The sequence below is a fragment of the Beta vulgaris genome, chromosome 6 (genome assembly GCF_026745355.1).
Source record: "Beta vulgaris subsp. vulgaris cultivar EL10 chromosome 6, EL10.2, whole genome shotgun sequence".
Taxonomy (NCBI): domain Eukaryota; kingdom Viridiplantae; phylum Streptophyta; class Magnoliopsida; order Caryophyllales; family Amaranthaceae; genus Beta; species Beta vulgaris.
The window spans coordinates 16619248-16749236 of record NC_079207.1 but is presented as its reverse complement, the minus strand read 5'-3'; the positions used below and the strand labels follow the sequence as shown (position 1 = coordinate 16749236).

The window sequence follows — 129989 nt, the reverse complement described above, 5'->3', positions numbered from 1 at the left end:
TTTTCCAAACTTTCATAGACTTCCACTAGCCATCCAAGAGCACATTGAAGGTTGGCTTGATGTAGTTGCCAATGGTAATTGTGGTTTTCGATGCGTAGCAAATGCTTTTTGTTCGGGTCAAGACAATTGAGACATTGTACGCCGATTTATGGTGAGTGAATTGCATCAAAATGGTCCTCTGTTTCATTGGATATATGGTGATGATCTGAAGGAGGCAATTACGCGTATTACATGGGAAGGTGCAGGTTGTGGGAAGGAACATTATATGGTGGTCATTGCAGACTTGTACCCATTGCGAACCATTACCGATGAATAATCTTTTTTTCGCCTTAATGGTCGTATGGATATATCGGTTACAATTTTTCCACTTGATGTTGGGGGTAGGAACGCGCCACAAAGGGAGTTAGCCATAGCTCATCTTGGGAATTACAAGCATTTCATTCGGCTTCAGCTTAGCCGAGGACACTTGATCCCTCATATTCCTCGACAATGGTTTGGAGTTGCTTCTAAAAATGTTCTTCCTTAGGCAAAACATTATTCAAAACGGACAAAAAATTGGGATTCAGCGACCTCTACAACTTCAGCAACTACTTTAACAACTAGAACAACGACTACGACTACTTCTTAGTTTTACATCTTTTTAGTTGTACTCCCTCCGTTTCCTAAAGATCTTCCCTCTTTCCGTTTAAGTGCGTTTCCAAATAATCTTCTCTCTTTTACTTTATTCGTTATTTGAAATTTTTTTCCCCTTTTTAACCTCTCATGTCCTTATCATATGGTCCACCATTACATTATTAATTCAACTTTACTCCATTTCTCTCTCATACTTTAATCCCTTTTTATTTGTTTATTTATCTTAGCCATTGTCTCTCTCCTACTTTTACCCACCCCATACCCCACACAAGTGGATCCTCCTTGGTATTTGTAGGAACAGTAACAAGGAAGATCTTTAGGAAACGGAGGTAGTACTAATTGTATTGATTTATGAACTAGTTGTGTAAATTTATGAATTAGTTGTGTTAATTTACAAAGTAATTGTGTTTATTTATATAGTTGTGTTAAATGAATCGAGTTCAAAAAAGAATTTAAGGAATAAAAAAAAAATATTATGGAGGAAAATAAAAAAGAAGAATGAGAAACAAAACATAACAATAAAGACTTCTCAAATATTGACTAAGCCCAAAACAAAAAAAATACAATTATCTATTCAGAGTGACCGACCCAAAACTCATAGTTAAGAACCAGACTATTTGAATTTTAGAAAAATAAAAAAACCATTTTTTAAAATTTCACGTGTGGGCCAGACGTTGGATCCATGGGTCCAGCGTCTGAGCCAGACGTTTAATTTAAAAAATTTGTTTTTTGCCAGGTATTATTGGATATATTATTGGGCCAGTCTTTATTTTTGGGCCAGTTTTGAACACTTTTAATGAATTTTTTTAGGGCCAGTCTTTATTTTTAGTTTTAGGCCAGTTTTGAACTCTTATAATTAATGAATTTTTTAGGGCCATTCTCATGATATACCAAGCATATAAAAACATAAATTCAAATCAATAAAACTACTACAAATAGTTAAAAGTGTTTAAACATAAATAAAATCTGTTAATAATAGTTTAAAGTGTTTAAACATAAATAAAATCTGCTACTCATTCTCTTCATTCGTATTGTTTAGCACTTTGTTCCAATCCTCGAGCGTGAGTGCGGATGACGCGATCCTGAATCCTTGAAGTGCACACTGCGAAATTCGGGTAGTGTTTTCTGGCAAATTGTTGAAACCCAGATGGCTATTTCATTAACAATTACTTTAATAAAATATTCCAATAATAATAAATATAAATATAATAATAATAACAATAATAATAATAATAATAATAATAATAATAATAATAATAATAATAATAATAACAACAACAACAATAATAACAATAATAATATTAATAACAAAAAAAATTAATAATAATAATAATAATAATAATAATAATAATAATAATCTAGGGAAGGGAACAAAAACATTGGGTTGGTTCCTTTCCAAGGAATGAACGTTTGCCTAATTCGTTTCTTCCATGGAAGGAACGTCTTAGCTAGACGATTGCCCCATGGAAGGAACATCCTGACCAGACGTTCCTTCCATGGGGCGAACGCCCCGGGCAAACGTTCGCATATAAATTTTTGTAAATTACCTGAGAGGACGCTATCGGTTCTGCCGTGTCCATCTCCTCCGCTGCTGCCAATTCCGCTGCCAACGCCGCTGCCTCCGCCTCCTCTTGTTGCCGTCTTACCTCTGCAGTCCTTAAAATTGCCTTCTCCGTTGCAGGCCGGAGGATAAGTTTTTTCTTTTACTTTGGATTTTCTTTTGGTGGAATGCCTGACATTTTGAGTTAGATGGTGATAGTGAATGAAAAAGATGAGAGAGTGAATGAAGAAGATGAGAGAGTGAATGAAGAAGATGAGATAGTGAATGGATGGGAGGAGTAATGAGTGAGAGAGGAGATGAGAGAGAAGAGGGTAAAAAATCAGAAAACATAAGTAAGGGTATTATGGTATATTCATGTGAGAGTTCGGGCGATTTTAAGTATTTTCGTGGCGATGTTTAACAATCCCCGTTTTCAAATATAACTTATAAAGTAAACCCAAGAAAAGAAAGCAGGTTGTTTGTTGCAAGAGGATGACATGTTGCAAACATTTTGAATGATAAGGATTACAAATTCCAAGTACAAAACTTTACCAAGAGAAGACAATGGTTGAAAGAAATGGAGTCACGGAAGAAAGAATACGAACGAAGTTTCTGATTGATGTTGGCGTGAGCAGCAAAAATTATCTTGTTCAACAAACAAAAAAAAAACAAAGAAGCAACAATTATGTTATAAAGGACAATTCAAAAACACAACCAATTTAGATTTATCAGACATAAACCATAAGTAAAAAGTGGTCGAAGTTCTCATACAACATCAAGGGGTGATTGAAGTTTTGATACTTCAGGAGTCAGGTTCATTCAAGTTTAGGTAGCACCGATACGGATATGTTGGGTTGTGAGTGCGTAGCAGAAGCAAATTAAAGATGTAGAGATTGAGCAAAATAAATAGAGTTGGAAATATGTGGCAAGAGAAATAGTAAAAGATGAACACAATTTAACGTGGGAAAAATCCTCAAATAGAGTCAAAAAAACCCACGGATGACGAGTACTTGAAAATCCACTAGTGAAAATAGGAGAGTATAAGAACCCTTGTTAGAGTGAGTAATACAATAACATTCACACTACACAATAAACTCACTAAAGAGTATTACAAATAAGAATAGTGGATTAATTATACAAGGTGGTTTATAAACAAGGAGGGATAATATGGTTGGAAGGCTGAGTTTGTATAGGTTCTTGGATTTGTGGATCGATGTTTCATAAAATACCCAAAGCCATGTATTTATAATGCAAGTAATGTCGGTAATGCACTGATACTTAAGCCTTACTTAAGTCGGTTAGTGAAAGAATTCTCAAGAGAATTCTAGCCCCTTAATTTGCCGACATAATACCCAAATTTATCTTCAAATGATTTCTCTTGATTTCTAGAAAAATCATGATAATCAAAGCAAATCATCGACATAATTTGATGTTATGGATTTTTGTTGTTAAGTTGGGCCAAATAAAATTTGGACCATATTAATCTCCACTTTGGACCAAATTTTATGTATGTACTCATCGCATGAACTCCGAATTTCATGTAGATATATCACATTGGCCTAATCGTAAATTGGGCTTAGAAAAATGTGATATGTTGGAACCCGTTTTATGATGATATTGATGTCGAATCGGGGTTGTGTAGGAGGAAGTCATAATTGAACATCTTGTAATACATTCAGATTTCTATGTCTGAAGGCCTTCAAAAGTTCATGAACACCTTTGGAGACTTTAAGTACTCCACCTTGAGCCGAAAGCTTGCACCCTTTAGAATCTAGAGTGCCCAAAGAAATGATGTTGTGCTTCATATGAGGAAAATGTTGAACATTTGACAGTGTCTTGATCTTACCATCATGAGTCTTGATCTGGATAAAGCTAATACCACGAACTTTGCAATGGGAACCGTTGTCCATAAAGACGGATCTATTCTTCATTGATTTATAATCGGTAAAGTGATCCTTTTAAGAACAAACATGGTAGGTGCAACCGGAATCAAGCACCCAATTAGAAGTTCTTCTTCTTCCAGGAGAAGTAGCCAAAAGAACATCAGATTCTATTTCACCAAAATCGGCTTGTGGAATTTCCGATGCTTTTTTCTCATTTTCTTCATCGAGCTTTTTCTTTAACTTTAAGCAATCAGAAACATCGTGCCCATTCATCTTACAATATTCGCATAAATTCTCCAACCTGCATTTAATGTTTCGACATTATTATCATTAGAATGCACTTCAAGGTCAAATTTCTCTTTTGAGAGTAAATGTGATTTAACATCCTCAAAAGATAGAGGATCATTATTACCATATAACATGATTTCCTTGAAGTGCTTGTACGAAGGAGGTAGAGAAACAATAAAAAACACGACTTTATCCTCATCTTCAATCTTGACAACCAAATTTTCAAGATAAATAATAATAGAATTAAATTCATTAAGATGAGATTGAATGGAAGTACCTTCGACCATCGGAATAGTGTAAAGCCTTTCCTTGAGGTGGAGCTTGTTAGCGAAACTTTTAGTCATGTAGAGGGACTCGAGCTTCAACCATAACCCTGCAGCAGTCTCCTTGTGAATAACCTAGCGTAGTACCTCCTTACTTATACATAGTTGGATAGTAGATATTATCTACTAGATAATGCGTTTTCATCCAACTCTAGCCATATTGCTCGTCGGACATAGTAGATGACTTTTTCTGTTTGCCATCAAGTGCCCTTTTTAGGCCGCTCAGAGTGAGAACAACTTTCATCTGGACTTTTCAGATGCTAAAACTGATCTTGCCATCGAATTTCTCAATCTCGAACTTTGTTATAAAAGACATCTTCAGTATAATAACACTCTAAACAACCTTTGGCTCTGATGCCACTTGTTAGGGTTGTGAGTGCGTAGCAAAAGCAAATTAAAGATGTAGAGATTGAGAAAAATAAATAGAGTTGGATATATGTGGCAAGAAAAAGTAGTAAAAGATGAACACAATTTAACGTGGGAAAAATCTTCAAATAGAGGCAAAAAACCAACGGACGACGAGTACCCGAAAATCCACTATATGAAATTAGGAGAGTACAATTGTTAGGGTGAGTAATACAATAACACTCTCACCATACAATAAACTCACTAATTAAAGAGTATTACAAATAAGAATAGTGAATTAATTATAAGGTGTGTTATGAACAAGGAGGGATAATATGGTAGGAAGGGTTAGTATGTATGGGTTTTTGGATTTGTGGTGTTCCATAAAATGCCCAAAGTCATGTATTTATAATGCAAGTAATGTCGGCAATGCACTAATGCTTAAGCCTTGCTTAAGTCGGTCAGTGAAAGAATTCTCAAGAGAACTCTAGTCCCTTAATTTGCCGACATAATACCCAAATTTATAATGAAATGATTTCTCTTGATTTCTAGAAAAATCATGATAATCAAAGCAAATCACCGACATATATACTTTGATGGTATCGATTTTTGTTGTTATGTTGGGCCAAATAAAATTTGGGCCATACTAATCCAACAGGTCGTACGGAGACGAGTACGGGTAGGGGACGGAAAACGGCAAAATCAAAATTTTCAAAAAGGGTACGGTTGGAATTCGACAAAAATAAAAAATAATATTTTTGATGCATAATATAACCTTAAATTTTCAATAGATATAATAGCCATTTAATTTTAATACAAAAATATTAAACGATATACATGTAAAAATGTTAACAATAAACTTTCTTCCTCCCCAGAATATATGACTATATGGGGTTAGTTTAGTTAAGATTTAAAGAACGACAATGAAGAAGTCATTAAAAAAAAGGTGTACACTTGTACTAAAAAAGGCAATAAGTTAGTTTTTGTACAAACATATTAAACAACACTACATCTATTTTTTAAAGATGGTGTATTGGTATACACCTGTACTCCACTGTCCTTTTTCATGTACTTTATGCTCTTCGTTCTAGTGCCTATCTACATTCTAGATTAGCTTAGCCCTTAAGAAGAATAATGAAATGAGGAGTGACGAAGATTGAAGAATAGCAACGGGACTCCGGTGAAGAAGAAATGAGGAGAGGGTGTTTCGGACTCCGGTGAAGAAAAAAATTGGTGAGAGTTGAGAAAAAACCCGATGAGAGTCGAGAAGAAGAACTCGAAGGAGAAGAAATGAGTGGCGACTCGAAGGAGAATAAAACGATCGGCGAGAAGACCGATGAACTTCGAAACGGTCGATGACCGACGAGCGGCGAGGCGGCGACGAATTCCAGGACTTTGCACTTTTCGCAGGCGAGTTAAGAGAGAATTCCGAGATTTCAAAAATGAAACCCAATAATGTATTATGAATTTGGGCCTCTGACATTTCATTAAACTTGTTAGGTACGTGGGTTTAGTGCAAAAATCGTACCCAACCCGTCCCCGACTTCGAATTTGTTGTCCCCAACAATAGCCCACATACCCGACCTTATGGATTCGTTTTGGGTACCAATCCCAGGCGAATCTGTATCGTACCCGGGACGTATCCGTACCCGGTACGGGAAACGGTCCCTGAGAGGCATACCCATGCAACATAGATTCAAGTTAGATATTCTTTGCGAGCCGCACCACAAAGCCCACTAGGCAAAGCAATGACAGTATAATGACCTTATGGGTTCGAAAAATTTTATCGCAGGGCCGATCCTGAATATTATTTGTCCGGGGACAAGATAAAAAAAAAGGGCCCTTAACACACAAGAGATTAATAAAATATGCACTTTATAGATAACAACTAACCTAAAACTAACTAACTCATGTTTACCACCTTTCTTCAAAAAAGAAAACTTGATCAATAATTAATAATTCCTTGATCTTAGTAAGATCTTAACACTTGTTGAGACACTTAATTTAAGGTGATAAGTTGTAGTATAATTATAAAAAAAAAAAAAATAGATTTGATAGGAGTTGGTTGCGTATTTTTCTTATTGAAAATAAGAAGTTCAACATTTTTATTGTTAAAGATAGAGTGTGGGCCAAAGGGGTTTAAGAGAACTAACATAATTTATAGTGGGATAATGCTAAATATAAGTGTTTAAATCGAATTTGAACAGACAAAAAAATAGAGTGTTCAGATTATTTTGGAACGGAGAGAATATTCTGTAAGAACCCGATAAACCAATCACTTGAATAAATTTGGCATATCGAAATACTCTCTCCGTCCCAGAATACTCTTTATACTTTGTTCCACAATACTCTTTACACTTCTATATTGAGATATGACTCACTATTATTTTAATCATTCTACTGTTTAACTATTGACCTACACACTCTCTCCTCCAAATAAAACAATACCACTCTTATTACCTATCAACTTTGATCATGACCCACATTCTCTCTCCTTAAAATAAAATTATACTACTTTTACTAGCTATTAGCTCCTATCACATCTACTTTTCAATAAAATAACAATTGATAACCAAGCAACAATTTATCAACATAGATTCAACTTATCACATTTACTTTTCCTTCAATATTTTTTTCTTCTGCAAAAAGTTCGACTTGCCTTTTTTATTACCCTTTCCATCACCGGTATATTACATTTTAATTTGTTTATGTATATTGCTCTTGTTGTTGGTTCCCAAATACCTTTTGCGTACTTGGTATATAACCAGCATAAATAATTCGACGCCCATCGTGGGGCCTTCAGCAAGATCTCTATACGTCGTTCATCACTTTCTTTCTGTCTACTAGTTCGTTTGTGCCTTCTCTTTTTTCTGTGTTTGCAATGGCAGGACATTGGGTAACGAACCACTCAAGAAGTCATCGATGAACTCAACCGTGTCAAGGCTGCTATAGTTGAATTGCAGAATAGCTATGTCGCATCATGCATGGAGAATCAAAGCCTGAAATCTAATCAAAAGTCCAAAGGCTCTAAGCGCCGCAACATATGCGATGTTTACAAAAATGCTTGGCCTAGACGGAGGCCTATTCGAAACTCTTATGGGACACAACATTCCTGCCCACGACGATGATTCAGATGGAGATGCTAACACCAATGTTAAGCCTGAGGCTGACATCATTGGAGACCAGGCCAAGGGGCAACTGCATTCTGTCGCCGACAATCCCATCCAGCGGCGCCTTCAACAGCTATAAGACATGATCGCTAGAATCCCCAGTGTCCCTCTCCCTATGGAGAAAGCGACATCGAACGGCTATGCGAACTCACCTTTTGCTGATCCCACTTCGATGATCGAGGTTCCAAAGCGGTTCTTCGTCCCAGCCATGAAGTTGTACGACGGCGCTGTAGATCCAAGTGACCACGTCGCTTAATACAAACAACAGATGATGACCATCTCAATTCCTCGTAGCATGCGCGAGGCATGCATGTGCAAAGGATTCGAATCGACGTTGACTGGACCACCCTACACTGGTTTATCCACCTTGGTAACGAAACTATCTCTTGCTTTGCTCGATTGATTAATGTTTTTAATTTACAGTAGTCGTAAGATGGAAAGATAGGCTAGTGACTTATATAGAATCGTGCAGAAATCTGATGAATCCTTGAAAGAACTGTTCACAGGTTTAACAGGAAAAAGGTGTCGATTCCAAATTGCGACGTTAAGACGATGAGTGAATCTCGACGGGGACTGGAAGAAGACTCATATTTGTACAAAGAACTTACCAAGTATCCTTGTCCAACGTTCGAGGATGCTCAAGCCAAAGCCTTGGCCCAGATCCGGTTGGAGGAAGACATGCAGTACAGTAAGGAAACGAATTCTATCAAAAAAGACAACAAGAAATCGACGCTAAAAAAAGAAATTTCGTGGCGTCCAAAGCCTTATGATCGTCCACAATAAGTTTATTGCGTCCGTCAGACTGATCAAGCCAACGACCGGAAAAACGATCCTAGTTGGACGTTGTCCAAAAAGTGATGTCGGCGTCTATCAAAATCTCTAGGACGGCGACTGTTAGTTGGACGTCGTCAATTATTTAATATCTCAAGGAGGGTAAGCACGTTCTCCGAAGTTGGAGCGTCTTCCATCTAAAATTCTATCGCTTTTAATCATAATATATTGATAACAAAAGGGACGCTACTACAGGTAAGTAACCAATAAGTTAAATTGAGTTATTCCATTTCATTTTGTTCTCAACACATTCGATGTCCTTCATATTTTAAGCATTATTTCTTTTATATTGTACTGACTTGAGCGTCTGAGGACCGTTGGCCTCACCAACGATCATCTCACCTTTGTTGTATGAAGACATGCATAGGGGACGAGGATTTGTTGATAGTCAACTTTGAGACAATCGATCCCCACAATGTTCACATTCACCTGACGCCAACATCAGCGTCGACGACAATATCACAGTTAACGTCGAGAATTTTAAACTGGGGCATCAAGGTTTGAGGGCGTTCAGGTGAACACAAAAAGAGTACTTCTATACAAAAATGGACAACACCAGAAAGTTACATACAAACATACAAAAAACCATACACATTAATTAGAAGAGGCAGTTTAGCCCTTAATACTGCAAGTGATTTCGAACATCAAAGGTACCTACACACATACGTACACACATTCATACAAACATAACGATCCTAATACACTTGCCGACATATCCTGGATGACAACGTTTAGTTTTAAAATTAAACCTTTAGTCACGATGAAAAAGTCATATACATACGTACATACATACACCAAGCCATGCATAATTTATTGGAAGTGGCAATTTATCCCTTCATGGCAATTAATATTGCAGACCAAACATACATACTTACAGATATACATTTGCATAACACACAACAAAGATATGCAACGACTTTTATATACCTAAACAACTTATAATAAAAACTAATTTGTCTCCATAGGCATCCTTGTCACTTTCAACAGGGGCAGGTTCAGCGGTCGTCGCCGTCCCATCGGTATAAGCGCCATCAGGAAAAAGATCTGGTGGAGTCCCGAAGGCTTCTAAGAAATTCCTAACACCGTCTCATGAAGTCCATGACATCGTCTTACCTTCCATTTCTAGCGTCCATTGCCTCCTTCAACGGCGTGTCCTTGACAATTTTGGCATCATAAAGGATGACGACAGTAATAGTTATCGCAGCAGCAGCGATGGCGGTAGACGACATGGTGTTCTCTGATGACATTGTCAACGTTCGAAATCAACAAACAAGTGCCTGAAGCGATATCAGGGGAGGAGGCATTTACAGATATACAAAATTGGAGAAGTCTTGAGGCATATAATTGTTGCCACTTCCACAAGCGATTGAGCAAGTGTCATCAATTAGTGGCAATTGTTGGGCCTTGGGAATCTCATATTAGTAGGGAAGGAAAGAAGTATAAGTTAGCAAGAATCATGGGATTGACATTAACATCGGGTATAACTGCTGGAGGAATATCAGGAGGAAGTTAAAGATAACAAAGGCACTACACCTATCTTCAAGGGGGATGGGCAACTAATCTTAGGAGGAGCATTAGGTCAAATATAAATAGCTAATTGATGTACTCTAATATTATTCATTCAACTGCTCTCTTGTAGCTCGCACTGTATTTCTCACGCTCCCCCTCTCTCTAGCCTGTACTCATTCTGAATACTCCATAACTAGTTTTTTATTTAAAGTTACCGTGATAAACATTGTAATCAAACACCTATATTGACGGTGACAATTTCATAGTAGATGGGTGATGAAGAGTATCACCAGCGATTTTTCCCATCACTTGGGTTTTTCGCGTCAACAACTGTTTCGTCTTTATATTCTCTTATTTACATTCTTGTTGATCGTTGTTTATTTCAGATATATTTGTTTAAGTATATTGCTCTTGTTGGTTGTTCTCAAATACCTTTTGCATATTTGGTATAAAATCGGCATAAATAATATCAATGGTGAAATACTTGCATGTTAGAGTTTACTAGTATCTGACCTTTGATGGAATTTGCTGCATAATAAATTGCCGAAATGGAACTTTTTTTTACATAATACTTTGTATCTATAGTATTTGACTTTTAATTAATCGATTTTAAACAATCTATTTTAAACAAGACTTATGCTCATGCATTACAATTTTATTTAATTGGATTACCTATGGAATCAATTTGGTGAATTTATTTTAAACAAGACTTATGGTCATATTGTGAGTTGTTATCAAACCAAGTTGAACTCTAGTTTTACTGTGTTTAATGAACATTATAGGTGAACAATAAATAAATCCTAATCATTTCAATAGATTCCTTTGAAAGTATAAATTAGTATTAAATGGTGAATTGCATATAGCGGAACCGTTATCAATATAGCTTTTTGTTTAATGAACAATAGTAAGTTAGATAACTTAATACGTAGTATTAATTATTGCTTCAGGCTTGATGAGATTGAGAGGAGTGGTGAAAGGTCTACTAGCTACATTTATGTGTAGTAGTAAAATTAATAACTATGGTTATCTAATTGTATTTTTTTTTCTTTATCTATCTCAAAGATTTTTCCTTTACTTGAGCTAAAACTTCTCATCTCTTTCCTTTCCTTCTCTCTCATCTCACTATTCTCCTTCTAATTTCGTAGCTAGGTGGTTATTGGTATCAGTATTATGACTACTTATCAGCAAGACTAATAGATTTTCTTCATATATTGTCTTTCAATTTAACTCTTCTTTTTGTTTTTCTTTAGCAAAGAAGTTGATCTGTACGATGGAAAGTGATGGGAAGTCTACAAGTTGGCCTATAGCTTGCTTCTTCAAAATTATCCTTGAACCTCGTTTTGACCTCCAAAAATTGGTAATTAATTATTAAAGGCTTTTACCCTCTTTTTAAGCTTCTCTCGTGTTAGTTTTGTAGTGCAACTTTTTGCTTCTTTTGGTATTAGTAATATTGTAGTCCATTGAATTTTTCTTTTGCAACTACTTTTTTCTACTTACATTTGCGTTTCATTGTATAAATAATTTAAATTGTACTGTTCCCTCGAGTTGTCAATTTTTTTTGAAGCATCTTTTCCAAGTTACACTTTTTTCTATTACAGTATAAAGATTAAGGACTCTCTCTATTCCAAAAAGTATTGCTATATTTTGATTGTTGGCACTATTCACTTAGTAACTTTGACGGTCATTTAGTTGATATACATAAGAAAAAACATGGTCATGTTGGATCTTATTTGATTCGTCCTAATTTGTATTTTCAAATATATAATTTTTATATTTTTTCATATATGTAACTCAAGATATTAGTGTTTGAAGTTCCATCTCGAAAAACAAATGTAGCAACATTTTTTAGACAGATGGAGTATCAAAATACATTTTAGGAAAAGCTGGATAACAACATTTGTAAATTTTTTATGCAATATTTGTTATTTTTTAACCTGCATTAGTACATGTATCATACAACATTATTATCTCATTAAACAATATCAATTTTTTTTTCTTTTATCTTTTTTCTAGAATATATACATCTTTTATTTACAACAACGCCATGGATTGAACAAAATTTGTTCCAACCAGAATGGGATCAGGAATTTCTCTTACGCTGTTTTTATAGTTGACCTATTTCCTTTAGGCATACTTGTTGAGACACTGTTTTGAACATTTTTATATCTTTAATTATTAATAAGCAAAAATTTACAAAAAGTTGATATTTCACATTGAGACAAATTTAATAAATTTTCACATGAGTATATTTTTCTTTAAGTACAAATCATAAGAGATTGTTAAACTCATGTAGGTGAATAATGTAAAAAGTCTAAATGGGTTATCCAAAAAACAGATGAAGTATATCAATATCTCTTTATTACTCCCCCGTTCCAAATTAGTTGCTACATTTTGACCGTATGCACTATTCACGTCATAACTTTGACTATCTTTTACTCCATATACATAAAAAAAAAACATAGTCATGTTGGATCTTGTTTGATTTGTCCCAATTTGTATTTTTCAAATATATAATTTTTATAATTTTTTTCATATATGTAACTCAAGATATTAGTGTTTGAAGTTGCATCTCGTAAACTGTGAAAAAGCAAATGTAGCAACTAATTTGGGATGGAGGGAGTATGTGATAAGTGTTTCCTGCTTTTGTATCTTTATTGTCCTCATTGTGTACATGTGATGCAAATGTTAACAGCATTATCATAGGAAACCCATTATGAAATTCTACTGTGATATGATTAACTAAGGGTTTATAACAGAATTTTTATGAACTTAATTAACATGAATAAAATATGACTTTTCGTTGTTAATAATTTAATTCATTTTATTAAAACTCATAAAAAAGTTGAAGGCATATATTGAAATACCAAGCTACAACACCTTGAACAATGAGACAAACACTATAAGCACGAAATCAAATACTCCAAAACAACAAGAAACCCTAAATATTCTTGAAATATGACTTATGATTGTTGATTGTTGTATGTTAGGAACTTCCAAGCAAATTTATGAGAATTCATGGAGATGATCTCTCTAACACCATATACCTAAATATTCCAACCGGTAAAGTATGGAAAATCAACCTGGTAAGAGGAAACGGCAAGGCTTTCTTGCAAAAAGGTTGGCCAGAATTTGTGGAGTTTTACTTATTGAAGCATGGACACTTCTTAATGTTCAAATATGAAGGCAAATCTCGCTTCGATGTTGTAATTTGTGACATGAGCGCCTCTGAGATCGAATATCCAATCGATCTCGAAACGAGTAGGAAAAACCTTCCAAAGAAGAGGAAAACTATTGACCTCACTAAACCTAGTTCTTCAAAGAAAGGTACATTATTTAGATTGTCATCTTATGTCATGTAAACAAACTTTATATGATATTGAATTATTTGTTGTCTTCCAAAGATATTCAAATGGAGGATTGTGTGCATCTCCTAATCAAGGTTAATGAGAGATCATCTTATTCTCGAGAGAACAACAAAGCCTATCCAATATAAAGATTGAATCATATAGTTTTGTCATGTACTCTTACAAGTCATTAACAAACTTCATATGTTCTTTTTTGTATTCTCAAGCGAAAATTGTCATGGATGATAAGCTCATAATATCTTATAATAGAAGATGGCCTCCTGGTCTAACTCCTGAGGAAACTAAGAGAGTTCGCGCTTATTATGCTCATAACTGTAAGCATCCATCATTTGCGACGAAACTGACTCCATCTTCTGTTGAGTATACTTTTAATACGGTAAGTGATTGGCTTTTAGTTTGAATTATCTCATTCATTTAATTTGTTGCTGATTTTAATGATCTAAATGAGGTACTGAATGTATCATTAGTGAAGCTGATGTTTTGGTATTTGATTGATTAACAGGGTGTACCTAAAGAATTTGTGAAGACATACTTGGACAAAGAACCTAGAACTTGCAAGTTCTACCTCCAAACTAGTACTGGAAAAACTTGGCCTGTTGTCATGACGGCTGGTGGTGATGGCCGTGTGAAGTTAACTGCGGGATGGAGAATTTTTACATTGGCTAACAAATTGCAAGTGGGTGATATCTCTATCTTTGAGTTGATCAACAAACAAAAGTTCAACGTTCACATACTTCGTCTTGCTGATGCAAAGGAAAATCGCGAAAATATAGCAATCAACATTGAAGAAATTGAGTAGATGGATCCGATGATTATGGTGTTTATGTGCTAAGATAGTCAGAAGTTTGGTACTTTATATTTTGTTTGTCTATTTTGGGTTGTTCATATTCCAGTCTGGTAGTTATGTTCTATCCTTTTTGAACTGACATTTATTGCAGTATTAAGTTAGTGATGAACTCAACATTTATAAGATGATCACTTTTTGTTGTTGAGGAAACTGTCTTATGATGAAATACCCAACTCCGAGATGATGAAATGTACTCTCTGTGCAAATTCATATTGAGGTCTAATGTCTATACGAGTTCGAGGCTGTATTTGGCAACGCATGATCAAACCTTCATTCGGTATAAGCACTTGAAATTTTTGAGGTGCTATATGATTTATTTTTTTAATTAGAAAAGATAATTGGTTTGAAGATCCTGCTAGGCTACTTATTTTGTAGGGCACACCAGTTTAGAGGTTGGGTAAAAGGTTAAACAATTCATAATTATGAGATCGTATTGTGTCGGACTCGTCCGACCATAATCTTTGGTCGGACGACTTTCAGGTGGTTCCAAATATCAGTTAGTCTTAATTTTTTTTCAGGTAGTCTTAATTTTTTTTCAGGTAGTCTTCATTTTGTTTTCAGTTAGTCTTCTTTTTTTTTCAGTTGGTTTTTGTACTTCAGTTAGACTTACTTTGGGTTTCAGTTGGTCTTTATTCTTTTTCAGGTAGTCTTCATTTTTTTTCAGGTAGTCTTCATTCTTTTTCAGGTAGTCTTCATTTTTTTCAGGTAGTCCAACTAAAAAAACAAAGTCCAACTGAAACAAAACAAAGTCCAACTGAAAGAAACACAAAGTCCAACTGAAAGAAAACAAAGTCCAACTGAAAGAAAACAAAGTCCAACTGAAAAATTAACAAAACACTTGAAAAGGAACCAACTGAAAGAATACTTCGACTAACTGAAAAGAACCAACTGAAAGAATACTTCGACTAACTGAAAAAAAAATTCGACTAAATGAAAGAAAAATAAAACCAACTGAAAAAAAAACTAACTGAAATCAATCTTGCTGAAACGGAATCTTTCTTAAAGCCTGCGCCGCATCGGTATGAAACGGAACATTAAACTCCTTACAGATCTTCTCAATCTCCTCAACAGGCTGAATCACACCAATCTCATTATTAACCATCATAATTTCATCATCTTCTTTAATTCAATCGAACAAATTGAAAGTTCAATTCACGGTTACAAAAATAAGATTTCATTCCTCAGTCTAATGCCTTTTTCTTCCATGGCGGAAGTAAAGGTCTCTACGCTTCTAAAGTTTACCATCACTCTTCTTCTTCTGAGAAAAGTTACCAAGAAAGGTCTTTCATCAGGTATAATTTTTAACATATTTTTTCATTTTTTTTTAATCTCATACCCCTCCCGCTGGAGATGACGGCATGAGTGAGGACACACTTGTGCTCAGTTTGATCGAGTAGGAAGAAGAGAGGAGGAGGAGGGGGGAATTTTAGTATTGGGTTGGGCTCGTCTGACCATAGCTTATGGTCAGACGGTCTGACCTAATACTTTCACCATAATTAAATGCCCCAATATTATATTGTTGGGACGAGGATTTGAACCATGTGCAATGTCCTGGAATTCGTGGTAGTATTCCACTGAGCTACCACATCTCCTTCTAAGGTATATAAATGGATGTTCTTATGATGAATTTCTCATAAAAAAGGCCACCGTATGAAATGAATGTGAGCCACACAATATTTTGATTTTTTATTTTAGGTAATTTACGAATTACTTCCAAAATTAAATGTATGAAAATCTTTTCTCTATGTAGTGTATTCGGTGTATGATTTATTCACTTATAAGCTTACTTATACTACAAAAAAAATACACGACATTATACGTTTCCTTATACGTTATTTTTTTCAAGGTATAAAGTAACATAATTAAATCTTATCATATACGAAATAGTGCTTTACAAATTAAAATATATGAAAATCATGACATACAAAATATCTATACTAATATATTAAAAGGCGTGCGCACAAAAGAAACGGTGCCACGTGGCACTCTCCCTAAGGGAGTTTTACTTCATGTAATCCACAACAATTTAAAAAAAATAGAAATTGCGTAGTATAGGTTTTGATCCCGAGACCTCAAGAACATATACTAAAGTCTTAACCACTAGACCAAATAACATTTAGTGTTATCATCTTAATTTGTAATATTAATAAATGAAAATTTTCTTACACGGGGAGTAGCCCGGGCATATATAATAACTAGTTACTTTATAAAACATCGACACATATTAATTAACTCCATTAATGTCTTCCTCAATGCCTCGTAATCTCCATTATTAACGGCGAATAACCTAATTTGAAGACAATTAGGCTTTGGACTTAAGTTGAAGACATTTATGGTTCATAAATTTTACTTGAGAAGGTTTTTGCAGCATGCCATTCAGACGAATACTTCTGAAGTTTTCGATGCCATGGTCAAGTTTTTAGTGCAGTTGGCCGGCGTTGGTGGTATTTTCCAAATATCACTAGTGGAAAAATGAAGAAGGGCTGCGCTAAAAAAGGCATGTAGGGCTGCGCTTTTTGATAGCAGCCCTTCACTTTTTAAGTAGGGCTGCGCTAGAAAAGCGCAGCCCTTAAGCTAGAAGGGCTGAGCTAGTTAGGAAAAAGCGCAGCCCTTCTAGCCCAGAAGGGCTGCACTAGTTAAGAAAAAGCGCATCCCTTCTGGGCTAAAGGGCTGCGCTTTTTCCTAACTAGCGCAGCCCTTCCTACCAAAAAAAAAAAAAAAAAAAATTTTTTGTCATTTTTTTACTCATAATCTCACATTTTCTGAAATTAAACAGAAGAGAAGAGAAACGAAACGAAAATACTAAACCCAAAACAATAAAAAGAATGAAACGAAAATGAAAAAAAGGAACAAAAACTAAATATACAAAGAGAGTATACAATAAGTATACAAGAACATTAATCAAAACAAGATGAAAATACAAGAAATTATATAGAAAGAAAGAATATACAAGAACATTATAAAATAAACAAAGAGAAGCATACAAGAATAACATTAATCAAAATAAACAAAGAGAAGTATACAAGAACATTAATCAAAACAAAGAGAAGTATACAAGAACATTAATCAAAACATATAAACAAAGAGAAGTATACAAGAACATTAATCAAAACATATAAACAAAGAGAAGTATACAAGAACATTATAGATCTGAAAATACAAGAACTACAACCTAATAATGTTTAAATACATAAAACAAAACCCAAATACATAATTTAAGGAAAAAAAAAATTTCGGAAAAACTTAAAATGGCTATTTGGAGGCTTAAACGAACTCGGATGGCTTAAAAAGCCTAAACATCACGCTAGCGGTGAGTTTGACTCGTTGGCTCGTTCCGCTTCCGAAAAGGTATCACAATAGGCAATCGGACTCCGTCGCCATGTTTAGTGCAAATCATTTCAAGGTTTTTGTCGCAAATGTTTATGGGAGATTTTGAGAGAGAAGAGAGGAATGAGAGAGAAGGAGGAAAGGAATAATGAGGGACGTGAGAGAGGAGAGAGAATGGAGATAATATATTTGACGAATCCCCGCTCAATATTTCAAAGCCGCGATTCCGAAATTTCAAATTTTTTCAGGAAGGGCTGCGCTTTTTTAAAAAAGCGCAGCCCTACTAAGCAGAAGGGCTGCGCGTTTTAAAAAAGCGCAACCCTTCACTTAGTAGGGCTGCGCTTTTTTAAAAGCGCAGCCCTTCTTACCTACAGAAGGGCTGCGCTTTTTAAAAAAGCGCAGCCCTACTAGTGAAGGACTGCGCTTTTTTAAATAAGCGCAGCCCTTCTGCTTAGTAGGGCTGCGCTTTTTTAAATAAGCGCAGCCCTTCACTAGTAGGGCTGCGCTTTTACGAAAAGCGCAGCCCTTTATGTTTTTTCCCCTAGTGTATGATTGCTGGAGGACAAATTGTCTTTTGTTTTGGTGTGTTGGATAGTCCTATAACTTGTTCTGGTCATAGCCGATAATTGGATAGTGATACTTTTTATGGCTATGACCATAGTGTTATTCTGATATTGTCAGTTGCTTAACTCCTATTATGTTTGTACTCAGCTTCGAAAAATATGTCTCGTGGTTCATTTGGTAAAACCAACTTGTTTGGTCACTGGCATTTTTCATACAGGACATGTCCAAATATTGGATAGTGACAGTCCCATAACTTGTTTTGGTCATATCCGCTAGTTAGATAGTGATAATTTTTATGGCTATATATGACCATCTTGTTATCCTGGCATCGCCAAATGTTTAACTCTTATTATATTTGTACTGAGTTTCGACAAAAATGTCTCGTGGTTCGTTTGTGAACCTTAATTGTTTGGTCAATAGAATTTCACGTGGTGGACATGTCCAAATATTGGATAGAGACAGCCGACAATAGGATAGTGATATTTTTTATGGCTATGACCATCGTGTTATCCTTGCATTGCCATACACTTAACTCCTATTATATTTGTACTCAACTTCGAAAAATATGTCTCGTGGTTTGTTTGTGAACCTTAATTGTTTAGTCACTGGTATTTTACGTGGTAGACATGTCCAAATATTGATAAAATATTATATCGATATTCAACAACAATAGGATATACTTAATACACAAGGATTTTTTCCTTACAAAATAGCAGTTCTTGGTTGTGCCTCATTTGAACAGAAAAACATTGGAATTTACGAAATGACAGTTATATTTGATAATACTAATGGTTTTACGCAGGAAACTGAAAAAGAAGAATATGATTTATTTTTTTTGGTTAAAATGAATTAGATGATAACAACGTGGATAATAATTAATTATCTGATCTATTCTATTAGTTAATTGGATTTTCCAAATATTCTAATTAGCATATTTGGAATGGAAATAATTATTCTCTTTACCATATTTGGAAAGGACATAATATAATATTATTTATCTTTAAAATTTTAAACAAATATCTCAAAATTATATTTTGTGCAATCTTTTGTACATGGGTTAGTGGGTGCTTAGGAAGGAAGGTGTTACAACCCGCTCTTCCAAGCTGCTAGCGAAACACACTCAACATCCAGAAACAAAAATTAACTCGTAAATAAATTATTTCGCAGCGGAAAAATATCATTAATTATATTACACCAATGACTCGACTAAATTCCCTAATATTATACACAATGAAATATTAATGACTATTCTCGAATCAACTATCTAAAATACAAACTCAATCCTCAATCCACAAGACATCTTTATCTTGCTCCACTTTCAATTCCGAGCTCACAACACCAAACTTGAAAATTCAGGGAAGCAATACAAAACAAACAAAATTCCAAGATGAGTGAAAACTCATAACCTTTACTTCAACCCGTTATAAACATTTTATTTGTCAAATCACTTCTTTCCTTTACAACGCTGGCATAGCTCATTCTCTTAAACAGATCAGTGGCAAGTACAGCTTTGGACAAATGCTGCCTCCAAGGTTCGTTATGGATCCCAGCAATACTACCCCCAAGGTTCGTTATTATGGAACGTAGCCGACCGTATCAGGTCAAAAAAGTAACCATCATCCACCCATACCTTACCCACTTTCTATTTTCAGTTCATAAACTAAGCCAGCAAAACAATTATGTATTCATATTATCGAATAATATTTCCACAATCAACACATTCATAACTATGGCTATAGTACGAACTTAAGTATCAAAAACAGGATAGAGACACACATGGGAATGAGTAAATGATTTTACTGAACATAAAAGTTACCTGAACGCATTCCAGATTTGAAAATACAATATTCCTTCACTTGAACTCCAAATGATACTCCACTCCAAAAAACCATCCTCCAATAATAACAATAATCAATAACCAAACTTAAACTTACCAATTTAGATATCATCAACCTTTAACATCCCAATTCCATAATCCTTAATTCATAATGAGAATTCTAATAATTATAGAACCAAACTAACTAAACTTAACTCACAACCTTCACCTAAATCAAGAACAACAACAGTACCACCACAACCATAACAACAATACCACAGCAACCACCACAACTATAACGACAGAACAACAACAACACACTACCCCTAACATTACCCAAACTTAGGTTTTAGTTCATCAATTCACAATAAATTTAAACGAAATTTAATCATCTAAACACGATATGCATATTAACAACTTGTTTACTAACAACAAATTAACAATTTGACAAAAAATTTCCTATGATCATAACAAAACCCTAAACCCTAACATTACCCATAAAACATTTCTCATGAAATCGAAAAAAAAAACTTAAATAAGGGAATTATGAATGTACCTTGCTAAATTCTGGAAATCAATTTGAAATCGCTCCAAGAAGCGAGTAATCGCCTTACTTTTTCCTCCAACAATGGTGGATTTCGTATTAGAACGGAGGAAAAGAAATGAAAGGGCGCCAAGATTTTTAGGAGGATTTAACTTTCTTCCTATGTACCTTAAGCGCGCTTCCTCAAGACACGTCAGTTCAATAATCATCACTTTTTGTCAAGTAACCATGGCTTAACTACACTTGGGTTAATTTTAGTTAATTATGGCCTGAAACTAAGTGTTAGGTCCTTAAAGGTGAAAAAAAAGTGGGAGATCCTTAAAGGTGAAAAATACCAAATGTTGAGTCATGTATTTATGCTTATCTCTTTCTTTGTTTACGTCTTTTTACTTCTTAAAAAAAGTCTTTTTGCTAGCAGTTCAAAATCTCATATTGACACTTAGAAATACTAATTTGATATCATTAAGAGTATGCTCAATAGATGATCTATGCCTAGATAATAAATTCAAAACATGGGGTAAAGAGGAAAGTGATGAGAGAGAATATATGATGGGGTATGATAAAATATAGGAGAGAGATTATGAAGATCCAAAATTTTAGTTCATCCATTGAGATAAAGAAATGATGGTGAGATCGATAGTAGATCATGATTGAGGTGGAAGAGTGAGAAATTATCAAAATATTGATGATCTGAAATTTGAGATCATTCATTGTGTTTGCTCTTAGTAAGTGTTGCTATTTGAAAAAGGACACTTTTTTTAGACAATAAAAAAAACTCGGGTTCATCACTTGCTATTATTGCTTACGACTTTATAGATGAGGGTCAATTGCAATTAATATAGCAACATTTACTTCGCAGTAATTACAAACTCGTACTCCTCACTTGCTATTATTGCTTACGGCTTCGTTTGATGTGGATCAATTGTAATTATCATGGCAACATTTACTTCGCAGTTCCCTCACTTTACAGAGTGCTTTTTACAAGCGTAGGTAGTAAGTCTAGTTTGGTAGCGTAGGAGTACTAAAATTCTATTCTTTTGAGCAATATTTCACTTGAGTTCCAACTAACTTAAATTCATTTTAAACGTCTTATTTGAACATTTTGGGATTTTCGACAGAAAAAAGAAATCGGTGTAGGATTTGTCATTACATAAGGTCATCTCATGTGAGATTTTTGTGTTTTTTTTAGAAGGAGTATTTTCGCAAATTCCATAAAAAGAACAAACAAAAAAAAAATTGGTAATAAACAATGTCGAAAAGAAAAGAAACAAAATTTCACCACGAGGTCCACGCCAACGCGGAGTTGATCAGATGATGTTCTTTCCAGTTTCCAAAATCAGTTTCTCACTTTCTCTAATAATAGTATTTCCTACTTGTTAGTTGTTTGTTAGTACTATCAATATTACATCTCACTAGTTTGAAGTTAGTTAAAATGCAAACCCCAAAGAACACATGGTTTCTGATCGCTTACTTCATCGCCTTCCTCCCTGTTTTTATGTTCCTCTTCCTCCTTGGATTTGCCAAAGGTATATTTTCTCCACTCTTTAAAGTGGGTAACTTTATCTTCTTTTTTTGTTGATAAGATATGGGTGTTGAATTATGGTGCAGGTGCTATAATAAGTCCCTTTGTGTTTCTTATAATTGCATTTGGTGATACTGGGGTTGTTATTGGTCTATGGCCTCTTCATCTTGTATGGAGTATCTACTGCTTAATCAAGTAATTCTACGTCATCCTCTTCATTTATTTTAATTTTTAGCTATTTAATGTTTTTTGTAGATTATTTTAGTATAATTGCGTTTTTATTTTATTTTATTTTATGGGTAGGTCAGAACTAGAAATTTTGATTCATTAATTGCTAAATATTCATGAATTAGGAACTAACCTGGAAATCTTTTGAAGTTGGTACATATTTATATAATTTATCAAAATTTACAAACGAAATTATTATTTCTTAAAAGTAGATATAAGTTCAACCGAACACAACTGATTGACTGCAAAATAAGGAATTTGGCTCATATATGAGTTATGAGTTTATGACATTTCCTTCTTTTAGGGTATGACATTACTGCTTAATCAAGTAACAAACACCCCCTTTTCCCAACTTATTTACTTTTTGGCTTGAGAATTTGTAGTGTTAATGATGAATTGATTTTTCTGGGGGATTACAGAACAAGGAAATTCGGACCATATATGAAATGCTTGTTGATATTATTGGTCCCAATACCAATAGCTATATGGACAGTGGTTGGAGTAACTGGAAGTGCAATCATGGGAATTGGGTATGGATATGTGTGGCCTGTTATGGAAACATTTAAGGCCGTCAGTAAAGAAGGGGAATCTATTGGTATCAAGTTGATTAGGGTCTTTACGGTAATGTGTTGAAATTCGTACATTGTGTATTTGCTTATAACATCAAATCTATGATGAATGGCGGTTAAATTGTATTGAAATGTGTAGGATGGGACATGGAACAATCTATGGGGTGCTTGCACTATTGTTCGGGATTTTGCTGATTTTTCGTTCCATTCTTACTTTTCCGTCATGGATGAGCTGCTCGATTCCAAGGGGGAAGAACCTATCGAACTCAAGTATATATAATTACAAATTACAATATTGATCTTCATGTCTAGGCTACAAATATTGCTCATTAAATTGATGTTTTGATTCCCTGGATTTGATGCCCCGTTTTCTCATAGTTTTCATCTTACCTTGTTTTCTGTAGGGTCGCAGTGTTACCTGGATGTGTCCTATCAGCCATACTCGGAATTGTCGTTGATGTGCCAATCGTTACTATAATAACTATTTATAAAACTCCTATACTATTATTTAAAGGGTGGCAACGCTTGATACAAGACCTCATAGGTAGGGAGGGGCCTTTCCTAGAAACATTTTGTGTTCCTTTTGCGGGGCTTTGGATTCTCTTGTGGCCTGTTGCTGTCTTCTTTGCCATGCTGCTTGGTGTCCTTTCGAGTTTAGCTTTTGGGTGTTATGCTGCAGTTGTCGCATACGAGGTATGCATTCAATATGGAAGTAACAACGGGTTTTGGCCATTTTCCTTTTTTTAACTGGTTTCTTTCAACTTGCTTTGAAATTATAATATCCTTGACACACTTTTTCTTCTCCTGTGAATTTTAGGAAAATTCAACAAAAAGAGGATTATTGTATGTGATTGCTTCTGCATCCATATACGATGAGTACACCAACGATTTACTCTATCTGCAAGAAGGTTCCTGCTTTCCAAGGTACACATTGATACACTATGTATTTTCCTTTCAAAAGAACTGTTACGAAAAGAATGAGTTGCAAATGATATCTCATTACATTCTTGATGTATCAAAGATGGTTTTTGAGTATATGATCATTAGATTATTGGTAGTGCACAACCAATACTTACAATCCCTCCGTCCTAATTTATTTACCCCATTGAGGGGTGATTAAATTTTCAGTTCGTAGAATTGATAAAAGACAAAAATGGTGGGACCAAATATCTTTAGTGTGAGAGGAAAGTGGTGGTTCCCTATGTTCATTTTTAGTATGGGGCAAACTTTTAGGGATATTCCAAAAAGTTATATGAGGCAGACAAAAGGGTGGACTGCGGAGGAACTAACTATTATGAAAAACCATGGATGCATATGACACATATGTTCACTTTTTATGATTCTTTTTTGGTCGGCATCAGTTGCATACTTGACAAACTTATGTAGGCAACCATATGAAAGCCTCTCTGTACTTGGGCATCCAGACCTAGATATCGTGATCAAGTGGATCCTGGTCCAGAACAGCTACCATTGAAGGAACTACGTAAACAGCCTGATGCAGAAGAACCTTTGATACCAGAAATTTCTGACAAAGCAAACACACTTCAGGCCAAACTGGTGAGGACCTTGCAAGTTAACTACTAGGGCATGCTCTTTCATATTCCTGACTCATAATATCTCCCTGTTTGATTTCTTGTACTCATAAATAGTAATGCATCATGATGCTTTCTAGATATGGGATAGTCTTTTCAAAGCTTATGAGGAAATTGGTGTGGAGCTTTTTCGAGCTAGAGCCATTGGACTGCAGGATCTGGAAAGCTGGAAGCACAACAAAAACAAGATTTTTAACATTGGGATACCAGCATATGCATTCCTTGAGTGCTTCCTCAGATCCATCAAGAATAGTTCTCCTGGTTTTATCATCCGTAAGGGACAGTTACTCACTTTTTGTGGTTTCCATATGCCGGATTTTATGTTTCTTTTTGTGTTACCTTGTTACTGATTCCGAGCTTCTCCGTAAAGTTAATGAACTAACAATGTTCAACTCATTTCTTTTATGTTTCTTTTCTTCTTTAACAGGTGATAATGTGGAAATAACAGGAGTAAATAGACCAGAAGGACGACTTTTTGACTGGCTGTATGAGCCTATGTGTATCATGAAGGAGCAAGTTAGGCATATGAATTTGACAGAAACAGAAGAACTATATTTCTACAAACATTGTTTATATTCTGGTGATGTTGAGAAAGTTGAGACGTGGCAGAATGGTGGAATTCCTCCCTCTGATGAGATTAGGAGGGGACAAATGGAGGGTATAAGTAGAAGGTAGGCTTAAAGGGGGAGATCTTTCTTGTATCTTCTTTCTGACTAATATTTTTCTGACATTTTCTTGTGTTCTTTTATTTAAAAATTGTGTCAGGTTGCTAGGACTCTGCTTGAATTTATCAAGGCTGCCTACAGCAAGACGTCGGATCCTTGAAGTTGTAAAGAATATAGAGCAAGAAGTAACAACTCGGAGCAGCACTGCTGAGATATAAAGTAGCCTTGTAATGCTGTAGGTAATATCTCTGTGGTTTGTTGTTTGTGCAATGCTTATGAGGATTATGTATACCAGAAATTTGTTTATATTTCTTGGACAATCTGGTTTGCATACACTTGAAATTGCCAGTATTATTTGAAAACATTCTTGGTAGATAAAACTGGACTATGACATTTGGCTGTTCATCGGGGATTGAAAGGATTTTACTACTTTTAATGGCACTATTTCTTCCACTGCTCGAAATATATGAACATCCAAAATAGTCGGTCTCTGGCTTGTCCCGGCATCCACAAGCTCTAGAACACACATATCCTCTGTTTCCAAGTTATTTTCAAACACAAACTGTGCCCACCCCCCGGTCAGTGTGCACTGTGCATTCCTGCGATTGAGTCTAACTCTCCAAGTCTTGGAACCAACCCTCAACCTGATGACCTGTGATTTCCTGGGTAGGCAGTTGTCTGCAAATTCCCTCGGGATTGTCTACATTATACGAGAATGTCTCAATTAATTAACAGTTAACACGCATATCTTGCATTATAAGTTTGAGATTGTAAATATAGAAACATGCCAGAATAAACAAGTGGTGAACATGGGTCGTCTTCATCCTGATCTTGCAGGAAGGCTGTTTTGTTAAATGCTTCGAAGCCAAATGGAAAGCTCGCTCCATATCCTTTTTTGTGATCTCTCTTCTGCTTGATTCGTAGTACTTCAAGTATCTTGTTCCTATCCATAACAGAAAATATAAACTTATAAAGTTATTCAAAAAAGGGCTTCCTAATCTATCTCTAATAGTTGCAAATCACAATAGCATTTTGGTGTTCTAGGATTCTACACAAAAATAGGAGGGGCATTTTCCATTCTCGGTTCCATACCTTGATTATCTGGCTCGTTTTGCTCACCACCGCTCTCCTCCTCCTCCTCCTCCTCTTCCTCTTCCACGAGTCCTTCCTCGTCCAATTTTTCCTTCCCCTCATCAGCAGACTTGAAAGTTGTGTGTGTTTGTGGATTGGTGTTGTTGCGCATGGCACAACAACTGTCAGCACACAACTGCCCACTCCCTTCAATAAAGTAAGAGCCTTCTCTCTCACACCCAGTGGTATCAAATATTAGCACATTGAACATCGAATCTTCAACATGCCTGAACACCAAAAAATCCCCTTCATTTAGGCTGTGGTCCTTCACAAAATCTTGCCACCCATTTTCCAGAACATAGTCTTCTCCTCTTCGTGCGAGATACGTTGTCCAGATGTTTCCACTCGGACCTCGAAGAGTCACCTTTTCCGACAGTTTCACTCTGGATTCAGCGATGAATTTTCTCGGAATTCTCTGTCGAAAACATTCATGAACTTAGAAAATGTTTGACATGCTATAGTAGAAGGTCATTTTTATCAGTTTACTTTACCAGAAAGCTCCTGAACTCTCCTAGCATAATCTTGAAGAAATGGTGTTTGTTACCAGAAGATCCATCCCAGTATTGCTGTTTTCTCCACGCCTTACATTGTATACAAACATCTACCATTTCTACTACGACATACCCCTAATAGTTAAATACATTATGTATGAGCATTAAGTCTTCAAATGGAAAACGAGAGCGAGGAGAAAGAGAAGTACCTAAGAATATGTTGTGCAGCTTGTGCTTCTTCCTGTCACTCAATCTCTCCTTTCAGGCCTGTATTACGTTGGATGGCAATAATAGGAGAGCAACAACTGAAATATAATGTTTACAAAGAGAGGTCACGAGTAAATAATTGTACATGCATTTGACACCTGATTTCACATGATCACCAAATTTGTGCACAAACAGTTGGGTGAAGTTCGCGTCATTCATCAATCAAACTATCCATGTCACAAGATATCATATGATTTTATGGTTGGAACTTGTAACTGAAGGTTTTGTAGCAATTTTTTTAAACCCAACCCCCTCCCCCCTCCAAAAAAAAAAAAAACATGATTGAGTTGTATACTTGTACAGTAGTTGATAATAATCAATATAATTATGACAATTAAATTGCTGAAGTTAATAGATATAGATGTGACTCTTCAAAGAAAAAGCTAAAGTGTTCGCTGATAGAGTATAGATCTATTCCTGGGACCTCAACCATTAGCTTAAGCTTTTGGTTGAGTTGGTCCCTTGGCATGGTATCAAGAGTTAGCGTGACAAAAAGGTCACGGGTTCGAATCTCATCCACCCTCCTATCTCAGTGGAATATTTGCGAAAAAACAAACAAGAACAACAATTAAGAACGGAAGGAGTATATAGATCTCTAATAGTTAGCTATCTAGCCACTTTCAGATTAAGAAGCAAGAAAAGGTTATAAAAACTAATTGTCACAGTTATGGTCAAACTTTAAAGATGTAATAGAACTATACCATCTCAATTTGCGTCTTTTCCGCTTGTAATGTGGATTTGCCTTGCAGTATATACAGATTGCTTTGATGCTTTGAATATGATTTTTGCTCTGTTGAAAAGTATGTAGAAATGAAGATTATATGGCTCAAAAGATGGTTGTGCTCTGTCTGTCTGCCAGAAAAATACTCCAAAAGGGTCCTATAGTTAATAAGTATGCTTCTTTTTTTTAGCAAGTAGGAGTATGCTTTATGTAATGGCAATATCGGTGTACACTTTCTGCATGCATTATATAAGAAAATGAGTAATTGAATTCCAACCTAACCAACCATACAATTTAAATGTTTGATATAGATGGACAGATGGTATGAGGTATGCCTACTTATGTTCACTAATAAATTTGCAAACACAAATTCAATCGCATAAGCAATCAAGAAAATCTACATATCATGGACATTTTTTTGAGGGGACATATCGTGGACATTTGATGAAACCTAAAAAATTGAACACATATATCATCAACAGGAATGGGAGCTTTTATGGACATTGATAGTTTCCTTTTATTTTATTGATGATAGTCATAGTAAGTTGACAACAAGCATTTTGAATGGTAATGAGATGCCCGTTGCAGATGGAATTGCTTCGGTTATGTGTTTCCTAGGTTCTGGATTCAGGCAGCTATAAGCCCTTGGCTTGTGGAGCTAGTAACCACCTTAGCTTGTATACTAATTGCAATCTATAGTGATTTTCGAAAAAACCATCAAATTAATATTTAAGATTTGATGTCATAAATTGTTGCTTACTTGATTATGTGACTTCTCTAAAATTTTTTTTATTTTTTTTGAAATTAACATTAATTCATTGATTTAAAGTCATACGACATTTACAATAAAAGTCAAAACTAAACAAATACATATCAAAATGAAATAAATACAATTCTAATATGATAAAACATGTGACTTCTCTAATCTTAGTTTTGCATATTTTGTTACTTGTATTCACCTCCAAATATATTTTGTGAGAAGCCAATGGTGCGGCAAACTATTTGCATCTTTGGGACATTCTACTTGGACAACACAAGATATTGATCTCCGATTATATTACAAAAATTTTATTATTTTCTTAAATTAGATTAACTATGGTGTAAATATAATCATGAGAAAATCATTTCTTAATTTTGTTTACCTTTCGAAAAAGGAAAAGAAAAATTAACTTGGGGAAGAAGAAGGGAAGTTGATCGATGTAAAGCTATATTCCTAATTGATACTCTATTTTTTTTTTATTGTTCCTATTTGGAATCAGAGAAAAAACCAATGCAACTTAAAAATATGAACAAGATTCCACTATTTTAAATAAAATTAAATTAACTAAAAATAGAGATTCCATTATTTTCTTAAATTAGATCAACTATGGTGTAAATATAATCTTGAGAAAATCATTTCTTAATTTTGTTTACCTTTCGAAAAAAGAAAACAAAAATTAACTTGGGGAAGAAGATGGGAAGTTGATCGATGTAAAGCTATATTCCTAATTGATACTCTATTTTTTTTTTATTGATCCTATTTGGAATCAGAGAAGAAACCAATGGAACTTAAAAAAATGGACAAGATTCCACTATTTTAAATAAAATTAAATTAACTAAAAATAGAGATTCTTGCTCTTTTGAGTTATTATATGTTAGACTTAGACAACCAATGATACAAAAAGTTTGAGGGGATAAAAGACTAATTCGGCATAAAACAACTGAACTGAACTGAACTGATCTGAACTGAACTAATCTGAACTGAACTGAATTGAACTGAACTCAATTGAACTGAACTGAACTCAATTGAACTGAACTGAACTGAAATGAATAGTGATATGTGAGAGTAAAAGTATTGTCAAGAGCTGAACTGAACTGAACTGAACTGAACTGAACTGAATTGAACTGAACTGAACTGAACTGAACTGAAAATAAGCTGGGAAGAACAGGTAACTGCAAACTAGTATGAACACATTTATTACTATTTGAGTTACTCTATGTTAGACAACACAATTAAGCAAGAGTTTGAGGGGGTGAAAAGATAAAAAAATGACTACTAAATAGTGTGAATATATTTATTATAATATAAACTAATGAAAAATTTAATTCATAAATTATATTATTTATAAAAAGATTTAAAATAGGAACAACGTATTGAAATTTCCCAATGAGAAATATAAGAACAAAAAAAAACGGAGGAAGTACAAGTTATAATAAGAAATTTTGGGAACAAAATTGTCAAAAATAGGGAATTTTGGTAAAAAGGTAAGGATGTGAGATTATGTGTTATAAGTCTTATAACAACGTAAGTCCACTTAGGGCTTGTTCTCTTCGGCATAAAACAGCTGAACTGAACTGATCTGAACTGATCTGAACTGAACTGAAATGAATTGAACTGAACTGAATTGAACTGAAATGAATAGTGATATGTGAGAGTAAAAGTATTGTCAAGAGCTGAACTGAACTGAACTGAACTGGTCTGAACTGAATTGAACTGATCTGAACTGAACTGAACTGATCTGAACTAAACTAAGGTAGTGTTTGGAAACTTGTATTTCATTTCAAATAATGGAATTGAAATCTGGAATTTAAAGTTTGTATTTCAAATTTCAATTCCTAATCACTATTTTGTAAAGGGGTTTGATAGAGGGGAGAGAAATAGAGGTTTAATGGAGGAGAGAGAAAAAGTGTGGGTTTACTAAAGGAGAGACAAATAAATGTTAGAAAGAGAATGAGTGAAGTTGGGATATAGATACTCATGGAGTTGAGATATGTATGAGGAGAGAATTTCAAATGACAAGGTAATAACTTGAATTTTAAATTCTACTAATATAGGCTTTTGATAAGAATTTGGACAAATTCCATAATTTCAAATTCCATGCCATCCAAACAATGGATTTCATCCAAATCCAGGATTTGAAATGAAATCTTGCTATCCAAACATAGCATAAACTGAATTGAACTGAACTGAACTGAAAATAAGCTGGGGAGAACAGGCCCTTAGAAATATAAAATGTGAGTTTCTTGCTCCAAGTTGATTGGTTATATAAATTAATAAATTAAAGAAGTACTTCTTATATAAGGCTCTAAGCTAGCATTTTTAATGTATAACTCAGGTATCAAGTGCAAGTATAATGATGAGTCAAGTGTTTTGATTCTTTAGAGTTAGGGCCTGTTCTCCCCAGCTTATATTATTTTCAGTTCAGTTCAGTTCAGCTCTAATCAGTTCAGTTCAGCTTCAATCAGTTCAGTTCAGCTCCATTCTTTTATAACTATTTTGTTAAATATTATTATGTTGGTATAATTTATTTTACTAATTACTCTTATTATTATTATTATTATTATTATTATTATTATTATTATATTATATTATTATTATATATTATTATATATTTATTTATTATACATTACTATTAAGTATTAAGTATTATGTGTTGTGTTGTTGTTGTTGTTGTTGTTGTTGTTGTTGTTGTTGTGTGTTGTTGTTGTTGTTGTTGTTTATATATTTTATTTTGTTTATTATAGCTTTACTCATTATTATTACTAATTATTATATAGGAGGAACATGGTTAGGTCAAAGCACAAATAAAACCACGTTTTAGCCCATAAACCAATCAAATCGCGTCAAGACGGTTTATGATATAATTTTCGCGGTCCAACCCAATCATCATTTTTATTACTAAATATTATTATATTATTAAATCTAATTATTAAAATAGTAATATTAATTTACTTCTTAGATATTATTGCTATTATATATCATCATCAATATTATATTATAAAATATATAAAATATATTATTGATTATCATTATTATATTAATTATTATTAATTATAATACTATTATCATTATATTACTTATCATTAATATATTACTTATCATATAATATTATTTAATATTATATTATTATTGTTTAAATATTATTTATATTTATTAATTCAATTTAATTCAATTTAATTCAATCAGTTCAGTTCATTCAGTTCAGCTCCAATCAGTTCAGTTCAGTTCAGCTCTAATCAGTTCAGTTCAGTTCAACTGTTTTATGCCGAAAAGAACAGAGTCTTACTTATAAAATAACTATATAAAATAGGATTTGATTATTGAATAAAATATTAATGACTTATATATTATTTTTTAAATTTTTTTTATTGTTTCTCTTTAAAATTCACCTCTAATTTTTTCTATTTATCACTATAACCGCTTGATTCTAGACTGTATAGTTCATCACTTCAAATACAACTCTATCTTGTATAGTTTCGTAAAGGATTCGGACTCAGGAAGCAAGGTCAGTACTCAGTAGGTCACTCAGGACCGTTGGCACAGTTTTTCTATATATTTTTTTTGTGCTTCGTGTAGCTTAGCCACTAAATATTTCAATCTCTCTTGAAGATTATAGGCATTATCTGAAATTCCTGTGAGCCTGAGACCGCTTAAACCCTAAACCCTCTGTAATCAACACCCAATTTTTCATAGACAAGAATAGTTCAGTGTCACACCCAGAAACAGGTCTTATGCAATCATCCTCAACAATTTCTTTAAATTCTCAATCTCTTCAATTCTCATGGAAACCTTCACTTCCCAGAAATTTCTCTCTCCAAACCTTCAATTCCAACCCAACCAGCCAATTCAAAACTTTTTCTCTTTTCACCTCCTTCAAAACTTTACCAAACTCAGATTCTCAACAACCCATTATCAAAAAGAATCAATCTTTGTCAAAAACAGACCTCCCTGTTGTAATTAGGAGAAATGGGAAGGATTTTAAGTATTTTTGGGATGGAAATTCACTTGAATTAGTTTGTGTTGATGATGAAATCCCAACTACACTTTTTGAAAGTTTTGAAGAAGGAATTAAAAAGTTTTTAACTGTGGTTAGAGATTTTTTCATACCAAAGCAAGTTACTGAAAATTACATTGAATATGTCAAGTGGAAGTTTTTGCATCGAGTTTTTAGTTCTTCCCTTCAAGTTCTTGCAACCCAGGTGATTTTTAGGAAAACAACCATTTGAATTACTTGGATTTTTGGTTGTCATTGTGATAACTAGAGTAGTTTTTGTTGATTTTAATGAATGATATGCATGTACTGAGTTGGTTGATGAAATTAGGCGATGTTTCGAGCCATTGGAGTTGGGTATGCTCAGTCCCTTCCATCTGCTGCGGCCATGAATTGGGTATTGAAGGATGGTCTAGGTAGACTTAGTAGGTGTATCTATACATCATGTGTAGGTTCGGCTTTCGATACGAATTTAAAGGTATGCCAAGTTTGTTGGATGTTATTCTAGTTGTTTATCAATGCATCATGTCTGTCAGCATTTGTTAAGTTACTATGTCCTCAAGCTGTGGTTTTATATGTTTACACTTTACAGTGTGGATGAGGTGGTTTGGAGGGAAAGGGGAGACACAGTGAGGGATAAATGTTCTGTCATCTGGATATAGAATGGAGAAGGGAAGGAAAATCCGTTTTCTCCAATGTTGGAAAAAATTTGGAAGGAAATTGCAAGCCTACTGCTCCCTTCCATCTTGATGATTGTTGGCCAAAAACAGTGTAGAATTTTAGGACTTTGTTTCGCGGTTTTAGAAAAATTTAATGGAGGAGACTTTAACTTGATAATACTACCGTCTGTAGTTGCTTTGAGATGTGAAACCCAAATCAAAATCAAAATGAATTTAGGGCTTGAAAAGCATTCTTTTTCACTTCATACTGCAAATCGTTTACTTATTGATTTTTCCTGACTGCCTTCTTGAAGAGAGTGAGGTTCGCAACTTCAGTTATGTTCAGCTTGAGCATTGGAGTTGAGTTGATGACCCCTGCTTTTCCGCATTGCTTCCTGCTCCTTGCTTCTGTGGCCAACATTGCTAAACAGATAAGCTTGGCATGCTACCTGGCAACTGGTGTAAGGTTCTGCCCTCAAAATGGTTCAGTTACTTCCATGTTTTGTTGATTGCTGCCGTTTTTTTCTGAGCTTGATGGACTTAAATGACCTTCGTTTTCATATAGATATTGCTGCAATCAGAAGGTTTGCATTTGTTATGTTCTCCGTCTATTGCTCTAAATTAACTGTTTAGAGAAATTTGGATGGGGCTTCTGAAGACTGCCTTTTGATTTGTAATTAAGCTGATTTTTGTTCAAATAAACGGGACTTGCAAATTTAACCTTCAAAGTTTTCCTATCAGCTAAAATTGTTTTTTTTATATATTTATATGGCTTAGCATAATGATTCTTTCAATGTGCTACATAGTCAAATGTTTCTACCTAGAAGAGCTCACCAACCGAAACAAGTGAGAATCTTCATTCTCTTTTTCTTCTTTAGGCTCTTCAAACTGTTGCCTTAGTTCAGTTGTTTGTTCAGCCACTTCAGAGTTCACGATGCATCAATCTCCTTAGGAATTTGTATCCTAATTCTCCAGCAGTAATTAACTCTTAAGTGCTCCTATTTCTTATAGAAGCTTTTCATTTCTTTCTATTTTATTCTGAAATATAATCATATTCGATGTATTGCCAGACTGCCGTTCATCGGAGTTTTGCACTGGCTGATAACTTGGGTGAGGTTTCTGCAAAAGCCCAGGTTGGTTGTAATCTGAGATAACATTTCGTTATCTATATCTTTCCTTAAATATATGCTGATCTTTCTTTTGGATCTCAGATTCAAACTGTGTGCTTTGACAACTTGGGCCTACTGTTAGCTGCATCAATAAATGTGGTGCTCAAGAATAATGAAAGGTTTTATTCTCCATCTTAATGCTGTCATTTTTTTTCTACCTTAAATCTTTTATGTACTCAGCATTTTAATATATCCCTTATTCTCTTGAGGAGTTCAGCCTCTTCTCTAAAGGCCTCCTCTCCTACCTGATGAGGAATCTAGGTGACTAATTAATTCTGATCTATGGTGGGGACATATAGATCCTTCTCCAAACATATTAATAAAGTCCATTAATTCTGATCATTCTGATTAGATCCTTCTCCAAACATATTAATAAATTTTGTATCAAGGCCATACTACTTCGTAAAAGAGGAAATTGCATTTTGTTCGCTTTTGGATTGATGCCAACAAATCCTCAGAAACTAATTGAAGAGACACTTTAATATCTAGCTGTTGGTCTGCATATATCTAGAACTTGTAATTTCTCTATTGTAATTTAATATGTTGTCATTGTTACCTTTTGCATTGTCCTTGTTCTTCTACTCTCATGTTTACGTTCTGGTCATCTGTTTTGCTTCCCAGTCTGTCTTTGGCGTGTTGGGATTTTTTGTAGTTGCAATTTTTATCATTTCTTCCTTGTATCTTCCCGTTTCATCCTTAATGTATATCAGTTCCAAACTTAAGTGATGCTACATAAGATTGCAAGCAGGTTTGCCATTTGTTGTATACCCCATATTCTCAGCAATCGACCTGTGTGGAATTTACCAATCACTGAAGCATGTGCATCTGCAGACTTTTACCAAGGTTGGTATATGGCTCTTGGTTTCCTAGTATAATATATTTCACCGCCCCACTTGCACAGGTTCTCGCTTTTACGCTTGAACTTGAGATTCCGTGATGACAGCGATTTTGAAGTATCAACATTGCACTCATTTGATCATTCCTCTTTATATGGGGTTGGTGGGATGGGTGTGGAGATAAGTGTTTATCTCCAGGTCTCGTACTCGCATTTGCTTAAGGCATTTGTGATGGGATTTTCTGGTAAGCATAGTGGATACTTATCTCACTTATGCATCTTTTTCAGGATAGGCTTGAGCTGGTTCTTGACAAATGGATACAATCTGGATATGTCCCATCACCAGCTGAAGTAAGTAAGCTGGAAGGAATTGATCTTCTGAATTTTGGTGAGTTCGAGCTTCTGTAACTTCGCATGCCTTTCTGATATTATTGGCTACAGCCGCATCTAAGGTAGCTTTATTTATCTAAAGTTGATGAGGTTGAAACAGGAAGAAAGAAAGGAGAATGGCCAATTAGAATTGGAGGCTTGGATCCCAAGAGACAGATACCACTCCTGACAATGTTGACAATGAGATCTCTGAGCAGGGAGGATTTTTATTTCATCTGCTTAGAAACTACTTGTGGCCTACCATCTGAAAAGGTAAGCTCGCTTGATAGAATATTTTCATCAATTTTTTCTTAATTATTACGTCATCATCCAGTATACAATTACATCATTTACGTGCCTAATTTCTCATTTACTTTTGATATTTTGTAGCAAGGAATTCTGCTTTCTTTAAGAGAAGGTGCAAGAACGGAAGATATCATTGTGGGTTTGCTGCAGGTACACTTTTCTAGATTCACCCCCCCCCCCCCATATAAACAAATACCGTTTCTGATCTCCTGGTATTGCAGGCATGCTACATTCGTCATGCTCTTCTTCCAAGCAGCAGCAAGTGGGAAAACATCGTAGAAGATTGCGATATCTCACATTCAAAAGCCATGAAGTGGTTCCAGTTGACTCAAGATAGCAAGAGTCTTGCGCAGTTAGACCTAAGCACATTACATGAGCAGATGTTAAGCTCAAGTTGGATTGCCAAGAATATTTTGTTAGGGACTCAAGAACAAACACGCTACGATTTTGTTGACAAAAATGATGTTTAGTACTTTCTTCCTCAATCAAAATGTATATGTCATGGGTTGATTTCGTTATGAAATTTTGATAATTATATTCATGTAAATTTGTAAAAGTAGGTTAGCAAAAGTTATTTAACTGAATTTGAATATTATGTTCAGGAATTAAAGATATAATTTTACGGGGTTAACTGCCAAAAGTTCATATTTTCATCTGGGATTTACATTACATAACCATGTTATGGGGTGTTTTTCTCAGAAACCCCCAAGTTTACCTCTTCTTCAGGTAACTTCCAACTTGTCACGATTCTTGTAATGATATTGCCAAGGTAAAGACTTAACTAACCTGCACCTCGTTACTTGCTGAAAATTTCATCAGCATATTGGAGTTCCTTTTTTTTAATCATTACTTCACAACTTTTGTTCCGTATAACATAGTGTTATAACTTATACGGATGTAAATTACGAAAGGCAATATGGGGTAAGAGGGATATTTGTATAGAATTACCTTAGTAATAATTTCGTCACTAGAAATCGTAAGTTTTATGACAATTCACAAGCTAAGGGTTACCTTAGAAAGTGATGCACAATATGGGATTCATTTGAGAAAATTGCCTAAAACACATGCCTATATAGTACTAATGGAATCTCCCTTTCAATTTAGCATAACAAAATTGTTATATACTTTCTCCATTTTCTTTTATTGTTCCTATTTGGAATCTTTTTGTGAGAGAAAACTGGTCAAAGTAGGAAGAACTTTCAGAAACGGAGGGAATATAGTATATTCTCTAAATCTCTATCATGGGTTGACTTGTTAGTTTTTTGTTTGTGTGTCCATATAAAGACCATAAATTTTCTCATGTAAAGAGCGAGGGCAAGTGTCTAACCCACAGGTTAGCTAGAGAAACAATTACAGAAGTAATCATATTGAAGAACATGTTGCATGTATCATGTATGTCTTGAGGACTTCCCGGACTTTGCTTGTGCTATGGAGGGTCGGGATATCTGAATATGTTTATGTTTGTTTGTTTTCTACAGATTCAATGCTACAGTTTTTGGCTGTTGCCATCATAAAAAATAAACAATCTTGACGACAAAGACCAAATAAAGCCCATAACTTTGATAAAGATGGACTCATAAGTCATAGGGAGCAAAATTGTTGAAAAGTGGTTTCTATGATAACTTTTGACCTGACAAAAAGACAATTCTTCAATCGATTGAACCAAATAAGTAGCACAAGAATTCCCGCTGGTTTGTTGTGTTAAAATTATACAGATATTAGTAGTAAAAATTATGAACATTGTCTCTTCATACAGCCTATTCAATTCTACTATGTAATTTGCACGCCGCAAATATATACAACTGAACACTATGGGAATTAAGAATATAAACTTTTTTACAACAATTTCTTTTTCCAACTAGGAACTACTACTGAGATGAAAAACTGGCCTCTGTACTGAATAATGCATAGTCGCTCAAGCTAAAATTAAATCTTTCCTCCTCCCACTTAACAATTTCTCTCCCATATTTCAAGGCGGCATCAACACTGTCAGGCTCAAGGCCCTTCACCGATGACACGAATAACTTCCGTCCAGTTAAATCAAAGTAAAGTTTCTTGAATTTGACGGCAATATAATGAAAACCCAACTGGCCAAGTGAAGGATTGTGGTTGATACTCTTGCTCCTGCTGTTGCTGTTGTTCTTGCTGTATTGGCTTATAAGGGGTCGGAAATCTTCAAACCACTCGCATTCAGAAAGTGGGATATGTTCCATTTTTTCCTCAAAGAGATCAAATTTGTTTAGAATCAAAAGGAAGTCCATTGGCTCAAAAGTTGGATGGGTTACAATGCTTTCAAAGAGTTTTTTGCTCAGCAACATATTGTTCACGAGAGATCCTTCACTATCATATGAGAACTGGTCATAGTCAGTCAGTGCTACACAGAATATCACAAGCCTAACATCTTCCAACATCTCTATCCATTTACAGTTCTCTGCAAACCCTCTTGCTTGTACTCTGATAAGCTGGTACCTAAATTTCACAACCAAAATTAAGAGCGACATTGAACACCACTGACAAAAAAAGATGGCACAAAAGTAACAAAATTTTAGGTAAACTATAAGGAAGCCCTAAAAAGGCTAACCAGCTACGACAAAGTATTCAGTTTAAAACTGCATTTAAGAACAGTGTTGATACCAAACATGGTCCCTCGAGAAGTCTATCCCGTGAGTTTAACTACCATTAGTTTAACTCTGGTCAATCAAGAGTAAACTGAAAAAAAAAATTAAAAAGTAAAATGAAAGCATCTAACTAAATGCACCCAGGGACCGACACTTGGCGCCTCTTTCAAATGCCAATTAAAATATATATTTAATAATCTTTTCATAATAATAACATATGTAATATATTCAGCATGTGAAAGTTTATGGAGAAGTCTACAGGATCATATTGCATCGGACAGAAGAGAGTAAAAGAGAATGATTTGTGTCAATGACTCGTATGGATGACATCTGGTCCATATTTTTGGGATTCTGACTAGTTAGAGTTGTAAATCTTTCTAGAGAAGGGAAATGATATACACCCAATACAACATAATCATAGAGCTCTTCTGTGTTAGAGTAGTCCATTGATGAAGAACTTAACAACTTCAACCGTTTTGTGCTATGTCACATTAAGGCTCTGTTTGATTAAATAGAAGATGATTTTTCATGGCAAAACAATTACAAAGGGAACACAAAAAATTAATGGCACTTTGTTTGATTCATTTCAAGAAAAGTTAGAAAGAAAATATGAAATCATAGGGAAGAAATGGATGGGATGGGAGAAGAGAAATAATACAAGGAATATGGAGAAAATTGTGGCAAACCTTCCTTTAGAAAGGAAATGTTTTCCATCCTTGGGAGAGCTATTTTCATCCTTAGGAAAACTATTTCCCACCCATTACAAACCAAACAAAGGAAAATTAGTTCCCAGCCAATCCAGGAAAATATTTCCCACCCAACCAACCCTCTCCAATTATTCGTAACCCTTACCCCCAACCGTGAAGTAAAATGGGGAAGGCTTACCTAGGCAAAGAACCATGTTGGTCAGTAGTATCAGGGTCGTCATCAGCTGATTGCGGAAATGAGAACTCCATACAAGCTAGGCCATTTTGTGAGGTCACTCCTTCGGCATATAGGATATCCAGATCTGATGGCTCGTAATCTGGTTGCAGAATATAAACAGCCTGAATCAAGAAACCACCAAATTAGTAACCCTGAGATATATAAAAGAACATACAGATTAACTAAAACATAACATCTTTAATGGTGGGGAAAAGGTTGGCCAGCTTTGTAGACGAGTAAAGAAATAGAATAACTTCTTACAGTTTACATATCAGTAAGGTACACTAGTCTAATATTAGGTACTAATAAGTAACAGTGCTAACTACAAGCTAAAGACCCAGACTTCTCTTGCCCTCTTTTAACAGCTAATCCAAATCACCAATTAGCCCTAAATTTGAAGTTAATAACAATTTGAACTTACTTACAAGTCCTCATCTTAATAGATAGAAACTATGTTACTTGGACTTCCGAATTTGTGTCCAACATGGCCACACGGTGACACGGGTATGTTTCCAAATATATGACTTAGCTATTTTAGAAAATATGATCATATGATTGTGGTCCAAATTGAAGTGTCAATGTCCATGTTAGATTGTCGACAATCCAGCATGGATACATGAAGTAAAGCAATAAGTCCAAGTAGCATAGAATACACATCTTCAAAAGAATCATCCTTATTTCTCATGGCATTGTCACGTCATATTTCGTTTTCAGCAAGTGAAGACACCAACTCCACTCGGCTTTCAGCAACGACTAACAGAAGCCACAGTGACCTTTCTGCAATGAGCCCGGTGATACAACCAGTGCAATATATATAGTCTAGCTTTCACAAATTTAAGGGTTAAGCATGGTCAACAGGTCAACTTGCATCTGGCTGTGATTTATATTTTGGGTATTTTACTTGCCCACCAGCTATATCATTGAAAATTGCAAAGCAAACCCAGTAGGCCAGTACTACTGGCGCCTAAAAGACCAAAGGAGCCAAAGAATGTAAATACTCATCCATAACATATGCTTATGTACAACTGTTCCTTAATACACCTTTTACCAGCACACCTCCCGGAGACAAGGAACTGAAAAGGGAAATCAACAAAGGGGCTAGTCAATTGTTCTTTATACTGATGGCTTACTTGAACAATGTTCAAAGTCACATCAGCATTTTTTTTTGACAAAGAGCAGCATGTTAGTAACAGTGATATGCTATTGAGATAAATCATCCACTGAAGCAAGTGGAGACAAGAGGCAATGAATATAGCTCTACATGTATTGTTTGAATCACACAGAACAACGAGTTAATAACTTACTTGCTCTAAGAAATAACTGGATACAGTAGGTAGCATTTCAATTTCACTTCTTCGATTATATGTGGCTCGAATAGCGGCAGTATTCCACAATTCTTCAACCAATGGTGCATATTCACGAGTTGCGGCTGGAAAAATTGCTTCCAAGTTACCAGATGCCATTGCCTTAAGAAGCCAATCAGAAAATTCTTTCAACCTCGGAGAGATGGAATAGATAGTCATCTCATCAATCCCTTGAGCGCTTCTCTCTGAAATTATAAATCAATGTTCAGCAGGTTAGCCGTTAGTGAGCTTAATCTCTAAGCTGATGATAATTTAATGATTAGATTTAGATCCCCCAAGTCCCTGATCCAGCCCCCTCCGTAAAACCAGAAAACAGATAAGGTGGGGTTAATTATGAATTTATGGATATGCAAAGGAAACAATACCTTGCTGGCAAGCTGGATCAGAAGGCTGATCAGTCAGGTTCATCAAACTTTCTTCTTCAAAACGTTCCCTGCCCTCTAGGAGTATCCCAAGGTAACCGTACACATTACCCTGGATCATCAACTTGATTTTCTCTCTTTCATCCTCAGAAAATGGTGAGGTTTTATAAAGAATTTTGGCCTAACACAGTCATAAAAGAAACAGTTACCAATAGAACAAAATCTCAAAACACTATCATAAATCACAATGACATAATACAACTGGAAAGTACGATCTTACGTAAGACATGAGTATATGGTGGGGAAAAATGATCAAAACTTAAGATGTTATATTCAATCACTCAGCATTCAGCAATCACCCGACCAAAAAGATAAACATAAAAAAGGCCCTAATTATTGAATAAAGCCGGAAGTACAACACTCAGCCTTTTACAAATCCATTCTATCTTAATGGACTTCAATATTATGCATTGAAACTTCCTCTATCTAGTAGATAAAACTCTATTAGGCTTGGGCACGGATAGCAAGAGTAAATAGTAGCAAGACTCTTTTTAATTTAGTAGATGCTAGAATAGATATAAGAACTAAATATATTGATAAAAAGAGAGAAAGTTAGAGAGGGGAGCACATCACATGGCTTGAATGGGTTAAGTTTTCTATTTCAGGTAATGGGATGTTCATTGTGGACTGACCAATATACTCCTTCGGTTTTTCTAAGCTGTACTCACTTTTCATTTACATCCAGTTTTAAAATTCTATTCACTTTTGCTCTGTTCCTTATTTGGCAAACTTTTATCCTCTAATGTTCTTCAATGCCCGCCATATGGAACCGACTTCTACTCTTTTCTCCTTCGAAGTAACTAAAAGATCATGGAGTGGTCGTTTTTCAATTATTTTCCTTGGTTATTGGAGCTATAGTAAGTGGGCAAAACTTGGGAAAACAGAAGACGATTATTTGTGAACGGTGGATTCATTAGTGGACAGGAGTATAGAAGTTAGGCGATCAACAAAACATTTTGTTGTTACTGCAATCCCGATTCTTTCAGGCTCATGTCATTGACTTAGTCCCTATTAACGTCCCCAAATCACTCATGTGGTCAGACAAACACCTAGTTTTCTTCTACAAAGCACATAAAGATAAAATTGAGATGATAAGCCTGCAAGGTGCACTCTTAATGTCTTATAGCCAAAAACTGTACAATATCAGAACCCTGTGAATTTTAAAGCTGTGCAGCACATGCATACTGAGCATCAATTCCCTCAGCTACATATAGACTATAGAGCATTTTAAAGTGGGATATAAGGTAAATATGTGGTAAGCAACTACCTGCTTAAATAATGTACTTGTCCCTGCACCACTATATCCTATCAAAAGAAGCTTCTGAAGTGTTCTCTCCAGGTAATCAGAATTTGTTTTTTCAACAACATGTCTCACTTCTTCTGCACAAAGGTTCTTGGATTTTGAGGGGACAGGCAGTGACAGGAAAGCGCAGACCAGTTTCATTCCCGCCTAAAGGGATAGATATATTAATAACAGTAGAGGGGAAAAAAGGTGATAATGCAAATTTGCAAGCAGATTATATGCACAGGATCTTTTCATACCTTGCCCCAGATGTAGCCTTTTGTTTTCTTTTGTCCCTCTTCTTGGTATGAACCATCATCATTCACCCAAAAATGTGGATTACCAGCACACTGGACTCCTGCCAACTGCAATATCCCACAAATTTTACTCAAACCTGAATCATTTATCTTTAACTGGTTGTGATGAAAATTTGACTGACCTGCAACATCCGCAGCTCCGCTTTCGTGATCTCTCGACCATTTATAAAAACTTGGGTATTCCCATTACTAGCATCCGGTTTAATGGGGTCCCCAACATTCAGATGGGCACTAATAATCTGCAAAGGCTTTTCTCCTTCCTGTGATTCGTGCAACGCAGACAACTTGTTCATAAGCATAAGACGATAAAATGAAAGAAAAATAAACAAATAGACCACAAGACAAAATCAAATGTTCACCTTTCCCCAAAGACCAGATACTTTGTCATACCAATAGTTTCCAGGTTTAATGTTCTTAGGTGGGTTCAAACAGGTCTGTAACAACAGCAGCTCTTCATGACATAGAGGCTTCCCATTTACACAGATGTACTCTGGTGGCAACTGATTGACGTCACAAAGCTTCTCAGCCTTCATTATCTGTCGAATCTCCAAATCATTTAGCAGTCTCTTGAGTATCTTCGAGCATTTTCCCAAGTTCTCTCGCTTGAACTCATCAATGGGATATCCAATGCATGCAACACATTTCCTTCCTTCTGGCATCGATCCCATGGCCTTGAGAATACAATTGCTACAATACTTTGCGTTGCAAACAATGCAAGCATCCTTTTCAGTGAAGCGATTTCCTTTAAGACAACGATAGCAGGCACCCTTCTTGGATCTGAACAGAACTTCCTTTTTTGGTCTGAGTCTCTCAGTCTCACGATAAGTCAAGTCCTCGTCAGCATCAGCATATGAGTCAATGTCACGAAAATTCACAACGGGCCTTTTAATATCACTATGAGGCATGCTTTTGCACTCTCCAGTCCTAAAAGAGGAAACTGGGGAAGACAAATACTCCATGCTCAAGCCTGACTTTATCGAACTCCATTCACGACCATTCAAATCATCAAGATCTAGATCATCTTGCGAAGGACCAGAAGCCATGGAGGCCTCTGAAACTGCTGAGAGTTCTCGCAATTTCTCAAAGCTTTCACAATATTCTGATGGACATGAACTTCCACCTCTAGCCACCAAATCACGCGAATGTTCATGGCTAATCGAAGAAGAAGCCAGCTCTGCTGAGCTATTTATCAAACCTGACCAATCCCCAAATTCACCACGACAATTCAAATCCTCTAATGTCCCTGAGCTACATATATCACCCATCCCCATACAATCCTGACCACTTTTCACTCTTTCTTCAAACACGGCAACTGAAGCTGGAGAAAGGGTCTCTTCTAAAGCTAATTCAATATCTCTCTCATGCTCACAAACACTTGTAAGCCTATCAAAATCTATCACTGACGTCGGAGACACATTCCTAGCAGACCCTACTTTGTTTAGCTCTCTAGAAAACTTCTTGTTCAGAGCATCAGGACCAAGCACAGGCTGAATAATGGGTAATGTAATCTTCTCTGGAAAGGGGATTTGAGTAACAACAGAAGCAAGGGGTATGCTCTCAACATTAATCGGAACCGCCCGAGGAATATCAAAATTCACAGGAGGGCCATCATACTCCATGGCAAAGCCATATTCCATACTATCATCCTCCATAACAGGACTATAAACCACCTCAGGAGACATTTTTCCCCAAATCAATAACCCCTCAAATTCCAATTTAAGCTCAATTTACAAGATACATTTACCAAACCCTAGCCAGCTTCCATACCCACATCACAATTCCACAATTAAACCACCCACAAAACAAACCCTCAACATAATTACTTCAAAAACTGAATCCTAACCATAAACCTGATATTACCCTACTATAGTTTATCACAAGAAACAACTTGACCTGAAAATTAAAGATGGACAAAAACATAAAAACAAATCTCAAGGGAAAAACAAAGTAAGAAAAAAGATTAAAACTTTCACAATAAAACTTAATTAAACTAAGTTAAAAAGAAAGAAAAAAGAAAAGGGTACCTGAAGTGGGAGGAGAGAGAAAGAAAGACAAGAATGAGAAGGCCAAAGAAGGTGTCTGTGGAGTGGAGTTGGTGGTGGTGTAGGGTTGTGTGGGATGAAGAGGAGGGAAATGTGTTTGGGAAAATGTGGGAAAGCCAAAAAAGAAAGAAAAAGACAGCATTTTTTTTATTTTTTTGGACAGCAAAAAGATGGAATATTAGGGGGAACTAGGATGAGGACTGAGGAGAAGATGGGTATATTTTTTTTTTCTTTTTTCACCCTCACTCTCTTTTTTTAAGTTAAAAAATAAAATTCGTTCCTTTGGCTGTTAAAGAATGGAATCTTTCATCTTCACTTTTTTGTAAGTTGTCCTGTTTTTGAAATTTTGGAAGTTTGTTAGGTTGAAGATGATGGCAGGAAGATGACGTGTCAGGCATGTGAATTGGAAGTGGTGAAAAAATTTCTTTGTCCCTTATGTTGTTGTTGGCCCTTTGTCAAGGAAGCTGTGTTCTTTGAACCAATACAAAAATAAGTGTTTACCACTCTTACGTTTACTGTCTCAACTCTCATGTTTACCTTTTTTTAAAAAAAAAAATTGATTTAATCAGTCCCAACTTTAGGCGTCCTGACAAAAACAGTCCCGATTTCAGTTTTTTATTGTTCAGTCTCAACTTTTTGGGATACTTTACACACGTGGTCCAGGTTCACAGGTTACCTGCTAAGCCTGTTAAAAAAAATTAACCCCTCATTTTCCTTTTTCTTTTCGAATTTTTACACTTAACTACTCTTTCTTTATCTCTCACCTCTCTTCTCCCTCCTCTGCCTCTACCGTCCCCTCCCTCTCCCCTGCCAAGCTGCCACCTCTCCTCCTGTCATCCCTTTTTTTTACTCACATCACACAAACCCATCATAATAGAAAGAGAGAGAAAGAGAAAACAAAGAAAAAAACAACAAGAACAACAATGGGCTGATAATTTCCATTGAAGAGATCTGTTATATCATCCAATCCATGACCATAAAAGGCCCATCTAGAATTTTTGGGCTCTACCCTCGAACTTTCCACCAGAATTCACATTCTCTCTCCTACTCTTAACTTCACCATCATCACCATCTCTGCCTTTTTTGGAAGAAAACGTAGGTGGGTTATCAAGAACATGGGGTTTCAATTGAGAAAATTTGTCATTTCTCACCTTCAAGTATTCCTCCAAATTAATATTTCTAGCCATATTCTTCTTCTTAATCTCGACCCAAATTCTAATTCTTGCGCAATTTTACGCCTATCTTTCTTAGTCAAATTGATTTCTTCCACAACTTGTTTCCATTCATCTGGACTAAATTCTCGTGTTCAATTACTTCGGTTATTTTTTTGGTTGCTTCTAGTATTTTGGGTAGTTTTAGACATCAAAGAAATTTGTGGGTTGAGTTGTTCTTCAAGATATAAATCTTCAAAAATACCATCTTAAAAAACAAGACAATCCCCAATTGCTTGTTCTTCTTCCTCAAATTTTTCTTCTTCTTCATTGAAATTTGAGGTTGCAAATTGGAGGTTTTAAGATAGTGCAGAGAGTAGGCTAGGAGAGAGATTGGAGGTTTTTGAGAGAGAATGTGAGGGATGAGCAAAAGCATGAAGGTGTGGAGAAAGAGAGAGGAGAGAGAATTAAAAGAGGAAGGAAATTGAGTGTGTTTGGGTTTTGAGAAGAAGAGAGCTAAACATGGAAATGGCAGTACAATTGGTAAGTTGGCTTTGGAGGAGCTGGTCAAAGAGGATGGGTGGCGGGGTATGGGTACGTGGGTTTTGGGGACGGGGGAGAGGGTGGCGAGGGAGGGAAAAGGGTTTTGAGAATGGGGGAGAGGGTGGTAGGGAGTGGTGACAGTTAGGGGAGGTGGGGTGAAAGCGGAGGCGTTGGGTGGCAAAGGAGGAAAGAAGAGGAAGAAGATAGAAAAAGAAAATAATTTTTTTTTTTTGGCAAGTTTACCTATTATAGGAGGTTAGAAACCTGCTAGGACTAGTATTGTAAAAAAAACTCTTCAAAGTTGGGACTGAACAATAAAAAACGAAAGTTGGGACTGTTTTTGTCAGGACGCTCAAAGTTGGGACTAATTAAATCAATTTTTTCTTTTTTTTTGTATGTATCTAAATAGAACTTTTTAACTTCTTGAATTGGTAATATATGAACTTATTGAAATTTATTTTAACTAATCTAAATTTATTTGTTGAATCTTATTTGAATTCAGTTGCACTTATTAAATCTACACAAAGTCTTATAAATTACCGTCTCACGTTAACACTAACGTGAGATGAGTCTGTTTTTCCTCCAATTTCCAGCCTCGGTCTTTTAATTATGTTTTTATGGTTGATAGTTGTGATTCAGACTATTAGTTATTGTTTTCTGATAAATAGTTATGATATGTGGGTATCTAGTTATTATTGTTCTTTACATTAGTTATGACTTTTTTTTTGGTTCCGGTTTTATGCCTAATAGTTTTAGTCTAGAAAATAACTGAAAGATTATAATTATAGCATATGAATAAGGGTTTTTTGTCAGAAAGGACCTAATAAAATACAAGTATTGTGGGGAAGGACCTAATAAATAAAAAATTGTCAAAAAGGACCTAATAAAATACTTCCGATTGTGAACAGGAACCACTTTATGAATTTCCGGCCAAATTTACCATTTACCGACATTGACCCTTTTTTTACCCCTAGTTGACTCTTTAATGTTTTGTTTCTATTACCGCAAAATTAAGAGGATAAGAGAAATTACCGTAAAACTAAGAACCCTAATTTACGATTTTGGGAAAAACGTATAATATGAGCCCTAAATTTCAAAATCCTTAAACATTGAGAGAGAGAAATTTGAAGAGCAAAACATACCTTGGATTTGATGAAGGTTGCAGGATAAGATCGAATAGGTTGATGCTTCCCTTCAATGGAGATTGCGCTGTTGGGAGGAAAGTGTGAGAATTCAATATGTTTGGGTCAGTTAAAATAGGAATAAAACGTTAAAGAGTCAACTAGGGGTAAAAAAAAGGGTCAACGCCGGTAAATGATAAATTTGGCCGGAAATTCATAAAGTGGTTCATGTTCACAATCGGAAGTATTTTATTAGGTCCTTTTTGACAAAAAAAAATTTATTAGGTCCTTCCCCACAAAACTTGTATTTTATTAGGTTCTTTCTGACAAAAAAGTAACAATAATGCATGGTTTTATGGTTATAGTTTTGATATTTGGTTAACAATTATACTTTGATGGTTGATAGTATGAGAGGTCAATAGTTATGATTTTAAGGTCATTAGTTTTATTTATTGTATGCATTAGTAAACATTGTTTTTGCATTAATTATTTGAGGTCGCCATAAGTAATGCAAAAATGTGTTAGTTATTTAAGAAAAAGATAATTAGTGCATTAGTTTTTTTTTTAGAAAGACATAATTATTTATGCATGAAATTGAAGTTATGACCAATAAAATGCATTATAACTTGATTTCTATGATATAACTAATATACTTCAACGTTTAACTAATATACTTCAGTGCTTAACTAATATACATCAGTGCTTAACTAATATACTTCAGCATTTAACTAATTAATCCAGAAACAATTTAAGGCTAGCATAACTAATAAGTGCAAGCGTCTAACTAATTCTACTGCTGTCTGATGCGCGTGCGTGATGTCAGCATGACATCAGTGGTCTCACATTAACACTAACGTGAGACCGTCTCTCCAAAAACGAACTCTTAAATCTAATGGAAGTTGCTTTTTTTATAGGTGTAGAGAGTGCACCCTCAATTTCCTATTTTTTCACTCCTACATTGGTAATGATGATGTAAAAGTCTTATATTTAGTTGTATAACATTTTCCCAAATTAGTTTGGCTCTAATTTTTATTTGGTATAATAATTTGTTTGGTTACTCTTACTCTTTGCAAGTCTATGTTTAAAGAAACATTTATTGATTCTAAAACTCTACAAATAAAAGAGTTGTATTTTCAATTCGTCGGCAAGTTGCGATCAATGGGTTCAAGTTGCTAATAATATATAAGGTTACTCGCACCAAAGATATCTAAAAAGGGGAGCTAGAAAGCACGTATTTTGAAATCAATCATCTAATTCTTAATCTCCTAATTTCCAGTGAAACAATTGAATTAGTAATAGATCAGGAAATTATATGATCAAAGCAAAAAAGATCCATTCTGCTACTAAGTCCAATCACCATATATAGACCAATACTATCCTAAACATATTAAACAACTACAATGAGGCCGGGACAAAAAGCACGCCAAAATGGATGAAGTATATATACACATATAACCGATTTAGAGGAAATAATTAATATCTTTATCATCGTCATCGAAAGGCAAATGATAGATCATGTCGTTGTGTGTTACTTCTACTGTATGAGACATTTGAATTCGGGACCTCCTCTGATATCCTCCAAATCTTGATTGACTTATCCAAACTTCCACTATACAAAACCCACCTTGTATCAAATGAAGTTGCTTCCCCACTCGCCACAACAGCTAAACACTTAACTGGCCCATTATGCCCCGTCAAAACCGACAAGCAAACATGACTATCGTTATTTATATCCTCGTTAGTCATTCTTTTCCAAACACAAATATTCATATCCGCAGACCCACTTATAACCATGCTCCCTGCAGTAGCTAAGCACAATACTGCAAGTTTATGCCCATTTAGAGTTCCGCATGGAATTGAAAAGTTTTGTTTCTCCCAAAAGTTAACTTGACCGTTTGATGAACCGCTATACACAATTGTGGCAGTTGGGTCAATTGCTAAAGCTGTCACAGCACATTCTTGTTTTAACAATGATTGGGAAAAAAAATGTTTAGTTCCCTTTCCTTGGACCTCACGGCGCCATACCTTAATTGTACCATCAGCGGACCCAGTAAAGACAAGTCCGTCACATCCAGCAACAACAGCATTGACAGCATCGTCATGGGCTGGGATTGATTCAAGGCATTTGAAGTTTGATATACGCCATACCTTCACGGTCTTGTCCCATGAAGCAGAGTATAAGTAGTTTCGATCCTCACTTAAACTAAGCGATGAGATGGCATCAAGATGCCGTATCCATAATGCATTGCGATGCCTTCCTATCTCTATATAGTTACTTGGTTTGATAGATTTCTTCATAAATGACTTAAAGGTTGGTAATGTTCCAATCCTCTTGTGGATACTCGGATTTTTTGAAGACATTTTCCAAACTCGAATTTTTCCATCTTGGTGACCTGTAAATATTTTATCTTCTGATATTACAATTGATTTAACTAGCCCACTATTTGATTTAAACCCAGAGTATTCCCGTTGATTTCTCCAAACTCGAATATTTTTACTGTCGGTCCCAGTATATAATAAGTCTCCTGATGTTGCTAAAGAATAAATGTGTCCTTCCTCTCTTATTAATGAACCCATTAAGCAATTAAAAGAACCTCCATTATTATTTGATAAGCCATCTTCGTATGAAGGAGCTGGCAATGACATATGTGCTGACCATGGGGATTTTGAGTACGGTGAGACAGAGCCAACGTTGTCTGATGGTGAAGAGTTCGAAGAACCAATGTTACTTGTACGAGATTCATATTGGTGATGCTCCAAGCTATTGTCATTATATACTTGCGATTGTTGTTGTAAACTACTCGATCTTGCAAACATTGTTGATCTTTTTACATGTACCCAACTATGTGAAATCAAATACTATACCAAATCCAGTCGTAGAGATTAAGGAATTTGAGATGAAAAGACAAAATGGAAGTCAAAATCTAAAAGTTGATTTGATGGCTATGTATCATCATATTATGTAAGAAATAAAAAAGTTTGAAGAAGATCAGCAAATGAAAACAATGATATGCGAAATTTTTAAGTTGACAATATATACCTACTTGTAAATCAAGGTTTTTACTATGAAATTTTTTCTAGCATATATAAACAAATAAGAAAGAAGGTAAAAAAGACACAAAGATTAAGGTTTTGGTAATAAATATTGTAACTTTGAAAAATAACAAACTGTAACAAAAGCTAACAAGCATCCATAAAAACTAACATAATAATTGGATAAATTATTGGATAACGCCACACTTGTTAGGCATTTGATAAAATGAAAATTTGTTGACAACTATACCATGTTAGTTTTACACGCAATAACTTTTCTGCCCCTCATTTTTTTTAGAATGCTAAAAAGGCACAGTATCACAAATATCTCCTTCAAGAAATATTAACCACCAAATTGATACTACAATGACCTAATTTTCTATTTAATTTGCTACTTATGAGGACATTGATATAATGATCATGTAAAGATGAGTAAATTACTTTTGATGTTTGTTAACACCTGGGAATTTTAAAGATTATGATGTTTATACATCTATAAATTTAAGTTATGAATTTTTATGCATGGGAACATTAGTGGAAATCTCAACAACATTTACAAAATACATATATTATGTATGCTTCAAGCAAGAGATTATCATAGAATAAAAATTTTCTTATATGTGAACTATATTATCATGCTTTTAAAATTTGAGGGAGGTTCATGCACGGGCGAATTTAGTTACTAGGTGGCAATTTGCCAATACTCGTATTATTAAACCAACACTAGTCAAATACAATGATTATTACATCATCGGTGATATCTAAAATTAGTGAAAAAATATGAAATATAATATAAAAATTCAAACCATTCATGAAAATAGGATGATTGTTTAATTATTTAAACCTAAATGACTCAAGTAAAAAAATTGTGAAAATCCAAAGTACTGCACATGAATTTGTACCAAACTAAGATTATAAATTATTTTTGTGTTCTTTTAAGGATCTTTTTACTTTCCGTTTAAATGACTTCTCAAAAGGTTCTTTTGCTTTTGCTTTTAATTTATTTCTTATTTGGTAAAATTTGATTCCTCCCTTGACGGGGAGGTGGTAACTCACTGGAGTACCATCCCGAATTCTAGGGTTCGAATTCTCATCTCAATAATATGTTGGGCATTTACTTCTGGGTTGTTTAGCCTTGTACCCAATCTTTGAGTTGGTGTGCCCTGCAAACTAGTAGCCTAGCAGGGGTTGGTATTCAGACAGATTATCTTAAATAATAATAATAAAAATGATTTCTCCCATACTACCATATGCCACTTGTCCGACTCACATAATCTTATACTTTCTTACAATCCCAACTCAGTTGCTAGAGCTGGCAATTATCCATGGGTGAATCCACCCACCCTGGATAGATGTACTAAACCCGCAGTGAATTAAGTGATTAGTTGGTGACGAGTGGATCGAGTCAGATATGTATGACATTTTTTTGACCCATCACCCACTCCATCCATCCATATATAAATATAAATATAAATATATATAATATATTATATATATATATAATATTATATATATAATATATATATATATATAATATATATAATATATATATATATATATATATAATATTTTAAAAAAATAACTTTTTGGTATATAATAAGATTGATATTAGTCGCTCTATTGTTAGTATATGAATAAGTTTTCATTTATTAATTTAATTGATAAGTTTAGAAAATAGTTTTTTCTAGTATCATTCTCTTCCCACCCGCTCCACTTGTGGTTGATGGGTGGAGTTGATACAAGTGGAATTCTTGGCGGGTGATGGATGAAGATTTGGTTCACGGGTGATGAGGCTGATTGAGGTCTACCCGACCCATCTTCGATCCATTGTCAGCCATACCACTTGCACACTTTCTCTTCATTGCTTCGATTTCTGTTACTACAATATATAAATAAATAAATAAAATCCTAAAAGAACTGAGAAAATATTATATAGCTCTAAAATTACAAATTATGGTAATTCTAATACTAATATGCAACTTGATTTTTTGATCGATATCACATTTGATGTAAATATATTTCTGATTCAATTCGCTCTATTTTTTTATATATATATCTCTAAAATTATAAATTATGGTAATTCTAATACTAATATTCAACTTTATTTTTATGGATATCACATTTTAAATAAATATTGTTTTATTCTATTCGCTCTAATTTTTTTTATAAAAATTAACTTATGCAAACTTATCAGAAGTTTGTTGTTCACGTAAAAAGACTAAAATATCTTCAATCACATTTAATGTTTGTTAAATGAAAATGATGTCATTTTTTTCCAAATCTAGAGGAACTTTGTGAACGGTTGTTTTTACGTATTATTTGAGGTTATTAGATGTAATACTATAATCTTGCTATCTACCCCCTATGTTCCTATTTGTTTTTCCTATTTAGAATCTTTTTCAGAGTAAACAAAAGTCAAAGTATAGAAGAACAAATGGGAACGGAGGGAGTATTTATTTTCGCACACATTGCGTGCAGATAAGATTAGTACTCATTATTCCCTATGTATTTCCTTCTATCTTTCTCACTTCAAATATTCAAGTCAAAGCTTTTTGGATTTTTCTATATAGTACCCCTGTATTTTTTTTGTTTTCCACATTGTGCCAACCTTTTAAAATTTTCCACATCATGCACATGAACTCCTAAATGTTAAACATAATGCCATTACTAAAACATCATTAACAAAGGACGTTAAGTTGGCGTTAACCTTTTATATTTACTTGACTTTTGGGTTCAAAACATTCCCACAGAAACATTAAGGTTCTTTAAATTAGTGACACATTTGATTTTCCCCGCACAATTGATGCATTTGTAATCTCTCCAATCTTCTAATGTCTTCTTCTCACTCCTCCCCCATTGATGCAAATTGTGAGTTTGATTTTTTTTCACCAAGGTGCAATTGCTCCCCTCCACAAATACAGAATTGGATATATCCAATTCTCAACGCAATCTCAAAAAAGCATAATTTAAGTGTGAAACTGTCAATATTTTTTGTGGTTGAACAGTTCCCACATAAAGGGAACAGAGGAGACAAAATTTTCATGCGAGGTGATGATGCTTCTAGTATGCACTTTGATGAAGGGCAAATGTTGAAGATAAGGCATGAAATTGTTGTTGTGGAGGAAATTTTGTATGAATTAGGGTTGTATTTGAGGGATATTGTTAAAATTAGGTTATTTTTGTATGTTCTTATGGTGATTATGATAAACATGGGGTAAGAAAGACATAGTTATTGTTGTGTATGATTTAGATTGAGAGTTTGTGTTTGATTAGAAAAGTATATTAGTAGTAATGAGATGATCTCGTTGTCTTGGACTAATGTCTTGTATTTGAATTACTTATTATCATAATGCAAATTATCAGTTCATTAGTTGTTAAAAACTCAAAATGCATTACTTTGATTACATAATAGGCATATATTCATATGTCCAACAAGAGACGTCATCACAATTCACAATGAAATGTTGCAATTGAAAACGGGATGTAGCAAAAAGTAACCCATCACCTTGCGTAATTATTGTCCAAAATGAAACCACATCATCTTACAAAATAACCCAGCACATTGCTATTGACTTAGTCTAGCATTGACATCCTTGCCAAAATCTTTCTTCTCTTAGGACTCATACTCCCTTCCACATATGCAATTGTAGATGGCTAGCTCATGGGGTGTTGTCTTATCTTTCCCTTTGACTTAGTTGAAGAAGCTTGTCAGGTTGTGGCTATGTGATCACAATTGCATTGCCAGAAGGTTGGCTCAGGGACTGTCTAGTAGTCCTTCCCCATGACTGACTAGTTGAAGCATTGTTGGTATGAGGTCTATGAGTGTAACACCCCGATAATTATCTCTTTTCAGAAATACCTTTATAATATAAAAGTAAAGAATTACCCAAGTATTATCGCACGTGTGATAACGTATCGACTTATTCAGAATTTTGTAGCGGAAAATATATAACTAAACTTTAAACTCTTATTATAAATAAATAACTAAGTATTTAGAAATCAAACAATCTAAATGAGTCTACTCAAACAAACTTAATAACTTATGTTCTTATAAATGCAAAAAATAAAATATTCTAGTTACACATTCTCTCCATTCCAGATTTCCAATGATGCACATCTGCGAACCTATAATGTCAATGCTATACTAAATTACTCCCCAAAATAGATCATCACAGGATCAATAAGGCAAAGCCATAATCACAAACACAAACAAAGCACGTAATCAGCAAAGCTGAGTACTACATACTAAAACATAAGTATTCCTAACATGATACTAAATAATAACATGCAGGGATAAATAATATAATCATATAACAATCTGCAGACAACTTTTACTGAACTAAACTCTAAACATCATTTTATCTCTTTAATGGAATAGTTACTTGGACCCGAGTGGCCGAGTTGTCTTATCTACTAATGCCTTCAATAAGAAGACGAAATATAGGCGCGACTTCGTATTCCAGAATGACCTACGATATCGAGGAACCTTTTTGAAAAATGAAAATGGTGATCAGTCCATCCCCAGGAAAGCCATGGCACGCTCACCATGAACCCCAACTCCTAATGTCCAACTCTAAACGTGCACCAGTCTAAAGTCTATAACTATCCTCGTTACACTTTACGTTATTTACATGTTATCACTTGTTATGACACACATACAAGCAATCACAGAAATACAAATCAATCAATCACGACTTACTTCTTTTATCTTAGGATTACATAAATGATCACAACTTACAATCCCAGACTACTTCCTTTTTAATCTCAAACTTCTTATTTTGTTGAACCTAGCCAACAATAATCTTACCTTTAAAAAGGTATAACTTATCATCTTACCAAATAAAGCCCACAGTCCTCATAAGATAGTGAAATAATACTTGTAAGGGAACACATGATGAATAGCATGATTCAATCTCTAAACCATATATTAATTCCTCATGTGAATTAATAAATAAAATTCCCTTCCATATGCTTGCATCAAATATTACATACAAACATGACAATCTATTACTCATAATAATCTCAAAATCACATGCTTGCACACAGGCATGAAATATGTAAAAATCAATCATACTAGAAATCACATATGAACTTAATAAGTTCATATACATGATACTACAACTTTTCTTCCTTAAAATCATGATACTAATCACATAACACATAGGTATGTACGTACCTTGTTTAAACTAGTCGGCAGACCACTTTTAACTCCTTAAAAGTCTCCTACAGAATATTCTCCGCCTAGAAATCAATATAAACTAAAATCAATACCCTTAAATAAAAAATACAGCAACTCTAAAATATTTAAAATCCCCTTTAAATATATTCAAAAGTCGATTATCAAACCTTCAATTACTTTTAATTCCTAGCATAGTACTACCATACCAGTAATTAAAATTCTTAAAACTCCATAAATAAAATCCTTTATGAAATTCCAGCAACTTTTAAAATCATAAAACCCTCTTTAAACATATGTAAACATGATTAAATTCATAATCTAAACCAATCTCATAGTATACAACATGCTACTATGGTTTTCTAATAATTAACACCCTAAAAATCCATATTTTAATGATTAAAACTTCAATCTAACAATAATAAACAAATTTGAATTTTTATTCTTATAATATATAATATATATGAATCAAGATCATTTATTAAAACAGTAAATTAAAACCAATAATCATGATTACCATTAAAATAAAGCATAAAACATAGTCTTTAATGGAATCTTGAGAAAGAAGAAAAGAATTTAACCAAAGAAACAAAGAACCAAGGAAGAGGATGCAAGGTGCCAGAAATTTGCCATGCAGCAGCAACAGTTCGACGCACGAATTGAGAGTTTAAAGGTTTTGTGACGTTTCTTGTTCAACAAGAAACGTTACTTGAAGAAGAAAAGATTAGAGAGAGAGAGATCGAAAATCAGTGAGGAGAGAGAGAGAATTATGCTGGTTGTGTGTCTTAATGAAGAGGAGAGAGAAAATATTCTTTGTGTGGGGTAAAATAATTAGGTATAGATATTTATAATAAGGAGGCTTCCTTTTGGGCTTAGGAAAAAGGAGATTGGGCTCAATTAAAATTAATGATGAATAGAATAAATAAAATAGAACTCCTATCATCAATATGACTCCTTTTCCTTATCCATTTAGGATTTTAGGTTCCTCAAGTCCAGTAGACTTCTTTTCCAATATAAATTAGTATTTAAACTTTTATCAAAGCATGCTTAATTAAAATATTTTTAACTGTCTTAAATTCTTAAAATAATTTCATTTGACTTTTAAAATAGTCAACCTTTGTAAATAGTCAAATTATTTAAAACTAAATTATGTTTAAATATAAATATATAAATACAAAAATATATTTATAAAATCCTTTAGAATTATGGGGGATTACAATGAGGTTGTTATTTTGTTATCATATATTCGATTAGGTTGGAATCCCTTATTTTATCTTAGCACTCTATTCCCTTTATTACTCCCTTGAGATGGAACTTCAATGCGCTATTGTTCAAGGACCTCCCTAGCTGTTAGCCCTCTTTTGCATGTCTTGGAGTTGTGGCCAAATGACTTGCATTTCTCGCATTGCACTATAGTGCTCCTAATTCCCTTCATTTTCTCTCCCTCTTCTCTTCTTCTATTTTTATATGGTCTTCATATCTATCTTTTCATTATTGGGGGTAGTAGCTCAGGCAAACCCAAATCAGGCCATTAATCAGCATCTGGGATTGGCAAAATGTTTCCCTTGCATGCCTCTTTATACCTAGCAACATAATACCAATCACTCACATAGTCAAATAAATCCTTTCCAACATATAATTTGCTTAATACCATGTCTACAAGGGATACACTAATAATATGTCATCTACCATAAATACATGTTCTACTATTGAGTGACACTGATAGCACAGTTCTCCTATAATGAATTTCATTTTCTCTTCTATCTAAGGGGTATGCATGACATGTTCTAGATTCTTTGGTTAGGACCCTAACTTTTTCCCTAATGTATTAAATAAGGGCAATTTATCCATGATTCACTGAGTTGATGCCTGGTAGCATGTCTCAACATTGTTATCCTTCTTACCCCTGCAAAAACATTTGTTAAGGCATTAAAAAAACTTCAAATTTGAGGTATAAGTCAGTGTGTATGTTTTACCTTTAAGCAAAGTTAATATTGAATTACATCTGTCTGCTCTAATTGTAGAATTGAAACTTTCCACAAAGTTATTTGTATTTTCATCATTACATAGGCTTTCTTCATAATTCCACCTAGTCCATCCGTTAAGGGGACCAAACATATTTAAACCATTTCACTGCCCCAAGTCTAGCAAAGGTTTGAATCTTCTGAAGAGCCTTATGAAACTGAATGTTAAGTAGGCATTCAAAACTGCCAAGAACATTTTATGCATTACAATCCCACGATACTCATTCTTCAAGTTCTTGCATTGATGCCTGACACGGTACCTTCCAGGTCCCTTTGGCCAGACTGCATCCAGAGATGGGTCAATGCCCTAAAAAAGTAAAATATTTCATGTGAAGTCATCAATTATATGCAATCACGGTATAGCCTAAGCTATTGAAAGTACAAGCAAATTAAGTTCTAACATTTTGTCTGTCTAACATAATTGTACAATCACCCCTTCCAGTTTCAGTTAACAATCCTTTTAGTACAGTTGTGCAAAGGACTAGGACCAAGATTGCTTTTTCTCCGAGTCAACAACTACAACAGGTATTGGGAAAATTCCATTGTTCCCATCAAGAGATACAACTGAAAGAAGGATCTCCCCGATAGTTGTCTTTCATATGGCGGCCATCTTGAACAACCAACCCCCTACATCCACTTAACAATCCTTTAAACTGTGCTGCAAACTGATGAAAATATTTCTGAATTGCAAAGGTCTTTTTGGTGTTTGAAGTGTTATCAAAGTGCAAAAAGCTTTGGAGTCAGGGTAGTTGTTCTTCAGTAGCTCACAGTATGACAAAAATTTGCTACAAGAGTCATCATTCCCAGTTAAAATCTCAGCATGGATGAAATGATCCTTTAGCGAATGGCAAAGTAGTCGCGTTCCATTACAAAGACCATTTTTAGCTAGGATCGATATTCCTGAGTAGCATTAGAGGAACGTCAGGTTTCAGTTTGAGCACATGTGGAGGCAGTCCTGGCGCGACAATTGAATTTAGGAACTCTTGCTGATACAGGTTTCTTGTATCATCAGGCACTGAATCAAATGAGTAGTATGTTCGTCCTTATCCGAGAAATCGTTCGATAACCTTGTCATTGATTCCATCAGCATTTTCGTTCAATGGAGTGATGATTGCCCTTTCAACCATAAAATTTCCATCACCGATGTGTTCATTTAGATTGGGGAAAATTTGATCAATCAACCCATCAATCGAGGTGTCAGCAACAATAGGGATAACCATGTTAATACTCGGCAATTTTATCATATCATCTGAAATGGTTGGTTCATCGCCATTTCCAATAGAGAGAAAGAAATTAGCGAATCCATTGTCATGTCTAGATCTCATGTTTTCTCTTAATTGTAGAACCGAAATATGGTTCCATAGTGGAGACCTTATCAAGGATGCATCAATCATTTGAGCTCTTGTTCCATTTCTCACAACAGGTAGAACTTGCCTGAAATCCCTACCAAACACAATTATTTTCCCCCCAAATGGCAAGTCATTTCCCATTAAATCCTTAAGTGAACGATCAATTGCTTCAAACTGATATCTATGTGTCATTGGTGCCTCGTCCCATATAATAACTGAAGAATGTTTTAGAAGGATGTCGGTTTTTGAACCCTTTGTAAAGGTGCATGACGATGAGCTGTCTGGTTTTAACGGTAGTTGAAAAGTTGAGTGTGAAGTTCTCCCTTGGTGCAACAATGTGGCAGCAATTCCAGAAGTTGCTGTTGAGATAGCTATCTCACCTCTACCTTTTACAGTAGCTAATATAGCTCGATACAGATATGTTTTTCCAGTACCACCGGGACCATCAACAAAGAAAGCACCACCATTTTTTAAAGTGATAGCATTCATCACTGTGTCATATGCACGTCGTTGATCGACATTCAAGTTACCTATGCACTCGGTATCCTCAGTAGGAACTGGCACCGAGAAGTACTCCTCCATTACTTCAGATAACTCGTCAATATTTTCAACAGATTCCGGTAAATTTGGCAATTCATTGTAGTCTGATATTGTTTTTCTAAGCGGTCGTAATAAGCGATCCAAGGCTTTAAGAAGCTTGTAAGTTAGAATTTCATTGTTGTTTGTCGTTGTCGAAGATGGGTAATCCTCGACCAAGTGTGGGAAGAACTCATCCCACAGTGCACATAACCCAGATGGTTGACAATATATTAAGATAGTTGCAAATAAGTGCCGACAACATTCTTACCTGACATGCTTCTGTAAGACATTGACGTATGCTTTCATCATTCTCAATATGACCTAAGGACTCAGCTGCAGCTCTAAAGGTAGGGTGGGGTATCCCATTGACAGTCCTTAAATGATCATATGATTGGGGCCCTTTAACATGGTTTAGTAACATTCTTAGGTAAAACCTTTCAACATCCAGAGGCGAAGCTACATACAATCGACCAATTACTCTCTGCATGGTTTTCCTTCGGCGCCACTCTCGCGTGGAATTAATCCATCTATATTTTTCTGGAAACTATCTATATAGGTAATCTCTGGCTTCAGGATCTACTGAATTCATCTTGAAAAACTCAGCCAACATTGTTTTGGAGCTCCTTGGGTCAGCCAAAATGCTTTCGATAGGATGGTTTCCTTCGAATCTAACTTGGTGCATGTTGGGCAAGTGAACTTGCAGACGGTCTACCAGCGGGTTCATCAGAGTCATTAGAAATTTATAAAATTTCCACATAACTTCAGGTGCACAAATCCATCTTGCATCAACGAACTATGCAATCTCATCCCCTTTATGATCTTCCATGGAAACTCTATCAGAACCCTTATGGATGTATTTGTATAAATATTTGACACATTTAATGCTGCTGCATATCTCTACATTAATGTGACAATCATACTTATTCAACAACCATGGGTTATATGGAACTACCCACCGATTATCTACAATTACTCGTGAATTCTCACGTAATGGTACAGGTGGAGCATCTTGACGCCGACGGTAGATGGGATATGAGTCACTTCCTTGCTTTGTACAAGTAGAGAATGACTTAGGCAACCCCTTCTTACAACTCCCTTGTTTCATGCATGGTGAACGTGAATTCTGGATACCACATGGGTTGTGAATCATGTGTTTAAGAATCCTTTTATGGAGCTCTAGTTCTTGTTGTTGGTCAGGAATTTCTGCTCTCACTATTTTATCATAATCATTAGGATTGGCAAGCTTGTCACTTTGGCCAAGAATTAGTAACATATGAACATGTGGAAGCCCTCGTTTTTGGAATTCAATCACATATACATAAGCAACTACCTTCCTGAGAACATTCCTTTCTAACACATCCTTTTTTAACTCCTCGAGTCTGGCATGAAATACCCTTGTTAGCAAGTCTGGACGATCATGAGGTTGTTGGCCAGGTAGTAATTCTGCTACTATGTCTGACCACGACGGATTGCACGTCATAGTAAGGAATATGTCTGGCTTGCCAAATTTGTGCACCAAGGCCATTGCATCTTGGTATCGTTGATGCATATCTCGCGAACTCCCAACAAATGATGATGGAAGTATAGTTATTCGTCCAACATTTTCTACATGTAGGTAAGAAAGTGCATAAAATAAGATTCAAATAATATAGGTGTGCATATTAAAGTAGATCATTATCGGTATTATGTGAAAATCATACCTGTAATGTGTTCTCCAGCATTGTATGAATCCTCTAGTCCCTTGTACAAATCTGCACGAATTGTGTCTTGGTTAAGTGCAACCCATCTCAAATTGGATGCTTGCATCTTTACACAGTTGTCCACAGCAAATTGTTGAGTTAAGCGGCCAGCTCTTAAGACTATAGAATCATAACATTCTCTCATCTTTTCAAGTATAAATTGGTGAAGCAGTTAGAATAATCATAATGATTAACATTAAGGATGGAGAATGGTTGTGATATTGTATGTACCTGAAACATATACGAATAAAATTCTCGGCATGTATGTACTTGATGAGTCTTTCTCATAGTTGAATATTGCAATATAGGAAACATGGAAAATTCATACCCATTTTTACCAAATTCAACATACATGTCATTGATTATGTCTATCAGCAGACACTTATCAAGATCATCAACCTCTAAATCCACATACTTGCCAAGGTAATGTAACCTAAGGGTTTTTCCGTCCATTATGCAAAACCCTAAAAAAATAGTATAAATGCAATTCAGAATAATTTAGGCAAATATACTCAAACGAGGGAAACAAAAAATTCTAAAATCTATTAGGTAGTGTTTGGAAACTTGTATTTCATTTCAAATAATGGAATTGAAATCTGGAATTTAAAGTTTGTATTTCAATTCCTAATCATTGTTTTGTAAAAGGGGTTTCATAGAGGAGAGAGAAATAGAGGTTTAATGGAGGAGAGAGAAAAAGTGTGGGTTTAGTAAAGGAGAGAGAAATAAATATTAGAAAGAGAATGAGTAAAGTTGGGATAGAGATACTCATGGAGTTGGGATATGTATGAGGAGAGAATTTCAAATGACAAGGTAATAGCTTGAATTTCAAATTCTACTAATATAGACTTTTGATAAGAATTTGGACAAATTTCATAATTTCAAATTCCATGTCATCCAAACAATAGATTTCATCCAAATCCAGGATTTGAAATGAAATCTTGCTATCCAAACATAGCATTAATGTACTTATAAAATTCTAAAATCTATTAATTTACTTATATTAACACAAGGAAACAAGAAATTATCAACCTTGTCATTTGGAATTAAAATAAACACACATTTACCATAATAAACAACCAGAACCATATTCAAATATCCAAGTTACAATTGAAAACATCCCTATATACTGAAATGTCTAATACGATGAAAATAATGAGTTATGTACCTAGATTATCTTGCAAAAACCTTTGATTTTTTGTTCTTTGCAAAATGCTGCATTTTTTACCCCTCTTCAAATCATATTGCACTGATCGAACCCAATTTTCCTTTTGTAGCATTGTTCTTGCAAAATCGCAGTTGCAATGTTATTCTTGCAAAAATGGCTCAAGGGTTTTTGAATCTTTTTTCTCAACGAAGAAGAACAAAGTGGGAGAGAGGGTGAACATGAGATAATGTTTTGGAGGGAAGCTGGAAGGACATAATTTTCCTATTAACCAAAAATACGGGAAAAATAAATTGAAACGGTGGTAGGTCAGCCTTTAATGTCATTCCAACGCCAGTTTTAATGGTGCATTAGTAATGACATCATGTGTAACATCTAAGGAGTTTATGCGCAGTGGAAATTTTTAAAAGGTTAGACACAATATGAAAAATAAAAAAACACAAGGTACTATATAGAAAAACCTAAATTTTTTATGTTCTTTGACTATCATGATAATGTGAAATATTGTTAGAGTTTTTTCAATAGGTAATCTATATAAATATATTAAAAGACGTTCATAAGCAAGGAACAATGCCACGTGGCGCTCTCTCTAGGGGCATTTTACTCTATGTAATTCATCCAGGTACAATAAAAAAATTCGACATTGCATAGTAGGATTTGATCCTGTGACCTCAAGTTCATATATACTAAAATTTTAACCGCTAAACAAAGTTGTATTTAATGTTAATATTTTAAAGTACAATATCAATAAAAGAAAATTTTCCTTATCCGGGGCATAACTTGGACCTGATAACTAGCTTAAGATAAAAAAATAGAGATAGGGAGTACTCCCTTCGTCCCAAAATATAGTTTCCATTTCTCTTTTTCACGGTAATTTATGCAAGTAAAATATAAGGGATCCCGCTAACGGACACCCCGGGGCGCTAGATGAGAAATATGTTGTTGTACTTAATTACTCATATTTATACAAAATAATAGAATAATATATAATTCCAATGCAAAACATTTAATGTTTTTCAAAAGGAAAGGAAAAAATATTTAATTCCAATGCAAAGCATTTAAATGCATTGCATTGGAATTATATTTTATTATATTATTTTATATAAATATGAGTAATTAAGTAGAACAATATATTTCTTATCTAACTTCCCTGGGCCGTCCGTTAACTTTTGCCAAATATAAGACGGATAGTAAAGATTTTTTGTTTATTTAAATAAATGTTGTATGGGAAAAAATGATTTTAGGAGAGAGAATGAAGAATAATTGGTGAAAGAATATTGATTGTAATATTTTGGTTGAATAAACAAAGGAAAAAAAATAATTTAAGAAGCAAATAAATGATGGGACACGATTTTTCTAAATAAATTACGGAAAAATGTGTAACTAAATATGAAAATGAAAACTATATTTTGAGATACCTAAAATGAAAATGACAACGATATTTTGAGTCTTGAGATAGAGAGAGTTGTAAATAAGGCTATGTTTAGTTCACCTGAAATTTTCTGATCTGAACTTATCTGATCTGATCTGAACTTATTTTTTCTGATCTGATCTGATCTGAACTTATTTTTTCTGATTACAAGATCTTATCTTTTAGATTTTTCTCAATATATAAGAAAAATTATAATCATGTGGGGTCTTGTTTGATTCGTCTCAATGAGTACTTTATTAATATTCAATTATTATAATTTTTATTAATATGTAATGAAAGATATAATGATTTTTAAATATAAGCATGATCTGAACTGATATGATCTGAACTTATTTTTTCTGATCTGATCTGATCTGATCTGATTAGATCTGAAATAAGCAAAAATAAGGTGAACTGAACATAGCCTAAGTCAATGATACACTTAACACGTGGCTATGAAAATCATTGGCAATTTGATGTCAAGAAAGCTTGGGGTCCTTCTGAGTTCTGCCCAAATCCACTACAATAACAACAATGGCGGGAGGATAACATACATAAATAACAACAAACAACCGACAAAAATCAACTTTCTCCAAAAATGTTCTTCAATGGCTTGATTCAAAGAAAATTGACGTCTCTACTACGTCCATGGCTTACACAAGAACCAGAATTCGAAGTCAAATTAGGGCTTTTCCGCTCTTTAATTGTTGCGAAAAACCTCAATTTCGACACTTCTGCGTTAAACAGCCTGATTGACGGCGTTGAAGAGTTCAAATTGCTGTTCCGAAGTTTAACGGTCGATCAGATTATCGTTAGAGTTGCGCATTGGTCTGCTCCTGCTTTCACTGTCGAATTTAACGGCGTTAATGTCACTCTGTTCTTAGAGTACGTTCTTTCTCTCTCCTCTCTTGTTTGCTTCCGTTTTTACTTTTGTCTAATTTTTTATTGATGCGATGTTTTTTATATTATTGATTAATGAAGGAAACGAGCTTTTAAACGAGTTGAAGAATCTGTTGATGATTACTTGGAGAAGAGGAAGAAGAAGATTCTTTCTGAGATTGACCCTGATGTAAGTTTAAAGTAGTATTATTTGCACGTTATGCATGCGAAAGCATATAAAATCCGTTCATATATAATAGAGATAGAGATACAACTATTATTTTCTTATAACAAAAATTAGAGTAGGTAGTTAACCTACCTTTTTGTTTTTCTATTTTTTTTTGTGTCCCCATGTGTTCTCTTATATAATATAGATTATGTTCCTCCGATACACGATTTTGACTATTAATATCTCGAGGTATCTATTGGTAAAAACTAGAGGAAGCTGATATTTCAAAATTATACATGGAGATAAATTGAACAATATCTTACATATTACATACTGATTTTTGTTTCTACATATCAGTTTAATATTATTGGTCAAAGTAGTATATGAATAGTACAAAAGTCTAAATGTTGCAAGTAATGAAAAGGATGAAGTAATTTTCAGTTGTGGGTTTATGTTGAAGGAAGTATATGGTTAGCTTGTTGCTGCAATGATAGTGGGCCTCTTCTCGATGAGCTTTTCCTTAGACGGGTTATGTTGGTTTTCAGTTCGCTTGGAACCGATCATCTAATGTCAATATATATGCATACTAACTACTCCCTCTTTCATTTTTGATTGTCGTTCAAGGTTATGTAAAAGCTTTCAAGAGGTGTTAACTTTTGCTTTAGTATCTAAAACTCACGAGTGATAGTGCATTGGTAATCAGCGAACAAATATTAGCACCTTGATATTGAAATGGCCTAGAGTGCTCATATAGGACGAGCAAAGTTGGATTATGTTCAACTGAGGTATTCAACTCTAAAACCATTTTCAATGGCAGGATTTAGTTCTTAGACTTGGGATTTGGTCATTATCTCCTGTCTTTTATAGTATGGGGCAACTCACTTGTGCACTACTTTTTAAGGGTCTTAACACTCCACGTTGCATGTGAATTATCCATAATATCTTTAATACGAAGTGAGGGTCTCATTCACTTGTATTAGACATATTCAAATGCTTAAATCGTAAATGGCCAAGTGCCAACTTGACTGTGTCTACTAAGTTAATTGCTCCCTCCTTATAATAATAATAATCTACATACTTTGTACTTTTTTACACTCGTCATATACTTTACATTGAGCATCGATGGTGATTCACACGTAACGAATAATAAATTCATGTGGGAACTTGTTAGATTTGTCTCAAAGTACATATTCATAATAAACTATTTATAATTTTTACTTTTTAAAAAGTTAAAGCTAAGTTAAAGATATTAATAAACGAAGCTCTGCATTGGCAAGCGTTAAAGTCAAACTGTGTAGCTTTAATTAAGACGAGCTAGTATAAGAGAATACATATTTTTCGCCTAAAAATCTTTGTGTTGGTCGCTAAATGTTTTTGTCTTTCTTCTTCTTCTTCTTCTTCATTATTTTTTAATTGATTTGGATTTGGAGTTTTACATCTTTTTCCCTAAGCTAATTCAAGGAAAATGACAGGGGAGCACATTGCATGACAATATTGAGAACATGATGACTACTGCCTCCTCAAAAAGCCGGCTTAAGGATTCCATAACAAATTTGTTTTTGATGCATTGCTGTATATGTCTCCATGATGCACGAATACGGGTAGAATATCCTGTTCCAGAAGACATATTTTCATGGTCATGTTATTCAAGGGAGCTTAATGCACAGTCTTCACATAAAGAACTGAGGTGTTTTTTAGGTGGGTTTATTGGTTTGTTTTTTTTGCCGTTGAGAGAGACTTCTTATGATCTTGAGGCTTCTATGTTGGAAATAGGAGCTGAGAGAAAAGACCATAGTAGTTGTATCCTCTCTTGTGTAAACCCTCATTTTGGTATTAGAATGAAAGGTCTTCATCTTGTAAATAGTGCTCTTTATGTTCCAGAAATGAACTTCTCATTTTCTCCGACCCAACTGCAAATGATGGGTGCATTTAATAACCTACTTAACATAGAATGTAAACATGTTAGAAGCGGCAGACTGCTATGGGGAATAGCCAGGTGCAAAATTCGCCATTCCTTGCTACCTCCTGGATTTATGTTTTATAGCGTGGTCCTTATAGCTGTACTTTGGCTATCCCTTGTCAAGAAATATCACTATTACCTGATATTAGTTGGACTTTCTGAACACGGGGTGAAGATGCCAAAAGATCATAACTTTCCCAGGATAGCTGAGCAACAACGCAAGATGATATCTCAAATGATTGAGAAGAAACTTCCAGCTGAAGCCATAGCTAGTGCAAGGCGGGTTGCCCGCTATAAGGCAGTATTGAAAGAACCTCTTGCTGAAGATATTGCTGTGTCCCCTATGAGCAGTGATCCCAACAGATTCTGGAGGGTCATCTTTGCACTGGCTTTCATATGGCAGGCACCCGTGGATTTGTTTGATTCTATTGTGTCTATTTGCAATCAGCATAATATATCACCCAAAGATGGCCAAGTTAGAATGACATATGAAGTTGCTGATCCAAGTTGTTGCTTCCAGCTCAGCCTTGGGAAAATATCAGCTGCAGTTTCTTTTATGGATGCAAGTCGTAAAAGTTCAAATATGAGGAAAAGAACTCCTTATTCAGATGTGTTTTCAATTATTTTGCTAGTAAAAGAACTTCTCTTTATTTATGAAGAGGGCATTTCCGAGCAGTATATTTCCTGTACTCTCGGAATCCTTGAAGTGACTTCTGCACCTGTCTTCCCTGATTCAGAAAACGAAACGAGCCCAAAACATCTAGGTGATGCCTTTAGGGGGCACTTTGGAGAGAGACTAGACGGTCCAGAAACCATTGTTTGGGGTGAACCTGCTCTAATGTGTTGCCATTCTGAAGAAGGGGATACTGGTCATGGAGGTGTTCCCATTTTAGAACAAATGTCAGGGGAGATGGAGCTGCTTTGGAAAAGAATGCAGGAGAATTTTGGAAGCAAGGGAAATGGAGATAGAAATCCATGGGCTATTTGTGCCATTCACACATTTTCGGTGTATCCAGGTGTTAAAAGCCCGGATACTGGGTTCTCGAAATGCGATTTAATGGCAGGGAAGCTGAACATTGCATTAAGATATCCATCAGTATCATCTATTGCCACACTCAGTAAGCAAGTGCAGCATGCTCTCTGCCAGTACAAGGAATCTGAGAGTGATGTGGCTCCATTGCATTCTTTAAGGACCTTTGAGGAGTTACAGGAGAATAATTGGTCTGGTGGGTTGAACTCCAGTTTGCAGGAAATGAAAATGAGTATTTTGAAATTGCTTCCTGAAAAACATGTTGAAGTGAGAGCTGTTATTGCTGGTCCACGTGTCCAGATATCTGTGAGAAATGAGGAGCTTTCAAGTAGCAATTCACATTCAAATGCTGCATATGGTCAAAATGGGGTTAATTTTACAGTCGATGTCCACAACGTTGAATATGCTATTTGGCCAACTGCAAAATCTGGGATCGCACCTTCTAAGGAACATCAGAAACAAAATAGTCTCGAATCAGAGTTCTTCAAGCTGGAGGAACCTGTGATAGAGGGCTTCTCTAGATCAGTCAATCTAAAATATGCTTCAAAAGGACAGATTATGCACCTCTCTTATCTGAAATTTGGTGGTTTAAGAGTATACTTTGAAGATTTGGTGGACAGTAATCTGATCCAAGTCCTATTATTGAAGCCAATGACTGCTAAATTCTCATCATTGAGGTTGTGGAATTTTGTCTCTGTTGTGCTTTCATTAACTTTCATCTGTCTTAAATCTGCATTAATATTTGTCCCTGCTGATGTTGATGTTATATATAAGGAGCACGTGATATCACCATTTGGTGAAGAAAGGAAACCACTTTTTTTTTTTTTCTTCATATCATGTCATTTTTGAATTCCATTTCTTGTATCTTGCTTGTCAATTACGGATCCTAAGATTTTGCAGTATCACTCTACTGATTCATAGAAAATTAGCAATGCAGCACCGTTGTCTTTGATGAGATGAGCAAATTACATGTCCAATGCTGTAACTAGTGCTTTGTCTTTTGTGCATCTTAACAAATGGTAGTTATTATGTGATGGTTTGCGTGATCAGAGATAAAGATAAGTATTGCTTCTGTTTTTGAAGGAAGTTGACGAGCATAATATATAATTTGCTCAGATTAATTTGTAGACTATTATATGTAATAGACTTTTCAATTTGCTATGGTAGTCCTTCTATCGTCATATAGACAGTTATTAGCTATAGTCTCATACTCTTTGAGCCAACTAATAGTCATGACCTTGTGAAATTTTATATCCTGTGAGTTTAGGATAGTAAGAATTCAAAGAGGAAGTTGTTATTGATACTTGTTGACTCTAGCAGCGAAATACTGTGACTAGAATCTTTGATCCTCTGAAGGATGAGGAATGTTAGATGTTACATTTTATTTAAAGTCAGCAATCTGAAATCTTGTATGTGGTCTTTCTTTCTCCCAGCACCTGGTAAGGATGAGTATCTTTGTGTATTCATGGGTACCGTGACATTGGATGTTTACATGTCTTAATAGTCAGCACCCTGAAATTTTTTGTAACAGTTCTTTCTTCCTGCCATATCCTGATGAGAAGAAGGATGAATCTTTTCATGGATATCTCAAGTGAAAATTATCAAATTCCAAGAAATCGTGAATTAGGGTTGCTATAGTGCCATCACAGCAGGAGAAAGTCTTTTAGGATGTTTGTTCTGGTGGTGTCAAAATGAAGAGACATGGAAGTCTCAAAGTTCAATTTTATTATAAATCTGATAACACATTTGTGCCCAAATAGTTCATGGCTAGCTGAACTGGCATTGCATCTGATGTATAGTATGTTCTAGTATTTGCTATTCGGTTCAATTTTTGTCTTCTTTTGCCTCGTATCTTTTTCTACTTTGTAAAGGTGCAGGCAGCGCGTAAATGTGATCTCAAACATTTTGGTATGTGATACACTTATACATGATAGGCACACCGGGCACTTGTGGATTAGTTTGACAATATTGGGTAGCAAATCATGTTCCTATATCCATTTTATGTTCCAGAATGTACTATGTTTCAATCAGCACTAATCAAGGCTAATGTGATATTTCTGGCTTGTATTGGGAGTTTCTACATTTTTTCACCCTTTTTAACTTTAATGTTTAGGCTGATGTTTTTTTATGCTAATGATCATAAAGCTGATTTTTCTTCGTTTGAAGTTTGGACACATTGTTGCTTTTTGGTTGATGATGTGTCAATCTGAACATTTTCTTGAAAAATCCTTGTTACCTTCTTTCCCTCCCCCCTTTTCTTCTGTCACCTTTCTGTTTTGAGATTATTGTATCATTCTTCCCTTATTCAGATGTATAATGTGTACATTTCAGGGATCATCTGTACTCCTTTGCGAGAACTGCTGTTATATCTTCGTTGTCCTTACGTGTTGCCATGTCGGAAGTTTCTGGCACTTTTTATATGGATGAGTGGTCCGTGATCATGCAGGTAAGCCCTTTATTTTTACAGAAATGAATGATAGGGGGATACAATAGTCTTCTATAGATTTGTTCCCTTTCTTTATTGTCTTTCATGTTCCAGTCATGTGGAGAGAAAGTTTTCTTTGCCTAAGTTTTGGGTTATGGATTTGAAGATTTTCTAATTTTTTGACAGGTTCTTGAGAGCTTGTTTTCTGCAGCATCAACACCTGCTGCTGGCTACAGTTTGCGTGCAGTCCAAAATCATCTGGACATATCTGAAAATCAGGTTTTGCAGACAGGGCCTATAAGCGAGGAAATGCTTATCGAAGTTATCAAGGAGGAAGCTTTGACCTATGAAAGTGCTTTCTGTTTTATTAGTGTCAGTTTTCAACTTGCCCCATTTGAAATTATCCTTCATAACTCCCGGAATGAAGCTGACAGAAGATATTTTGCAATGCTCTTTGAGGCTTACAACATTCAAAACTTGGGCTTGGCAGAATTGCCTAATTGTGGAATTTGGCTCTCAATTCAGAAGACATGTATAGATGTCTCTCTTGGGGAAGCCAAGGTTGAGGCAAATGCTAATTTCCATGAATTTCATGCTATTATGTTCAGATACAGAAATCAGGCTGGAGATGCTGATAAATCCGAAATCGAGAATGCTATTATTCAATCTGCTGATTGCATGCATGAATTTTCCCTTTCTAGTTGTACCTTTAATCTATTACTGAATTGCCTAAACAACACAGGAGCACAAACTAGATCTAGTAGTGAAACATCGAATAGTGATCCTCAAGGCTTACTGAGTTCTTCCTCCCTGATTATTGATAGTCTGAATTCGAAGCAAATTCAAGATCAAGGTTCTGAATCTAATGTATCAGCTTCAATGCCAAGTGATATGCTGCTATTAAACATTACTATCGTTGAGACTTTCATGGGCACATGCTCAATTAAGAATGGACTTTTTAGGGCTGATCCGACAGATAAGCTCTATCTATCACTATCTATTGGAGGGGAGAGTATTATTCTTGGGATCCAGGTCTGAATTTTGTGAATGCTATAAACATCTGTTTTCAACTTTTCATCTTAATCTGATATCTGCTTCTTGTTCTGAATGCCTGTTACATGGTCATCCTTCATATCTTTTTCAAGTTTGCTCCAGATTTGATAATTGTAGGGCCCCCACCCTTGTTTAACTTTTCCAACAATGCTTTTGAGAAATACTTTTCCAATCTAGTCTAATTGGTTCATTCTAGAGCCCTAGACCTGTGTTTGTCCATTCCCCTACTTATTGGGTACTTCTCTCACTTGCATTAAGGATTTTGTCAAGCATAAGCAGAATTGAGCTTTTTTTTCCATTTAAGTACAGTTGGCGAGTCTGCGGCAGCATTACAGTGGAGCATCTTGAAAAAGATCCAATTGAGAGTATAGCTTCTCTATTTACGTGTTTCTATGAATTAGGATTGAGATGATGCTGCTGTTGCCTTAGCATTTAGTCGTGAGGTTTGCAGCGATAGTTCCCAGATTAGTTGGATAGTTTGATCCCCTTGGCTATATATTTGGATGATGATGTTCTTTTGTTTGCCAAAAAACGTAGGATTTTTCTGTAATAAACTGGTTGAATTGCTAAGAAAATTGAGGATGAGAAGTGAATTATGATAAGAATAGAGCTTTTTTTGATAACTTGCTCAAAAAGTTTTATTAGAAGCCTCCAGACTTTCGAGTGATCTGGCGTCACTCTCAAGTTCCGAGAGATAAATGGCACATAGTTATCTCTGACTGAATTTTTCTTTACTCTCCTTCCCATCTCAGCACTGCCTATATGCTCTTTCCATGGCTTCTTGCATAAGTGAGATACGCTGGAGGCCTTGGTTGATGCATGAAATTTTCTGATTATTCCCAACCACGTTGTCGGACCTGTGCAACCTTTCAGTCATAGTTGTCTTTGTTTCATTCTCGTTTCTGATAGATATGACATAATGAAAATGGAGAGATGGCTGACTTTAATCGAGTGCTGAGTGTTCTGCGTACTATTTACTCTTTTAGGATAAGAGATACTAAGTTGGGAGAATGGTGTTCTAAGTTTCAAATGGTCGTTTCCTGATATGTTGATGCAGAGGCTGCATGACTTTCAAAAGACATTCTGACATAGGTGGTAGCCTTGACTTAAGATACCAATCATCTGTTCCATCATCTGTCCCCCCGATCAGTTTTCCATTTTGTCTGTGATGAAGTGCGAAGTTGCTTAATAGTTACTTCTGTCAATCTAGATGTTATTTCTCTAGTTGTGTTGTGCTTAAATTGTTCAACCTTGGACAGGAATGACAGTTAAGAGCTTTTTACAGGGTGGACGTATTTACATTGAAATGGCAGTACTGGCTGGCTTCGCACACTGTCTCGCCTCATATTTCCAGTATATTAGGAGTCTTCTTTTTATGAATTACTCAAATAGAAAACCTATGGAGGCAGCTGAAGGTAGTTCGAATGGATTGGGTAGAGAGCATATCGAGGAGTCTACTGAAACAAAAACTTCTGTAGTTTCTTGTGTCCAGCAGAAACTCTTGGAAGCATTTAGTGTAAACGTGTCACGATTGTCGCTTGTACTTCTAGTGACTGATGATTCTAGTACGTCAATTATCCTTATGTATTCTTCTTTCACCATATGCAACATTTCTTTTTCTTCTTGAGTTACTTTTGGGGTTAAATGAATAAATGAGAAATAACTCACGGATCTTTTGGAGTGATGTTTGATGCTTTGTTCCAGGAGTTGTCAAGGAAATCATAGGAAGCGTTGGTTTGACCTCAAAACTTTGGCTGGAGAATAGAAAGAAGAAGTTCTTTTTCAATCTTTCCCGCCTGGATATCCTTTCTCTGATCCTTGATGAGGGTAAGCTGGAACCAGAAAGAAGCATTCAGATGCCACATTTTTCTTCCGTAGGATCAAGCCAGAATTCATTGTGGTTGAATCATGAAAATTCTACTGGGTCAGTTCCTCATGTAGAGAAGACATCTGTACTGTCTAAAGATGCAAGCTACTCAAGTCCACTTGAATCTATGAAAAGCTCTTTTACTGATAGCTCTGCATCTCCAGTTGTCCAATCAAGTGAAAGTGCTGGAAATTATATCTTGGAACAATTAGCTACTTCAATATCAGCTGAGAAATCTATTTCAGGGGATGACAATGGTCCATATTGCTCAACTCAGGGGTGGGTTGGCAATGGTACTGTTTCAGGTTTAAATCTGACAATTTCTCTGTCTGATATACAGGTGGAATTCGTATCTTTTTGCCCATTGCTTTGTGAAAGAATGATACACTGTAGTCTTCTGCAGCATTATTTAATCTACATCTGGGGTCTCCTTAGATGTTTTACTGACAATTGACATGTTTGTACAGATGCTTCTGGCTATTGTTGAATCCTTGTCTGAGGTTTCTTGGAAAGGTGCTGCTAGCAATGTGGAAGAAAGAAGTTGGACGTTGATCTACCAGGAATCTGAAAAAGATTTGGAAGCAGCATTGCCTGATGGTAATTAGCACAAGTGGTAATTTCTTGTTCTATATTGAACACATCTGCTGGCTATTCGACAATATTCTGACCAAATATGCTGTTGCATTGTCTTTAGGTGCTATTGTTGCAATCCAAGATGTTCATCAACACATGTATGTTACTGTTGAAAGTGTGGATAACAAATATAAAGTGGGTGGTAAAGTTCATTATTCTCTTGCTGGCAAAAAGGCACTTTTCAGGGTAAGGGTGCCATTATTCTGTTTCTAATTTGGGTCCTTGAAATCTGGTTTTCTTTTGAGTTCTTATGTGAGATTTATAAAATCTAAATCTTCAGCTGGACTATCATGTAACTGTATAAGTCTGATCATACAAGTACTCCCACCCTTCTTTTTTGACAGTTACGTTTTTCATTTATGTCCCCCTTTTTTTTTTTATGGGGGTATACTTTTACTTTTCCAATATTGACAATACTTGGTTATTACCTACCCAAATTATCTCCCCCCCTTTTCATTTTCATTAAAGAAAGATGTCACTATCTACTTTTTCTTACTTTATACACAGAACATTACCTTTCACCTGCATTTTCCCATACTTTACCGCTTTACCCCACACAACTCTACCTCTCTCTTCCTTGTCTTGATATGTGTTTCTACAGGAATTGTAAACCATCAGAAAGAGTGGAGGTAGTAGATCTTGGTGGGTGTAAAGAGCGTAATTAACTATTTATATTTCACCGCTTTCTGGGGTCTTTGATCTGCTAGTACATGTTTATTTTTTTATATAATCTAGAATTGGTGGAGACTATTGTAACAATTGTTATCCCGAGACACGTAACACAGGTTTTTACACCCCTGGCCGATCATAATATACATCATCCATGTGGCCTAGCCAAGGAAATAACTCAGAAGCGATCAGCAGAAATTTGTCCTATCATCTTCAAGGCCATAGAAGCAAGCCTAACTAGTGGAGTACAAAGCCAGTGAAAGATAAAAGCTAATCTTTCTGTTATAAAGCTAGCCAAAAAATTTCTTTTGTTTCAAATATTCTTTTTGATGTTTTGAAGAGTTTAGATAATTAGAATGACTGTTTTTGTTTCATAGTTCAATAATCTTTACAACTTTTTTTTTTAATGTATTTATGTTGCGATAGAATTTTTTTTTCAGATAGATCATAATATCTTTTTTTTTTATGTTAAATTTTGGCTGCTCAAGCCAACAACAGAATAGGTTAAGATTAATTCGGAAAATCTAAGTGAAGCTAACATATATGCTGAGTAATTGCATGCTTTGACCTGTTAAGCCATTTGATATGAATGCAACTAGAAATCTTCACCACTTAAGCTCATTTCATCTGGTCCTTGTTTCTAAAATTGAGGATCAGACCTGTCAAAATAATGTAAAAAGAACTGCACTGAGGCTGCTGAGTTTGTTTGTAATCTCACCAAATGTTCCAGTACTGCCAGAAAACTATAACAAACTTCAGCCTTCTTTTCCTGGTCAGAGGATGAATAAGATTAACAGCGTGGGCTTTATTTTCCCTAGGGTTTTTCAAGTATGATGGGTAAACCTATGGAGGTGAACAAATTAAATGGCTGAAGAGGAGTGGACACTCAATCTGACATATTTTCATTTCTTTCGTTTTGGGTTTGAATTTCTCCAAACGTAATCAGGTTAAATGGCGGAAGCGACGAATCTGGAACTCTTCAGCATCTTGGTTCTCCTTGATGTCACTTTATGCTAAGAGTGATTCCGGGACACCGTTATACTTGAATTATTCAAGATCATCTGGCTTTGTTGACATCTCCAGCAATGATGACAATGCACATGCACTTTGGAAAATAGCCTCCTGTAAGCAGGAGAATTTTGAGGATGATGTTAATCTGGACCCTATAAATCACCTCTGTGAAAATACTTTCTATCTTGTTAACAAGAAGAATGATTGTGGTGCTGCTTTTGTTCATGGTGCTTTGGAGTTTGTGAAAAACCCTGGAAATCCATTTAAGTTCAAAATTTTTCATGACCTTCTTGGGGTTCCTGATTCAAGGATGTCCGATACTCTTCTACCTGAAGCACATGGTGTTGCTCTCTTAGAAGCTCAAGATATTTCTGAAGAAGCTGCAATGGTCCCATGCATAAGTTTGTCGATTGAGAAAGTCTCCTTGATCATTGTGCATGAATTGTCGGATTCCGAGGAGAAATTACCTTTGCTTCAAGGATCTATGGATAGTACTGATGTCATCATTCAGATGCTCCCTCAGAAAACCAGGGTGATGAGCACATTAACTGCTATGTTTTACTATTTTGATGTGCATAGAATCATTTGGTGAGAGTTTTTTTGTAATTTTACATAAGCCGTCTTCTTGAAAGTAGCTTATCGTGTTGATAAGTATTTAATCGTGCATTTGGATGTTACATCTTCCTAAATGCAGGAGAGAATTTGTTCAGCCGATTGAAACTTGTTTTTACTGGCGATCAACATCCCCTTCACAGGTTACAGGAATATCGGATCATGGGACTCTCTCTCGCCTTTATATTAGAATACAGGAGGTCAGGAAGATAAATATTCAAATTATGAAAGGAGTGCTCACAGTCAATATGTGTTTTTGAAGCTTATGTCTCACAATTCCTCTGCTGATTTTCTTGCATTCACAGCTGGATCTATCATTAACGGAGCTTTTGTTGGACAAGCTGCTGTATGTGGTTGGGAAACTGGATTTGGCTGGCCCATTCGATGTTAGAAAATCTGCTGTATTGGTGAACTGCTGCAAGGTTTCTTCCTGCCTTCCTAGGTCCTTAGAGAAAGAAACTGAGGATACGGATTCATATGGATATGTTCATTAGTTATGTTGCACTTTGCAGGTGGAAAATCAATTGGATCTGGACCTTCTTTGCCATTTCCACAATAACCAATCTGCAAGAGTGAAAAAGAAGCAGTCAGCTTTTTTTTTCTTGAGGTGTCTCCTAGTCTGATTTCTTGCCACTATTAGTTTAATTTATCTGTTTATATATGTTTCCTGGTAAGAAATGGTCATGGATTATTATCCTGTCTTTTCAACCTTTTAGATCTAAGGATGTTGAATCTGGGTTACTGGAGATTTAGAACTGTTTGTGTCTTGGAAGTTGGAACCATATTTATAAGGGAGTTTTTCTGGGGAGAGATATCGGTGTATGCATTGATGCTTCTTGACACCCCCCAATATTTTGAAAGATGCCTGCAGAAACAAGAATTTTGTTGTAATTAACTTTGTCTAGGTAATGTGAGATTTCCTGACATTCCCCAATATTTTGAAAGATGCCTGTCTGTCATTCTTCATAATTACTGTTGCTCAAGCTCTATCTTTCCTGTCTCATACAATCCTCGCTGCAGGATTTGTTACTTCTGAATTCTTAAATAAATATGCATTGTATTCTCTCTTTGGTCGTTGTCATCCTGTCTTTTGTCTGTATGTGACTATCTGTACTCCTCTACTTTTGAATGATTTGAAAGAGTTGTCATGGCTTGTTTTTATCGGTATGAATTTGTTTATTTGTTCATCTGGTTTCTGCAAAAAAGTGATTTTAGGCTTTGTTCAACGGCAAATTCGTCTCTTATGGAGTATTATTTTTGGCTGAATTTATGTTCCGTTGTTCTAGTAACTTTTTCACATGCTTAAGCACATTTGTTCGTAAAGCCCTTCCCCCTTCCCCCAAATGCTTTTCTTTTTTTGTTTTTTGACAAATCTGATCTTCAACCAAGGCATCTAGAGGAGCCTCAGGGAGCATCCTATGCAACAGTTTTGCTTGAAAATCCTGGATTATCTTCAACTTCTTCAGTTCATGTACCTCTTTCTGGGAGTCAGATTTTTGCTTGGAGAACACGTATCATATCACAACAAGGTAATTGTTTGATTTGTGAGCGGGATGCTGTTACTGGTAGTGTTGGCTTTATTATGCTATTACTATGATTGCTTCTCTATTTCTCCATGCAATTCGTATGTGCAATGAACTGGCATAATAGGGAGGGCTAGTGTAGGTGTTGCATCATTGATTTGTTTGGAGCAGCTTGACGAAGAAGAAATAGAATTGATTTAGAGAAGAGAAAGGAGGGAAAGGAATGAGAGTTTTGTCAATAGAGGAGGAAGAGAGAAGATCACGGAGAAGATTGTTCAGAGGTACTTCTAGTTTGTTAGATGGGAGTAACCCAGGCCACCCGAAAGCCTTAATAATGTATCTTTGAATTCTGTAACTTCCAGTTTGATAACAAAACCACCGTCTTCTTCTTCCCTTAATTTCCACTGCCCCCAGCTCAGTCCATAGCAATATGCTTAAGTCCTAGCCATTTGACCGGAATGGGCTAAACAGAACACACATTTCTTTTAATGATTTAATGGTATAATGAATTGCACTCTACCATTTATAGAATTGCTCCTTTATTTAGTTTTTGTTCCTTATCTTCATCTTTTTGTAAGCTTCATCTTGAAGTTCACTTTCAATTTGGACAAGGGAAATTGCTAGCCTGTGATAAAAAAAACTTTTGCATGAAGCCTTGACATTTAGTGGTTAAATCATGTTGCCAGCGACCTGTCTGTTCCGTAAGGAGTTGGAAGTCTTGGAACTGGTTTTTGCATTTTTCACAAAAGAAACAATATTTTAATACTGGCAACTTTTATGTAATCATTCACCTAAATTTGCATGTAGGTTTAATTTATGTTCCCTTATCCCATGTAATCATCTTAGGCACTGTGATGCAGTATCGAACTATATTTGCAGTTTTCACACATGGACCATCTGTGAGCCACCTTGCTTTAGGCCAGGCCTATTTCCTTGGAGAAATTGCAGGATGTGTAAGTTGGTTTTAAACACTAAACATGGACCTAAGAAAAATATTGTTGGTAATCAATAGACATGATGCTACTAGGATGGGACGATGGAGAAACCTAAAAGGCCTCTACAGAAAGTTTACTGACTTCCAAACTGCGGGGGGTATGGCGTTGATGAAGCTGAAAACAAGAAAACGTCCACATAGTGGGAATGTAGGACAGATTAGGTCCCATTATCATGATATCACCATAGGCATTTTCATGTGTTATGTCAGTTCAACTTACGATTTCTTTATTTGCTTGGCTTTTGATCTGCACAGATTCACGAACCGGTCCTGGGCCGTTCATTGTTTTCGACATATCAAAAAATGCTGAGGTATAAGACTATAAGTGGCATTGTTAAATCTAAATATAACTAGAGATTGCAAACGTATCCATGTATCTACCCTTCAATCTATCATGTTTATAACTGCATTGACAATTTACAGGAAGGTTTATCACTTAATGTGTCCCCTTTACTAAGAATCCATAACAATACTGGATTTCCTGTGGAGCTGCGTATTCAAAGGCCTGAATCAATGGATGTTGAATCTGCATCAGTGCTGCTAAGAGACGGGGACACTATTGATGACTGCATGGCGGCATTTGATGCTATCAGTTTGACTGGTGGGCCAAAGAAGGCACTGCTATCTCTGGGTGCTGGTATGCTTTTGCAATGTCTCATCTTAGGATGATTGTTACTACTACTGTGTGGCCGTTTGTTTGCATATTGGAAATTACACTTCCCAGGAATTAGTAATTCCCATGAAGTTCCATCTCCTAGGAAGATTGTAAAACTGTTTGGTTAATTGTAGGAAGTTTTTTTGTGGAATTTCTATTCACCTAGGCCCTAGGGGGGACTGGGTAAATAACTTCCCCCATATTGTGGGAAGTGGAACGTCCCAGAAAGTAGAAATTCATGTACTTTTGTTAACCAAACGACCTATGATCATTTTAATTGCCAGGAATTTATATTTCTTATCTGCTCTAGTGTCAACCAAACGACCACTTAATTTAGAATTTTATGTTCTGTTGATTTAATGTTTTTCTGATCTCAGTTCTCCTATATTATAATGTTTTTGAATGAGGTGTTTCACCAACAACTAGTTTCTGCAGTTTCCTTGTGTTACAGTACTTGATGTAAATAGCACCTTTCTTGAAGCAGTTTTGTTTGGCTTGGAGCAGTAAATGACTAAAGGAAAACAGCACCTGGGTTGAGAGGCCTTTCTTAGATCAAGGAGCTTAAGTCATTGCTTCAGTAGTCTCGTGTGGAGGTTGATAACTCCTGAGGTCGAGATTTCTATGCGGCTGTTAATATGATCAAGGATCACATTGTTGGGGAGTTTTGGGAGTTCTTTCTGGATTCTGATGATGGTTTGCCTGTCAGAGTCTTCATAATATATTCATCACCCTTGTAGTGGAGTAGGATATTCTGTGAAGGTCATGGACCTGTTACCTATCTATCAAATCATTAGTGTGTGCATGCTTTGTGGTGAGGTGTAAGGTGTCTTCACGAGCTAGGTGTTGTGTTATTGAGCGTTTGTTTATCACATCATGATACTTTTTGGAATGGGAGGCAAATGTTGGATGTGATATGTGACTTATATATCACAAGGTAATTGGTGATCTTAGAAATGAGGGCACTCTGGGGTCAGCTTCGAGCTAGATTTTGAGAAAGCATATGATATAATGATAGTGTGTTTTGGTTTCACACACAAGGTGATGAAGAGGAAAGGTTTTGCTTCTGGGTTGAGGAGATGAATAGGGTTTTCTATCTACTTCCTGTTTTTCCTTGTTAGTTAATTAAAATGATGCCCTAGAATTGGCTTCAAGCCTGCAGAGCTTTGCAGCAAGAGGATGTTTTGTCTCCTCTATTACTTAGGCTCTATGAGCAACTAGAGTTTAGGAAAACTTAAGGATGAATAAGGAATGTAAACACTTTTAATGCTGTTTCCTCAGTCTCAGAGACGGTAAATATGCTGAACTGCAAGGATACTTGGTGCTAAAAAAAATTATATATATTTTCATCATATTACTAATGTGGTATGCTTTAAGGTCTAAACACTTTTAATTCTGTATGCTTTAAGGTCTATATTCGGGTGAGGGAGATTGAGTGGGATGAATTAGGGCCAGGGGAGATTAGATAGGAACTGAAACATTTGCAAGCACTAAGATGGCGGCAATGGGAATACTTTTTATTTTATTTACGGAATTACCTGTCAGAAGCGTCATTAAACTCGAGCAATGGATGCTGAATTGTGTTGAATCTGCTATAGATATGTTCATACTCCCAGTGGCAAACTGGACCCAAGTTGCAACCTGCCTTTAGCTGAGTCATTCTTTGGCCGCAAAATTTACATCATCTATCTGTGATTTGCAGGTAACTTTGTCTTTTCATTTCGACCCGAGATAAAGGAGGAGCGTGATTCTTGCACATCTTGCTCAGTTGAATGGTCCGGAAATCTAAAAGGGGAAAAGGCTGTTCGTCTATCAGGTGTCATTGATAAATTAAGTTACCAAGTTCGGAAAACTTTTTTAGCTGAGTCTTGGAAGTATTCCTTTAGCACTGTTGGCTGTTCAGTGAGATCTGGAGATACGCATGTGGCTCAAATGCATTTCTTGGTTCAGAGCATTACGAGAGATGTTCCTATTATGCGGCCTAATGATCGTCTCAAAAGTAAAAGTTCATCAATTGCTCTGCAGGAGCAGAAGGAGTTATTTCTTCTTCCAACTGTGCGAGTATCTAATTTACTGGAGTCAGATATTGATGTACTTCTAACCGAAACAGGTATACTGATGTATTTTTTTTGTCTTCTTTTTTGTTTGATTTTGAGTCAAACTGTGGTATTGCTTCCTAATCTCATGTATTTTTCTGCAGAAATCTCTGTAATTGACGGTTTGAAGAACATTAACCAAGCAACTGTTCAAGGAGGCTGTACTGTTGATCTGTATGCTAACCCTGCTGTTCTATTCTTCAACATTACATTAGCTACGTTTAGCTCTAGTTGTAAGCCTGTGAATTGCAGTCAATGGCTAAAAAAACTGAACAAAAAGAAGGATGGTATTCAGTTTCTGGATATTGATTTGGAATTTTGTGGTGGAATGTACTTTGCTTGCTTAAGGTTGGCTCGTGGCAATAGGGGCATGCTCGAGGTAATAATGATACAGGAACTTGCTATGGTGGTGGCATATTTTAGTAATTTTTAGTATCAATGGTTACGTATATAAGTGTTATCCTGATCTCAAATTTTGGTCAGTTAAACAACTGAAATTGTTTCTCTGTCTGATGCAGGCCACTATTTTTACACAGTACACATTAAGAAACGACACTGGTTTTCTATTGTTCTGTGCTGCACCTCATCATAAACCTTTGTCTAGGTTCTCACTATACCATTATAATGATATAGAGGCTACCCAGCTGTTGTCAATACTCTTGTGTTTCCTTGACATATATGTTATATCCCATGGTATGCAGGGATGCTGGTGAGAGTTATGCCATCACTACTCCTCCACAATTTGGGACTCTTTTGCCTCCAAAATCAACCAGATCATGGTTCATGAAGTGAGGTTCCTATCTTTCAACTGCCTTTGATTCCTTTTTTTTATAGTGCCTGATGTTGATCATGTGTAGTTTTTTTTTTTCTTTGTTCCTCTATTGCTCCCCCCAAAGAGAAGTGATAAATGTTCGCTTGTTTTTATTTGCCTACGCGGGATGAGCGCGTTTTAACGACCTCATTGTAAAGGTTATGATTGAAAATGTTTTGAAATAGAGAGAAGTCGCCAACAAGTCTTTAAAAGAAGACTCATAAATCTAATTAGATACTGGGAAATCGTAGGCACAACTTAGGGACTTATCCAATATAGATATCCTCATCATGACTCCATTAATGGTCAATGAACCGTAGACTTGAGGTCGGGGGTGAGGGTACGAATAAGATCAGGAATCAAATTCGTCAATTGATGATCTATACTTAATATCAATTCATGTCATGTTTTATGCAAATATACAACTACGTAATATGTTAATGTAATCTTATAATTAGTCTATGTTGGTTCATTAAACAAACAAAAGACTAATATTTGGTGACATGTTATTAAAGCAATCAAATTACTGAGTTCCATAGAGGTTGTCCAAATTATCCAAATTTAATGTTAGAACAACTCTTTAGTTCTTGATTAGCAGAAATAAACATAGAAATAAACATGTGCGGTGATGAAAACATTAAATCATAGAACATGCATATGAATAATTTTGAATAATAGATAGAAGAAAATAAAAGGAAAGGCTTAGAGAAGAATACAAGAACGTGTGAATTCATTTAAGTTGTGACAAGTAAATTGTTAGTAAAGAAAGAAATTAATTTTAATTAACCCTCATGAATTATACCTTTGTCACCCGGGTCTTGTATAATGGTTTGCAGGATTAGGAATCTTGAAGCTTGAAATAAGAAATTCGAAGGTATGAATGTGTTTGAATATGAGTTTGACTGTTTGAAGATGAGTTTGAGTGTGAGTTGTTAAGGATGTCAAGGTATTAAAGCCTAGGAAAACATTGTGAAATGTCGTTCAAAGAAACGAGCTATTTATAGGTAAAGGAAACTGAAAAATCACGAAAAGGTAAGGAAATTGTGCGTTGCGTGCACCGACTTTATGGCCAGTTTTCTATTGTTTTAAGATTCTTTTTGATCCTTTGTTAAAATCTATTATTTGAAATCCGAAATCAGATACCTGTAGGAGTAAAAATCTGATGTTCTAAATATCCTTTAAAAATTAATTATCAAAAATAATTAATATCAAAAAATACAATTAATTATCAAGAATAATTAATTGGGCCTTTTCTAAATAGCCTATATTTTCGAAATGCTTTTAGCTTAGCTCGTTTGATTGCTCTTTCTTTAGACCGGACCAATTAGGATGACAATATGTTTCATTGCTGGACTCAATAGCGAGACACTATTTTGTGTCTACAATGAGGAATAGAAAAGAATTCTAATGTGTATTCTACTCGCAGATCGAGTAAGTTGTGTATGGAACTGCTGGATGAAGAATCACCTAAGTCAATCTTAGACTTGGATGCCATATCAGGCCTTGCAGAGATAAAATTTAATAGACTACAAGGAGCTGGGATTAAGTATTTGGTCAAGTTGGGGATCTCTTTGGGACCATTAATGAGTAAAATAGATGTGCCAGCACAAATGGTCTCTGTTGCTCCGCGGTATATAATCTTCAATGAATCAGATGAGCAGCTTTTTGTCCGACAATGTTTCTTAGAGGTTTGTTCTTGATCCAGCTGCACGTTTTTTTTAAAGTTAAGTTTCAGTTCCATAATGGGGTGAAACTTTTAACCAATTAACTCATTTCACTGTACTCTGATTGAAGGATGACTTTGGGGAGACAGTTAGAATCAGCAGTAAACAGAAAGCAGCATTATCTTTCAGGGTTGCATCCTATGATAAGCGGGATATCACCTTTTTGGAGAAATTATTGCAAAAGCACAAGGTTTCGGATGATGACGCATCATTTTTTGTGCAGTTTAGTCCAGATGAAACTGTGGGGGGATGGTCAGGTCCTGTTTGTGTAGCTTCACTTGGATGTTTCTTCCTGAAATTCAAAAGAAATGTTGAACCTACTGTACATCAGTTAGATCCTGTAACAAGGGAAGATGATATTACTTGGGAATTTGCAGCTGTTCATGTGGTTGAAGAAGGTCCCGCCTTTGTCTTGCATTTCTGTAGACCACCAGATACTTGTCTGCCTTATCGAATTGAAAATCATCTTCGTGATGCTTCTATTACTTATTATCAAAAGGTTTTCTCCCAGATATATGAAATTGTTATTAGAGTACCGTCAGCTTGTATAAAACTTTGTGGCGTTACCATTATTGTGGAATCTGATTGTTGTAAGTTTCCAGGATTCATTTCAGCCAGAAACTCTTGCAAGCGGAGGCAGTGTGAACTATGTCTGGGATAACTTGACTCGACCGCACAAGCTCATTGTCAAAATTAATGGTAATTCTACCGTTATTGTGTGTTGTTGAAATTTGGGATGCGCATATTGTTGAAAAAGAATAATTGTTGCTATCACTTACTCACTTCAAAAAAAAAAAAAAAAGAAAAAGAAGATTACTTGCTGTTTGCTACAGCCTATAAGCCTAATATGCATGCATGTGAAAAGCATTCCTTGCAAATCAGATTTGTTTAGTGGGGCAGCTTCTTCTTGGGGGTAAAAGGAAGTTCTGTCTTTGAAAATTCAGATAGATAATGACATTTCTTGCCTGCTTTAGGTGTTCAAACGCTACGTGAAATCAGCTTAGATAAACTGCGCACATGGAAGTCCTTTTTTCGGGTGGGAAAACAGAGAGCTCTGCCTTCTCATTTACCTGTAGATACCAGAGCCTCTGATAGAAGGGGCACGAATCTTGCTCAGATGAATGGTATTGATGTCGAAAACGTGGGGTATGAAGTATATGTTGATGGTCCTACTCGTGTTTTACGAATTTCTCACTCACCTGGAAGACGTAATGCTGATAGCAAGTATCAGTCATGCATGAAGATTCAGTTTAGAATCTCTTATCTTGCAATTCGCTTGCTTGAACCCTGCAAGCAGGTGAGTGAAAGAACACACCAATATTTTTACTATCTATATTCATATGGTGAATGTATATCAACACCGTTTTACATTTTTGTGCATCTTAGTTTTTGCTTTTATATTTAATTTTTTTCAATATGTTTTATTTACCATCACGAGGTCTCCTTTAAACAGTCTCATCTCATGAAGTTCATTCAATTAAATGTCTTTTGTGGAAGCCCAGAGTGTCTTGTGTGATGTGTAGCACTGCGAATATATTGTATGCTATCAATTACTTACGTCCCTTGATCATGCTTGAATTGTAGTTGATATGTCATCTGTTAGTGTATTTTAATAAAAATGAAGTAATGGGTGGTTTTTCACAAATACAATAATTTAAATCATTCTTATATGGTTCCTAATTTTTTCATTTCAATATAGGATCAGCTGGAGGATTTGGATCCCTATGATCTGCCAACGTACACACCGTTTATTATTGGTAGATTAGATAACATTAGTATTGATTCAATCATTATTGATCAGCGGATATACAGTCAAATTAGGGTACAGGTGAGTATCATATTCTTCCTGCTCTTGAGCATTTTTCTTTGTGTTTGCTTAGCTTTTCCCTTAACTGCTAATTCCTAGAGACCTTCAGATGTGAAAGATTAATTGAGGATATTTTCAGCACAGTTATGTGTTACACTATTTATAAATGAAAAAATAGTTAAATAACTAAAACAACCATTTCTTTTTTTTTTATCATTATAATTCTTTAATCTATGAATCCTTAATAAAAATCAACTGTTTATCGCAGTCTATGCATGTAGATGAAAAATGGGCTGGAGCTCCTTTTGCAGCTATGCTCAGAAGACATCTCACGTCCAACAATTTCACAGATGACTCCATTCTCTATGTTGTCTTTGTCTTATTTCCTGCCACCTCAAGCATCCGAGATGTCAGATACTCATCTATTATTCTGCAGGTATAATTAACGCTCTTAGTTTGCATGTTTACTCTGTTAATATTACTCTGTTAATAATACTGGCATATAATGGATATTATCATTTTACTGATTCTGTTATGTACTAATGCGTGCTAACTAGTGGTATATTGATCTAATTGTTCTTTTTATAACAGCCAATTGATCTGAACCTTGACGAGGAGACATTAATGAAAATTGTTCCATTTTGGAGAGCGTCGCTTAGTTCAAATACTCAAAGTCAACAATACTACTTTGATCATTTCGAGATCCACCCAGTTAAAGTGAGTAGGGTTTCTTGGCCTTTCCTTATGAATGATTTTCATAATTTTAGCTTCTTTTTTTTTTTGGACCTGGAAGACTGGAACTTACTTATTTCTATTTTATTGAGATCACGGCAAGCTTTCTCCCAGTGGATTCGTACTCAAATTACAACTCAGGACAAGAGGCATTAAGGTCTCTGTTGCATAGCGTCATCAAGGTAAAGAGAGTGTAATATCACCAGGGGATTGTTGATAGGTTCCCTGTACTTGATTTGTCTATCATCTCAATCTTTCATGTTTACCTCTTTCTTTGATTTTGTATACTCGATAGATCCCTGCCATTAAGAATCTAGAGGTAGAACTCAATGGTATCTTGGTTACTCATGCTTTGGTAACAACTCGTGAGCTGCTTTTAAGATGTGCAAGACACTATTCATGGTAAGTTTGCCTGTTCTGCTATGTCTTCCTTCTGTATCCCTCTTCTCCATATTCGTTGCTTATTTTTGTTTGAAATGCTGATTTTAGGTATGGCATGCGGGCTATTTACATTGCAAAGGGAAGCTCATTGCTCCCACCAACTTTCGCATCAGCCTTTGATGATTTGGCATCCTCTTCTCTGGATGTTTTCTTTGACCCTTCCAGCAGCTTGTTTAATGTTCGAGGCCTCACCCTAGGTAATGCAGTTTTTAGCCTTTTACCCTCAATTTCCAAAACCTGTGAATGCACCTCTTTTGCTGCTTAGTTCATAGTAGCTAGATGCATGAGGAAGGAACAATCATTTTTCATCACTTAAATCACAATAAAGCAGTTGAAAACACACACTTTCCCCATTCACAAATGAGGACTGGGTTCACTTGGAATCCCACGCTAATTAGCAAAGCTCTCACATACGCTTGTCATTGTTACATTATATATATATATATATATATATATATATATATATATGTTTAAGTTCATATGAGAACCACCCTTATGGTGAGAACCGTGAGAACCACTCATTTTCCTCATTTTACGAAGATTTTGATCATTTCATAACATTTTTGCTCATTTTTTGTTTCACTTTTTTATGGTTTTGCTCATTCAACTATTTTATGCTCATTTATCAACGTTTTTTTTTTTCTCATTTTACGTTTTGCTGATTTTGCTGAATTTTTTTTTCCTAATATTTTTTTTTTTTGGAGTTACATCACTTTTTCATTACAGTTACATCACTTGTTCATTATAGCGTGTAAAATCCATTCTCATTTCTCATGTAAGTATGCATTCTCATATGAATTCATTTCTTTATATATATATATATATATATATTTAACAAGGGCTGAGTAGATAAATTTTTGATGAAGAAAAACGCTTATAAAAGTACCCAAAGTTTAATATACTATTATTAATGATCGCAAAGAAGTTGTAGCTAATGTAATTATTCTAAATCTCAATCGTACCCATTAAAATTTTAAGCAACTTTTTTCATTTATATGTTTATCATTATCAAATCTTCAAGGAATTTTAAAAAACAGCTCATAAGTGGATGAATTTTTAAGAAATTGAAGGATTAGTTCATCATTAGTTACTAAAAAAACTGCTAAATTGCTTTTTTAAGTCATTAACAAAAAAAATAGAGGTAAACTTATATTTTATGATTGTTAGGAATGATTTGAGGAAATAAGTACGAATTACACCGGGAAAAACGCTTTTTTAGAAAAAAGAAAAAGAAAGTAGTAATATTATATCAAAAACATTTTTTCAAAATTAGGCAAATAAATCTAAGCCAAAGATATAGGAGAAAAGAAAAGAAAAGAAAGGCACTTAAAATAAAGAGAGAAGAACCTTTCAAACACAAAACTAGAGGTAAATTTAAAAGAAAAGCACTAAAAATGTTGAGAGAAGAAACTTTGATAAACAAAAATACCTACAAAACTAGGTTGCAAGGTTCGAAGCTCCAACCTAAGTTTTTCCTTAGTACCTAAGTGCTTTCATCTCAACCATTGTGCCAACGTTAATTCATGTGATGAATGCAATTGCTTAATTTTATTTACATAGTTATGGGGAGCCAACCCCCATCCGCCCCACTTATGATCCGCCACTATGTGTACACACACACACACACACACACACACACACACACACACACACACACACACACACACATATATATATATATAGGGGAAGGCTCTTTTGAGAACACCAATTTTTGTGAGAACAAATCTGAACCATTGGATGCTTTAAGTCTAAGGGTTGAGATTTTTCTAAAAACAAAAACAAAAAAAAATCTCCTTCACCCATCTCAGATCACGACATTTTCATTTCAACCCATTTTCTTTCTTCTCCTCTCACCATCAATGGTGGAATCAACACCACCAACATCCAGCGATTAGTACTACCCTCGCTACTCTCTCCTCTCACCATCAATGGTGGAATTAACACCATCAACATCCGGCGAGACCAACACTACCACCGCGATTCTCTCTACTCTCACCAGTGACGGATTCAGGAATTTCCTAATGGTGGTTCACCACCAATTACTGTTCACTAAATCAAAATAATTTTTAATAATGCTTCGAGATTTTTTATCGTATCTAATCTATTCCAAGATGTGAAACCCCCACTAACAAAAGCATCACCTTTAAATGCCTTTTTATCCTTGAATAAATAACAAATGAAACAATAGGCAACATCCTTTTCCACACTATACTCAAGTCAACTCCATGTTTCAAACCACTTGACAACAAATCGAGTGTTTGAGGAAATAAAAAGTCTTTGGGTTGACAAGCTTTTCTCTCAATGTAAGTTCTCCTCACTAAATCTCTATCATTTTTATGGAAATCACTCATCTTTCTCCTGAAGGTCTTGTGGAAGATTGGTGCAATCAATTTCACTTTGACCAAAGACCGGACCGCCAGGAGGATTATGAGGGGAATTGTGAGGGGAATTTTGAGGAGAATTTTGAGGGGAATTTTGAGGAGAATTTTGAGGAGAATTTTGAATTGAATTGTGTGACAGAGAGGAATGGTGTTCGCTTGGTAGTTGAGGAGACAAAATTTGTTCATTTTGTGTTAAATGTAGAGGAGAATTTGGAGTTGGATTTTTCTTAGTGAAGAAACTAGCAATGTTTTGCATTTTGTTTGGAGTACGTTTTCTCTTCATTATCAAATCTGAAAATCAAGTAACAATTGAACTAAATGAAGATGTATCTCACCAAATAAAACATGAGTCAGTTTGCCATAGACCATAAACTATAATCAACAATAAGAGTGATAACACCCAATTCAAATATAATGTCATTTCAATTTTCAAACACCAATAACACTCAAATCAAAACACAACAACAAAATCAACATGTATAACAATTCTAAATTATATAATCTGATATATAAACACCCATAACAACTGAAATTGCAGTTTATTTTCCAATTCTCATGAAATTGATAAACCCTAATCTATAAAGTAAAACAAGAAATCAAGCAAATTGAGTTGATTAAGATGTACCTAGTCACCAGTCACGACTCTTGGAGGATGTCCGTCCAGGCGTCCACCGTCGTCCACCAATTTCCGACCAATTCTGCTGTTGTATGTTCGCAACTGCAAGTCACGACACGTCAACACCGATGGCGATTATGCGATACGAAAGCACGAATCAGCCAGGCAGCAGCAGGGGGTCTAAGTCCACGAAGCCGCCGCCGGTGAGGCCGTATGATGGGAGGGAGAAGTGAAGGTCTGATATTCTATGAGAGAGAAAGGGAGAACGAGGTCTGCGAAGAGGTGCTTAGGTGAGAGAAAAGAAAGTTGAGAGAATACTGGAAAAAAATGTTGCGTGAATTGTTTGAATTTTTTTTATTATTGCTGGTGCACGTGCACCAGCGTGTTAGTAGGTAAATCCGCCACTGACTCTCACCATCAATGGTGGAATCAACACCACCAACATCCGATGACTAGCACTACCACCATGATTCTCTCTCCTCATGCTCGTCCAATAAGCGATTCAAATTGTCTTTTTCATCTTTCTCCTCCTTCCAAAATCATTGCCGAAAATAGGTGATTTCGTCTATTACTCTGCCGGACACATCATCGAATCGACGATTTGTCTTCTCGTTTGCACGATGCTCAGCGACTTTTTTTAGAACAATGTATATCATGTTCTGAATTAATGTATATCATGTTCTAAAACAATGTATATCATGTTCTAAAATAATGAGCTAACATGTTCTAAAACGATGTACATCATGTTCTAAGACAATGTATATCATATTCTAAAACAATATAGATCATGTTCTAAATTTTAAAGTGTTCTCGTATGTATATATTAGTCTTATATGCACACAATGCGTGCAAAATAGTTACTGAAAGGGAGAAGAGGAAGAGCGAAGACATTGAATAAACTGTAAATAAAGAAATTGTGAAATGTGTGTAACAGTTAGTCATGTGAGTTATGCCATCAAGTTATGGTTTTTTTTATTAAAAAAATGGGTTTTTCTACGTTGTGCCCCTGTATTTTACGAAATTCTATATTGTACCCGACTTTTTGGGAATTTCCATGTCGTACACCTAAGCTTTCTAAACGTTACATAAAATACTCTTATACACAATATCAAACAGTAGATTTTGGGACTTTCTTACCCTGTGAGCATAGAGTAGGATTTTTGAGTCTTGTTAGTTGACTGAGCTTTGGGATATGATATGAGGAATTGAAGGCTAAGTGAGGCTAGAAGTAGGATTTTGTATTAGTAAGGGTATTTTGTATGACGTTTAAAATGTTTAGGGATACAATGTGCAGAGTTCACAAAGGTCGGGTACAATATAAAATTTAGTAATACAGGGGCAATACGTAAAAAAACCCTAAAAAAAATGTATAGTTGATAATGTTGATTTTAGAAGTTATTAACTTTCACGTGAAGTATAAAGTGTTGTTTTTTTCCATTTTTTAATAGACTAGTCAGTTATTTTTTTTGTCTTTTTCTTTTTTTTGTGTCGCGCCTCCTTCCCTTATAGAATAGAGATAGTAGCTACTAAATAAGGATAAGGTTACTTGAGGGCCGCTTAAGGTTGGCTACGCGATCTTAGAATGCCACGATTTTTATCTGTCAGGGGTTGTGTTCGAGTGAACTCTAGATGAGCAAAGTGTATGATGACGTCCTCTAGTTCCTTTTACTTTTTTTGGGTAGGTATCTACCTCTTTTTCACTTGCGATTCCTTAGTTATATTTCACATATATCTTTTGGCAATAGATTCCAAATGCCTCCTTTTGACTTCCTTGAACCATCCTTAATACTTGTTTATCGTACTTTTGTTAGGGGTTCACACAATCTCTAATGACTCTGTAATTGTTTTTCCTTTTTATTCTAAAAAAAGCCTCATATTCATTAGTAGCTATCGTCCCAAAAGCTTTCATGTGAAGAGTAAGGGTCAATTAACTCCTAGAGTAAGTTGGTATTGCCTACCAAAATCACTTGTGCTATAAGGATTAAGGATAGTTTTGAAAAGCTACTAGATATGTATTTAGCTTCTTAAATCATGTGACTAGCTAGAATAAAGTTATATAATTGCACAAAAACTATAATGGTCTCTCTCCCATTTATTCTTCCATATTAAAATCCTCCATGTACACCTTCAATACCATTGCAAATTGATCCCCACATGTCCATTTGGATCTCCATCAATATTAAATCTCCTCTAATAAAAATTATGTGTGTGCATTACCTTGAAAAATTTATCTATATCCTCGCAAAATTGTCATTGGTCTTGGGTTAATGCCTTGGTCAAATGGTGGTAACTGGTAAGGGGAAAGAGGGTGGTTGGGGTAAGGTTTATCGTGAAGGGAAGAGAGAGAACTCAGGAATGGGTTAGTGTTAAATTGTTAATTAAGGTATTTAGTATTAAACAAGGATTATCTAACAAAAATATGATGGTATTGGATGGAATCCGATAACTGGTGGTTTTAGGTAGACGGAATTGTAGATTTATAAGTTTTTCAAGTTTCAGGTTGTTATGAGGATAGATCTTTCATATACTAGTGCTTCATTTGAAGTATTGAAGCTAACCAAAAAGGAAAGTGTAAAGTTTATTTCGAGACATTAGAAAACGAAAATATCATGTTTATTAAGGGACGGAAGGAGTACTGTGCCGAATTTGACCACTCTCTGCTGGATCATGGACTTGATAATTACCCCTCGCCCCGTCCCACTCCTTCTTGAAGGTGATTTTCCTGATCCGTTAGCTTCTGAGACAGGTACATTTAAGTTAATCAGCAAATCTATTGAAGATAAAGGTTTCTCCGGAACAAAGCGGTATTTTGGTGATCTTAGTAAAACTGTAAGTCTGCCATCTTCTACCTTTCAATTTGACCGTGTGGCAGTGCTTGTTCATCAGATGGTGCTTTTTGCAGTTAAAAAATGCTGGATCCAATATACTTTTTGCTGCAGTGACTGAAATTTCAGACTCTGTACTCAAGGGTGCAGAAAGCAGTGGCTTCAATGGCATGGTATTGTAATCTTAGCTTTTGCATTATGCTAATGTAATTTGTCCTGAATTTGGTTAAGATATATATAGATACAACTTAAAACCTGACATGTGCTGTCATTGTACACGAAGGTGACGGGTTTTCATCATGGAATACTAAGGATAGCCATGGAGCCTTCATTACTGGGAACAGCATTTCTGGAAGGAGGCCCTGATAGAAGAATCAAGCTTGACCGAAGTCCTGGAATCGATGAGGTAAATGTCAGGGCAGATTTGATGAGAAAAATTGTCGATGGCCTCTTAGTTCGTTTCTTTCTGTGAATGTGGCTCACTGTACATAAATAACATATATCAGGAAGAAACGACTAAATGGAAGGTCACTGACATGAGCTCTTTTTTAGCCTCTAGATCTCCATACCTTGAATTGCGAATGCTGGACATCTAGACCAAAGTGCGTTTCTCTCATATGTCACTGACATGAGCTCTTGTAACGCAGTTATATGTTGAAGGGTATCTGCAGGCTATGCTGGATGCGATATATAAGCAAGAATATTTGAGGGTTAGAGTTGTTGATGATCAGGTACTTCTTTTAGCATTTTAGTGCATTGGAATTTGCTGGCAACTCATTATAGTATGAGAGAAACAATTGAGAGGGGATGAAATATTCATTAGATGCTATACATGTAATCCAAGGATCTAGAATTTGCTTGTGCAATTCACTACTTCACTAAATACTCAATATATTGATAAAAGAGCATCTTCCTAGGAAACCAAATGACCAACTTCCTCTATATAAGCTCATTAATTCCTGTAACTAAACATTGTTAACCTCCCGCACCCTGTATACGTGGGATGCGTGCTGGGTTATGATGGTTGTCTTTGTACTCACAGGGATGTTTGCTTGAAAGTGCATGTAGTATAAAAGAACATATGATTCCTCCAGTTCATAATTTAGCATGTCAACAAATTACTTCGTTTGTATCATCCCATTGTTCAGTTCATATTGTATAAGTTTGGTTTACGAGACAAAGATCTTCTCTTTAGTTAGGGGTCTCAGGTTATCTCATTGAGCTAGATGTTTTCTCTGATTACATAGTATTTTGAGATGTATTTACAATTATTGGCAGGTTATTCTTAAAAATCTACCTCCAAACAGTTCGCTTATTGATGAGATCGTGGAGAGGGTGAAAGACTTTCTTATTAGCAAAGCTTTGTTGAAGGGAGATTTTTCAACTAGCTCCCGCCCTCTAAGGCACCTTCGAGGAGAGAATGTAAGTGTATCTCTCCTTTTTATTATTTTTTTCTCTTCTTTTAAGTTAATGACACTGTATGTATGGAACTTCGTCTTGATATTTATTTTTTTCGGGCTTAATACCCTTTTTACTGGCATTGATTGTTGCAAGTCATTTTTAACTTCTTTGTTGGCTCCTAACTCAAGATTCTGAAACTCCTAGACTTTTGATGTTGAGATATGTTAAAACCTCAGCTCATTATTGATATGATGCTATTCTAAAAGATGAGGCTCCTGGAAAATTATTATCTCGACTTTTTTAATGAAAAAAAAAATAATCACAGATCAATGTTCATCTTTATGTAGGAATGGAGAGTTGGGCCAATTGTTCTGACTCTGTGCGAGCATCTCTTTGTGAGTTTCACAATCCGCATGCTGAGAAAGCAAACAGATAAGGCCACGGGAAAACTGAAGTTGAAGGAAAGATGGGTGCGTAATCATGCAGATAGTGAATTGAGTAGCTCTGCTGCTGCCACTTCTAAGGAACCTAAGGAGGGGAAATCTATATGGAGATGGGGATTTGGGAAGTTTATCTTATCAGCAATGGTGGCTTATGTTGATGGACGATTGTGTCGCTGTATACCAAATCCTGTTGCAAGAAGGATCGTAAGTGGTTTTCTACTGAGTTTCCTTGATAATAATGACAAGTCTAAATGACTGGTATACTCGCACTTGGAGTCGGTGTTAGGGCTCAGGTCCACTTACTATTGTCCCTCTTATGGTAGTTGAGGGATAGTTTTGTTTCCCTTGGAGTTGCATGTAAATGAATTACTAGTCATTAGGAATATGTACATAGAATGACATTCAACAATTTTTTTGTATATTCTTTCTTTCCTCTCGCTGCTGTGGTTGTTTATTTGTCTCAGAAGTGATTAAAAAGGGTTTTGTTTATGTGAATCCAGAATGATAAGTGTAAAGTAGTTTCCTCGGAAAAAAAAGAAAAAATTGTCCATAGTGGTTGATCTGCCATTATGCAAAGTGATCTTTGAATTTATGTACAATCCAGGTAACATTGTATTTCCTACTACATATTGTAATAGGGTTTTGCAAAAATAATGAAGGCTTTGTTTGGTAAAGAACGGTTTGGGGCAAAAAAATAGAAGTTTGAACTTATATTAGAGGATTTGACTAGTCAATCCTCTAATTTGAGTTTTTGGTAAAGAGGTTTCAATTAGCCGATTGTGCTTAAAAAGATAGGGGGAGGGACTCTTCGGCATTAGAGGTTTGGGTATGAGTGGATCAATTACATTTATGTCCTAAAATTATTGAAAATTACATTAATAAACAACAAAAGGTACAACAATCTATTATGTACATGTTATTAATGATCATTTCACACAAGTATGTAACTCCATTTCTCTTACTTTACTGATTGTATTATTTTTTGTTTTATGTAGAGAATCAAGCTATATCCCAAGGGATATTTTATAATATTAAAGTAATGTTCCACAAGTATCGTATAAGTATCTATAACAATAATAAAATAGGACAAGTCATTTATGATGTACAAAGTGAGCAGCAGGTGATAACTTAGTGGTATTGGCATCACTTTCATTTTCATATACTCTTTCTTTGCAAAAGACTTCATCTTACCTTCAAAAAAAAATACCATGTACAAAGTGTATTGGCAGTTGTTTGTGTCAAATATGTATTTACACACTAAACATACAACTAATAACAAAGGTTTAGTCATATAAAAAAAAATAAGAAGCTTCGTACAAGTATTTTTCCATACCTTTAGTGCATCACTGGCATGCCTACATGTTAGCATGAGTTGTCATTGTCATCCTAGATTAAAAAAAACTTAATTTTCCTTTACAAATTACATATATGTATTATTTCATAACACGTATAATACCTTCGTATTTTTTAGTTGCAACATTTGCTTTGTGGCACTATTAATGAACCAACTTTATTTGTTAAACTATCTCGCATCATTATATAAGAAAAAACATAGTCAAGTAGGGTCATGTTAAATTCGTCTCAATGCGATGATTTCAAATATCAAATTTTTATAATTTTTACTTACACCAAGTAAGAGATATTAACATTCAAAGAAACATCTCAGCAAACGTGAAAAAACAAATAATGCAACTAAAAAAAATACATTAATATTATATGCAAAAATATTGAAATTTGACTATTTAATTGATCCTCTATAAAAAGATTGTAAAAGACAATTAGTCTTCATGTAATGAAAGCAAAACATTCAATACAATCAAAAGATTAGTAGGAATGCCATATCTATCTATTTCTATTCATTTATATATATCGTTTACCTTATCTAACTTATGTTCTCCGTTAAGGTTGAAACACAATAGGTAGTGAGATAAGTGTTGCGGCAAGCAATTGATGGGTACATACAAGTATTTCCTGAATGATTGCAAAACCAGCGACATTTCACTATCAAAAACATCCTTAAAAAAAAGAGCACCCCCGGATTTGTAATGGCGTCACCCATCGTTGCATATAAAACCACTGGCACCTCCATAACTCTACTCTTTCTTCTATATAAATAACCATATCATATCTATTATTTTACTCTCAACAAACGTATCTAATATAAGCTCTACATAATATCATCTCATTTCTAAACAATTTTTATATTCATCAAGAGTCTAGTCTTTTTTGGTTTCCAATAAAAAGAAGCTAATAACAAAAACCAAAGCCATTTCCTTTAGATGGACTCAGAAACTCAAAACTTGAAGGTATCAGAGAAGAAAGAAGAGGGTAATGAAGTAGAAAACAAGGCTACAAATACCATATCTACCCAGCTCTACCTTCGATCACCGAAACCACTTGATAAAGATGTCGTCCTCGAAAGAATCCAGCGGCGTAAGTGCATGAACAAGGTGAAGAACACATTCCATTCTTTGCTCAGTTTGAATGGTTCCAATTCAAATGCATCCATTACTACTCAGGATCAGATGTGGGTTGACCTCGGAGATGCCTTTTCTTGCCCCTGATTTCTACTAGTTTCAGTTGTTGGTTTTAAGTCTCCAGTTATTAATGTTGATGATTTTGAACTTGGTTCAGACTTCAGATGATTCGTACACAGAGACGGCTAAGGCAATGTGCAGGGTGAATAACTGCACGGAGCCTCCAGAATATAAGGGTCCAATTCTACTAGTTGTCCGTCTAAAGAAATTAAATTCCTTTCCAATTTTATTGAGTGTAATATTGGATGTAAATGTAAAGAGATTAATTTATGTTTGGCATTTTTCTTTTTATCCTCCTATTCTCCAAAAAAAAAAAAAATTATTAATATCAAAAAATTTAATCTTTATACTTTATTTCGTCGATACTACTGCTAATCATCATTCCTACCTAGATTGTTTTTTATTAGGAGACAAAGCAAAAGGAATTATTATTCTAAAATCATCTTGAATCTTGATATTGTCACTTTTTTATAGGCCCTAGTCCCTACCTGATTTAGCAGTGTTCATAAGAGGGTAATAGTTGTGAGTACGGATTCTACACTTTTAGTGAAACTTTACCAGGTGGAGTTGTATATGAGCCATACATTTTAAAATTAATGGCTCATATTGGTGGAAGGGAAAGATTTAGGATGGATTTTGATGAGATAAAATAGAGGGATTTTGAGAAGAGAACGTATGAACCATTATTTATTCAATGGTTGATATTGCTCAAACTCTATCTTGTAGAGTTATTTTACAACTCTAGATAATCTAAACCCAATAGTTGCTTTTTTTTTTTTTTTTGACATCAAGGAAGCGTACAACCAAACTAAAACCGTAGAAGCAAAACTAAGCACAACAGGAATACACAATAGTTGACCAGATCAGGCTAATCCTTCATCCGAAATCCATAGAATGTTGTCGACACCAAAGCGCTATCTGTTGGGCCTCCGTAATTTGCGTCCGACAAACTCTTAATATCTTACAAGAGGGTAAGGAGAAGCCCTCCTGGCGCAGAGCTCGAATAGTCCATTTAATAGTTATATCTTGATAGTCGCTGGAGTTTAGGATTTGAATGAGCTGAGTTGAAGACGTCAGGAGAATGATATTCGAGTGTCCAGCTGCCCTAGCCCAAGTAACGGCCTTAAGACAAGCCATAGTCGTGGCCGCTATTGCTGAAGAAGCATAAGAATAGTTGCTGAGGAAACTCTTACCCTCTTATAAGTGTAGAAAGTTCACAAAAGATTCATCTCATTACAAGCATATGACTTAGGGCCTGTTCTCCCCAGCTTATTTTCAGTTCAGTTCAGTTCAATTCAGTTCAGTTCAGATCAGTTCAGTTCAGACCAGTTCAGTTCAGTTCAGCTCTTGACAATACTTTTACTCTCACATATCACTATTCATTTCAGTTCAATTCAGTTCAGTTCAGTTCAGATCAGTTCAATTCAGTTCAGTTCAGTTCAGTTCAATTCAGTTCAATTCAGTTCAGTTCAATTCAGTTCAGTTCAGCTGTTTTATGCCGAAGAGAACAGGCCCTTAGGCCTGTAATTTTGTAATATCTTCCCCTTGAAATTTTCTGCGCCGTTACACTCGATCTAAATGAAGGCCTTAAAGTTAAAGGGATGCTTAATGAGTTAATGGTAAATCTATTTCTTCTAGTATTATATAAATCCCGGAAGATCTTGTGATGACTAGATATTGTTCCATTTCCTTACTCATCTGTCTTCACATGAATCTCATTTATCTATCTCCATTTTCAAAAAAAGTTTTATATATATTTCACAAGAAATATCTATACAAATATATTAAAAATCGTTCATATCAAAATAATGGTGCCACATGACACTCTCTAACGTGACCTTTAAAATGAAAGGGAAGAATTCAACTATCAATTTACTAATTAATGTTTAATATTTCAAATTAAAACATAATAAAATCTTATAATTATATGTAACTATCAAGACATACAAGTTATTTGCTTTTTGATCTCGAACATTATTATTAAGGTAATATTATCCTACCCTAATTCCGTTGAAATTATTATTTTTATCCTCAATTCCTTCGATTTAAAAATAAAAATAAAGTATCATGCCATATCATTCATTTTTGAATTTTACACTAGATAGAAAAGTATGAAAAACTAATAAAATCAATTATGAAATTTATGAATAATAATATAGTTGATAATTGTAATTGACCCAGGACATCGCCCAGACCAAAATAATAATTTTATATTCATTGCTTGACCTAGATAGCATAACCTCAGCACTAATGTTATGAGAAAAATATAACAGGGAATCTCTCCAAAGTCCAACTCTTACCCTCTCCCTTGAATAGGGATGACAATTCAATCGAAATCCAACCCAAAACAAACTGATTCTAAAATACCCAAGTGATGGGATATGAAAGCTGGAAAATCCGATCCAATCCATTGCTATTCCTACTCCTCAACCATCAAACTCAAACCTAACCCAAAAACGATTATCAAAGTTTTCCATAGATATAAAAGAGAAAGCATTCATTACACCTATGTTGCCTTTGTTAAGTTGCCACGAAATACAATAGGGGAAATCGAGTGGTAATTATGATTTGTATTCGCACCACAAAATCATTGGTGGGACTTGAGAGCAGAATCCGCTACTCCTTTGATGCATTTTGTCATTATCCAAGCCAATCTCTTCGATGAAAACGTTATTACACGACCCTCCATTCTAAAACGAAGGTCAGAAGTACTTTCATCAGCAATGTTCAGCTCAATATATAAAATCTATGGAATTGCGGTAGAACCAGATATGACAATTGACAGATAATGTTACATATTAGCATGAAGGTAAGGTAGTGCTAATAAATTCTTCCTAGCAAGTCTTACATCTACTTTAAGTAAGCAGACCCTATTTCTCAACTTACACCTCAGATCAGAGACATTTAGGGTAATGAATCAACAATAATCTCTCAAGGAAGAACTACAAACACCTTAACCTTTCACTTACTAGCTAAGAAGCAACAATGAAAAGCCAGAAAGCTTAACAATTTTACTTCAGCAACCCAGAAGAAGAGAGAAGCCGCAGAGCTTGTTTAGAATTGTTCAAGACTGCAGTAGACCTGGGTACCCGTGTTCTCCTTTCCTTCAAAAACTCCAATGAGTTCTGCACGCAATGTGCAGGAGGTAGATCCTTTAGAATAACAGTTTCCACCCTGAAAGATACAAGAAAGAGTAATAAGATTATGCCATTATGGCGCAAGTTCAAGACCAAGTGTTCATACTTGGTCAATATGTATTGTGCTTTTTAAAGAAATCATCTTCAATGACAGGAAGCCCTCATAGGAAGGAAAGAAAGAACGGGTTCCATGAAAGTCAATTAGCATTCAAAGCTTGTATTTGCCCTATGAAAGGCTCTCAAGCTTTGCTAAGATTGGCACATTTTTCATATTTACTAGGAGCACCTCATACCCTGATTTTTTGGTTTTCTTCTTCTTTGGTTTTCTCTCCTCTTTCTCATCCTCAGAATCTGATAAGAAAACTTGCCTGCAAATACCAGTATTCACTACTCAATAAGAAAATCCCATAACAGATAACACAAGAACTCATAGGCTAAACTAATGCATTTGCAGATATTACGACAAAGATGGTTGAAAAACATACTTCTCACGAGCAGCAAGCAAGTTTACAATGTCATTTGGAAGCATCCCAGTATTGACTTGGGATTGTTTATTTGCATCAGCCTCCTCTTCATCTTCAACCATTTCATCTTCACCATCAGATGCTTCAACCTTTGACTTCGGTCGTGGAGTTAACCTTTCAACTAGTTTCTTTCTACGTTCTTTGCGTTCACGCTGAACCCTAGATTAAAGGAATAATGAAAGCCACGAATATATTAAACAATTATGAACCTAGAATCAAGCAAGAATGAATAAAATAAGCTGAACACATAAAGATTATCTACTTTACATTGGACATTTAATTTAAAGACACAAATACAACACCATGGATTGAATTAGATTCAAGATCTATACATCTATCACATTTTCTTCTGAACTATGAGTTTCACTGAGAGACTGCAATCAGCGGAGTTCAAGAAATATATGATTCTCTATTTATTCATTCAAGCAATTGTCCCATTTCAACCGCTTAAGACATATAATCACTTAAACACTAATGACTAAACTACAGTTAAGACATACTAAATCCATTACAAAATACTTGCAAGACTTTGACTTTCTCACTTGCCCAAGCACAACTTTTTATCCATTAATATCTTTGATTAGTTATTACTTATTAGTGGAAAGCATGGCGTAAGTTGACATTTCAAAAATACACTGAGACTAATCCCACAAGGTTCCTTCTAAATATATTAGTAAAACATATGGTCAAAGCTAGTAGATGAGTAACGCAGAACTCAATCTGGTTTCTTGAGTATATACAACTTACTAGTAGCTAGCTTAAAAAAAGGCAAACCCATCAAAACCCAAGAAATTAAGTACTACTTGGTAACTTGGTGTTGAAACCCATTAAATACCCACTTGTGAGTGTCCCACATTGGAGAAAGAGGAGAGAATAAACCACTTAATAAGATTAGGAGTTACTCCTCCTATTACCATTTGGTTTTAGGATGGAACCTCCTAGCTTGTAAGTGGGCTAAACTCTCTTCCTCCTTATTGGGTTACCCAGACCCATTTTCAAATTCTCTGAAATTTAACATGGTATCAGAGCCCGTGTTTTAGGTCTCTTCTAAACTGGACCTCTAATCAAGCAACTGGGTAAGGGTTTACCTCGACAAGATGTAAGAGGATTATTTCTAATTACCTTTTCAGTTAGCTCTAAATTCTAAAGACACTCACAAGTGAGAGTGTGTGTTGAAACCCATTAAATACCCACTTGTGAGTGTCCCACATTGGAGAAAGAGGAGAGAATAAACCACTTCATAAGATTAGGAGTTACTCCTCCTATCACCATTTGATTTTAGGATGGAACCTCCTAGCTTGTAAGTGAGCTAAACTCTCCTCCTCCTTATTGGGTTACCCAGGCCCATTTTCATATAATCTGAAATTTAACACTTGGCAAATCTCTTAACTCAGATTCTATAGGTCTTGTGTCCAACTCTTATCAAGTGTGTTGTTGAGGGGTATGGAATCCCTTATCTTCTCCCTACTCTAAAACACCTGACCCGCAAATGCCAAACCAATGAGAGTTCAGTCCGACCTGTTCCCCTCATCATTTAAAATAAACCCCAAGTATAATATGGATCCCTTATCTCCCCCCTACTCTAAAACACCTGACCCGCAAATGCCAAACCAATGAGAGTCGAGCTCCGAACATGGTCATTCTCCTCATCATTTAAAATACACCCCAAGGATGATATGGACCAAGCACAACACATAATACCCTAATTAACATCCCATCCTCATAAAAATTATTATCGAAATTGAATATCAGTATGAACAACAGCAAAAGAATCCCAATCTCAGATGAATAAGGCAGGTTAAATTCGAACAATGATTAATGATTATGCAATTGACAGCAGAAAATATAAGTTAAAGTTTGAATTGAGAGACAGAGAAAGAGAGAGAACCTGGCTTTACTTTGCTGCTGAACTTTCCTAATCTCTTCATCTTGTTGTAATGCCTGCATATATCAATGAATTCAAACATTGTTAAATTTCTGGGAATTGTGTTCTTCAAATTTATGAGAGAGAGAATAATATACCTGATGAAAAGTAAATTCCTCAGGAGCGTCGGAGTCATCGTCTTCTATATTAGACATAGTGTTGAAAAAAGCTCAAAATTTCAGCTCAATTTGAATTCCCCAATTCTAAGGGTTTAGGGTTTTCGATTACTCTTTGTTAAGGGAGAGTGTGTCAAATTTCTGCCTGAAGTAAAAATTGACTAATGTGTGAGTTTTTGTGGTGTGTGGGCTTTTGCTCAGTGTCTTGACGGGTTGAGCTCTTGGGCTCACATTAGGTTAGCTTTAAGTAAATATCTTAATCGCCTCCTTTTGTGTGGTTATGTTAAACTAGTTTCCGGATTTTTGTATGTGTCTCGTGATGAGATGAATTTTTTTTAATATGTCCTCAAGCATGTCATTTGTTCAGAGATCCAACAAGCTCCAATTCTCCATCTCAATAATATTGAAATTTGTGCTTCTACCAAGATTTGAATATTGCTCCCATGTGGGAGATAAGAAGCTATTCCAAGGATCCTTGTAGATAACTAACTAGTTATTAGGCCCGGTCTATGCCCCGTAATAAAAAAATTTCATTTATTTTTTTTTTTTTGAAAGAAAAGGGATTTCATTAATATTTCGCCAAACGGCACTTACAAGTCATTTCTGAAAAACATAAAATTCTAATAGAAATACATATCACCCTAGAAATGTAAACATCGCAGATTTGACTTAATTTTGCCTTAATAAAAATCTTCATCTGAAGCAATGCAATCTGTGAGTTCGCTCTGGTTCGGCATACGATCTGCAGATGCGGAAATTTTGGGATGAACGTACTCCAATAGTCTTCCATAATTTTACAGAAGTTGTGAAACCCTAATTCTTCATGTTGAGTCTCGAACTTCAACAAATGAGAATAATTTCTCATACCTAAAAATAAAAGAACCATACTCACAACTCCCATAGGGAGAAGGAGATTTCCAAAACAGAAACTAAAAACCCCATAAAAGGGTTTGAGAAAATCTCATAAAGAGATACTAATTTATTGAACAAAACAAGAAAATGAACTAAAAACTGAAAATAAAAGGGAAAAAGGGGCTTACCATGGATGAAAACATCCATGGCAGCCCCCTAATTGATGAAGAAGGGGTATGATAGGCTAGGGTTTTAGAGAGAAAAAAGGAGAGGGGAGGCTAGGTTTTTTAGTTAGGATACCAAAAAAAAAAAAAAAAAAATTTCATTTATTAATATAATACTTTATGATAATAACACTAAATACAACTTAGCCTAGTGGTTAGAACTTTAGTATATGTCTTGAGGTTTCGAGATCAAACCATATACTATGCAATTTCTTGATTTTTTTTTAGTGTACATGGATTACATGAACTTAAACTCCCTAGGAAGAGCCACGTGGCACAGTTTCTTGTTTTCGCACGCCTTTTAATATATTTGTATAGATATCAGTTTTGATTTCAATTAAAAGAAAAAAAAATAATTCATTTTATTGGATAAGGTGAATTTATATTAACATTATATCTTAATTAGCGGATTGTACTAAAATATCAAAATAGCATCATTAACTTTGATAAAATAAGCAATAAGAGTGTAGCGGGGTGATGGTAGATCTATTATAACTTCATTCCATAGAATAAAATTTAAACAATAACGTTGAAAAAAGAAGCAACTTTTGTCTATGACACCGATGCAATTTCATTTGTCTAACGTAACATATTATTACTTTTTTTTTGCTTCAAATTTGTTTCGATATCAACCATTATTGCATTCTTTTTGTGGGACATATAAACCAATCATTTTATTATTATCCTGGTAAAATAACTTAGTTTCAACCAATAAAATACGAAGCGAATTAATAATCTTTTGGTTTAAATATAAGGGACAAAGTTTTCCAGACTTACCTAGATTCTAGGATAACATTGTTTCTTTTTTTTAAGAGAGGATAACATTGTTGATGTACAAGCATTTACTGTAATTTCATGGTTCACAAAAGGTCACTAACACATTAAACCAAAGCTAATTTTGAAAGTATTTCGCACACAAATCAATAGGACTTATATTATTAACTATTAAGTGATATATATATACACTATATATAATGCAATGAATTTGGACTATATTATACTTCCTCCGTAACAAAATATATGTTAAACTTTGAAAATTGCACTATTCGCCTACTATATTTGACCATGTATTTTTAGTTTTAGATAAAATCAACGTTACTGTATGATATGTTGTTGGATTCGTCTCATTTTGGAAAGAGGAACAATAGCATTAATCATGAAATTAAGGTTCAGTGTTACAGACAATTCATGATAGGCTTATGCAAATAAGTGTTCGAAGCGATTAAACAAGCAACTTTATCTGAGTTTAAGATATTAATAATATAATCAGGGGGAAGGTTTGCCAAAATAAAAATGGTGTTAAATCCATTTCTTCTCCCTTTTGCTTCCTTATCTAATGCATCGGCTAATTTGTTTACACCCCTGCCCTCATGGATTAGTGTGGCGCCTAGCAGATCCAAGAGCAACACCCTGCAATCAATTCACAAGCCAAAAAAGATTAATAACTATACCCTGGGTTGATGTTACCTCTTTCCGTGCATTCAGACTATCAGTTGAAATTATCACCTCTGTCTAACCCTTTCGTTCCACCCAATTAAGAGCTAGGTTGATGGCTCTCAGTTCGAATTCATGAGCATCCAACGCATAGGAAGAGAGTTGGAGACCCTCTAACCAAGTCCCCATATGGTTCCTACAAACCACTGCTACGAGTGCTTCTTTAGAAGAAAGGATAAAAGTTGCATAAGTGTTGATTTTTAAGAAAAGGGGCGGCGGGGGAGACCAAGATGGAGGAGGAATAAGGGGGTTGTTAGGAGCTTTACCCACTTTACTGTGGTTCTTGGAATAGAACCACTTGGTGGCGGCCCAACATAAGTTTTTGACAAGGGCAACTGATGGAGTGCTTTTCTTTCGAAAGACCCAAGCATTTCTACGAATCTAGATATGCCAAATAGCAAAAATGAAAACAACATTATTAAAAGGGACATTTGCATGACAAGAATTAACCTGATTTTCGAGATTATCTTTTAGCCAATTCAGGAAGGGAGCTAAGGTTATTATTGAACTTAAATTTGAGGCATCCCAAATTTCAACCCCACGAGGACATTTGCGAAGAATGTGGTCCATGTCTTCTTTAAGTCTTAGACAGAAGGTGCAGTAGCTAGAGAAGTGAGGGATTCTAAAGTGTATGTTCTCATTGCAAGGCATTCAATCCCAAGCCATTTGCCATATGAAAAAGAGATTTTTGGGTGCCCGGGGTACCTCTCCAAACCCAATCCACGACTCTATGATATTAGTATCTTGGATAGAATCCAAGGCAAGCTTCAAACTGAACTTACTCGCCTTGGTCCATAGGAAGAAAGTTTTGTCATCAACATTAGAAAAGGTTATGGATCGAATCTTATCAACAGGGTCACAAGGGAGATCAAAGGAAATTACTCTAAGAATGTCCTTGCTTCTCAAGCAGCTGAGCTTTAGGTCATTCTCCTGGCTAAGAATGGGGCCATGAATACAAGATCTAAGGCATGAACCAAAGAGCCATTTATCGAACCAAAGGCTAATTGACTCCCCATTCCATCCCTCGAAGCCACGCTATCCCTATATAGATCCCAACCCACCTTTATACTCTTCCACATGCGAGAACCCTTTATAAAGTTTGTGGGAATTCTTTGTTGTTGATATATTTTTCATGAAGAATATTAGCAGCCCATGGAGAGTCATTATCAAGCTTCCAGCATAAGTGCGCTAGACTAATAGCATTTATGGTTTGATTTTGAAGGCAACATAATCCCCCAACTTTCTTCGGCCTACAAATACTTTTCCGAGCAATCAAATTTATTTTTCAAATGTTATTACTACCATTCCAAGATAAATTACTACAAAGAAAGTCCATTTTAGTGGTGAGGGACTTTGGGATAGCAATGGAGTGCATGAGGTATCGAGGGATGGCTTGGAGAGTTGAGTTTATGAGCACCATACGCCCCGCTTTGGAGAGTGATCGGGCTTTCCAAGAAGCTAGTTTTGAAGACATTTTCCCGATTAGGAAAGCAAGATTGTTTTTCGAAGGCTTGCGGTGACTAAGAGGGAATCGCAAATAAATCCTAAGGTCCCTAGTGGGTGCAAACTGGATAATGCTACTCCTATTTATTTGTAGTGAGGTGGATATCAATGAAATACAATTCATGATGAGCTTTATGGAATCGTAGGAGAAATGGAAGAAGTGGAGACAATATTCAGTGAAAGACCATTCAAGTCTGTCATAGGAACTTTTTAAGGCCATGGTTTAAAGCAAAAAGACCCTTTCTACCTTTCTTTTTGATCATGGAATGGATAATTTCATAGGCTATATAGTTCACCTTAGAGTCGCGGCCCGGGATGAAACTATTCTGATTTGGGGAAATGATGACATGAAGGTGAGGTGTTATTCTATCAACCAGAATTTTGTAATAATCTTATAACTCGAGTTCACCAAACTAATCGGTTTGAAGTGATTAACACGGGTCAGATCTCCAGTTTTCGGAATTAATGTAATGAGGTTGGAGTTTATGGATTTAGGGACTTCGACATTTACAAAGACTTTGCAAACATGATCCCAAACAGATTGAACATTATCCCAAAAATGATGGAAAAACAAGGCATGAAAGCCATTTTGCCCCGGAGCCTTGTTGTTCCCAATAGAGAAAAGTGCATCCTTTATTTTGTTCCAAGGAAGGGAAGTCACTACAAACAATATATTGCCGCGAGATAATAGGAGGGTGTGGAGTATAGATTTCAGAAGTAAAAAGAGAGTTATTGTAACACCCTCAAATTTCTTTCTTTTTGAGAAGCATATTTTATTATAAAACTCCTTGAGAAACTTGAGAGTATTACAATCACGTGATAACGTTAAAAGCTTTAATACTAACTGCTAACCGAACTTTAACTAATGTAGTGGAATAACTGAACTAACTTCTCTTTATTGAAATAACTTTATTGTAAAACTATATAACGATGGAAATAAAGAAAATAAAATAACAACTCCTTGACTAATTATGAATCCTCACTAGCTCCCCCATATGAAGTATGCATCATATCAACATGTAAATTTTGCCCGTCAAAATAGGGTTTTCATAGGGACAAATCCATAAAACAAAACAAAAAGCGCGTGAGTAAAAATACTGAGTACATGTATATGCGAAATATTAAACACTTTATTTAATTAAACAATTGAAATATTTAATTTCAAAAAACCTTTCTGAGTACTTGATAATACTGTATAATATAAAGTATATAACCTTGATAAAAATCATTTTTCTGAGTACTTGATAACTCTCATCCCTATGACGCATGGTAGTGCTTTTTAATCCATAGCCTATTGGTGGAGCTACTAAGACGCACTTGATGGATTTACATTGAGAGGTTGAGCTTTTGTTCTTAATAGTTCCATATCCCTTCGGGGTGGTGTTAATGAGAAACCCTTGATGGACACCTACGTAAGTGTGGAGGTTAAGTCACATTCTATGAAAGACTGGCCTGTCTTTCTAGAGCACTTATTAGACCCCAGGAATATGCATGACTATAAAGCGCTTGTGATGTATCGCAGAGACTGCACGATCTTAAGGTAGGTATGTGTTGTAGGGTCTCAACGGAACTATAGTAAGTTCAAGAGAAATTCATTCACTAGATAGTAAGTTGTTGCCTCATTTCACTAAACATAAATTCAAATCGAAAGATATTGATGCTTAAGTACTTTCCTTTCCTTACCCAGGAATTTCTTCTGCTTTTCCACTAGTAGAATAAATGCTTATTGCTGCGATCATTAAGTGGCCTATAGCGGCGGTTTTGGCCGCGCAACAATTAAGGGGGCAACAATAGGTAATTAATATATTGCGTTGGTTTTAAACCGCAGCAATATCTGAACATATTGATGCAGTTTCTGGGCAAAACCGCAGCAATATGTTTATTTCTTATTAAAAAAGTACAACGTATTGTTGCAGTTTTGGCTAGAAACCGCAACAATATCTTGGTCTATTGTTGTGGTTGTTACCCAAAACCGCAGCAATAGGTCCTGGTACAGGTTAAGTTTTTTTTTTTGCATTTCGCAATTAAATTTAAAAGAATACCATTCTCTCATCCAAGGAGACTATTACAGCACCGAAGTACCATAACAACACAAAAGTAACTAAACCAAAACGCTATATATTCAACAAAAATAATACTTTACAAACCCTAATTACAAAAAATATATAAAAAAAATGAAATAAGCAAAAAATTTAAAAAAACGAAAAAGAAAAAAAAAGAATTACAGAAGTACATTAGACATGCATAGATTTAATTAAGAAAATTAAAAATTAAAGGAAAATAGAAAAATGATATTAAATCTTGAAACCCTAACTTATGAGATACAGAAGTACATTAGACGAACGCAGCAATACAGAAGGAAATGGAAAATGGTGGTACATTAGACGAACGCATCAATACAAAAGGAAAATGGAAAATGGAGCGGACGACGAACGAACTCGAGACGGTGGTGGAGACGAAGATGGCGAGCGACGGTGGTGGAGACGAAGATGGCAAACGACAGTGGTGGAGAGGAAGACGGCGAACGACTTTGGTGGAAACGAACACGACGACAACCGACCGGGAGCAAACAAACTCGAGACGAACGAATGACTCGAGACGTCTAATCATTTGAACGAACGAACGACTTAGGGAGACGAAGGGGCGAACGAACGCCGGCGAGACGAGGAGAGAAGAGAGAGAGGAGATGAAGAGAAGGTGTTGTTGCGAGGGCTAAGGGCGACGACAGACCGAGATCTGTAAACCGGAAATGAGAGAGGAGAAAGAGAAGAGAGAGAAGAGAGAGAAATACTTTTGGCCGACTGATGAGAAGTAACGCCTGATAAGGAGGAAATGAGAGGGAGAGAAATATTTTTTTACTTAAATGGCTGATGAGGAGGAACATCGGGCCGCGCACATTTTTTATTTAAAAAAGCCTATTGCTGCGGTTTTTTGTATGAACTACAGCAATAGGTTGAAATAATAATTTTTTAAATTATTTTAATATATTGCTGCGATTTTGGTCAGAAACCGCAGCAATATGTTTGGTCAAATAGTCAAAATTTTCCATAAAGATTTCGTTCAAACCATATTGCTGCGTTTTTTGTCGAAACCACAATAATATGGTTATTTTATATTTTTTCTTTTCTTTTTACGTGATATATTGCTGCGTATGGGTAAAACTACAGCAATACCACCGCAACAATAAGCAATTATTCTACTAGTGTTCAGAGCCTTTGTGGGGAATTGTTGGAATCAAGGCTTGAAAAGCCTTGTTGTCTTCTTTTCATTAATTGTCCCACAATACTTGTGGGAGGGAATATTTCCTTGCTTTTTATATTCCCTCCATCCTTCCTCCTATTGAGTTGGTACTTGAGATGCTTTTGTGGTTGAATGTCATGATTGGTTTGGCTTGCTATCACACACACGCCTGCCCGGGCCTTGGTCTTGGGCTTTGGGGAATAAACTTAACTTGACTAACTTTTTGGACCCGGGCTGAGCGCTTGTGTGATTGATGAAGATTTGTAACATTTTGACCTTTACAGGGTTAATGTCAATCCCATAATATCCTCCCCTTTTACTGCCTTCCGTTTTTTGGCCTGATTTCCTCCTATAAAATCATTGCTTTCTGATTAGTTCAAGACACACAAAAAACATTCTCTTCTCTCTCTTTTCTTGGGTTCGTGCTATTCTCCAAATTCTTGCGATTGTCAGTTTCTGAAAATATATATTTATATTCCTAATAATTAATGATTATTATTTTGATGCAAATCTCAAATTTTATTCAATTACTCCCTCCTTTTTTTGAAGTCTTACTCACTTTCTATTTCCTTCCTTTATATGAAGTTCTACTCAATTTACTTAATCCTATCTTGGCAAAAAAAGACTATTAATTTATTGGTTTCTGGGCAATTTTTGCTTCCTATTTATATTTATGTAATGCAAGTGGACTCAATATTCTCTCTCCTCATGATTTCCTATTTATATAATGTAACTGGATCCAAAAAATATATTATACATCTCTCCCATTGCCTATAATATTTTGTCTGCGGTAATTGATCAAGACTTCAAAAAATGGAGGTAGTATACTAAGATTGTGTCTTTTTTCTGTATTATGTAGCAAAAGTTATAATACTCAACGGTTTTATTAACTTTTAGATAATCTACGTACTCAAATCAAACTATATTTTCTCTTAGTAACTCTAAAGCTCTAATTCTACCATAATTCATGTATTACATCTTACTCCATCCGTTTTTTAAAAATTGTTACACTTACACTTTTTCACGCATGTCAATGCAAAACTTTGAGGACATATATATATCTCTAGTTTTGTATTTGTAGAAATTATAAAAAGTACATATATATGAAATACATATTATGATGGATTTAACAAGATCCCACATAACTACTCCCTCCGTTTCCTAAAGATCTTCCCTCTTTCCGTTTAAGGGTGTTTCCAAAAGATCTTCCCTCTTTTGCTTTATTCCTTATTTGGCAAAACAAATTTCCCTATTTACCCTCTCATGTCACTATCATATGGTCCACCATTACATTATTAATTCAATTTCACTCCCTTTCTCTCTCCTACTTTAACCCATTTTTATTTGTTTATTTATCTTAACCCCTTTCTCTCTCCTACTTTACTCACACCATGCCCCACACAACTTGATTTTCCTTGGTATCTGTAGGAACAGTAAGTGGGAAGATCCTTAAGAAACAGAGGGAGTATAACTTTAATTCACGTATAAATCACAAACGATAGTCAAAGTGAAATTTGTGAATAGTGTAAATGTTAAAGTGTAACAATTAGAAAAAAAGGAGATAGTATTATGTTAAATTCCTCTTCTTTTTATAACTTTTTTTATTGTTATATGATTCAATACACATGTTAAAAATTATAATATAATGTCATATGTTACCATTCATTTAAAAACTAATATTGTTATATGTTTTAAAAACTTTCCAATAGTGTACAAATTATAACTTTTTTGAGTCATGTAACAAAATTATACTTATTTTTTTATTGTATAATGTTTTTAAGGTTATTTAGTCAAAATCAAACTCTAATTTTCACTATTCAAAACTATAGATATGTAATTTTTATTATATATACTCTATTTTAAAAACATGTTTTTTTCAAAAGTAATAACATGACATATCTATCTATTTGATAATTAATGTGAGATAGGGGAAAAATTAACACTATATGTCTCAACTATGAGCGAACATTTTTGTAAGGTCCAATTATCCCAACTACATAGAGTTGTAACTTCGTCTGGACACAACAGACAACTCAACCTGTTGTAGCAGGTCCCAAGGTCACGTGACCATATTAAACCTCACATGATCCTTTTCCTCCTCTTCCTCTTCGTCATTATCCATCTCTCTGCCTTCCTCTTGCATGTGCAATCTGGAGCGAATTACAGTAAGACATTGTTCTTTTGAACTGAACTTAATTTGTCTGAACTGAATTGAATTATATTGAACTAAACCAAAAACTGTGAAAGTAAACTAACTGAATTGAATTTTCTTAAACTGAATTCTAATTAATTCAGTCTAAAATAATAGAGCCTAACTCTAGCACACCGGAACAACAATGTCGGAGGGCGTCTAGGGCCGGCTATGGGCCTGTACAAGTAAACCAATAGCACAGAGACCCCGAATTTTGGGGGGCCTCAAAGGCTCAAACGCTCAACCCTTTTCCACCTGTATGCGTAACTAAACTTTTCATCTCATCTACTTTAATTCTCTACTTCTCTCCCCCTGATTACTCTCTAATGCCCAAGAATATATGGAAAATTTCCAAATTCATTTTGTTAATTCTCTATTTTTCCAATAATTTCTTGACACTATTTTCAACTTCTTCAGCTGTAACCACAAAGTTTGCACTTGTCTTCAGTAAATTCCTCTGATAATCCATTCTAACCTCAACTGCTAGTTTAAATTCCTTTACCATTTCAAACGCATTCACTTGCTGTTCCGAGTACATCGGCCACATTGCAATCGGGACCCCAAACCACAGCCTTTCTAATATCGAGTTCCAAATACTAATATAATTTGATGTGGAATTTGAAAGATGTAAAAAAATAAGTCATTTTATTGGATAAGGTGGATTTAAATTAAAGTTGTAGCTTAACTAGCGAATTGTACTAGAATTTCATAATAGCATAATTAACTTTAATAAAATAAGCGGTAAGAGTGTAGTAGAGTGATAGTAGATCTATTATAACTTATTTTCCATATAAAATAAAATTCATAAACAATATTGTTGTCTAAAGAAGCAATGATACATTTTTATTGTCTAAGTTCACCTATTATAACTTTTTTTCACTTCAAATTTGTTTCAATAGCAACCATTATTACATTCTTTTTGTGGGATGTATATGACAAACATTTAGCATTTAGCTATTATCTTGATAAAATAACTAAGTTTCAATTAGCGGTGCTAATCAAGTTGAGCAGCTCCAACTCGACTCGATCTAAACTTGACTCGAGTTTCCTCGAGCTCAAAACTCAATAAGCTTGCACACAATTAAATTGTTTTCACTTAGTTTCTCTTTGAAATAAAAAAAAACATTAACACTCATTGGAAATAAATTAAAACGGTATAAAATGAAAAAATTATAAAGAAAACAAGATATAATAATCAAATGCCTAGATTTCAAGGTGTACCGAAACATTTAACGAGCTGCTTGTGAGCAACTCGACTCGAAACTTATTGAGCACGAGTCGAGCAACCCACTACTCGTGGTTGACTCACTCGATTAGCATCCTAGTTTCAACTAATAAAAATTGAAGCGAAATAATAATATTATGGTTTGAATCAAAGGACCAAGTTCTAAAGACTCATCTAGATTCTAGGGCATAGCATTGTTAATCAAGGTCCAAGCATGTACTACAATTTTATTGTTCGAAAAAGCTTTGTTTGGCAATACTAGGTGAAAATAAATTGAACCTGATAAGTTAACTGAAAATGATAAGATAAAACTGAAACTAATAAGGTGCTAGAACTGATAAGGTAGCTGATTAGTTCAATTGTTTGGCAAAAGTAGTTGCTTAAATTGATAAATTATTTTGGCAAATTTAGTTGCTATCAAAATTTTAGAAGATTTTCCAAAATTTCAGTCACCTAATTTGGAAAAGGTAAAAAATTTAAGTTATCGTTTAAGTCATTTTCACCACCTGAAATTTTATTTTAGATACTCCCCAAACATTACTAGTCATTTTAGCACCTAAAATATATTAGCAAATTGTCATTTAAGGTAATTAAAATGCTTCTCCAAATAGAGTCTTAAGTCGCTAAAACATTACATTAAGGCTCCGTTTGGTAGGGCATAAAATATTTTCAGTGTAAAATGATTTTCATGGAAAACAATTTACAATGGAAAACACAATTCCAAAATTAGTTTTCCGTTGTTTGGTTCGATGTAAAAAAAATGATGAAATGAAAGGAAAATGAAAGGGAAAGTAAGAAGGTAGTGAGAGGAGTGTACAAGAGAGAGAAGGAAAATAGTTTTCCCTTCATTTTGGAAGGAAAATGGTTTTCCATCCTTGGGAGAGTAATTTTACCCCAAGGGAAAATGGTTTTACACTCTTTTGCCAACCAAACAATGTAAAACTGAAAATAGAGGAAAACAGTTTTTCGGGAAAATGTTTTACACCCTACCAAACGGAGCCTAAAGCTAAGTTTGAAAGTAGTTGGCACATAAATCAATAGGACTCGTATTATTAAGTGATACATACACTAGATGATGCAATAAAATTGGACTAAATTACACTTGAACATTAGTGCCAAATTCAATCAATAGTTAACACTTCACAAATCACATGATGAAACTTGGCTGATAAAATTAGTCAGCGAATTATGAGAAGATCCACCATATTTCAAAACCTTCCTACTTATGTTCTTCATCTCTTGTAATTTACCTCTCATTGTCTCATCTATACTCATTAATTTTTTAACACCATTTTCCACCTCTTCAGCTGTTACCCTAAAATTTGCATCTTGCTCCATTAAGTTCCTTTGATAATCCATCCTAATCTCCACTGCTAGTTCGAGTTCCTTTAATAGTTGAAAGGCATTTAGTTGTTGCTCTGAGTGCATCGGCCATGTGCCAATTGGTACTCCAAACCATATGCTTTCTACTATCGAGTTCCACCCACAATGCGACAGAAATCCACCAACAGCTCGATGGTCGAGTACCCGAGCTTGTGGCGCCCACCCAATTATTTTGCCTCTAGGAGCCGTCCGGTCTAAAAAACCTGGAGGTAGGGCATCCTTAAAAGTCCCATCCTCACTAGGAAGAACATACTTGTTCTCAGATGATGGCCTTCGTAGGCACCACAAGAATCGGTGGCCGCAACGATCTAACCCATTGGCAATCTCCTTCACTTGCTCCTCATCGAAGCTTCCCATGCTCCCGAAGCATAGGTACACCACCGAGGAGGAAGGTTGATCATCCAACCATCGAATAATCGAGTCTCGATCCTCTTCTCTAGTACCACTTCGAATGTGTTCATCGAGAGCTAGAACAGGTCCCACGGGGTATATAGTTGGAATGTCATCTGTTAGAATTTGAGGAATTATGGTGGGAGAAAGTGAAAGAAAGAGAGGTCAGCCATTAGAATGGCTTGAGGTTGAAGATGAACAGAGAGAAAACAGAGGAGAGAGAAAGTAGAGAATTCTGTATTATATTTGTGTCAAAATACAACTCTATTACATTTGTTGTTATATATGTATATCATGTGCATACTAACAACTAATCTATGTTATATCATTAAAGCTAACTAACCACTACAACTAATTACAATGCTAACAACTTTGCTTATTGAGCTAACTATGCTATATTCCAACACGCCCCCTCAAACTGGAATGGGTGGGACAACCATTACAGTTTGAAACCGAGCTAGGTGAAGAAGAGTTTTGATGCTGAGCTTGAACTATCAACCAATCAGGAGCTAGTAACGTAGTATCATGGACTGATGAACTGGACATAATGATATTGAGGTAAGGTCATCCCAAGCACAAGCTGAAATATAGGAACTAGCAATACCATTCTTCAAAAGAGAACCAACTCAACTGTCTTCTACTCAGTAGTATTGATACAAGCATAACAAAACCAGCAGCAGTTGAACTAGGGGCTGAACCAACTGAACTAGCTTTACTTTACACCAAAACACCATGAATGAGCACATAACCATCACAAAACATTCATCCATATTACACAATCCAATTACACCACTGAGCAACCATCAATCACCATAAAATCAGTCAATAGAACTGACTAACAAACCGATCATCAATCACCCAACTATATACACCACAACTTCAAACTAAAAAAAAACAACCACAAACAACCTCCAACATCCACACCACATCAATGATCTCAACAAGAGAACCATCACCATCACTACCTAATTCCCCCCCTCAAGCTTAGAGGGGTTGAAAAGCACTCTAAGCTTGAAGAAGAATAACTATAGAAAAGAGATGGAAAGAGAAAAGAGAGGAATGAACTTGAGAGTGTGTAAGAAGTGAAAGACAAAATGACCACTTTTGGGTCTCAAAGAAATGCCTCAATGGGCTTAAACTTGATCGCAATGATCAATCAAGAGGTTAAAGTCATAAGACTATCAAAATTTGGAGGTTAAAGTCATAGGACTATCAAAAATTTGGAGGTTAAAGTCATAAGACTATCAAAATTTGGAGGTTAAAGTCATAAGACTATTAAATGATCTCTATGGATCTTCAACAATGACCACTATGGGTTCAAAAATGACCTTCTATGGGTCCAAGAAAAGCCTCTAATGGGCACAAAAACAGACCACTATGGATCACAACAAGCCACTATGGGCAAAATCAAGCCTCTATGGGCAATCAACAAGCCACTATGGGCAATCAATCAAGAAGAGGGAATATGGAAAGAATAAAAGAGAAAGAAATGAATGTGTTTACAAGAAGGAAAGAAAATGTTGAAAGAATCAAGAGTGTGAGAATTTATCTCACAAATCAGAATTGAAGAATCAGAAAGAAAATTTCAGAAAACATACAAATTCACCTCCATCATCCAACAAATTCACCAACTCATCATGTATTCAACCATTACATACAACAACAAACTCAACACTACAACTTCAATCTAAGAACACCTAATAGCAACTGCAATCATAAATCTCAATCTCAATCAAACACCAATAAAACCAGAACATCAATACAACAATAATAAACCCAGAAAACATTGTCAGCTGAATTATTACCGTAGCGATGAAAACTTGCAGTTGAAAGCTTGAGCCGAAAAACAAGAATCAAATCTTGAATGCTTCGAATAAGATTGCATAATTCGTAGAGGAGATAATAGTGAAAATCGCGAGCAAAAAACAGCAAGCAAACATCAAAAGGACGATTCCCCAATACCACCAAAACAAAATTCCCCAATATTAGTGGAAATTCGAAACCATCGATCTATACTAGAGAAAAAAATATACAGAATCTTGAAAGATCTGAGCAAAGAGATCAAGAAGAATGAAGGTGATGAATCTGAAAATAGATTCGACGCTGATTATGATGAAAGTAATTAGAATGAAAAACGAATTAGCAGAAAGAATTGGAGAGACATGGTGATTTGAAGGTTCGCGAATGAACAAACATCGCAAAAGAACCCTAAAAATTTTGGGGAAAAATGAATTTCTAGGTCAGAAAATATTTCGCAAATGACATTCAACTCAAATTGAATTGATGAAGTTGAGTGAACAATGAATTCGTGAGAAATTGAGGTAGAAAATTCTCGAAGTTTACAAGAAATCGCAACCCAGAAAAATTGCAGAAAATAAGATGAAATTTTGTGAATTTGGAAAAGAATTTGCGGAAGAATTTGAGCTAGGATTCGTCCCGCTCTGATACCATGTTAGAATTTGAGGAATTATGGTGGGAGAAAGTGAAAGAAAGAGAGGTCAGCCATTAGAATGGCTTGAGGTTGAAGATGAACAGAGAGAAAACAGAGGAGAGAGAAAGTAGAGAATTCTGTATTATATTTGTGTCAAAATACAACTCTATTACATTTGTTGTTATATATGTATATCATGTGCATACTAACAACTAATCTATGTTATATCATTAAAGCTAACTAACCACTACAACTAATTACAATGCTAACAACTTTGCTTATTGAGCTAACTATGCTATATTCCAACATCATCCACATACTATGCAAACTCTGAATAATAGAAGGTTCTAACTCCATGAAAGTATTGACTAGAATTCCTTTGGTTTCTCGAAACCTCCTTGCGAAATGATGAAGTAACCCGGAACGTCCACTACCCTTATCGAAAAGCAACAACGGCAATACTTTAGCAGGCACACGATTCCTAAACCCGGGTATATCTAACTCGGCATCTCCCGAGTTACAAAACTCGGTAGCAACATTAAACCCCTTGTCATCAAGGAGTTTTTGGAGATGGAACATGACATTCAAGAGGGATGTCCCAGAAGTGAAGTAAATGTAAGAAGATGCTTCAAATTCTTTGGCTATGTCAATCAAGTTGACACACACGAGATCAAGTACAAAGGCAGCAGGTTTTGTCGAGCGACTGACGAGGGAATGCTTGATGAGAGGCTTATGGAGGTCGACAATGTCGTAAAAGAAGTTGCTCGAAGCGGGATCGGGTGGGTTGGAGAGGGGCGGCAGAGTGAGGAAGGTAATGCGGTTGGAATCAATTTTATGGGACTGAGACTCGATATAAGCATCGACGTTGGTGGAACTATGGATTGGCATGTGAAAGATGATGACTAGAATTGATATACGTTGATCATGTTTGATAATGAGCTTGGCAAATTCAATGGTTGAGACTAAGTGGCCTGTTGCAGGGGATGGGATTAGCACAAGCTCTGTTTTTGTCATTCTCACTTTCTTGCTAAATCTTTTGATTGTAGAGAAGCTAGCTAACTGAGTTGTTTGCGTTGGATTTGGGACTCGTATTAGCTGTATATACTACTTGATAAGTTTATTAAAGGGGACGGACAGTCGGACAATAATTGTCAAGCTAAAGACTCTAGTGTCGTTACTTCAACTTTCTTTTATCAAGTGCATGCACCATTTTGTATTGAAAGTTAAACTGGGTGACGTCACGGCTTTGCTGGGATGGAAGTATGGAACTGCTACTGTTTTTTAGTAGATGCGGGCAGCGGGAAGGAACTTTCGAGGAAGTGAATAAAAAACTATTCATGGTCGGGACTCGGGACGGTACGCCAAGCTTGCTCTGTCCGGCCCGCAAGATAAGCGGGTTTGGACTTCCATCTTTAAAAGACGTTAATTTTGGACGGGTTAAGTTCGGTTCGTTAATTTTAATGGCCGGATATGGGTAAAGCAAATTCTAATACGAGTTGGCCCACCTGCTTCGTTTATGATTTTACATAGATAATTATTTTTAAGTACAATAAAAAAATAATGAGCCTTTTTTATGTAAAAAAATACCTTAAAAAGTTAAAACAATATTAATCATATCTTAGAAAAATTGGCCATACAAGTAAATATTAATGATGAGAGGTATGTTCAACTTTTTAGTATTGTGGTTTGCTAAGTATAACTAGGTATTGTGTTAAATTTCTTTAGTTTAACAAATTAGTTTTTTTTTTTATTTCGGTAATTAACTGGCCAAGTAGGCTCAACCCTCATGAGTTAGGGGGTAACAAGGGGATCCCAACCCATAAGAAAACTTCCAAAGACTGGAAAGTGTGGATTTATATTTTATACCCACAAGCAAATATCCATACAAACACCCCAAATTTGGGGCTAATGAGAGTCGAACTGTAACAGTCGGTAAATAATAAAGGATTATTATATGATTAAGTAACTTAAATTGTGAAATTTTAATGTGATTGTACGTAGGAAATACGTATGATAAGTTGTGTGTAAAAATGATGTGTGCTTGTATGTAACTAGTACTTAGAAGGAGTTATATAAAAATAATAATATTATTTCGTTACATGGGAACATTTAGTATCGATATATTATTTTTAATAAGTTGAGTTATGGAAATTGAGAACTAGTGGGAGATAGATTCATGATTCAACTATTAGGCAATTTGTGGTTGTGCTTAATAGAATGGATTTTGGAATTCTTGAATATATATGGGTTAAGTTATATCAAGGAAGTATATGTTATGGATGTTTTGAGGTAAAATAATCATCTTGGGAAAGTTAGATCAATAGCATGCAATATAATATAAATTAGTATAAGCTAGCACAAAAGAAGAGCAGAAATTTCCAGCAAGGAGCAAGTGAAAACAAAGATCTCATTTTGACTTTTATTAAGGGTGATTCACGAGATACAAAGACACCTGAACATAATACACAGGTACCCAAACACCTCACAAAAATTTCATCACAAACCAACAAGAGAACCCTGCTGCCCAGAACAGGATTCTCTCACCTCCCCTGCTCGCCATACCTGCGAGAACAGCAAGGATTGGTTTCTTCCTTCGTTTTCTTCAATCTTTCTCTATAAAAACTTGCATGCAAAGCTTGATTCATATTCTAAACACATAGGTGCATACTGGGAAGGTAAAAGTTCGAGCTTTAGGAGTCGGGAAGTTCAAGAAGCAAGGCCATCTTCTTCAATCAAGGAAACAGTAAGTATAGTGAATGTTTAGGTTGAATTAAGGTACTTCCTTGAGGTATTTTCTTATGAAATTTGGTGTGAATGTTCCCTTGTGTCTTAGGATCAAAAAGAATCAAGAATCAAGTCTTGAGTAGAAGTAGAAGTCGAGTTACACCATTTACAAGTTAAGGTATGCAGATTCGATTCCTTTTTGGAGATTAAAAATGATGGAAGTTGTTAGATTTGTTTTAGAACGAAATTAAGGTTGAATTTTTGTTGTGAAATGACTATTGGATTCTGTATTTTGATGTTATAACAAGTATAACCCTTTGCATGTTGGTACAACAAATGAAAAAGAGTTCTTTTTCTTACATTAGAAGAACGTATGTGGATTTTAGTCGGTTTTGGCTAAGAATTGTGGATTTTGGTATTTTGGATGGATTTTTTGGTAATAGGCAGTAGGTGAAATGATCTTAGGTTGTCATATATATGTGTGTTAAAAGCTAAGAACATCTTTTAGGGTGAAGGTAGAATTTTTACACTAAAAGTGCTGTTTGAGGCATGTTTTACTATGTGATTTCACTTGGAAATGTTACCAATGTTGGAAAAGGGTTTCATTGGACTTCTTATTAGTTACTATTGATAAAGAACACTTGGTTTCCATGATATACTTTGATAAGAATTTTCTACATCATTTCAAGTTACATTAGAGGGTTCGAAGATTGTTTATAAACTACGTTTTAAGGATGAACTATATCGGGTTTTCCTATAATTTTTTAAGGGAAACATTTTCATTGATATATGAGTACTCACAGTAGCTTAAACATCAATTTTTCACTTATATTACTCAATCAAAATCGATGATAAATTCTATTCAAAGTATTCTTTGTTATGGGTCCGAAATCACCTTTTTTTCGCACTCAAACCTAGATTATTCTTATGTTTGTTAGATCAATTGTGTGGATTCTTAAAAATTATTTTTGGCATTCCTAATCATTTAGCTACTGTCCTAAGTCCATTGATCCATCCTCAACCAAACTTTAAATCATTTTTATAACTTAAGTTTTAGTATAATTTCTTACAAACCGTTTTAGTAAGTGTGTTTGTTATTAAAGAATATGAATTTGTTTTTGCGTAGTGAAGAGGAATGTGTGTAATGTGTGAAAGGACATGTCCTATAAAAGCTTGCAAGCGAGAAAATAGTAGGAGTTTAAACTCCGAATTGTGTGGAGGTTGTATTCTAATACACCTCATTGTGATATCTTCTTCCTACGCTCTCAAACTAAACGTTTTCAAATTTGTGTTGGTATGTGGACGTTTGCTATAAACTTGTGAACATTTCGAATGTGTATTCTTACGATGAAGGTTTATTCCCTTAACATATTGATTTGTAAATTATCTTGGAGTGTGATCACTCCTTGTTTTCAGCCACCATAAATCTATTTCCGGATTGATTTGCATACCAGTGTAAACTGATTTTTATTTGTTCTATGAACCTGTCCTGGTGGGGGCAGACTCTTGTGCAGGGAAAAGCAAGCTAAGGTAGTCCGATGGATGAGCTGTAGTGAAGTCATGTCTCAACTGTCATAGTGGATGCAAGCTTGAACATGATCATATTTTGCAACTTACTTCTGCTTTATGAACACTGTTTAACTCTATTTTATAACTTTCTTTTGGGTCTGTAATAACTAACTTAACTTCATATGTGATGAATGTTATTTTAAGATTAGCTCGTAGAGTCAATTCAACCATATTAATGGGTTGACTCCAGCAGGTGACAGCCTCCGTAACGTTAAATTATGATTTTGCTTCCGCTATTGCTAGAAGTATAGTTTTTAATTAATATTTAACATAAGCTAGGACGGGGGCTGTTACACGAACTCCTGACCATAAGGTTGGGAGGTGGGAGCTCCAACCATTGAACTTCCATGTGATTTTTTTAACAAACTAGTTAAGCACAAATAATGGTTTTCCACCAATTGTTGGACTATTGAAATTTTTTTTTTTATAAATTTGATTATTGATCTAATGAAGGTGTTTTTTATTCGACGATTTTAAGGCCCGTTAGCCTGCGAGTAAGCCCGACTTGTTTTTTTTGACGAATAAGGACAAAGAAGTCAAACCCCAAAAAATTAATGGACTTGGTCATGCATTATTAGGCCCGTCGGATAAATATTTTAAGAATGGGCAGGCTGGTGCCCAGCCCAAACCCGCAAATCATGATCACTCTAGCAAAAATCTATCTATACTAATGTATTAAAAAGCATTCCTAAATAAGGAACAACATCACATGTGCTCTCTTGATGGGCATTTATTTCATTTAATCCACATACATTAAAAAAAAATTAGAAATTACATAGTATAGAGTTTGATTTCGTAACCTTAAGTTTATATATACTAAAGTCTTAACCACTAGACCAATTGATATTTAGTGTTATCATTTTAAAGTTTAATGTTATAAATGAATATTTATAGTCTGGACCTAATAACTATTTATTATATTATAGGATGGATTACATCACTGATTTAATTTTTTAACTTTTTAAATTGATGAGGATCCCTGTCCTACTGGATCATAACATTGCACATGTGAATCTAACTATTCCAGCTACATAAGTAAGGCCTTTTGAAAATAGGGAAAAGGAAAGAGAATCTCACCTCAAAATACATCTAGTGGATCAGACGTCACTGATTTTATTAACTATTGTTATCGTTGCAAGAAAAAGGAATACTTTCAATTTTCTAAATAGTATCTACTAAAACATTTGGCAAGTTTGTCATTATACTAATTTAAATGTAAAGTTATTTCATTAATGAAACAATCACACAACACTTATAATGAAAATCAAAACTAACAAATACATAATGATTTTGAAATAGAATGGTAAACTTGCAAACCATGATTGTTGTAGATTAGATTTGACACTTCCTCATACCCTTTTTCACATTGCCTATTTGATACAACTTTTCATGAGGGAGTCTTTCGATCTCTTATAGTTTTGAACTGGAACTAAAATTGATCCAATTGATTCTAGATATAAAACTTATATCTGTCACGACACTGCACAAATCTTTATCGAAGAATTAATTTTTTCTGCAAAATTAAATACATATTCCTAAACCCGCACAAAGAGAGAGATAAAACTCAATATATGGTAGATAAAACCAAATATATGCGTAGATTACTGAATCCAATAACTAGATATTAAACATACTAGAAAAAAAAAAGAATATTGAGGCTTACCATCAACAAAAGATTGGTGGTAGTTCCTAAGCCAACAAAGAAAATTGGGTTTTTGAGGGATATAGAGGGAAAATAGAGAGAAAAGGAAGGTATTTAGTGTTGACACAGTTAATTGCCATTATATAACTTTAAGCAATTACATATTTTCTACGTATCAATTTTAGTTGTGACACTTTCCTTATATGGCATGTTTCTATTTAGTTGTGACACTTTTTTATGAACCTAAAATGGAAAGTTTATGGCTGTGATTTTTTGATTTTACCCTTGTTTATAACATTTAATTAAATTGAATCCTACTTAATATAACTTTATTAATCCTAATCTGATTAATTAAATGACTTCCACCAAAAATTAAATCCTGCAAACTACCTTTCATCAACTGCATCAGAAGAAAAAAAAACCCAATAACCGGTTCATCAATTAAACCCCCCACCCACAATTTCATCTCACCCTTCATCTTCTTTCTTATGTTCATCTTCTCCAAACCCAATTCAACTTTCTCTCTCCTTATTTCGCCTTTCTCTCTCCTGAAATCGCCACTCTTTCTCTCTTCAAATCACCACTCTCCGACTTTAATTCCTTCACCATTTCACCATTTAGGTTAGGAGACTGAGCTGGTTAATTAATTAATTGAATGTTGAACCCATTTGAGTTATTGATGCCCTAAATTGTGGGTCATCTGCATGAATATGTAATCTTGCATTATCTTGCTGGATGTAGATGTCTTTTAAGGCCAATTTCTCATGATGGCATGGATGACATTGTTAATAATCATATCCCTCATTCTTTGTTGTGTGACACTATCAAGTGCTTTAGTTTGAAGTGTACATGCCTTCTGTTTTTAGTTGAATATTTGACAGTTTCATACTCAACAAATGGATAAATCCCAAACTTTCCATCATGTATCATATACCTTACAGTGTCCTTGATGGGTCTTGATGTTGCACACATGAACATAACCTTTATTTTATACCTCTTAGAAACACAACACTTATAAGGATCATCTTCAACAGGAAGTAAGTAGAACCTTCTCATATCTGGGTTTAAATAAAACCACTTCTTATCAATGTGAATTACCTAATGCATATCAACAAATGTTGGTGGCTCTGTGCGTGTTGGTTGTTGGTAGTATATGTTTCAACACCTAGTGCACTCGATCTGTCCAGCTTGTGTATCTATGAATTTGGGATGGTTGTTGCTTGTATGGCTTTTGAGTTTTCCTGTTCAAGGAGTCTATACACAACAACATGAGGGAGTTTAAGATGACTAGGAAATGCCCTAATACTTGTCCTCAAATGAAGTGCGTCTGTTTACAGCCATGCCTCATTATACACTTTATGTTTTTTTTACCACATCTTACTTTCAATTTTTTTGCTCCTTACATTTATAACATTGCCATTTGCTCTTTGTTGTTTTGCATCATTCTATAGTCTATCTAGTGTCATCCTATAAATGTTAAAATTTTCTTTAAAAAATTTTCTTCTGACACCATGGAAGTTTACCATTTGTTTCCAAAGTAGGAAGTTCATCAATTAACCTTCTTCTAGTCTCAAAACTCAATTCTTGTTTTTCTCTACTTGAACTTACATTAATATATTGTTCTGGTTGTTGTTGTTGATCTTCTGGTTGGTATTGATGTTAATGTGCTTGTTCTTCTGTTTCTGTACCTGCAACTTCGTTGTCCGAGTACATATTATCATCACTATTATAATGATTTCCCATTTCATGTAACAATTCCTCTTCCATGCCTTCAATGTCTAGGAGCTGTTGAAGGCTTTGTATGTACACTAACATCCTCAACATCTAATGGCTCCATTTTGGTAGATAGTTGTGAAGAACCAAGACTGAAGTTTGAAGTTTTTTTTTTGGAATTTTAGTTCCCTAATTTCTAGGATTAATACTAATTACAAAGATGTGTGTGCCGTAAACTATTTCTAAACTTAATTGCTTGTGTAACTACACCGTTCTAGGTGAATAACATTCTCTCTCTCTTCATTTTCTGTAAATGGCCCTGATTTAAGTTTCGGGTATATATAAAAGAGAGAGAGAGAATATGCTGGTATTATTTTGGAACTACAATGACATTTGAATCAGATCTTAAATTTCACAAAGTTTAAAATTTTGGCTCCATTTTTGTTTTTGGAGGAGGCAAATTAGAGTTGGTGGGAAAAAATTCACACTTTATTACTTTTCCTCCAAACTCACGTGGGAAAACAAGAGGGAAATCAGGTGGTCCCTGATTTCTCTCTCATATCTTTCTTTTGACCCCATATGCAGTGGTCCCCCATCCTCTCTTAACCACTTCCCCTTATCCCTTCTTAATATCCTATTAAAATTTTGCAAAGGGAGTTGTGCACACAAAAAGTATCAAAACTAATTTGAAACAGATGAAGTCTATAATTATTTATAAATAAAAATTATAAAATTAATTTTATGAAAATACATGTTGAGATGAATCTAACAAGGTCTTAATTAAATGATCATATTTCTCCTTGCATATACATGATACAATTAAGTCAAAATAGAGAAAATGAATAGTGTCAAAAGTCAATATGATACAATTATCTAAAACACAGCTGAAGTATATATTTTGTCCGTACTAGCTATTTTAACTAAGAATCTTGTAAACTTTGGAAGTTTGGATCATAAAATGTTATTAAATTTTAGCAACACCTTTACAAAAAAAAAAAAAGAGTTATTAGGCAAGGGCTATGTCCCGGGTAAGAAAAAATTTAATTTATTGATATAATACTTTATGATAATAAAACTAAATACAACTTGGCCTAGTGGTTAAAACTTTAGTATATGTACTTGAGGTCTCGAGATCAAACCCTATACTACGCAATTTCTAAATTTTTTTATTGTACACATGAATTACATGAACTAAAACTTCCTAGAGAGAGTGTCACGTGGCACAGTTTCTTGTTTATGCACGCCTTTTAATATATATATTTGTATAGATTGAGGCAACCAGATCTCCAAGTAGTGCAACGAAAAAGCAAATACTCTGACTAGTTCACACAACAATCCCAAAAGATTAGAGAATTAACTTTGGTCAATCGACCAATTATCCTAAAAGCAATATATTATGTGTGCCTACATCATGTCTAGAAAAAATTGTGAGAAAAATGCTAATTTAACATCAAATAAATTCCGAACCACGTGGATCAATTCGTGGTCGAATTTGCCATTGTTAACATGTGTTCATGTATTGTTGCTGTTATTTCTAGATTAAAGAACATTAAAAGCATTTTTTGATTCTCAAACTTTAACTATTGTAATGTCTATTTAACCTATTCATTATTTATCCAACTTTTAGCCACTCTTACCCCCATTACCTTGTCAAATATTCATTTTTTTCCTTCGAAGTGTTCTGATTTTATCCAACCTCTATCTAAAATCTAGTGCTAAACAAGGCCCAAGTCGTATTTGACCATGATCAGAGTTAAATGGAATTTTTTCCTTGAATAATGCTAAAAAGGGGATTAATTCCCAAAATGTGCCACAAAATTTTTTATTTCCCTGCGTACCGTCCACGTAGGACGGCACGCGAAAAAAAGTTTTTTTTTTTTTTTAACGGAGGTAAACCGCTACTCGGAGTAGCGGTTTTTTAAAAAACCGCTACTCCGAGTAGCGGTTCATTCACCTAAACCGCTACTCAGAGTAGCGGTTTTAATGAGTGAACCGCTACTCGAGTAGCGGTTTCTCCCTCGGGTAAACCGCTACTCCAGGTAGCGGTTCATTCATTAAAACCGCTACTCGAGTAGCGGTTTTGTACCCACTACAAAACTCACTCAATTGTTTCCCACATAACTGGCCAACTGCCAGAACGCCAAAAAAATTCCACCAATCCCAAACAACATCCAACCTGCAATTCCAGCAATTCCAAACAATTATCCAACCTCCAATTTCAACATTATCCAACCTGCAATTCCAGCAATTCCAAACAATTATCCAACCTCCAATTTCAACATTATCCAACCTGCAAATTCAGCACCAAATTCCATTCAACAACACCAAATATAAGCCACACATTGATCACTCATCACCAACTCATACACATTCAAATGTATGTAAAAAAATTTTAGTTACAAGTTAGAGTGAGAAAATAATGTTAACTAACTACATAAACAATAAATGAAACTTCTAAAACCCTCTCTTCTTCTTTTGTGAAGGTGTAGATGAGCTAGGTGTGGTTTCATGAGTCTCTGCAATGGCATCAAGAGAAGGGGGAGTAGTGTCAGAACGTCGTCGATAGGCCCTCTGAGTGACTGGAGGTGAAAGCAAAGCTGATGTGGTAGATATATGGGCAGCAGACGTAGAAGATGTAGAAGTCGATGTATATCCAGCAGAAGTAGGCACGCCCTGTACGATGTGGCCATGTCCAGCTCGGCCAACAGCATCAACACACAATCCCCTCATAGTCTGCAATGTCTGCGCATACAAGTCACGCACCATATCTGGAGGCAATGACTCAGAAGCCTCTAGCACAGTACCGCACCTATGAGCAATATCAGATAAAGTATGTGCCTGAATAGAAAGAAAAAAATACATATTATATAGTTGTATAAATAAATAAAAGTGCAACTAAAAATCAGTGAACTTACCAGTACTATATCTGCAGACGCAGGCTGATAATGTGTAGAAGGTGGTCGCCTCGATGGATTCGTCAGGCGTAACCTCGTGATGCGACGAAACCATATCATATACTCGTCAAAGGCAGAGTACGACCACTAAAAGGAGTGCCCTGAACTATGTGTCCCTCGCGCTCATCCCAATGTGCAATGTAAGGTCGATGTCTGAGCGGATAGTTCTTGTTCTTCGACCTCCGATCTATGGCATGAAGGGTTGTGCTCGTATCAGAAGGTGCGGGAATCGTCTGCTCGAATCCAAACTGGCGCATAACTCGACCAGGGAAATGGAACTCTACAATGTCGAAACAGATAAGTGGGGCCATGTGCGCCATACATGTCGATCAGCTCGACATATAGCAGGTAAAACGCCAGTCCCATCAGTATATGGCTGCCAAGTCATCTACAAAAAATAGAATCTTACAAATATTAGGCAAAAGAAGAGTCTACCAAGTATATAAGTTAGGCAAGTACGAGCCTATGTACCTGCTCGTGTCTGATGGTCAAGTGCATCCCTGTAGTAAGGAAGCCCACCTGCTGTGTGGGACCTATGATGTGTACTCGAAGCCAACTGAAAAGAAATATACGTTATTATCCATGAGAAAAATGAAACTAAAGAATGTCAACAAATGTGAGACATTGAATATTACCTGACAGCTAAGGGGTCAATCCCCGGAACATGCTGGGAGCCTAAAATAGGAACGGCCTCGTCAAACTGTGGAGGTGGGTCCCGCACCCTCGAAATCCGAGGTCTGCCAATGTGTATGTGCTCCCATGCCCAAATCTGTAACAACAACACAGGGCCACCTAACTCCCTCGCACCCCTATGTGATGCTCGACATAGCTGCCGATACAGGTATGCAAGGGTCGCACTACCCCAACTATATGTCCCTGCTACGTCGAGATCAGCTAAAAGCGGGAGATAAAGAACCTGGACTGCATCTCCACTCTTGTCGGCAA

At 35.3% G+C, this 129989-nt stretch overlaps 12 protein-coding genes across 21 annotated transcripts in view; 4 read left to right on the top strand and 8 right to left on the bottom strand.

Moving 5' to 3' along the window:
* Positions 1-10253: 10253 nt before the first annotated feature.
* Positions 10254-14686, top strand: LOC104896193 (putative B3 domain-containing protein Os03g0621600). The gene is made up of 5 exons (XM_048647152.1): positions 10254-10491; positions 11773-11879; positions 13510-13846; positions 14094-14263; positions 14390-14686. Exons 1-5 carry the CDS (start codon positions 10254-10256, stop codon positions 14684-14686), a joined length of 1149 nt encoding a protein of 382 aa, XP_048503109.1.
* Positions 14687-22261: 7575 nt separating this feature from the next.
* LOC104896013 (hypothetical protein) lies at positions 22262-26024 on the top strand. 3 transcript variants are annotated; one of them, XM_010682679.4, is made up of 10 exons: positions 22263-22511; positions 22594-22702; positions 23155-23356; positions 23444-23574; positions 23709-23997; positions 24122-24228; positions 24729-24861; positions 24977-25169; positions 25324-25567; positions 25662-26024. In XM_010682679.4, exons 1-10 carry the CDS (start codon positions 22418-22420, stop codon positions 25777-25779), a joined length of 1620 nt encoding a protein of 539 aa, XP_010680981.2. In that variant the 5' UTR covers positions 22263-22417; the 3' UTR covers positions 25780-26024. The 3 variants fall into 3 exon arrangements, with proteins under 3 accessions (XP_048501749.1, XP_010680981.2, XP_010680982.1); XM_048645792.2 differs by lacking the exon at positions 22594-22702 and having other exon boundaries at positions 22262-22511; XM_010682680.4 differs by lacking the exons at positions 22263-22511; positions 22594-22702 and adding an exon at positions 22798-23063.
* LOC104896014 (B3 domain-containing protein Os03g0622200) lies at positions 25383-27696 on the bottom strand. The gene is made up of 5 exons (XM_057395689.1): positions 27393-27696; positions 27184-27318; positions 26654-27107; positions 26293-26504; positions 25383-26261 (listed from the first exon to the last, which is right to left on the bottom strand). The coding sequence occupies exons 2-5, from the start codon at positions 27298-27300 to the stop codon at positions 25947-25949; spliced, it is 1098 nt and encodes a 365-aa protein (XP_057251672.1). The 5' UTR covers positions 27301-27318; positions 27393-27696; the 3' UTR covers positions 25383-25946.
* Positions 27697-32538: 4842 nt separating this feature from the next.
* On the top strand, positions 32539-36913 carry LOC104896012 (protein root UVB sensitive 4). 5 transcript variants are annotated; one of them, XM_010682678.4, is made up of 10 exons: positions 32539-33130; positions 33254-33400; positions 33896-34042; positions 34652-34714; positions 34793-34869; positions 35488-35593; positions 35874-35973; positions 36058-36227; positions 36345-36410; positions 36517-36816. In XM_010682678.4, the coding sequence occupies exons 1-10, from the start codon at positions 32663-32665 to the stop codon at positions 36595-36597; spliced, it is 1425 nt and encodes a 474-aa protein (XP_010680980.2). In that variant the 5' UTR covers positions 32539-32662; the 3' UTR covers positions 36598-36816. The 5 variants fall into 5 exon arrangements, with proteins under 5 accessions (XP_010680980.2, XP_019105781.2, XP_019105782.2 ...); XM_019250236.3 differs by having other exon boundaries at positions 32540-33130; positions 33896-34047; positions 34652-34691; positions 36482-36913; XM_010682677.4 differs by having other exon boundaries at positions 32541-33130; positions 36076-36227; positions 36482-36913.
* A 978-nt stretch (positions 36914-37891) lies between these two features.
* LOC104896011 (extra-large guanine nucleotide-binding protein 1) lies at positions 37892-44914 on the bottom strand (the record flags this gene model as incomplete). Its single annotated transcript, XM_010682674.4, has 8 exons — positions 37892-38729; positions 39764-39924; positions 41107-41351; positions 41532-41709; positions 42856-43038; positions 43131-43235; positions 43310-43447; positions 43547-44914. Coding segments are annotated over 8 exons (2979 nt in total), but the record flags the coding sequence as incomplete, so codon positions are not given.
* Positions 44915-49535: 4621 nt separating this feature from the next.
* On the bottom strand, positions 49536-50861 carry LOC104896192 (protein JINGUBANG). Its single transcript, XM_010682909.3, has one exon. The coding sequence runs from the start codon at positions 50859-50861 to the stop codon at positions 49536-49538; it is 1326 nt and encodes a 441-aa protein (XP_010681211.3).
* Positions 50862-60998: 10137 nt separating this feature from the next.
* On the bottom strand, positions 60999-62397 carry LOC125498854 (uncharacterized). Its single transcript, XM_048647153.1, has 3 exons — positions 62176-62397; positions 61906-62089; positions 60999-61810 (listed from the first exon to the last, which is right to left on the bottom strand). Exons 1-3 carry the CDS (start codon positions 62395-62397, stop codon positions 60999-61001), a joined length of 1218 nt encoding a protein of 405 aa, XP_048503110.1.
* A 2591-nt stretch (positions 62398-64988) lies between these two features.
* Positions 64989-95838, top strand: LOC104896009 (hypothetical protein). Of its 3 annotated transcripts, none has more exons than XM_010682673.4 (36): positions 64990-65402; positions 65499-65586; positions 67038-69232; positions 70887-71001; positions 71167-72012; positions 73319-73598; positions 73738-74240; positions 74368-74497; positions 74595-74719; positions 76149-76801; positions 76908-77025; positions 77131-77247; positions 77338-77432; positions 78215-78354; positions 79598-79653; positions 79766-79979; positions 81697-82104; positions 82195-82469; positions 82609-82694; positions 82792-82878; positions 84328-84589; positions 84696-85124; positions 85228-85324; positions 85600-85922; positions 86331-86453; positions 86701-86868; positions 87024-87149; positions 87257-87346; positions 87460-87566; positions 87654-87802; positions 93349-93431; positions 93505-93600; positions 93711-93833; positions 94075-94158; positions 94706-94849; positions 95176-95838. In XM_010682673.4, exons 1-36 carry the CDS (start codon positions 65116-65118, stop codon positions 95524-95526), a joined length of 9573 nt encoding a protein of 3190 aa, XP_010680975.2. In that variant the 5' UTR covers positions 64990-65115; the 3' UTR covers positions 95527-95838. The 3 variants fall into 3 exon arrangements, with proteins under 3 accessions (XP_048501750.1, XP_010680975.2, XP_010680974.2); XM_010682672.4 differs by having other exon boundaries at positions 64991-65402; positions 86325-86453; XM_048645793.2 differs by lacking the exon at positions 84696-85124 and having other exon boundaries at positions 64989-65402; positions 86325-86453.
* Positions 95839-100254: 4416 nt separating this feature from the next.
* Positions 100255-103713, bottom strand: LOC104896008 (hypothetical protein). 2 transcript variants are annotated; one of them, XM_048645794.1, is made up of 6 exons: positions 103492-103713; positions 103358-103410; positions 101431-101628; positions 101239-101313; positions 100778-100982; positions 100255-100498 (listed from the first exon to the last, which is right to left on the bottom strand). In XM_048645794.1, exons 1-5 carry the CDS (start codon positions 103546-103548, stop codon positions 100820-100822), a joined length of 546 nt encoding a protein of 181 aa, XP_048501751.1. In that variant the 5' UTR covers positions 103549-103713; the 3' UTR covers positions 100255-100498; positions 100778-100819. The 2 variants fall into 2 exon arrangements, with proteins under 2 accessions (XP_048501751.1, XP_010680973.1); XM_010682671.3 differs by lacking the exon at positions 100255-100498 and having other exon boundaries at positions 100587-100982; positions 103492-103711.
* Positions 103714-115268: 11555 nt separating this feature from the next.
* LOC104896007 (anthocyanidin 3-O-glucosyltransferase 2) lies at positions 115269-119575 on the bottom strand. The gene is made up of 2 exons (XM_057395965.1): positions 118763-119575; positions 115269-116127 (listed from the first exon to the last, which is right to left on the bottom strand). The coding sequence occupies exons 1-2, from the start codon at positions 119454-119456 to the stop codon at positions 115379-115381; spliced, it is 1443 nt and encodes a 480-aa protein (XP_057251948.1). The 5' UTR covers positions 119457-119575; the 3' UTR covers positions 115269-115378.
* An 8820-nt stretch (positions 119576-128395) lies between these two features.
* LOC125498177 (uncharacterized) lies at positions 128396-129115 on the bottom strand. Its single transcript, XM_048645795.2, has 2 exons — positions 129006-129115; positions 128396-128928 (listed from the first exon to the last, which is right to left on the bottom strand). Exons 1-2 carry the CDS (start codon positions 129102-129104, stop codon positions 128545-128547), a joined length of 483 nt encoding a protein of 160 aa, XP_048501752.2. The 5' UTR covers positions 129105-129115; the 3' UTR covers positions 128396-128544.
* Positions 129116-129324: 209 nt separating this feature from the next.
* LOC104883738 (serine/threonine-protein phosphatase 7 long form homolog) overlaps positions 129325-129989 on the bottom strand; it is a 2197-nt gene continuing 1532 nt past the window's right edge. Inside the window, exons 2-4 of the mRNA XM_048647154.2 lie at positions 129680-129989; positions 129516-129600; positions 129325-129432 (exon numbers count right to left, since the gene is read on the bottom strand). The exon at positions 129680-129989 is cut by the window's right edge and continues 585 nt beyond it. Of these exons, the coding sequence (XP_048503111.2) occupies positions 129325-129432; positions 129516-129600; positions 129680-129989 (503 nt within the window). The remainder of the gene's footprint in view (positions 129433-129515; positions 129601-129679) is intronic.

What these genes read in the sequence shown, in the direction of transcription:
- LOC104896193 (XM_048647152.1), top strand. Translation starts at nt 10,254, where the DNA reads ATGACATTGTCAACGTTCGAAATCAACAAACAAGTGCCTGAAGCGATA. An exon ending in GTTTTGACCTCCAAAAATTG is followed by an intron (nt 11,880 to 13,509) that starts GTAATTAATTAT and finishes GTTGTATGTTAG; the next exon opens with GAACTTCCAAGCAAATTTAT. An exon ending in ACCTAGTTCTTCAAAGAAAG is followed by an intron (nt 13,847 to 14,093) that starts GTACATTATTTA and finishes TGTATTCTCAAG; the next exon opens with CGAAAATTGTCATGGATGAT.
- LOC104896013 (XM_010682679.4), top strand. Translation starts at nt 22,418, where the DNA reads ATGCAAACCCCAAAGAACACATGGTTTCTGATCGCTTACTTCATCGCC. An exon ending in AGTATCTACTGCTTAATCAA is followed by an intron (nt 22,703 to 23,154) that starts GTAATTCTACGT and finishes GGGGGATTACAG; the next exon opens with AACAAGGAAATTCGGACCAT. An exon ending in ACACACTTCAGGCCAAACTG is followed by an intron (nt 24,862 to 24,976) that starts GTGAGGACCTTG and finishes GATGCTTTCTAG; the next exon opens with ATATGGGATAGTCTTTTCAA.
- LOC104896014 (XM_057395689.1), bottom strand. Translation starts at nt 27,300, where the DNA reads ATGGTAGATGTTTGTATACAATGTAAGGCGTGGAGAAAACAGCAATAC. An exon ending in GAGAGTTCAGGAGCTTTCTG is followed by an intron (nt 27,108 to 27,183) that starts GTAAAGTAAACT and finishes TGTTTTCGACAG; the next exon opens with AGAATTCCGAGAAAATTCAT. An exon ending in AAACGAGCCAGATAATCAAG is followed by an intron (nt 26,505 to 26,653) that starts GTATGGAACCGA and finishes TGTTATGGATAG; the next exon opens with GAACAAGATACTTGAAGTAC.
- LOC104896012 (XM_010682675.4), top strand. Translation starts at nt 32,663, where the DNA reads ATGCAATCATCCTCAACAATTTCTTTAAATTCTCAATCTCTTCAATTC. An exon ending in ATCTGCAGACTTTTACCAAG is followed by an intron (nt 35,594 to 35,873) that starts GTTGGTATATGG and finishes CATCTTTTTCAG; the next exon opens with GATAGGCTTGAGCTGGTTCT. An exon ending in AATTGATCTTCTGAATTTTG is followed by an intron (nt 35,974 to 36,057) that starts GTGAGTTCGAGC and finishes ATTTATCTAAAG; the next exon opens with TTGATGAGGTTGAAACAGGA.
- LOC104896192 (XM_010682909.3), bottom strand. Translation starts at nt 50,861, where the DNA reads ATGTTTGCAAGATCGAGTAGTTTACAACAACAATCGCAAGTATATAAT.
- LOC125498854 (XM_048647153.1), bottom strand. Translation starts at nt 62,397, where the DNA reads ATGGACGGAAAAACCCTTAGGTTACATTACCTTGGCAAGTATGTGGAT. An exon ending in TTTATTCGTATATGTTTCAG is followed by an intron (nt 62,090 to 62,175) that starts GTACATACAATA and finishes ATACTTGAAAAG; the next exon opens with ATGAGAGAATGTTATGATTC. An exon ending in TGCTGGAGAACACATTACAG is followed by an intron (nt 61,811 to 61,905) that starts GTATGATTTTCA and finishes ACCTACATGTAG; the next exon opens with AAAATGTTGGACGAATAACT.
- LOC104896009 (XM_010682672.4), top strand. Translation starts at nt 65,116, where the DNA reads ATGTTCTTCAATGGCTTGATTCAAAGAAAATTGACGTCTCTACTACGT. An exon ending in GCAAAAAGGCACTTTTCAGG is followed by an intron (nt 74,720 to 76,148) that starts GTAAGGGTGCCA and finishes AAACGTAATCAG; the next exon opens with GTTAAATGGCGGAAGCGACG. An exon ending in TGTGCAAGACACTATTCATG is followed by an intron (nt 87,567 to 87,653) that starts GTAAGTTTGCCT and finishes TGCTGATTTTAG; the next exon opens with GTATGGCATGCGGGCTATTT.
- LOC104896008 (XM_048645794.1), bottom strand. Translation starts at nt 103,548, where the DNA reads ATGTCTAATATAGAAGACGATGACTCCGACGCTCCTGAGGAATTTACT. An exon ending in AGGAATTTACTTTTCATCAG is followed by an intron (nt 103,411 to 103,491) that starts GTATATTATTCT and finishes TGATATATGCAG; the next exon opens with GCATTACAACAAGATGAAGA. An exon ending in TTGCTTGCTGCTCGTGAGAA is followed by an intron (nt 101,314 to 101,430) that starts GTATGTTTTTCA and finishes TGGTATTTGCAG; the next exon opens with GCAAGTTTTCTTATCAGATT.
- LOC104896007 (XM_057395965.1), bottom strand. Translation starts at nt 119,456, where the DNA reads ATGACAAAAACAGAGCTTGTGCTAATCCCATCCCCTGCAACAGGCCAC. An exon ending in TATTATTCAGAGTTTGCATA is followed by an intron (nt 116,128 to 118,762) that starts GTATGTGGATGA and finishes AAATTCTAACAG; the next exon opens with ATGACATTCCAACTATATAC.
- LOC125498177 (XM_048645795.2), bottom strand. Translation starts at nt 129,104, where the DNA reads ATGATATGGTTTCGTCGCATCACGAGGTTACGCCTGACGAATCCATCG. An exon ending in CGTCTGCAGATATAGTACTG is followed by an intron (nt 128,929 to 129,005) that starts GTAAGTTCACTG and finishes CTTTCTATTCAG; the next exon opens with GCACATACTTTATCTGATAT.